Below are 144,179 nucleotides of genomic sequence, written 5' to 3' on the forward strand. Positions count from 1 at the left end.
GGGTTTACAGTTTTATGGTAACCCTGTCCACTGTCGCCTGGTATGTTAATTCTCTCCATTATTTGTTTCAGCCACTGCAGTGGGGTTTTGCTATCTGAACCAGATAACCTTCTTCCTCGGGTGTATGGCGTTACATGAGAGGAGAGTGGCCGCTAATAGACACTGCATTACGTGTTCTCCAATCGAATTCCCGACCGAAAACAACCAATCAGACTCGACTGCAACACGAGTTTGCTGCACAGGTTCTCCAGCTAAATCGAGAAATGAGCAAGAGAGCATGTTCGAGAAAATCCCACGATTAGTCATACCTAGAATGATAATTAACGTACCTGCAAAGGTGTTGATATTTATATCATATTTGGCTTATCTTGGGTTTGCTATATTTGGAGTTACACATTTACATCAAGGGTTGATTCTACAAAACTTGGTCTCAGATAGTTCCTACTATTATCAGTTCAGTCAATGGGATTTTGATTACTTCCCTTCGAATTTCCCTATATCTTTTGTCATACCGAACCATCAAAACTATTCCTCAATACATGTGTTAGACAAATTGGACTCCATATTGAAACTTGCACGAAATTATATTGACATCGAAGACACATATGAACTAAATTGGTTGACCTCGTATCAAAATTCTACTTTCTTTGCAAATAAAACTGAAAATGACTTTACGACTGGACTGCATCGTTTTCTAAACAATTCAAAGGTATTTAAAAATGACGTCGTTTTTAATCCAACACCTGACCAAATTGAAGCCAGTCGTTTTTTTGTGATGTCCAATAATATCAAAGATAGTTACACACAAGGAAAATTAATGTTACAAATGCGAGAAATTGCAAGTAATTCTGTGATTCCTTGTTTCGCATATTCTCCTTCTTTTATATTCTTTGAACAGTATGTCGCTGTATTGCCAAGTACCCTTCAGACAGTAGGTATAGCAGTAGCGGCCGTATTTGTCGTTGCCTGTGTACTGATGCCAAATCCTTTCCTTATAATTTGCATCGCTCTGTCACTAGCCTCTATCATCACTGGTGTTCTTGGCTTCATGCACTTCTGGGGATTATCTCTAAGTTCTATAACCATGATTCATGTCATCATGAGTGTAGGTTTCTCGGTAGATTTCAGTGCTCATATATGCCACGCTTTCTTGACGTCGGAAGGTCGGGATAGGAATGCTAGAGTATGCAAAGCACTGGAAATGACTGCAGGTCCTATTTTCAACAGCGCAGTTTCGTCGATTGTGGGCATCATAATGCTGATATTATCTGAATCCTATGTATTCATTTCATTTTTCCGCGTGATGTTACTTGTCATTTTGTTTGGTCTGTTTCATGGACTATTTGTCCTGCCGATTGTCTTTTCCTTGGTTGGCCCAACGAAACCGATGAAGGGCAATGTTCGTCTCTTTACCAACAACATACAAAACCACAAGAAAGAGAAAACAGGAACGTATAATCGTGGATTTGAACTTGATTTTGACCAAGTTTGATTTCGTTTTTGTATTAACATAATGACAAAAATCTATAAAAAGATAAATGTTGATATTTGAGTTAAAAGTTTAGACACATACAATGTAGCATATATATGTAATAAATGTACATGTGTGAATCATCATTAAACAGAATATCATATTTTGATCTACTATAGAAATGTCGAATAACCATAATTTAAAGAGATATGTGCCGTAATTTTCATACTCGCGAATCACTAGAAGATTTTAACATGATATCCGTCACCACAAATTACTAACTTTTTGAGAATTACAAGGTGAAATAAGAGCTAAAAATACGTCTACCGTGCAATGAATTGAGTACACTCTGTTACATCAAATAACCAGGTTGCGACCTACGATTGTTTTACACTTTCACAGTGATATCGGTAATTATAAAGTGACCTATTTAGATATGTTTTCATCTAAACACTATTAAGGCGCATTAAGTTAGTGTTGTAACTGACGTCTATAAAGCATCATACATGCTTGTTCATGCCGTTGAATGATTTTCACAGCATAATCCATCATGACGTAACTTATGGTTTTACTGAAGACAAAGTAGCATGTCCAGAGTGATATCACATTTGAGGATTGATATTTCACTTTATTATACCTCAAGTGAGAATCCTGCATTCTGATTGGTCGAAATATATTTTAAATTTTACACTATCACACGGCAGGTATAATTAGAACAATAGGAAACAATAGACACGTTCGTAGCAACCCCCTAGCAACGGTTGATAGTGTATTTTTGACAGTGCAAAATATTAACCGCCCGAAAAAGATGCGCACTCGTTTCTTTTCTCGACGCCATCTTTGTTTTTTGAAGCGACGCTTCCAAATTTATCTGGAGCTATTTAGTAATAGTTTTAGTGATAGTTAACGCCTTTTCGCTTACCTTCCAAGCGCTATACGTTAATTGGTTTTTATGAACCCGTCGGTGATTAGGTGAACCGAAAACATGCGATTTCAAGCGTCTTCGTGACGTTGCTTATGTGGTAAACAGACGACGGGACGAAACAAAATTAATTGAGATTTACAAAAACGTTAAGATTTTAATAAATGCAGTAGACAAGCAACAAGAATATTTCACTAAATGCTTATTGTGAGTATTCTTTTTTTATAATGCAATGATAATTAGCGCTACTGAGTAGAAGCTGATATGATATTCTAATGCTGACGGTGACTGTTCGACCTTTGCTAAAATCAATGTTTTAATAGATTGCAAATACTTGAAAACTCGGCCAAGTTTTGTTTCTAGACTTTTGTATAATAAAATAAATACTACCTGCATTAGAGGGTGACAGTGCCTAGTGTCACCCCTCGGAATATCACTGTCACCACGTTTTATAATGTCTTCAAAGAGATTAAAATAAAATTGACGGGATGATCAATAGTTTCAATATTATTTTTCCATGGGTAGTGTACCCAAATCAATATATGTTAAATATCAAAAATGGTATTGCTTACTTTTTGCGCCTGATATCTATGCACGACTATACCTTATAGATATGTACATGTACTTCAAATGTAATTTTGTTTTGTAACGCTTTTTGGAAAATTGGAGAAAGGACTATGTATGGTTTGGGCCATTTTTGGCCCCCAAATTCATGACATTTTCAAAACTGTTATTTAGTTAAAAATTAGTTGTATTTTGAATATTAAGTACATATCTGATTCAACTATGAACAATGATGAACATATATATATATAAACATATTGATTAGTGTATCTTAATTCTTTGTAATCCCCACCACAGGATATATACTGTATTTGAAGTTTGATTTCCACATAATAAATATTGTAGAATGTATTAATGATGTTTTTTTCATAATACATTGTCTTCTTTATTATATAGCTATTTCATTTTATTTGTGGCTTTGAGTTTTATGCGGAACAAGCATGCATATAATATAATATAATTATCATATATCATTATCAGAAATTGTAACGTTTTTGATAGAGAAAAACTAAAAAGTCAAACTACTCAATCTGCCAGTTGCTTTTTACACATAAACAGCCCTAAGACGTATTAATAAAAGTATGTTTAGTGTGGTGAATACGGCAAAAATTAATTCTGATAATTATTATCTAAATACTGTCCTTTTACCATATTATAAGATTCCTTAAAAGCAAAAGGATACAATATGTGTGCCTAATTTTTGCAAAAATAAAAACACCATCAATTCTCAGAAATTTAATATTCTTTTAAATATATGAATAGCGTTATAGATATTTTATACTTTGATTTAAGGAACACGCTGCCAGAACAATATACTTAAATCTCCTGAACTAAGATAAAACTTTGTGTGTTTTATGAAGGTTTTTTATCCAATATTTTATTATCTGAATATGCATTTATTCCTTGACTTAACGGAACTTATTCAACTTTAAAACACTGATATATGTTCATAGAATCATGATTAATAAATTACACGTACATAATAATCTTAGTGCACACAATTTGGTTATATCTAAACTGAAAAGCTGCCATTGGAGGTTTTCACTTGGTGGAAAAAGGATGGAAAAAGCACTAACTACATATTGTTCATGTTTTTACTTGTAAAATTATTTTTTGGTCATTGTACCAGTACTTTAAGTACTTTAAATGCTTTAAATTGTTTTTAAGGTTATATTAATAATCATTTAAGACAATCGTCAAAATTCATGTTGATTTTTTTACTTGACTTGAAATCAATATATTTTTTTTAATTGGAAAGTGTTAATTTTGCTTTCATTATGCATAGCAAAAACAAGAAAAACACATCCGTGCTATTGCCAATTCATTTCTTTGCTGTTTCTTGGTATATTCTCTCCTGTTACTTTCAAATATAAAATTAAAACATCTTTACCGTTAAAAGTGATATTTTGTGTGATAGTGATTTTTTAAAAATGATAGTTATCCAGATTTAAAGAACAAAGTGAAGATACATTCTGTCTATATTCGCATAATTATTATTTGTTTAATTTGGGACCAGGGATAAGCAAACCCTGCTAGTAAATATAGACAGATTCTATACAGAATAACAGATGTTGTCAGATCCTTTATTGAACGGAGTGGTTATAAGGATCTGTATACAGTAAACATCATTTTTGGTCAGTTATCTAGCTTATTTTACTTTTATTTTAAATAATAAAAAACAATGATATTATCGTAATTACATCAGTTCCGTTCTTTAGATTAAGTATACAAATTTATTGTTTTAGTTTGATTTACAAACCTAATAGGATCGGGATCTAGGGGGTCCACGTGCACTCCCCGGATGACATGTGTGATAAGTTTACTGAAACATATTTGAATATAGCTGGGGAGTGCATACCGACTAAGACTGTTACAATTCGGCCTAACGACAAACCATGGTTTAACTCTGACTTACGACGAGAAATAAAGAAAAGAGACAGACTATTAAAATTATTTAAGTCTAGCCGTTCTATAGTTAACTTAACAGCCCTTCGGAAACAACGTAATCATGTTAATAATTTAAAGAAACGCACAAAAGAAAACTTCTATGCGGACATATATGGTATTTTAGATCGATATTCTAATTCTAACCCCAGAAACGTTTGGAAAATTGTCCACAGGCTTATCAAATCTTCTAATACATCCAATACTATACCTCCTCTTTATAATAATGCTGGAAACCTTGTAATGACAAACGATGGTAAAGCTAACATTTTAAATTATTACTTTGTTTCCATTTCTACTATCGACGACACAAACATTGACGCACCAGAGGTAGAGCTTAGGACTGACACTGCCATATCTGACGTACATTTTCAACTAAATGACATTATTGACATACTTAAATCTTTATCAATAAATAAAGCTGTAGGCCATGACGGAATCAGCCACAACATGTTAAAAAATACAGCAGTTTCAATAGCCTATCCCTTATCTCTAATTTTTAGGTCATCTTTGGACTCTGGTAACTATCCAAATCAGTGGAAACTAGCATTAGTTATGCCATTTTTTAAAAAGGGGAAAACACATTCCTGCAAATTACAGACCGATTGCTCTTCTTAGCACGATTGGTAAAGTTTTCGAACTCTTAGTTGTGAAATATTTAAATAATTATTTACTGGAAAATCCACTTATCTATAAATACCAATCAGGTTTCCAGCCTGGTCATTCTACTGTTCACCAAATGATAGAAATTTATCACACGTTATGTGAAAATCTTGAAAAAATGGAGCCAACGTGCCTAGTATTTTGTGACATTTCTAAAGCGTTTGATCGTGTGTGGCACAAGGGATTGGGTGTGAAACTGGCAAATTATGGAATAGGCGGGAAACTTCATAATTTGTTAAAAAAAATTTGTTAGTAATCGTAGACAACATGTTTTTGTAGGAAATAGTAGATCTTCCGTTAAAACTACAAATACTGGCGTTCCGCAAGGGTCAGTATTAGGGCCCCTACGTTTTATTCTCTATATAAATGACATCAGTGATAACCTTGAGAGTCTTTCCAAATTGTTTGCTGATGATACTTCTTTATTATGTTCTGGACCTTAACTTCTAGCAATTTAAACTAAGATAAATAATGATCTTGTTAAAATTCAAAATTGGGCAGACAAATGGATGGGTAATTTAATCCCCTAAAAACGGAAGCTCTACTTATTTCAAACAATGAACATGAGCATGTTATGAATTTAAGATTTAATAATGTTAATGTAGAGTTTGTAGATAACCATAAGCACCTGGGAGTTACTCTGGATGCTAACTGTAAATGGAGTTTCCATATAGATCACATTTGTAAAAACGTATCTAAACAAGTAAGTGTACTTCGCAAGCTAAAATACATTTTAAATAAACAAACTTTAATAAAAATTTATAAAACATACATGCTGCCATTATTTGAATACTGTTGTGAATAATGGGATGGGTGTACTCTCGGTGACGCAGATAAATTGGAAAAACTTCAACTAGAAACTGCTAGAATAATAACCGGTTTACCGTCCTATGCTAGTAGACACTCGCTATACTCTGAAAGCGGACTAGAGACTCTTGCTAATCGCCGCTCTCGGAGGAAATTACAACTTTTTTTACAAAATAACTAACAAATTAACACCCTTTTATCTATCTAATTTAGTACCTCCTCTAGTCTCTGAAAGTACACATTATAATCTCCGTGACGCAGATACTTATTCTCTACCGAACTTCCGACTTCAACTAACAAACTTATCATTTTTCCCATCTACTATTCAACTTTGGAATCAACTAGATTTAGAAATTCGACAAAGCGTTTCGTTATCGGTATTAAAAAATCTATTAACATTAACAGTCCACCAGCCCCTAATTACTACTATTTCATTGGAAGTCGAAAACCTAATATACTACATGTCAGGCTAAGAAACAACTATAGCACTTTAAACAATGACCTGTGCCTATCAAATTTAATAGATTTTCGTATATGTCAGTGTGGACATCACACTGAAGATGCATACCACTTTTTCATTGATTGTGTTATATATGTAGACCAAAGAATCAACTTATATCGTAGTCTGAGGAAAATACAATTATATGTCAGAACACTCATCATTATAGATACAAATAGATTTTAGTTGGTTCACTTATATTGTATATGTATAACATCAAATAAATGTATGATTATTTTCTCTAAACTATTATAAAATTGTAGCAATTATGGAACTATTCTATACTATTGTATCTTCTCGGATGTTGACGGCAAAAGTGATAAGGTATATTCAAGGACGCAAGGAGCGAACGGAGATTGATGCCCTTGACAAGGAATGTGATGGACAATGAAAGCAGAAAGCATAAAGCATTTGGAAGTGTTAAGTGTGTACTTCTGCTGTCAACATCCGAAAAGAGAAAAAAATAGTATTTACCTTTATCGACATGTATAAACGTGCGTACTTAAACTAAGTACTCTCTCTCTCTCTCTCTCTCTCTCTCTCTCTCTCTTTCTCTCTGTCTCGGATGTAAATTAAATTGTATATATGTAGATACCATCGCATCTTGTTTAATGTTTAATGTATATGTAAACTTCTATTGGGAAAGGGCTTTATATAAGTTGGATAACTTGTGCCCAATTCCATTGTATGTTTTGATACATTAAAAATATGTTTAAATCAAAATGTATATGGTCTGGCAGATCCCTGTATTCATAATCACGTGTACGATCATTGATATGTTGTCTATAAATTGTGCATGAAATGAACTGTCATTATCTAGGCTATGTATTGTTGAAAGCAGGTGTCCTGCTGTACTATTGTCAGCTTTCTATCATGCACACATCCAGCATTACTTTCTTCATTAATAATACTTTGTAATTCACTTCATCTTAAGTCATAGTTAAAGCAAAATGAGCAATATTAATATATTATGTGCTAGTTTATCATTATGTTATAAGATGATATCTACATGGTAGCTTTTATTTCTCCACTTTGAAATAAAGTTTTTTTATTTATATATTAGAGTATATATGTGTAGTGAGAGATTGTATGAAACCATTAATAACTTAAAGTTAATTTCTACACGTAAAATAGTTGAGTTAGTCTTTGATATAAATTATTATACCCGTATGTGGTCCTTTCAGTAAAGTGATTGCATTACCGTTTCTTTCCCTAAGATGAGTGGGTTGAGAGTTGAATAAGACTTTTATAGCTTGATATTGGTGGTCCTGATAAACATTTTAGATCTCTTCAGCATTTTAAGTGTTTTGGCTTGTGGTATTATTGAGTGGTACTTTTCATGTAATTTGAATTTGTTTTATAGGTGTCTACCTATATTAATGTAGATTTTGTATAAATATTTTTAAATGGAATACTTTATAATGACTGAATTAACTAGACAATACAACACATTACGTAGATATTTTATAGTAAAGTTGGAAAGTTATTCGTTATTCGAATAACGAATAACTGTCTAACTTTACCACTGGCCAAGTAAAGTAAAGTTAGACAGTTATTCGTTTATTTCAAGCGTCACCTGTTTTGACGGATGCAGCCCAATTAAATAAAGTCATTCTTTGTGTTTAATTCCTTGGAATAACTATATTTTTCGGAGATTTTCATTTAAATTTTTCATTTAAATATTTAAAGCACAGACCTTTCTAAATCATTTGAGAGTTTTGTTGTCGATAATAATTTTTTTTACTGAAACCAAATCTTCAGTTGCGTTCACATTTATTTACTCTTAAACTCAAATGTATAAGAAGAAAAATATAAAAGTTAGACAGTTATATAATTGATTTGGATAATAATACTAACTAGCGGAACGCGCCCTGAGCTTCGGGTTGGAAACTGGATCTCTGGGTCAAATAACACATCCTATATCCATTATCAGCCGTATAAGGTTCCAGGCAGTGGTAAGACATGATCGTGCACGACTTTTGGAGGTGGCTGCCAACTAAGTGGTGCCCATAGAACATTTCATAGAAATCTTATTCAAATTGAAAGCGGAACGGGCCCTGAGCTCAAGGTCGGAAACTGGATCTAAAGCGTTTGATCGTGTGTGGCACAAGGGATTGGGTGTGAAACTGGCAAATTATGGAATAGGCGGGAAACTTCATAATTTGTTAAAAAAATTTTGTTAGTAATCGTAGACAACATGTTTTTGTAGGAAATAGTAGATCTTCCGTTAAAACTACAAATACTGGCGTTCCGCAAGGGTCAGTATTAGGGCCCCTACGTTTTATTCTCTATATAAATGACATCAGTGATAACCTTGAGAGTCTTTCCAAATTGTTTGCTGATGATACTTCTTTATTATGTTCTGGACCTTAACTTCTAGCAATTTAAACTAAGATAAATAATGATCTTGTTAAAATTCAAAATTGGGCAGACAAATGGATGGGTAATTTAATCCCCTGAAAACGGAAGCTCTACTTATTTCAAACAATGAACATGAGCATGTTATGAATTTAAGATTTAATAATGTTAATGTAGAGTTTGTAGATAACCATAAGCACCTGGGAGTTACTCTGGATGCTAACTGTAAATGGAGTTTCCATATAGATCACATTTGTAAAAACGTATCTAAACAAGTAAGTGTACTTCGCAAGCTAAAATACATTTTAAATAAACAAACTTTAATAAAAATTTATAAAACATACATGCTGCCATTATTTGAATACTGTTGTGAATAATGGGATGGGTGTACTCTCGGTGACGCAGATAAATTGGAAAAACTTCAACTAGAAACTGCTAGAATAATAACCGGTTTACCGTCCTATGCTAGTAGACACTCGCTATACTCTGAAAGCGGACTAGAGACTCTTGCTAATCGCCGCTCTCGGAGGAAATTACAACTTTTTTTACAAAATAACTAACAAATTAACACCCTTTTATCTATCTAATTTAGTACCTCCTCTAGTCTCTGAAAGTACACATTATAATCTCCGTGACGCAGATACTTATTCTCTACCGAACTTCCGACTTCAACTAACAAACTTATCATTTTTCCCATCTACTATTCAACTTTGGAATCAACTAGATTTAGAAATTCGACAAAGCGTTTCGTTATCGGTATTCAAAAATCTATTAACATTAACAGTCCACCAGCCCCTAATTACTACTATTTCATTGGAAGTCGAAAACCTGATATACTACATGTCAGGCTAAGAAACAACTATAGCACTTTAAACAATGACCTGTGCCTATCAAATTTAATAGATTTTCGTATATGTCAGTGTGGACATCACACTGAAGATGCATACCACTTTTTCATTGATTGTGTTATATATGTAGACCAAAGAATCAACTTATATCGTAGTCTGAGGAAAATACAATTATATGTCAGAACACTCATCATTATAGATACAAATAGATTTTAGTTGGTTCACTTATATTGTATATGTATAACATCAAATAAATGTATGATTATTTTCTCTAAACTATTATAAAATTGCAGCAATTATGGAACTATTCTATACTATTGTATCTTCTCGGATGTTGACGGCAAAAGTGATAAGGTATATTCAAGGACGCAAGGAGCGAACGGAGATTGATGCCCTTGACAAAGAATGTGATGGACAATGAAAGCAGAAAGCATAAAGCATTTGGAAGTGTTAAGTGTGTACTTCTGCTGTCAACATCCGAAAAGAGAAAAAAATAGTATTTACCTTTATCGACATGTATAAACGTGCGTACTTAAACTAAGTACTCTCTCTCTCTCTCTCTCTCTCTCTCTCTCTCTCTCTCTCTCTCTCTCTCTCTCTCTCTCTGTCTCGGATGTAAATTAAATTGTATATATGTAGATACCATCGCATCTTGTTTAATGTTTAATGTATATGTAAACTTCTATTGGGAAAGGGCTTTATATAAGTTGGATAACTTGTGCCCAATTCCATTGTATGTTTTGATACATTAAAAATATGTTTAAATCAAAATGTATATGGTCTGGCAGATCCCTGTATTCATAATCACGTGTACGATCATTGATATGTTGTCTATAAATTGTGCATGAAATGAACTGTCATTATCTAGGCTATGTATTGTTGAAAGCAGGTGTCCTGCTGTACTATTGTCAGCTTTCTATCATGCACACATCCAGCATTACTTTCTTCATTAATAATACTTTGTAATTCACTTCATCTTAAGTCATAGTTAAAGCAAAATGAGCAATATTAATATATTATGTGCTAGTTTATCATTATGTTATAAGATGATATCTACATGGTAGCTTTTATTTCTCCACTTTGAAATAAAGTTTTTTTATTTATATATTAGAGTATATATGTGTAGTGAGAGATTGTATGAAACCATTAATAACTTAAAGTTAATTTCTACACGTAAAATAGTTGAGTTAGTCTTTGATATAAATTATTATACCCGTATGTGGTCCTTTCAGTAAAGTGATTGCATTACCGTTTCTTTCCCTAAGATGAGTGGGTTGAGAGTTGAATAAGACTTTTATAGCTTGATATTGGTGGTCCTGATAAACATTTTAGATCTCTTCAGCATTTTAAGTGTTTTGGCTTGTGGTATTATTGAGTGGTACTTTTCATGTAATTTGAATTTGTTTTATAGGTGTCTACCTATATTAATGTAGATTTTGTATAAATATTTTTAAATGGAATACTTTATAATGACTGAATTAACTAGACAATACAACACATGTTATTGTTAAGTTTATAATCAGTAAACATAAGTTTTGGTCATGAAAAAATAATTACATTATCATAAATACATCAGTTCTCTAAAAATGCACTGATTTTCACTTATATAGAGCTCTGGAATCATAAACTGGAAATGTATAACTAGGTATACTAACAAAGAAGTGTTCCGTTGCTACATGCACTCTCTATTTTGAAGTCACTCAAAAACAGTTTTCCCGGATTTTAATTTTGAACCTGATTAACACATAGACAGGAAATGTCATGGGAGTATTTTTAAACGGCGGTAAAATTGTGGACAAAACCAGTAACAGGGTGAAATAAGATGACAAAGAGCAATGTTTCGTTTTCGTTTTTTCCAAAAAGTGTTAAATTTTCGTAAAAAATGTAATTTCAAACAAAATTTTCCGTTAAAAATCTAAAAGAAATGGCTTAAATACACGTTTCGAAAAGTATACGATCTACTCAAATGATTTATGAATAAAAAATGTAGAATATTTAACAAAGGCTAACCTTTTTTGGCATGTTTGTGCAGGTAGTTTTAATGAAAATGACTACAAAGAATTCAGGCCCTTTGGGCCTTTTTAAAATCACAAAAGGAAAAAGAAGTGTCATTTTAAAGGGACAACTAGTTGTACTTACAATATGCAAAGTTTCAAGAAAATTGGACTGTGGGCAGTTTCTATGGGATGTTTAACATTAGCTTGAACACCACCTTTGAAAAAAAATCGCCGCGTGGGCGGATTTTGAGACCCCACCTTTATTATATGGTTTTGCAGGTCCATATGTGATAATAAATTATTACTCTAACTCATTTTAATCTACAGATAGTAAAAAGAAAAAAAATTGAGGTTGATACTGCTGTCAATACAATAAAACTTATGTTACACATGTAAATGTTTTTGACCTAATACAACGGTTAAGTTGTATTTTAAGATTTATTACTGTAAGGATTAGTTATGTTTTTATTCATTCTGACAAAGTGTACATTACTACCCTGCTGTAATAGGTTTTGTTCTGGCTCATGGCTGTCGCCCTTCTGCAGACTATAATATTCAGGAAATCTACTCTTCATTTCCTGGTATTTTGCAACAAATTCGAAACTAGGTACTTCAACTTATGTGAAGCATATGTTTGGGCCGAAAGAAGTTTTTAATTGTCCTGCTGTGGACATGCATGTTTATGGTCTTGCAGATCACTGTATTCATAGTCACGTGTACCAAAGGGGTCAATGATCTGTTGTTTATAATTTAAGCATTAAATGTGCTGTCATTATCTAGGGTATGAATTGTGCAAAGCAAGTGTTTTGTTATTGTCAACTTGCCATCGTGAACGCATCCAACGTTACTTTCTTTTTTAATAATATTTTGTATTTCACTTCATCGTAAGTAATACATATTTTCATATTGGTTTTTAGGCGAACCCTGATCACAAAAAGTATATAAAAATCATTTGTCACCAGGTTATTTTTTATCTTCCAGGATTGATTAATGTACTAATGACTTAATATTCCGGATTTTAAGGATTTTTAAATACACATCATTTTCTTCCTGTAACATGTGTAATGAATATGTGTAAAACATAAAAAAACAACCAGTGCTATTCCAGGAGCGTAAAATTTAATCTTGGTCACCTCAGCCCAATCACAGGACTCACACATTGTTCATCAATTGCAATAGTCGCTATGTACGATGCACATCTTGTCCACTTTATCGCTAGATTTTGCGGGTATTAAACAAAGAACACACACATCCATCCCTCTGTATTAATTATTACGTTGAACGAATGTAACAATTATTAAAACATGTACAGTGTATCTTATATGCCACAAGCTTCATGACGAATATTACTATATAATAAGCTAAGTTCAAGTGTATTATATATTATAGAAATATCGGTTAACTTGTAATAATAATAATAATAAACTTTATTTACTGAGGCAACGGGTGATGTACCGCATGGTCCTCTTGTTAGTAAAACATATCATAATGGTTAATTAAAAGTACATACATATACATGGAATATCAGAAATATAAAGAATGACACTTATGTCAGTCACAGTAGCTAATTAAAACTTATCAAAGGATGCATAAATTTCACGCATTAATGTTGATCAATTAAATGACATTTGCCTAATTTACATGCATGCTAAAGAAGAAAAAAAAGAAAGGAGGAAGAAATTAAGTCAAAATTAAATTTGACATAGTTATATGCTAACATGATGGCATGATCTCAAGAACATGTAATAAGCATTTGGAGAATATTTGATAACATAATTATCATTTTCAACACAATGTGCATTAAAAGTTTCTCTCTTTGCCCAATACAGTCAGTTTTAAGTCTGAAACCCTTTTCCTATTAGGACATTTCTAAAAAGACCATATATAGAGAAGACAGTGAAACTTTTCAGAGAATTACTCGCATACATGTACATTGTACTGCATAATGTATGACGTAATTATATATTATTAGAGAACAAGATCATTCGATAAGGACATAACCAATGAAAACAGAACCACTGGACCTATTCAAATGGACTTTGCGCGAAGATTGATCAAAAAGGAAACTATGATAGAACTGCAGGTAAGATAACATTTTATTATAAAATATCTGAGGTTGCAATGTTTGAATTTCACTTCTTTTTTCTTTCTTTCTTTCATTTTCATTTTGCTTTTCACATTGCTATTTTTACATGTTTTTCCTGATTCACGTTTAATCTTATTTTCATTAATTATTTATCGATAAAGTAATTTACATATTCTGTATAATTTGCTTGTACAATACTTATTTTCATATTTTAACTTTATGCATTAAATACAGATGAATCGGATACTGCAAACGGTAATTACTTTTGACATGCGTGGGGCAACAAAGAAGAGTTTTGGTATTTTAAGGCATACAACAAAATATTTTATTTTATGAATTATATAAATAAATAATTTGATTCTAAAGGCTTGATCATAATTGCGCTAATAGCGTACCATAACGTATTGGGAGACTTAAGTACCTCAGCGTAGCTTAGCCTACGAAAAACATACAAATCCTTATCTGTTTAATTAAAAATTAGAAATTGATGATTGCAGACTTTTTGCAAATGAAATCCTGGTGCTTTACGTTCTGTATTTAATAAAATATTGAACTTTTAAAGTGTAACAGTCTAACACTGTAGTCGCCAAAGGAAGTTTTTGCCTGTGATTGGTCAGTTTGCTTTCTGAACTTCCTTCAATTTTACTGTTAGATAGTCCTGAATTTCGAAACATGACTCAGATTAGTTGAAAACGGTTGAATTTTGAATACTGCAATTATACATGTGCCGATGACATTGACCTTTTTTCTAATAAAAGAGTGTAATTATCAGCATGTTATAAATCCGTGCATCTGACGTCTTATAAAAGGTCTTACGCACATTATTTCCACAACAAGAAATAAGTATTGCTAACTGGATTGTTATGGGATAAATCAATGAAATACGCCTAAATCAATAAACAAAACTTGCACTTCCTTATAAAATGACTTCAGATGTGTTTGTTTTTCTGGATTATATTTAGGAGGTGTCTCATATTAGGTATTCAGACATACTGAAATAAAGAGTTAGATCGGGCATGGTTCAAAGCTCCCTACCTAATACCCGCATTGCTTACTTAAACATGAATTGAAAACTGAAGGCATTTATTTGTGAAATATGAAGGGAAATTCCTAATCAAACACTACGTAGATATTTTATAGTAAAGATGGACAGTTATTCGTTATTCGTTATTCATTACCTCTGGCCAAGTAAAGTAAAGTTAGACAGTTATTCGTTTATTTCAAGCGTCACATGTTTTGACGGATCCAGCCAAATTAAATAAAGTATTTTTTTTGTGTTTAATTCCTTGGGAAAACTATATATTTTTCGGAGATTTTCATTTAAATTTTTCATTTAAATATTTAAAGCACAGACCTTTCTAAATCATTTGAGAGTTTTTTGTTGTCGATAATAATTTTTTTACTGAAACCAAATCTTCAGTTGCGTTCACATTTATTTACTCTTAAACTCAAATGTATAAGAAGAAAAATATAAGAGTTAGACAGTTATATAATTGATTTGGATAATAATACTAACTAGCGGAACGCGCCCTGAGCTTCGGGTTGGAAACTGGATCTCTGGGTCAAATAACACATCCTATATCCATTATCAGCCGTATAAGGTCCCAGGCAGTGGTAAGACATGATCGTGCACGACTTTTGGAGGTGGCTGCCAACTAAGTGGTGCCCATAGAACATTTCATAGAAATCTTATTCAAATTGAAAGCGGAACGGGCCCTGAGCTCAAGGTCGGAAACTGGATCACCGGGTAAAATGACACATATTTCATACATTATCAGCCGTATACGGACCCAGGCAGTTGGAAGACGTGCTCGTGCACGGCTTTTGAAATTGGATGCAAATTCAGTGCTGCCCATAGAACATTTCATAGCAATCTTATTCAGATTGAAAGTGGAACAAGCCCTGACCTCTAGGTAGTTAACTGGATCGCCGGGTCAAATAACACATCTTATATACATTATCAGCAGTATACGGTCCCAGGCAGTGGGAAGACGTGCTCGTGCACGACTTTTGAAGGTAGCTGCCATCTCAGTTGTTCCCATGGAACATTCCATAGCAATCTAGTTAGGATTGAAAGAGGAACGAACCTTCAGCACTGGATGGGAGAGTGGATCCCCCAACCCAAAACCCCATCTTATATACTTTATCAGCCGTATACGGTCCCAGGCAGTGGTGCTCGTGCACGACTTTCGAAGGTAGCTGCCATCTCAGTGGTTCCCATGAAACATTCCATAATCTAATTAGAATTAAAAGAGTGGATCCCCCAACCCGAAACCCCATCTTGTATGCATTATCAGCCGTATACGGTCCCAGGCAATGGGAAGACGTAATCAACAGCTTTTATAAGTGTTTATTCAATGTCCTGAGAGTTGAAAAACACCGCCTATTGTGATAGTCACACATTCTATGCACACTGGTGACTACTCGGTCTATTTTACATAATCTCTGCTAATGATAATTCAAATTGGACTTACTATCTGAAGCTTATATATCTGACAGTTATAAAGTAAAGTAATCAGAAGTGTTTTCTGTGTACATTAAAATAATGCTTTTAAATGATTGTTGGAAACAGATATGAGGCAATATAACTTATAAGGCTTCCTTTATATGTGCATAATTTTACATATATAAGTGTATGTGCAACAAAAGATTCAATAGTATAGGGAAAATCTCCTTTTAATGAATATAAGACTTGTGTTTCCTTTATTTTCACATCTTTTATTTTATGTCGGATTTTTAATGAAGAAGAATGTCAAACAAAACATATATGTGTATTTTCTATGATCAGTTGAATATACTTGAAATAATTGATATAAATGTCTTTATAATAGTTTATATATTTTGAATTTGGAAATTTCTATTGTTAACACAACGCGACTAGTGTTTGTATTATTGCTAACCGGCTCACTATTGATGTGTAGGACTTGCCCTTCAATGATATCTAGTGGTGACCTCTTGAACAATTTCATCCAAAAACTCCCTGTTTATTGAATAATATTTCTTTGGACCAATCAAAATATTGCATTCCCTTTACAGCAGTATGCAGTCATGGGAAGCTCGCCTTATGATTGGTGGAATGCACACAGCCTCTGTGTGGAATATACACACACCTACACTATCACCGACTGTCTCTATATATGTATACACTCCTCTGTCTAACTTACATAAAAATATACAAATTGGAATTACTATCTAAGGCTTATACAGATTTTAAAGTAAGAGTTTCTTTTTGTGTATATTAAATAATGTTTTAAAATGATTATTGATACGGCTGCCCTCATCTGGGCACAGTTTTACCTACACAAGTGTGAAACACAAGAGACAAGAGCGTGGGACAAAAAACTCAATTTTAATGGATATAAGACTTAAATGCTTTCTTTATTTGGATATTGGTTATTTTATGTAGGAATTTGGATTAAGAAGAATGTCAATAAAAACATATACATATACTGTATATGTATTTTCTGTGATTAGCTGAATATCCTAGATATAACAGGTTCTTGTTATCAAACTATGCCACCCGGCCACCAGACCAGGCCATTAGACTGCTGATAGATACAGAAAGCCGTCAATTAAGCCTAAATGTCCAGGACATACATTATCTGTTTTCAGGGAAATGGGTCATCTGTCTAATAGCTTGATGTTTTAAAGGGACAATTCACTCAGGATAATTCTTTTACATAACCAAGAAGCAAAATATGGCATAAGTTTTGTTCTATATTTCTTATGAAGCATATAACATAAAAAAAATTGAAAAAATTCCACGTTATTGTTTAGTATTTTAATTGATACTGTTGTAATTACAAATCGTTGATCAATACGATTAAGCAGGTATAATATGTACGCTGTACCCATATCCGAGCCAAAGTCACGCACGTTAAACAAATGAACTACATAACCACTGTGGAGGTGATAAAATGATTTTTTAGTCAAGACATTTCACCTAATAAGGTAAACACACTACTGTCAGGGCGATTTGAGCAGTTTTAAACAAAAGTAGCATTACTCTAACAGCAAGGGACAGGGTTCGGCATACAAGATGTTCGACCACAAGGTGTAATGGCGGCCAGCGAGCGAGTTTGAACATTTCATACGCATTTCACCACCATGGGCTTTTCTGGTATATCACAGTAAAACCGACTGATCTTATTTCCATAAGAACTGGGTATTTTCCGATATATGTATAGATTTTAATATTCGCTTAGACTGAATTGTCCCTTTAATAATGGATTGGTCAGATATTCATCATTAGAAAATAATTCATTTTTTCACAAAACCAGAATGGTGTATCAAATGTCATATCATCAACAGGACTTGAAATTAAAATATGGCAGTGCTAAATTCATCTAATTCATTTGATGTTATTAAAAAATCTCTGTATCTGCTACGTTGTATTTGCATTGATTCTATTTCTCCTGCATTGAATGTGCAGTACTTTCAGTACTTTGATTACTAACTCAATCTTGTGATCAATGTAGCAAGACTTCTGCGCATCTTTTAGTATGTTCAATTATAATAAAACTATGAAATTGAATATTTAATATGTCTCAGTTTGGTTTAATGATACAAAGACATATTCATTTGCTTATTTTATAGGCGTCTTCCCACTGCCTGGGACCGTGAACGGCTGATAATGTATGTAAGATTGGTTTTTTGGTTGGGGGATCCACTCCCCCACCCAGTGCTGAAGGTTCGTTCCGCTTTCAATCCTAATTAGATTGCAGTGGAATGTTCAATGGGAACAACTGAGATGGCAGCCACCTTCAAAAGTCATGCACGAGCACGTCTTCCAACTTCCTGGGACCGTATACGACTGATAATGTATATAAGATGTTTTTTATTTGGTTGGGGGATCCACTCTCCCATCCCGGGCTGAAAGTTCGTTCCTCATTCAATCCTTATAAGATCGCTATGGAATGTTCCATGTGAACCACCAAGATGGCAGCCACCAGTCAAAAGTCGTTCACGAGCACGTCTTTCCACTACCAGGGACCGTATACGGCTGATAATGTATACAAGATGGGGTTTTGGGTTGGGGGATCCCCTCTCCCACCCAGTGCTGAAGGTTCGTTCCTCTTTCAATCCTAATTAGATTGCTATGGAATGTTTCATGGGAACCACTGAGATGGCAGTTACCTTCAAAAGTCGTGCACGAGCACGTCTTCCCACTGCCTGGGTCCGTATACGACTGATTATGTAAACAAGATGAGGTTTTGGGTTGGGGGATCCACTCTCCCACCCAGTGCTGAAGGTTCGTTCCTCTTTCAATTCTAATTAGATTGCTATGGAATGTTCCATGGGAACTATCAAGATGGCAGCCACCTTCAGAAGTCGTGCACGAGCACGTCTTTCCACTGGTATATAAGATGGGGTTTTTGGTTGGGGGATCCACTCTCCCACCCAGTGCTGAAGGTTCGTTCCTCTTTCAACCCTAATTAGATTGCAATGGAATGTTTCATGGGAACCACTGAGATGGCAGCTACCTTCAAACGTCGTACACGAGCACGTCTTCTCACTGCCAGGGACTGTATACGGCTGATAATGTATACATGATGGGGTTTTGGGTTGGGGACCCACTCTCCCACCCAGTGCTGAAGGTTCGTTCCTCTTTCAATCCAAATTAGATTGCTATGAAGTGTTCCATGGGAACCATCAAGATGGCAGCCACCTTCAAATGTCGTGCACGAGCACGTCTTCCCACTGCCTGGGACCGTATACGGCTGATAATGTATACAAGATGGGTTTTTGGGTTGGGGGATCCACTCTCTCACCTAGTGCTGAAGGTTCGTTCCTCTTTCAATCCTAATTAGTTTGTTATGGAATGTTCCATGGGAACCACCCAGATGGCAGTTACCTTCAAAAGTCGTGCACGAGCACGTCTTCCCACTGCCTTGGACCGTATACGGCTGATAATGTATACAAGATGAGGTTTCGGGTTGGGGGACCCACTCTCCCACCCAGTGCTGAAGGTTCGTTCCTCTTTCAATCCTAATTAGATTGCTATGGAATGTTCCATGGGAACCATCAAGATGGCAGCCACCTTCAAAAGGCGTGCACGAGCACGTCTTCCCACTGCCTGGGACCGTATACGGCTGATCATGTATGTAATAAGTGTTTTTGACCCGGAGGTCCGGTTTCCGACCTGGAGTTCAGGGCTCGTTCCCCTAGTTAGCATTATGATTCAAATGAATTATATAAGTGTTAGATTCTTATATTTACCTCTGATGCATCGGAGTGAAAAAGTAAATAAATGTGAACGCAACTGAAGATATGGTATCAGTAAAATAAATTATTATCGACAGTAAAACTCCCAGATGGCTTATAAAGATCTGTGCTTTAGATATTTACGTGAAAACTCCGAAAAATTATAGTTATTCCAAAGAATTAAACAAAAAAATTGACTTTATTTATTTTCACTCCATCCGTCAAAACAGGTGACGCTTGAATAACGAATAACTGTCTAACTTTACCTTGCTATGATTTTCAGAACTTGTTCCAATTTTGGAAGCTTCACGTTTTATTGATTCATGACAACACGATTGATATATGAGTCGATCCTTGGATAAGTCCAATGTTTTGCCTGGTTCATTGAGAATTGTTTTTGGTTGGTTTGCAGTACATGAAGGTTGAAAATGATAATAAATTTTATCACATAACTGGCCTGTCCAGCCATGTCACACGGCCATGTCATAAATATCGAAAGACACATGTGTAATAAAACTATTACGACGTCACATGTAATTTTAACGTCATAATCTATATATGACGTCGCATGATTGTCTCAGTTGACAGAAACGTCACATCCGAGCTGGATTTCTACTGTTTCATATAGAGACAAAATTTTAAGTTTTACTTATGTTTCTATCAATAATAGTTATGTGATAAATAGAATCTTACACTCATGACTATGTAGCTCGTGGAATATTAAATTATAGAACTCGTTTGATGAATTTCATATCACATAGCCACTCATGTAAGATCCTCTAGGTATTAAAACCGATGATAACTAATTATAATAATATACACATGTAAATGTGATATGCTATTTTAAAGTGTTAAAAGATTCATTATTATTACATAAATACTAGTATTCCCCCAACAATACATTTACGCTAAATAGATATACGTGTTGTATGTCAAGAATTTTCAATATTGACATCAGGGATTCCATTACTGTATGTCGATAATTGGATTAGATAAATTCTTCATTAAGAGAATATAGTGCAATTTACATACAATTAATCATAAATGAAACAAATGAAATAATTAACAATCGGATATTTGATTTTAAGCTGTGATGGCGTGACCGGTTCGGAATGGACGATGATAACGCCATCGTCATTGTGGGAGTGGGCTGTAAGTTTCCCGGAGCAGACGACCTAGATGAATTTTGGCGGGTACTGAGCGAGGGAGAAAATCACGTGATAGAAATACCACGAGAGAGGTGGAACAATAATGCATTCTATCATGAAGACCCGAACGAACCTGGGAAATCTTACGTCACACGCGCGGGGTTCATCAAAAAGTAAGTAATTCCCCAAATGAATTATCATAGCAAAGTAGTTAGTATAAGTTCATAAACCCATGAAAAATAATATTAAAAGAAAAAAAGCACTATAAACTCATTGTAGACTATTTCAGCATTGCTTGATGTTGAAATAGTCAGCATTGCGTTGGTAGACTATTTCAGTATTGCACAATAAGGTAGTGTTTTCACATATCAAATGCTGCAAATAATTTAAATAATTTACATAATACTTATTTTTACAAAAGCGCCTAATTGCAAATAGGAAAACTCCATAAAATATATTTCTATATATATGAACGTGTTGTTTCCATATTTGCTTTCATTTCTAGAAAAATGCAAGCAAATTATATTGATAAAAAATTACGCTATTGATACTACATGTATATGTCAATTATGGTAGGCCACATTAAGGAACACATTTAAAAAATGGAAAATGACACTTCTACAGGAAAAAAATCTAATTATGTAATTATTGTTAATCAATACTATATATTTAGTTTAAAGTTGAATGTTTGCTTTAAATATTAGGATATATCAGAAATCCACACATATTTGCATATTGAAAACCACATCATGTGAAATTATGTGTAATTATTTAACGGAGTAACTTGATGCGTATAATTCATCTGAAACAATTAAGAAAATGCGCATTCTATATCCAATGTAAAAAAAAATGATAATAAAAATAATAATGGAAAATATTAATATTGTTGTTATTCTTAGCAGAAGCATTTTGTTACTTTGATATTTATGTTTGATAAAATTGATTTTTTAATCGATTTTAATGATTGCAATTCATATACGACATCTCACAGAAATGATTTTTTTAATATATTGATTTAAATGCATATTTAATATAGGCTATGGTTATGTTAAGAAATAAAAAGAGTTCAATGACATGTATTATAATCCTTAAACATTTTAGGTGGCTTATGCGTATCCGTGTATTTCTATAAAATGAAATGAAATGCCAGGCTCAACACAAAGGTTGATATTTATATTCTGTGAATGATATAAGTTACGCTTGTATAACGTAACATAATGCAAATTCATCTTGAATTACTAAACGTTTCCAATTCATACTAACTTACTAATATTGATATTGTTTTGATGTTTAATTTGCAATAACGGTTTGTTTATTTTAAGCATTATTCTCAATATCTTTTGGGGTTATGAAGTCACAGACAAAAAACGGAAGAACATTCTTCATAGACGCGAAGCCATATTCCAATTCCATTTAAATACTGTACATCATGTAAAATTAAGAAATCATGTGATATCTTTTTATTATTTTTAATCTTATTTAGCTGAATATATTTCTAGCAGAAAAGTACTGTTTAACGATAAATTTCTCTCTTATTGCAAATTGAATAGATTATACAGCTACCAAATATTGGGGATTTCTATTATGATTGCATTGCACATTGCCGTAAAGCATATTTAAACAAAGCAAAAATTCATGAAAATTTCTACACAAATAATTCTGTTTAAGCATTGCTTGCAATTTTCATCCCTGTTACACTTATAAAATCTGAGTCAAATTCACTACTGTTACAAAATAATTAATCTCTTATTGTACAAATGAACATCATACTTGAAATTTTTTGTTCTCAATACATTACACATTGGATTAAAGTTAATTGAAACTAGAAGTATAAAGTTCACGAAAGTTTCTTAGCGATAATTAGTTCAACCGTTATTCACATTGTCACTTCTGTTACACTTGAGTTTGATGTCACTCCTATTATCAGACGATAAGCTATTGACTGTAGATTTGCAGTTATTGTAATGTCTCTTTTATGGCTGTTAGAATGTAAAAACGTGAAATCTAGACAGTTTAATAAAAGTACGTAGACTTAAGTCCTAGTGCATGTCTTCTCTGGGTCACTGCTGTTACATGATATGTCCCTCCTGTCCGACAATGGTAAAGTCATCTTTTTGAATATAACAACTTACTAGTTCATCACAAGGTTGTGAAATTAGAAACGTATGAGGGCTATCATATTTTAAACAAATTGTCAATTAATTAGCCAGAAGTGCAGGTGTAAACTGCATGTATTTGTCACTTCTATTATAACAATTGTCCCTCCTGTGAAAATGAAATAACAGAAGTGACCGTTACAGATGGGACATTTTAAAGTTATATGTGCCGTAACTGGTCAAACATTTTGACATGTTATTTTTTCTTCAATAATCTATTAAAAATCATCTGGTTTGATGAATAAAGCTGTGAAAATCATTCTAATGTACAGACAAACATATATGATGCTTTATAAACGTTAGTTTGAACAAAGATGTTATACATTGTAAAATTCATGGTTTTATTTTTATTATGTATGTTTTGATGAAGACGTATTTGCAGGAATCACTATTCAATTACTAGAAATACTATAAAAATGTGAAATGAAATTGCAGACAACAATTTGGCTTCATAGTCTGACCGTGTGTACTAATTTCACTGCACTGTAGACGTTAATGTAATATTTTTTGGCAGTACAATGATTTTTGGCAGCACTGCCAAAAATTGTTTTCAGCCCTTATTTGTACTCGTGAAATTAAAACCTGTGCATTCAAAATATTGTAATTCTCAAAATGTTGGTACCTTATGGTGGTGAATAACATACTAAAAGCTCTTCTTGATTCGTGAGTATGAAAAATGCGGCACATGTAACTTTAAGAGGTTTTTTAGAAATTCAAAACTGTTAAGAATCTTTAATTATACACATATGTTCTTCTATTGAAGTATGTTAAGTATGCTACCATGGCAATGTATCTTTTTCGTCTCAACATCTTAGTTTTTACAGTTGTAACAGTAATGACATTTCAAAATGTTCACATCCATTTTTACGTATTTATTTTATTCCTGGTTTTACTTAAGACTTCCACTAAGTTTTTTTCAGTAATGAATAACTTTTGATGCATTATTTGAAAACGTCAGACAACAGTTAAGGTATACAAAAACGCAACAGTAATAATAGTGACAATAAAACTTCAGACAAGCATTTAGAATGTCATATTTTTAACAATAATTTTTCTGTTGAATTTCTACATAAAAAAGTACTTTTATTCAGTCTACATCTTTGAAACTCTGAAAATTATTTTTTTCTTAAACGACGAGAAAGAAAATTAATGTTGAAAATTAGGAAAATGACCTGTGACATGCCTAGTTTGGTATATTTTCATATTAAATCGTCAAAATTATTATAAAAATCAATTTAATATCATTGTTTTTTGTTTGCAGAATTTTTTTATACTTAAAAGTGCAATCCTTCAACATCATGTGACGCAAAGTAATACGTCTCATAATATTATAATGTAGAAGTAGTACGTGCTATATATGATATATGACAACTTACCATGCACTCATAATTCAAAATAAAATACCTCTTATAATCATATACTATTTGAAACTATTTATGTTTTAAGCTTCAATTGTCAAGATTGTCTCGTCATCTTTGTCATATCTTGAGTAAGGTAGTATGCCATGTCATGTCATAATGAAAATCAATAAAATGTAAATGATAAAAAAATATTATAATGTACACTTATGTTAACTAATTTGGCAGGCTTTGGCGATGCTCAACTAATTTAATATCCTTTCATTTTAATATGTTACAACGTTTATCATACATTTGTTGTCCCATCAGTTTACTTGTAGCATTTTTATAAAATGTCAAGATAAATATGATTCTTTTTGAACATATGCTTTATCACCTATCTAATCCGTCTGATAAGCTTACAAGATATATTACATGTATCCGATTGATCATTGTTGTATAGATGATTTAAATAACGATACGCTCATGTCATAAAATATCCGCTGGATTGTGATATACATATGTATGTGAAATTATGAGACAATTACTGCGGTTATTGTATAGGAAAGATTTGGTGAAAATTTATTTCATTAAATTTCATATAAATCAAACAGCAAAAGAGATTTAGAAAGTTAGAAAAAAACCAAATAAGTATTATGATTGATATGTCATATAATTTGGCTAATATTATGTAAGAAGTTGTATGTGCTCAAAATTTAACAATGATGAATAAGGTGAATAAGGTGCCATTACTCTAAAATGTTCCTATAGTTCAATATTACACCTTCTTTCAAAGTTTTGATGAAACTGAACCTATCAGGTTTCTATATTCAATTTTGTATTTTTTTTTCAATAGTGCATTGGTTTTATGGAACACTCAACCGTAATTTATAAAGAATATTGACATACATACATAAAAATCTTTTCATACACATATTCGGCCAAAACAGACAAATTATCAACAAAATATATGTTGTTTGACAGATGTGATATATATCACATTTTTTCAAGACAGAATATTCCTTTCTCTTCATAATACGTGTTATGATATGGTTTTGAGTAAATGAGGTAAAAACAATGATCTAAAATGCCCTAAACATCATCATAAAAACTTAGAGTAAGTGTTGCAAGCACTACACGTCCCCAGGTGTCAATTACATTTTCTAATCTATGGCAAGTTATTATTATTGCTTAGTTATGCTATCATCATATGAAGTTTGACTAAATCCGTTGATGTGTTCTAACGGTATCGTTTGGAAACTAATATTTTGTAAAGCAAGCTATTTTTTATCACAGTGACCTTTGTAGTTGACCTTTTCACCTCAAATGCAAACCCAGGCTGTGTCACCCCCTATGCTATCATTGAATTCAATCCCAAGCTGTATTTTTTTGCATATGCTACCATAGTGTAAAGTTTGATCGAAATCCATCGATTCGTTCTCAAGTTATCATCCGCAAACCAAATCCGAATAGACGGACGGACAGACTGACGGACAGACAGACAGACAGACAGGAAGACGGGGACAAACACTATAGTCCTCTCCGATTTCACCAAAAGGGGACTAATAAAAAAGGATAAAGTTAAACGGTAACGGAAATCGAATATATAAAAAACGGACTAATTTGCTTTTATTCAGTCAATTTTCAAACAAATAGAACCACGGTTGATCAAGATATAACATTTTAAGCACCATAAAATTATTTTTTTGCCATTTATAAGGACGTAAAAATAAGTTATCCCTTACACAAGGTGTATTTTTTAAAGAAATAAATTAATGTACCTAAATCCTATTCAGATCTTTATAAATCTTATCAAACTAACTTTTTTAACTTACTCATTAATCAAGTTCTTTCTTAAATGTTTTACTTTTTCTGCATATTGTAGTCAAATATTCCTGTGGTGCTCCACGTCTGATAATCATTAAAAATGACGCTAGTTCCATAGTTCTGAAACACGAGCTAAAATTTTGAGACACTGTATTTTTCATTCACTACTACATTTATCAATATTTGTAGTTGGTTGCACATAGCAACATTGTGATATTGCAATACATCATCATTATCCTCGCCGACAGAGCATAAATGATTCTCATCCAATAATTGGTGTTTAAACGTGTATACATGTATATATATATATATGCGTCTAATTAACGGAGAAAATAAGATAAGATACATCTGAAAAATAATTTAGTTTGCTTTTGGTGCATGCGCAATCAGTACTTCATTCCATATATATTTCTTTCGGGACGCTATTAATTATTTAATATTTTTATTCTAAGATAAAATTAAAAGCTCAAGCTTTTCAATGGTGGTTATGGTGTAAAGTGTGTAAAGAAACTTGTGTAAGTAAAGACAAATACAATTCGTCTGCTCCTGTTTTTATTGAGCAAAATACTATGTGTCAGCGGTGTTTCATCTTTGATAATTATTATATTCATTCAGATATGATGAATGGGATTACAAATTGTTCAACGTCAACAAAATGGAAGCCGCCACGGTGGACCCCCAGCAGCGATACGTGCTTGACTGCGTTCATATGGCCATGGAAGATGGCGGAATCACGAGAAGAGATTTGAATGGGTCCAATACAGGGGTTTACATAGGTAAGATTTGAATCGATCAATTTAATATATTAATATTATGTCATCTAAGACTAATGACCTATTCTAATTGCCTTTTATCCGTCGGCATCCGTCTTCCGACATTTCTCTTTCGTCATGTGTCCATAAACAGATTACATTTTCGACTTCTTCTCCGAAACTACTGAAGCAAATTCTATGTCGTTTTGCACACACCTTCTAAGGCCATATCGGACGGTTGCCAAAATCGCTGAAATTTCAGTTAACTCAAGTGTTTGATATGGAATTAGATATTCTTCATGGATTGAAAGGTTGAATCGATATAATGACTTACTTTCCAAAATATCTTTTTTTTATTTATTTTAGCAACATTTCTATATCTTATGCCGCCTTGGAAACATTGTTTATGCTATATATTAAACCTGAACCGGATGCAAGGGACTAAACGTTTAGTTCGGGTTGTTTGTCTTATTAACAGTCAGGGTCATTTAAGGATGTGCTAGATTTGATGGTGGGGAAGGTAGCGAGCTTGTTGTAATATATCGAGCCACCACATCTGCTTAGGCCAAAAGTGTTTAAAACAGGCTGGTTGAGCTCTCTGTGTCATTCTGCATCAAACTTAGGTGACCGTTAATGCCCCGGTCACTTGTTGAATAAGCAAACCACTAAACTAAACACAAACACTCACTTTTATCTATATAATCATGCATGCAATTATTTATCGTTTTTTCAGTTAAAATATTAAGGTCTTTGCTATCATGTGTCATAATGACTTTAAAAAGGTGAGTGTGTGTCGTCAATTTCCTACAATCATTCTTATTATATCAGTATACATGTACATAAAAATCCATGAGAGTTGAAGCTTATTTGACTGAATAGTTTGATGACATTGGTATTTACGATTTACCTCTGCATTACGGGACAATAAAAGTAAATGTAAATAATGATATTTTGTCATGATATAATGTGTAAGATGTCTTCCAAAGGTGTAATGAACGATGATTACAAAGTACGTTCAAGCGATGACCTGAACACTATGACCAACTACAGTCTGACCGGAACATCCACGAGTATTATATCCGCTAGAGTCTCCTACACCTACAACCTTCTTGGTCCGTCTATGTCAATTGACACCGCCTGTTCCTCAGCGTTGGTAGCGATCCACACAGCCTCACAGGCACTGAAATCTGGTATGTGTCCTTAAGAGCTTAAAGAGTTTTGAATATTAATGAGTGCCTATTTGCTTATGATGATATCACTACACCTGATTTGCATATGTCGGCAAATAGCGTTATGTTGCATGGCCTTCTTGTAGGTGATTTCATTGTGGTAGAAACAGCTGAAAAAAGCTTTGTTTAAAGAGCTGCGGGACTAACCAAAGTTCTTCTGTTTCGCTGTTGGCAGGTGATTGTGACGTCGCCATCTGCGGCGGTGTTAACAGTATCCTGTACCCAGACATATTTGTTCCGCTAAGCAAGGCACGTATGGTATCACCAACCGGACAGTGTCAAGCTTTCTCTAATAAGGCAGACGGCTATGCTAGGGGAGAGGGATGTGGAATAGTTATATTAAAAACAAAGAAACAGGTAACAGGAAATGTTGGTGACTTTAACCAGAATGCATGTTCAACTTTACGTAATCACCTTAATGTTAATTTAAAAATAAAATAACAATAAACACATTAGTGATTTTAAAAATAAGCAAATCAAAACCGATAGTACTAATTCCATTATATTGGTTTTCTTTGCCTTAAAGGCTGTATTAGATGGTAACAAGATTTGGGCAGCCATAGCAACGGGATGCAATCAAGACGGACGGACAACAACACCTATCACTGCACCATCAAGTAACCAACAACGAAATCTCCTGGTGAAAGTTTATTCTAAAACCGGCATTGATCCGAATGATATCCAATACATAGAAGCACATGGTAAGAATTAAGATAATCAATGACATAGAGAGTTTGTGACGCTATTAAAGAATATCATAGACCTAAGTAGAGACAAAGAATGGTTGAGTGGACATTCTACACAACATGATTTGATTTTTTTTGTTATCACAGTAGGATAAAACGGGGCTTGACATGTGACATGTATATAGACTGGTATTGTATAGACTGGATTGACTTTTTAAAACATGAGAATACTTTTTGCTTCAGATGTTTACGATACAATGAATGACATTTGAAAATTTACAAAATCACTCAAGTAGAAACTTTGAGGTAATATCAAATGCTAATTTTGGTTAAATCCTATCTTAATTCAGATTAGTACAACATGATTTGAATGTAATGAAAAATACTGTATCATTTAACATTAACGTTATAGGCACTGGGACTCCTGTTGGTGACCCGATTGAAACAAATACACTAGGGGAGTTCTTTGCTCAGAAACGTCAAGATGGAGATAGTCATCAAAATAACATCCTCCTTGGATCAGTAAAAACTAATATCGGTCACTTGGAATCTGCCGCCGGAGCTGCGGGACTGATCAAAGTTCTCTTGATGATGCAAAATGAAATGATTGTTCCTTCTCTTCACTATGACAACCCTAACCCGAAAATCAATTTTGATGAATTTCGTTTAGAGGTCGCCCGAATTATGTCACCATGGCCATGTCTTAAAAAAGGAGGACGGCTCTCCTGCGTAAACTCTTTTGGATTTGGAGGGACGAATAGTCATGCCGTCATCAAACAATACCGCGTGGATGACTTTAAAGAAGAAAAGAAAACACGTAAATCAAATCATATTATCGCTGTTACTGGTAGTGATATCAGGTCTCTAGGAAAGAACTTATATCAATTGAAAGAGAACATACACAAAGACAAATACTGTCTAGAGGACATATCATATACATCGACATGTAGACGAGATCATTACGCATACCGCACTGCTTTTCTTGTGAAAACAAAAGAGGACGTGGTCAGAAATTGCAACGAACATTTGCATCAGCTTCAAACAATTAAACCAGCAGGTTTTTCTAAACCGAATATGGTCTTTGTCTTTTGTGGAGTGGGTACTGCCTGGACTGGAATGTGTCAAGAATTGTTGAACAAAGAAGACAAATTTACAGAGACAGTTAGAGAAATCGACAGAATCCTCACTCCTTTAGCTGGATGGTCTATAATACAAACACTTACAGACGGGTTTGACATCAGCGATCCATTGAAGAGTCACCTGGCGATTTTCACTTGTCAGGTTGCAATGGCTAAACTTTGGAACCATTTAGGGATACAGCCAGACATTATCGTCGGACAGTCCGTAGGGGAAGTCGCGGCAGCATATGCAGCAGGAGTCCTATCGATAGAAGATGCAGTCAGGGTCATATACGAAAGATCACGCATATTAGATGAAGCGAAAGGTGGCACTATGTGCGTAATCGGCAATTGTAATGTGTCTTTGGTAGCTGACACTTGCAAGAAATTTAGGGGCAAAGTAAACATTGCCGTCAATACTAGCCCAAAAGCGTGTACACTGACCGGGGATAGAGATGCGATTGAAGAGGCCATAAAGATTCTAGAGAAAGAGAATAAAGACAAATCAATTATTCGTCGACTCAACGTGCAATGTGCCTACCACAGTCACTACATGGAATCTGCCAGTGAAAAATTGGAAACAGCTCTCTGCGGTCTTAAAGGAATGGAACCACAGTGCAAATTAATATCCACGGTAACAGGAGAACATTCCACAGACAACGATTTTGTCACGCCGCAATATTGGGCCAAAAATGTCAGACAACCTGTACTGTTCCAGCATGCCATAACTAAGGCGCAATCAGACAAAACCTTCAACATCTACCTTGAAATAGGACCTAAGCCTGTGTTGCGATTTCACCTCGGCGATATAGTTGGAACTAGTAATGCTACAGCGTTGCCATCTATGACAGAAAAGAAGGAATTAGATATGCTGCACCTTTCCATGATTGAACTTTTCAAACATGGCATTGACCCATTCTGGTCTAACATCGTTACAACAGCTTCACTGACGGATCTACCAAAATGTTCGTTCAGTCCTGTGAAACTATTGTTTCAATCAGATGTCACCATTTTGAAAATCAGTGGTGTCCAGACAACTCAGTCAAGTCATCTATTTGTGGAGAGAGCAGGGGGAGATGAGATACTGTTCAAAATCAACATATCACCAACCACAACTTGGTTTCTCTATGAACACATTGTTTCGGGCACAATCGTGGTTCCTGGGGCGTTTTACATCGATGTCGCTCTGCAGATTGCCATGGAGTTTGGAATCAAAGGCCAGAAAAATATCAGTGTATCGGCACAGTTCGTACAACCACTACACTTAAACAAAGCAGAACCTTGTAAAGCAGAAGCATACGTCGAACACTTGGACGACGGGTTGTCCATTCATGTACTCAAAAACAAAGTAACGTCTGCCAGATGTCAGATACGAGAGTCGGATGGGCATTCACTTGAAACTGTAGACGTAGAAGCCATCCGAAAAAGATGTACAGTGCATCAGTCGGCCACTGAAACGTACCAGAATTTAAAGAGACTGGGGTTTTCTTATGGCAGCGAGTTAAAAATCTTGGGTAACGCATTGAAATCTGATAATGAGTGTCTTGTCCAAATGAAATTGACAGACAGAATCATAAAAGACATCGACGTTACGCACTTGCATCCAGCAATATTGGATGGACTTCTGCAAACTACAGGCGTTTTTAACCTACAAACCAACATAGGTACAACACTTCTCCCTGCAGGAATTGAAAGTATTATGACCCGCCAGTCCCCGGAAAAGAAGATGCTTGCCTTTGCAACATTGGTATCTCATACAAAACAAAGGATCCGGTACAATGCATTGCTTTTGACCGAGGATGGAAGAGTCATTGCCGAAATTAGAAATTTCTTTATTCAGTGTATTGGTTCCAATAATAAGGATGAAGAGGATTCCATGTATGAGGTCAGATGGGAGAAGAAGGAAATGAAAGTCACGTCTAAAGAGAGTCAACACTCTGGCAAAGAACAACAAAACTCGGTCGTTATCTCCCTTGATAGAAGTGATGCAGAAATATTTGACTCGGAGATCAACAATATGTCCAGTTATCATCTTGCAACTCATGATGAATATTTCGAAAGCAAACTTACAGATTACTTGCGAATGTCAGGACATACATGTATCAACTCATTGATTTTCTCAGTGGATAAAGAGAAAAGCCTGGACCAATTAACTGGCGAAGAAGTGATGAAGAGAGTATCAGCAAATGCCTGCGCTCTATTAAAAATTTGTCAGCAGCTTGTTAATCTGAGGATAGATATACCAGTTCTAATTATTACTGAGAAAACGCAGGGACCTGGTGTGTCACAGAATCAGGTAGAAAATGTCATCGGTTCTGAGCTTTGGGGAATGGCAAGGTCAATTGTTCTAGAGTATCCTTTGCAGCTTACATTGATTGACAGACATGTTCCATTACGTCAATGCAGTTCTACAATCGAAGACCTACTAATTTATCAAAATCCTCAGTTATGCTCTGAGGCAGAACTTTTGGTCACTACAAACAAAGTGTACTTTAACCGACTAGTGCCACAACAGGAACTACCGAGGGAATACAAGTGGATATCTATAGAGAACTCTGACAGAGTGCACCTGAAATCACGTCGTCCAGACAATGTTGAAGACAAATTTTGCTTACTTCAGGATATAGAACCAATACCAAAAGGAATGTTCATGGAAGTAGAACAAGCTGTTATGCACGACAGTGCTTTATGTTCTTTGACGACACAATCTGCAGGGAATGATATTCCGATTTGGGCATCCGAAAAAGAAGATGGATTTGATATTTTGACATTTGAGATATGCGGCAAAGTCACAGTTCATTCAGATGATAAGCCGCCGAATCAGCTCGAAGGAATGTATGCAGCTTGCTCCCCATTCACTTTACAAAGCATTGTTGAGGTACATCAAGATTGCATAGTGAGAATCGATGACTTGCCTAGTTATAAACCAGGAACTCTAAGGGCGTCAGCTTTCTTGTGGCACATGAAGGAATATCTTGTGAGAGGAATAACACTTATCATTACAAATGGAGACGACAACGTCGGTGAAATACTACGGGCGATGCTCCCGAAACCACAGGCTAGCCAAGTAGTTATTGACACTTTGGATGGTTTACATAATCCAGACACACAACAATATAATGTTGAAACAGTTGTTATTCTCACAACTGTAACCTTCGCAACACTTTGTGACCTTTTAGACAAGACAGAAGGGGTACATACCTGCCTATCTCTGGAGTTGTTTGGAACAATGCATACCTGGCAGACAGCACGAAAGAAGTATGGCGAATTATCTTTCATTATATTGTATAATGAGGATATATTAATGAGGAAAAATCTCTCTGAAACCATTCTGAAAGTGGGCAAATGGCTAAGGAAGAATCTGTCCAAGATTCAATGCGACAACTGGGCTGAAAAAACAACCAGAGTGGTGACATTGGATTCGGCAAAACAGCAAGAGAAACGCGTGAAAGTCAGGAAAGAACAGCTATTCCGCAGAAAGAGTTGTTACGTCATCGTTGGAGGATTGACAGGGCTGGGATGGGAGATCGTCAAATACCTCGCAACAGATTGTTCAACAAGCATAGTAATACTTTCAAGATCTGTACCCAATGCCGCTCAAACGAGAGAGATATCAAAGCTGGAGAAATTGACTTCGACATCGATAAAGGTTCTATCGGCAGACATCACAAGTATCGGGTCACTGGAAAAAGCTTTCACTAGGATTGAGAATTATTATGGACAACATTCCGTAAAAGGAATATTCCATGGCGGTGCTGTTTTGAATGACGGATTGTTCATCAACCAAACAAATGAGAGTTTTAAGAAAGTGTTGCTACCAAAAGTGCTAGGAAGCTGGAATCTCCACACTTTTTCAAAACGATATGACATTGACTTTTTCATTTTGCACTCCTGTGCATCGGTGATCGGAAATAAAGGTCAAAGCAACTACAGCGCTGGTAATGCATTTATGGATTCCCTTGCTCATTACAGAGCAGCTAACGACTATCCTGGGCTGAGCATCAACTGGGGACCGCTGGCGGTTGGAATGGCCGCAGACTATGCACTCCAGGAAGAGCTAGAGAGAAGCGGCTACATGTTTCTTGGTGTCAGAATAATCATTGACTCACTTGTAAAAACGCTTATGTCCGACGGAAATCAAATAGTAGTTGGTATATTTGACTGGTCGTTGGTAGAAAGCCAGTTTACAGACGTATCTTTGGAACGAGTAAGACGACGATTCAGACGGGTGATGAACAATGATGACAAGAGAAATATGCAGGCAATATCAGCGGAACTGGTCGGCAATCATAATATGAATACCACCGAGGGCATCACAAGTTTTGTCATAGATGTGGCGTCCCTTGTGTTTGCTACCGATGCCAATATGATCAGCATCTCGACCTCCTTGATGAATCTCGGAATAGATTCTATGGTAGCAATGACGTTTATGAACACCATTAATGGTGCTACAAACTGTGCAATTCCTGTCGTATTGCTAATGTCTGAGGAAACCACCATAGAAACGATAGTCGACTATCTGGAGACAAACATAAAACAGACAACAGATATGACAAGGAGGCAGACAGATGTAGCAAAACCCGATGACCTTACACATATGGAGAAAGAATACTTTATCCCAGAAAACATAGATGCATCGCATTTGTTTACCTATGTCGATTTCGAAGCATCCGGACATTTTGCTAATAAGGAGATGTGGAAAGCCCTTCTGGGGCACGTTGTGATGAAACATGCAGCGCTGAGAACTCATTTTGTGCAGCGAAGAGACAGTTACGGAAAAAGTACTTACACTAGAGTTGTGACTCCGGCTGAAAAAACGGAACTATACTTCAAAGTCGTCGAAAGGGGGTCAATTAATAGAAACGAACGAATACCATCAGATATGACCATGTACAGATTCTTCCCAGAAACTGATTTTCCACTTCGTCTTTTATTTGAAGAAGCAGATGGAAAGTGTTATATTAGAATGGTGTTCTCACATCTGACCTTTGATATGACATCGATAATGCTTGTTTTGGAGGACATTCAAAACTTCAAGATCAAGGCAGATGTACAAGTTCCAGGATCAATGACCAAAGATATAGCTGGCGACGTGAATGAACGCCTACGCGAACACGAAAATGCATTGAAAGAATATTGGAAACGCAAAATACCTGCCGGTTTATCTTCGTTATCCATGGCTGACACTGAGAGAGAGATCCCCCAAGAGATAAATATCTCAACAACAACAGCTCATATACCTCAACAACTTGTTCTGAAACTAGCACAGTTGTGCCGAAACGAGATTACCCAGTTTCAATTGATGGTGACAGCATATCAGATTCTTCTTCATGTTGTCACCAGAGTAGACACAATTTGTGTTTTAACTTTGGCAGACATGCGTATGCATTTCCCACAACATCAATGGGAAATAGGATGCATGGTGAACAAAGTTCCGCTTTTCCTGTCCTTTCCAAAAGAAACCACAATCAGCAACCTGCTAATAGAAAACGGAAAGGACATTCGAATGATGCTTGACAGTGGTTTGTATCCCTTCAGGCAGATTGTAAATGAGATTACTGCCAGACATGTTGACCCTGACGCCGTTTTCAGACACATGCTTGTATATAGAGACATTCAAAAGGCAAACACAGAGGAAAAAGGTGGTTACGTGAAACTGTTAAACGCTGTGTCGCCAAACCACATGCATGAGACGGTGATGGTAGTATGGAATGATCGTATTAACAAAGCGATGAATTTAGAACTCGAACACAACACACTGATTATCAGCAAGCCGGAAGCAGAATCCATTTTGCAGCTTCTAATCAGAGTATTAGAGTATCTTATCGACCATGGTGATTCTACAATGCATGATATGACTCGTGAGTTCAACCATGCGGCACTACTGATACATCCTGTAGGCTCGGAAATCAATCGTACGTCTGGTAAGCCTATACTTTTTTATGAATCCTGTGTTAAGGTTATATATACAGTATACCTTGCGAATGGTATTTTTGTTAAATTGGGTATTTTTGTTGGTGTTTTTTTTATTTTCATTTAAAACTATAATTTAATTTTCTTGTACATTAAATCAACGATGAAAATATTATATCTATAAGGATATTGTCACACAGTGGTGTTAATATCGAATGGGGTTAGCAAAGGAAGTGTCACGGAGCATAAAGTCTAATCCTTAATCTCAACCATACCTATATATGATTGCAGTTAAATTGATTTGGATTTCTCAGTATAGATTAAGTAAATTAGTGACATAGCAAGGCATCCATTGACTCGTACACCATATGTAATGAACTTTCACCTATCAATACTATTAATATGCATGGTGGAAATAAATTCTAATTTTCAATAAATTCTACAAAAACATGGATTGACTAGATTTTTGATGAAAAGATAGCATACGAGAGACCATGTTTCATTCCATGATACGAGAAAAATGACAGAAAAGAATAACCTTTCAAGTCAGAAGGTTACTGGTTTTATTTAGAAAGTCTAGTGTGCATGTTTTATAAGTAATTTGCATCCTCTGGTAAACATCGTTGTGCTGCAACTTGATTATAATCAATATATGTATATTAATCTACACCTACTTACCGCTCTGTAAACGAACTGAGTGGCTTGGCGATCAAGATATTATTTAAATTAGAATGAATTATATCGGGAAATAACGTCTTTAAAGCTTCTTTGAAAAGGACATAATAGCACGCATTTAATTAAATGATGCTCAACATTAGCAAGAAGAAAATATTCAGTTAGATACAAACAAATACCATAGCGCACTACATTGCAAATACAAACGCAACTATCCTAGAGCATGCGATAGAGATGCATTAACCGAGAAAGAAACAGTTGATTTTCGAAACTCCAACTTACAAAGACCCTGTTTGATTGTGTTGGGTCTTTGATAAAAGTTTGATGGTGCAATTGAATAAATTCAACTCGAATATTCTCATAAATAGAACTCGTTATATATTTTGGGTCCGTTGACATAACGTTATTTAAAGTTAAACTCAATCAAACATCGAGTCATTGAATTACTGAATTTGAAGTTACGCTTGAAAAATTTCTATTATGTATTGAATATTTTACTGTTTCAGAAATATCAATAGCATCAGGTGAATTTCTGAAGCAGACACGTAATGGCTGGAATCACCGAGTTCAGTTATCAGTGTGTCGCGACCAAGATGGCGATCAAGTACTGGTGAAGTGGCGAAGGACAAAGAATCGCCGATCTCGGGAGATTTATGGCAAAGACATAGAATCAGTTGACAGAGGAACTTGCAATGGTAGTTCATTTATTGTCTTCTTCTGGTACCTTTGATACACAATTCATCGTTGAAAAATCTACGCATTTGAAAATTATTTGTTCTACTAAGAGATATATTTGTAGCACCACAAGCTATTTTGGCAGTATTGATATCCGATTTCAAGTAGCAATAACGGATTTCAGCAAATACTTTATCTCTAAATAAGAAAGTTAGTTTCTTTTTATTGCGACTCTATTATTTGTATGGTGTTTCAAAATGCTATGTACTTGGTAATATTGATATTATGCAACAAAAACATGGATTTAAGGCCATAAGAGACAGATATAATTGTATGTTTTTAGGTTTACATGCTATAACTGTTTCCACGAAAGAAAGGAATGAAAGGTGTACACCTTCATGACCCCAAACAAGCAATTATGCGATACTATCACGAGCTGCTTACTGGACAGATTGGAGGGCGCTCGCACTAAGGGCCAGAACACAAAATTGTGATTGAGCAACACTCAAACTGAATATTGGAATCAAGGTTGTAATTACAATCTTATAGTATTACGAACATTGTTCATTGTAAATATACAAAAACAGTTACAATCGCATGAGATATCGGACGTGTCATACTCCATATGGAACCTGCTATTACTTACGTAGTGAATATACACGTTTCCTGTATAATCTGTCATTCTTGTAGAATATTTGCAAATACATGTAAACATAGGTGAATTTTTCATTGGTTGTTCAATTGTGGTATTTTTACTTAATATTATAGTTAAGACGTACGTCTTCATGTGATCTCATTTGTTTTTCTCATATTTCATTAAGATACCAAGTTTGCAATGGTTAAGACAATAACATATGTCTGTTTTAAGAATATTCCTGGAGTATTTGGTACTTTTACAACCAAAAGTTTGATATTTAACTCGCATGTTCATTGGAATCTATAACTGTTTTCGTACATGTATTTGCACTACCTAGTAATTAATTTTAAAAGGTAAACGTGTGATCCTGTCCCAAAGGCGGTATGTTCCAAACATATCTTTGAAACTTTTTAATATGCATCTCTTAACCCGTTTGAGACATTTTTTCATATGCATGATTCCTTTGATCTAAATAATACAGTTATTCTGGAAAAAACTCAAATGAATAACAGTGGATGTTTGCAATTAACTGAAGGTGACAATTATCAAAAGGTGCAGATTTTTAATTATTTTTACAATTGAATATTTAAACCATTTTACCTTCGAAATAATTTCATACAGATTTTGTGAGTTATATTTATACCAATCGGAAAACAAAATGGTTTCAAAATAACCTTTTGAATTTCATAAAATTGTTTTTAATGTATTTTTGACTATTAGGTTTGTTATAGGCTATTCCCATGCCCCGTTGCAAGAGAGGTATTTGTAGACGGGCTTTGCTATAAGATTTTGCCATGATTCTTTGTAGTCACATGTAAAAGACCTTTTATCTCGATATAACATAAATGCTTAAATAGTATACATTTTAGTAGGATATTGAAATCTTTAATATTTATCAATTATGAACTAATACTTATTTTTAACAAGATTTCATATGTTTTATGTTAGGTCAGACTAACTCATTTTACCTATAACATTATAACATCATATGTGAATATGAAGGATAGGAATAGGGTCACAAAATGTAGTAAAACCCGAGGCTTGCCGAGGGTTTTGTAATATTTTGTGATCCCGAGGGTAGAATTTCCCTATCCTTCATATCTACATGTGAAAGAGTCTTATTATATAGTATATCTCATGCTTCATAGAAGTGTATATAATATGCCATCTCCTTCATATCATCTCTTTGATAAACGGTTTTAAAAATAAAGCATAGTCACAATGTATACTTTATATTAAATTCCATGTGAGTAATAGAATGCCTAAATACAGCGTAACTTCTCCAAACAAAGCCTCCTAAACAGAATAACTTCTTGCAACCGAAACAAACTATACAATGATTACGTAACGATTTCTCATTTTCATAATTTAAAAACAATTCCCCGATATCGATTTCAGTAACTAGCTACATATTGTAGTCAACAAATAGTTAAACCTACATCTGAGGAGGGGGTCTTGATTATAACATAAAAATAAAACATTGTGGTTTGAAAAGAAAGTGATGGTAAGATTCAGATATATCACAATATCTTCCCTTCTCCTAGCTATGTTGTTTTTGCCTTGTATCAAATTCAATGTTGAGGTAGAGTAAACAAATGTGAATTTGTGCAATTTTCAAGGAATGTATGGATTTACAATTCCTGACAAGGATGGCTGCTTCATGGTAAAGAGTCTAGTTAGTAGTGTAGTTGTCTGATAAAAGTCAATAAAACTTTTATTATACTGATTTTTCTCTGGTCAAAACTCGCCATGCGTCATGTATATTATGGTCTAAGACTCACTTCTACGCACAATGGTGTACAGATAATCAGTACTTCTTCCGACGTACGTTTTAACTTTGAATTGATGACCATATTTGTATACATGGTCTAACCATCAACATGCTATATTTACATTTTTTTAAAAATATTATATATTTTCATTTTTACTTAGAAACATATACTACATGATATGATATAAACATGCATATATAAAAAGGTATTTTCTCACATGAATCTTCATGAATATGCAAATTTTGCTTGCATTTTTTTACGATTGTCATCAACGTACACTGTAAATAATATATGTGAAAGTTTGATATACCTGTAATTTTATCGCAAGCTTGATGTGTGTTTTATTCTGCTCATTTTACTATGAATTCAATTGATTTTGTAACATGAAATATTTTTTTTAAATATGTATAGTACACTTAAAATATAGCCTTAATTTTGTGACATTTTATCCGTTGCTGATTGTTATTGTACAAGTATTTGCACTAAAGGCAACAACAAGAAATCTGGTGTAAGGCTATGCTTACTTAGTACTTATTTGCAAACAAAAGAAATACTTTGTTATTTAAAACCCATGTTAATATGAATCACACAGATTAATGATTTGCGCGCGTATGTAAATCAATGATCAAACATGGATTTAGATTAAAGTATTTGTCAACGAAATTCAATTGTTACACTGAACTTTTTTGAAACATGTATATTACATTCAAAATGTAATATTGGAGGCTTGACTATCTAATAATGATTGTATTTTTGTAATTTTGTATTTGTACGTTTCAAAGCTTTTGATATATTCGTACCAAACATAAACCAAATATCATGTTTAAAGAAGTATGTAAACATGAAAACCTGTCTTTAACACAAACATGTCTTTGAAATGTTTGGTATATATTTGCATCTTTTTTGACCAGTTCTACCCAAGATAGTAAATAATAGATCGTTTTCATTGCATAGATTTCTTTTGATTTAAAACACTGCCCGATAGGTAGTCATTTTAAAAGTCGTCGTTTTCATTGCATAGGTTTCTTTTGATCTAAAACATTGCCCAATAGGTAGTCATTTTAAAAGTAAAAAAAGTCAAAACTCTCAAAATAACTAACAACGGATGTTTGAAATAAACTAATAGGGATAATTCTAAAATTCAATTATTTTTACAAATGAATATTGTTACCATTTTACCTTAAAAATAACTTAGTTATCTTTACAGTAATATGAAAGCAAACGGTAAACAAATAGCGTTTTGAATTTTCATAAAAACAAATTTTAATATCGATGAGTCTTTGAATAAGGTTGAAGTAGGCTATTTCAAGGTCACTTGCAAGTTGTATTTGTAAATTTGCTCTAAGGTATTGTCACGATACTTTTATTCACATGTAAAATGTTTTTTATATCTCAATATTAGTAGTAAAATAATTCATCCATCCATGTTATTTAGTAAATAATATATATTTTTAACAAGTATATCTAATGTTTTATTGTTAATGATTTTACTAGAGTATCCTCCTGGCCCATGCAAAGTGTAAACTGTTTTGATAAACAGTTTCAAATATAAAATCTAAATGATCATATATGCTCACATTAAATTTCGAATTTGTGATAAAATGCTTAAATATAGTGTAACTTCTCTAAACTAAGCCTGCTCAGAAGGAATCATCTCATACAACCAAAAAGACTATATCATTTATGTAAGGATATTCTCTAACAATAATTAAAAACTTCCCAATAGTGATTTCACTTAGCAATAATATGCTACCAATGCAAAATGAGTGCTATCCCATACTTACAGTGTACTTCAGAGAAGTAATTTATATAGAAACATTGACCTTTGGCCCTGTGAAGCCAAGGCATTAATTGTTCATGTTTGAATCCCCACCTGATACGATGCTTCCAATGCAATATGAGTGGTACCACATGCTTATTGTTCCAGAGAAGGAAATATACCCTTTTGGCCCCACCCCAACCCAGGGTTAGGGTGGCTGTGTTGGTCAGCCTGATCATTTATACAGTTATGGAGATGTTGATTATTGATGTACGCTGGAAACAAGTTTATGCAAATGTTTGTTATGTACTACAACGTTCATTCTACGAAATTTTATATACCATATGCTTTGTGAAACAAATTTCCACTTGTCTTCTGTTTATATTGTTCTATTTATCAAAATCACTTAATTAATGTCTGAATATGAATCATTTATATTAAACATTCTATTTTCAAAGCATGTTTCATAATTTACATTTATTTCATATATATACCCATGCAGGAAACACAACAAAAACTGAAACTACAAAAAGCAAGTTTTTCTGTGTCCATATCTTGTATTGGTAGACGACGCGACGAACAACAGATGCTATGCCACTGCAACAGCTCATGATCACTGGTTCTTTAGGCCTGGCGAACTCAAAGCTAATAAAAAATGACATCCATTTTGGCATAAAAAAGTTTTAATATTTGAATGCATAAAAACCATTTTCAAAATGGCATTTGTCCAAACATTAAAATCTTAACAAAGCAACTTGAATTGGACAGCAATGATTTTGGAACAGTTGAAGATTTAGACCATTCTTTTTTTAGTTTTCTTCAACAGGATTAAATACATACAGTACGATCACATCAACATAAAACCAGATATTTTCTAGTACAACTCAGAACACTTCATTAATCATTAAATGATATTCTCAAAATAATCATAGATACAATTTGGACTTGATGAAGGATGTTTGATTGAATCCCTTACACCCTTACAATATCATCAATTAAAGGGATTTAAAACGTAAGACACAGCAACACTGACAGTTGACATTTAATTAAACAAATACCAACAGCAAGAAATGATGTCATGTTTACAAAATTAATATCATCATTAATAGGATTTTGATGTTCTCCTGTTAGCTGACAGGAATAGGGATCTTTAATCTAAACGAAATAAAGATTATTACATTGTAAGATTTCAATTAATGAAGCAAGACACACTTTTATAAAGACATCTGAGGACAGAAAATATGAATTTAGAAAAAAAAACTTTTGACGATTTCAGAATGTTTGACTCAGTTTAAGAAGGCCAAAGATAGTTTGACAGAATAAGAAACAGGAAAAATTAAATGTGTTCATGGCCATTTAACCAGTTACAAAAAAAATTGATGATTAATGTCCTAGACTCAGTTAAAACTGGGACAAGAACTAAGACTCGTCAAAATATCATTCTTATAAGTATTGTTTCACAAACTTGTATATGAAAAAAAGACAGTATGCATACAGGCCATTGAAAATACATTTTGTATATGATTATCAAACTTGTGTACAACTTTGTCCTTAAGAAGTTCTACCATGATAATAGTTTGTGTAATTTGCACAAAATAAAATTGGAAGTTGGGGATGCACATATTTCATTAATGTAAAAGGTTTCAAAATTTTACGAGATAAAAATGCCCATTCTGCGTTTCTGTTGATCTTTGAATGATAAAGTACTGCTCTAATTATTCGATATACTCCATGAGGTTTTTAATGACATTTTCTGTGGTAAATCAGTTAATACATAATTAACATTTCTATAAAACAATTTGTTAGCATCTAATGATTTGGTTATTGAATTGGAAAAATGACAAAATGTTTTTTTTTTAAGATAACTGCTATTAATAGCACTATTCTAAAAGGATTTACAAAGAATTTCCAAACAATGGTTAGTCACAAACAAAGAATCAAAATTACACAAATACCCTGCGCTAATCACAAATTAACTATTAATATTCATGTCATAACCTGATATGATTTTATTTAGTAATGGAATGTACAGACATCACATATTCAGTGTAAAATTAATGCTATTATTTCATAAATGAATACATGTATTGACATCTCATATTCAGTGTAAAATTAATGCTATTATTTCATAAATGAATACATGTATTGACATCTCATATTCAGTGTAAAATTAATGCTATTATTTCATAAATGAATACATGTATTGACATATGAATAATTATAAATAAAGTATAATGTGATAATGCTGTATCTACGGGGCAAGTTGGTTTAGGCACAGTTTGTTATCAAATCAATTTAATTCATATCATCCTGTTATGCATTCTTTTCTTACATATTGGAATATAACCTGTTAAGATCAAGATTTTTTTTGTATGAATCCAATCTCAAAGATATTTCCAATCAAAACTGAAAATGTCGTTAAAACAGTAAGTCCCTCGCCTTAAGGTGAACTCAGGCAGGATTTGAAGGGATAGGAGTTTCATTGTTGAAAAAACCCAAAAATTGGTTACTATCCAACCAGAATATTGATATAAATTCTGACCAAAATGCAAAAAATACATACTAATGTTGCAGTTAAAAATCCCCCATTTATTTTTGATAGAAAAAATACACAACTTCTTCAGCTTCCATATCACAAAACAAGACCAGAGGGCTATGAATATAACACTCTAATTCCATGGCTGGGCATAGAAAGTATGATATCAACTCTATTTTTTAAATTCTACAAAAAAATGGATAATATTACTAATAGAGTGAAAAGTTGTTTTAAGTATTTCATATTAAAACTATTGACTATCAAATTTTGAGGGAAAGAAATACATTGCTGGCAATTAAAGGAAACTTTTTTTCCCATGACACCAAGCAAACTTTCTGAAATTCTTATATGTATGCTGTATTATCTCATATGAAATTTGTCTGATGTTTGCTCATATAAGGTAGAGATTGTCAAGGGAGATATTCAGTTCTAATTCATTTAATGCAAACCATGATACATTATCTTATTGTAGCATAAAATATTAATACACAAAACAGTAATTTGTTGTAAAGGGAAATAACTGTGTAGTGTATGTAATATGACATACAACCTTAACTGTTAAACCTGATTCTGTGTTTTACAGTCTTGACCTACTACCAAATTTCGAATGGAAGGAATTCTAGAGATCTAGAAACTCACAGACCTATGGCTAGAATATGGTAACAATAATCTTTGACCTAGTTGAGGTAGCAGAGAAGATCTAGGGAATGTTGCTCAAGGTTGAAGACCAAGTGCAACAGTTCCATAGGTTTTACTACCAGTAAGGGTAATTGATTTGACTGTTCCTATAATCCAGCTGTGAAAGGTTATATATATGTAGTATGTTTGGCACACAGTTAACGTTCCTAGCTCACAACAAACCTATCGGGCAATCAGAACTCTTCGAATGTAACTGTTGTACATTGACCTCAGATGTGAGCCAAGGGCATCCATTTTTAAACTAAGGGACTTTTTTCATAACAACTGGTTACCTCTGAGGACACAACCCCTTGAAAAGTGTCTGTATCAATGTTGTGTGTTGTCCGTCTTGAAGGAGAAATTGTTACATTCAATTTCTTAAAATACGACTGCATAAATATAACATTTCAATAACTATTAATTTTTTTATGCGTAGTTAGGGTGTAGTTAGAGTTTCCAGAGAGGAAAATGTTTGATTTTCTTACATATTTATACACCTATCGCATCCGAGGTAATGTTTTACATCTGAGGAGTTCCGAGTGACATATCAGGGAAGATAACTTACAAGTCATAGTAAAATGTCTTGGGACAACTATGCATATATAGGCTTTAAAGTGAGACAACAAAATCACATGTCATGGTTAAATGTTTGACCAATGATATCTATAGCCTTTTAACCTCAACTTCAATTACCAAGGGAGCTAATTTTAGCAAGTAACATGGTTGAAAAAGGCCATCAAGCAGATAATCTTACCAATTAACATATTCGTGAAAGATAAGTAAAGCATAATCACAATAGTTGGTGTAAGGTAGTATTTTAAATTTAGATTTCTTCAGTCACCCCTGAAATTTAATAATGATCCTTTAATTAACTAACAATCACAATAGTTGGTGTAAGGTAGTATGTTAAATTTAGATTTCTTCAGTCACCCCTGAAATTAGAAGTGTTTAAATATAACTTCAGGAATGAATGAGTTGTCTATCACTTTTATCACAATACACAGGCATATATATATATATACATAATATGAACAATATATCAGTTTTGTACGATGGAATTTGGCTTTTGTGATTCGATCGTCATCATTATAATTATAAATATATATAAAATATCTAAAAATCAAATGTCATTTGACAATGTACATAATATATTAAAAAACTTTGGAATGATTGATATATATGAAAAATGCATCTAAAAGTGAAAAATAATAACATTGTTAAATTCAATTATTCAATAAATATTTCATAAAATATCACAGACGACATAGATTCAATTTTAAAAACAACTTAAATATTATAAAACCTTACAGAAATAATAATCAATCTGGCCTTACTTTAAGGAACATACATTTAAAAGTACAAATGTAATCTACAATTAAATGTCAATTTGATTGACAATTTGGACATTTATATCATTATATTGAATTACCAATATGACAATGAGATCTGACAGGAATAGAATGTTATTTACGTTCTGATTCAGTTGGTAAATGATGCAAACAACTTAAACACTGAAGATATAGACGATATCGACCAATATAGGATATTTCTGTATAAACTAATAAAACTCCACCAAAAAGGGTGAATAGTAACCATTAAATTAAAATTTCTATATCATACCAACCAGATATGTTTGAGTCACCTGTTGACTATATATAATAGTTGGTATGCAGTAATTATCTTTAGCTGAGCTTAGAAACATTATCTTGTATTATAACCAGATACATTTGTCTCAAGAAGTCTAAATATAGCTCCATATCGGTCCAAAAACACACTTTTTAAATGTGTTTAAGATTGGTAAAATAAACGGGAAGACATTAAAATGTTTTGATTCATCAAATAATAGAAGGCTTTAAAACATTTTTTCAAGTCTTTGATAACAGGCACTTAAATATCACACATAGTACGTGTAGTTCTAACACAGAGCTCTACAATTAACACAAAACTGGCATTACAATCATAGAACAAAAATAGAGATTCTTTTTTATTAGGCGAGTTGTCTACCCTTACCCGACAGCACCAGGCAAATTTAATTGGGACGTCCATGGACACTATAAATAATTCTAATCAAAAGGCACTTGATTGTCAAAAATATCCTCAAATGAGCATGAGTATCTTTGTGGTTTTCTTGTTCACCAAATGCATTATTTGAATTAGTAGAATGTCTCATTTTTTCTTTGAGTTAGCAGGATATCTCATTTCTTGTTAGCATCTATTCTCATTTTTTGCACTTTTTTCTTTGCAGCGTATCTCCTCCAGGTTCTCTGAATCACTTCTGCAGAGGCCCGAGCTTTCCGTATCTTATTAACACGATCTTTCTGCTGCTGTACTTTCGTCATGAACACATCTTCAGCTTTCTCCTCGGGTAAAGCGGTTACCTGTGTTGCTGCTGGCGATTCCTCCCACACAAGTTGTCCCTTCTTCCCTCCAGGGAGATTACTCTGGTCGTATTCTTTCAAGTTCTCATCAAGGGTGCGTTTGGCTGATTGGCAACAAAAATGACATTTTAAGGAAATTTGACAAAAATTATTATTTCTAGAAAAAACTTTATGTATGTAAACAGTTTTACAATTGAATATAATAATGGTAAGATATCATCTCATGGAAAAGCTTTAAAAAAACCACAACCCCCCCCCCCAAAAAAAAAAAACAACACAGCAAACAAATAAATATTGTTGTCATAAAGAGTCATTGAATTTCCACAGTTTTGAAGTCTACTAAATAAAATATAATAACTTAAATTTCAGAATATATTCAAGGCTAATTAAATTTGATTTTCATGGACTTAACTGAACTTTTCAGAAGTTTTCTTATCTAAATTCTTATGATGTAAGTTTTAAGCTTTTTCATCGCTATCACTGGTGTCTCAAATTTTCATTTTCTGTCATTCAATTTTAGCAATAGAAAATAACTGATTTAAAATTACTGTTAAATGTACGCTACTTTGGTACCTACCTTTGGCTCGCTTTCTTGGTTTACGTCGTTGTTTCTTCTCAGGTGTCTGCATTCCGAGTTTGGCATGGATTGATGCTTGCTGTGGGTATGATAAGAAACAGTTATAATTATTGGTCATTTACATAAAATTTCTGCATGAATTACTTAGAGAATAATGTGCAGAAAATTTGAACCTGGTTTTATCACCGTTACAAAAAATTTTAACTTAAATTTCTGGTTCTGTTATCTACAATGTACATATTTGGTAATATCATATTAACTTCCAGGACCATTTATAGACAATGCCAAGTTTAGGATTTTGAGAAAATGTGATTATCCAGAGGAAAACCAACAACCTATACCTGTCCAGTGCTTTACAAATGCCTTACTTGGGTTTCAATTCAAACTATCAACCATGAAGTGAAAAGAAAGAGGAACATGTATGATGTCAGCATAGACATTGATACCTAGCTACAAAGGAGCATCAACCACACAGCATCAGTAGTGTGTTGGTAAAAATGAGTCCAAGTACAGTATGTTTTCTGAGAATAATTTACAGTTTGTATCCTTGTATAGCCTTTGATCAACAACCTTTAGGTTATAAGGTAATTAACAAAAGGTATAGTGTATTGAACAATACACATGCTTGACTTACAGTAAAATCTCAATATCTCAAACTCATATAATTAGCTTAGAGACCCTGATTAATTTGAAATTTGGGTTGGATCTGCTGACTTTGAGTTAAAAACACTGAATTTGAACACTTGGTTACTTTGGTACTGCTGACTGTTAACGATGTTTGACACGATTTTACTTCCATTAATTAGTATTAGATTTCAATATAAACCTACCCTGGCTTCAGGTCCCCAGGCCTTCGTGTTACGACTGTTTGGCCACAGATCAATGTCACTGTCCTCTTGGCTATATTTAACTTCTGGACGCCTCTCTTGAGATTCGGCTGCGGCCTCGACTACGACCACGACTCTCTTGCTGATGGGCACGCATCAGTGATTCCAGCATGGCTTCATCGTCAGACCAATTCGCCTGGCGCTCACGACTTCCTCCAGCACGTTCCCGACTTCCACCCGCCCGATCACGACTTCTACTTCCACCTCCTTGACTCCGCCCCCTTTCCTGACTCATCCCTCGTCTGTCTGGACTCCTACCCTTCCGTACAGGACTTCGCCCCTGTCGAACATCCCTGGGTTGTTTTGCAGAGCCACTGAGGGGGTACGGAGAGGTATAATAAGGACTCTGTACACGTGCCTTACGAGAATTTGTTTTAGGATTACCACCTGTCCTTGCATACTGATCATAATCGTCATAATCATAATACACATTCTGATCTTCTCGCTCCAGCATGTTAGCCAGAGCAGCATCAAATGTTTGCGATGATAAACCCATCTTACGTCCATCAAACTTATCTCCCGCACCCATACCGTACACATATTCACTCGGCATAACAGTGTCTCTAGGATCAGATTCATAACCATTTACAATTTCTGGTTCAGATTCATATGCAGTTTGTTTTCGCTGAGATTTCCTTGAACTTGATTTAAAATCATCAGTCATCCCAACTCCGTTTTCTGTCGGCCAAGCACCATTCTCGGCTGGAAGGCCATTAGGAAGCACTGTTTGTCCATTCCCAAGATCAAATCGAACACTCTGAGCTGTGCTGGGTCGGGAATATGAAGACTCCCACCGCGACGTCGGATCTTTGTCCCGTTTCTTTTGAGCGTAGAAATCAGAATCAGGTATAGACCTCATGCTCTTACTCGAGCTAGGCCGCCCATCAAAATTATTACTTCCTGTGGTACGATTTGTTTGACTGGTACCAGGCACATTATCATTTACTAAACTCTCTGTATACTCTGTCCGTACAGTTTGTCGAGTTTGTGGAATATCATTGTATGGCACTGTAGTGAAATGAGTCCTAGTTGTCTGTCGGGTCCCTGGTGGCTCAGTTTGCCGTGTTCCAGGAGGCTCTGGAGGAGCCGTGTACTGTGTTCGTGCTGTCTGTCGGGTCGCGGGATGAACGTCTGATGTCTTGGCCCGATCTTTGTTCTGTGGTACGTTATATTCTCCGTTCGCGGCTAGATGTCCAGGAGCTGTACGAGTTGTCCGATGTCCTTCCTCCTCACTAACATAACCACGGCCATCTGCCGTTCGAGACATTCGTAGCATTTCTTTAAACTGTTTTAATTTCTCACGAGTTGCTGCTTCTCTCATTTCCAGATGTTTATTGTAGATCCAGGCTTTCTCATGATCTATCTCTGTGTGTACCTGTTAACACAAAGGAAAGTTCAGAAATGGTCAGCTCTAGCTACTATACATTATGCACTTAAAAAAATATTTTCAGCATAATTTGCACATAACGGATAATAATACATTGCAAGTATTGAGTTGGAATGTATGTGCATCATATCGTAAAGATGATCTAGAATCAGGAAATTAAGAAAAGTCAGAGATAATGTGAAACACATAATCTGCAACCATAACATATCAACAGGCTAAATATGGTCTTTGATGTGAAAGATTTTTTATATTCTGTAACTAAAAAGCCCTATAAAGCCATGATAGTAGGTCAAATAACTCATTCACCACTGAGGAAACACTAAGTCTCTTCTAAATCAAAGAATAGAATAGTCCATTATGAAATTTCAAGGGTGAATGTGTAAAAAAACATTTTTAAAGTACATTGTACCTGGTAGCATTTTAAGCCATTAATGAAATTCATCCATGATCACACCTACCTTTTCCTGTTTCTTTTCCTGAGTTTTAAGCATTTCGAACACCTGCCGAGTGTTGAGACTGCCGTCACGGTTGCGGTATTTCCCGTACTGTTCTTTCATGGTTGGTTTCTCCACACTTTGTAGTTCCTGTTGAAACTCCTCCGAATGTTTCTGTAGTTGACTTCTCTTCTCCTCTAAAACTTCCAACTTCTTGTCAAACTTGTTCTATATATATCAAAGTATAAATATCCCATTATGTGCCAATAAACAGTTTAAATAGCGTATTCACTGTAATAATTCATATATATATATATATATATAGTGCCAAGGAATACAATGCTAACGTTATATTAACATCAAACAGTTGTAAAACATCATTAAATCCTTCATCTAAAGGAGGGGGTGGGAGGGGTGACTTTAAATGCTTTTCTAGAAGAGGGTCAAGAGGGGAAGGGAGCTTATGGAAGGAGGGACTCTAATTATGGCAAATATGGTACATATTAGACTGAGCTGAATTTAATGGATGGTTGACCCTCATATTTCTTTTATATAAATTGAACATTAATAATAATTTATTTGAAAGTGTGTTACTAAGCATTACCCTTTTCTTTTCAGATTATATCCACAACAATTTTGATTGACATTGCAATCCTGCAATAGTGGCATTGGCAGTGGACAAAATTGATATAAAGATCAAAGGTCAAATTCTGAAAGCTTCCAAATTAGGACATGGCGGTCATCTTGACCTATAGCGAGATCTTGGAACTGCTCACTAAGACATCAAATGTGTCACTATAAGATACTTATATATTGCAGGTACAATGGAGTAATCTTTATGTGAGATTAGACTATTATTACAGTAAAACTAACCTGTCGTCTACGCAGCTGTTTTTCTACCAGTTTCTCACGTTCTATAAGACTAGGGTCCGCCTCCGTCGTCTCAAGCTGTGTTACATATGCATGCTGATCGTCCACCTGTTCCTTGGTAACATTCAGCTTGTTCCTAAAATAGTAACAATTTTTACAGTTAATGACCTAATTAGAACCAGTATCCTCAAGTCAACATTTTCCTGAAAATGGCATGCAAGGTTTGGTTAATAAGGTTTAACATTGTATCTACTGCCTGGGACATTTAAGGACAGCCTTGTATGTGTGTAATGTGTTACGTTATGTATGTTTTGGGAGGCTGTGGTATGTTTGTCTTTCTCCTTTTTATAGAGGAAATCTTTTTATAGTGCTATCTCACTGAAGCATGCTGCCGGAGACAAAGAACTAGAACACTCCATCGATCACATTATACATACTATCATTCACGTGAGGTCTGTCCCTTATCAATAAGCTATTGTAAGATATATAATGTATTTTAACAGTTATTCAACACAACCATGAGTATAACATTTTTACAAAACAATAAATGACCAGCAATAATTGCATTTTGAATGTGGTATTCTGCATTTACATAAAATAGATTTATCTACCTTTGCGTGTAGGTTTTGATTGACACGTCATGTTTCTGTAAGCGTAACGTCACATTTTTCTGTGGAAAACCATGTAATTTTCACTCTCAAAATGATGGCGTCACAATTAATACTATTTTTGGACAACTATGTTTATGATCCTCTCATTGATAGTATAATGGAATTCCTTGGTTTATCTCTTTTCATACCTGATTTGTTCCTCTACAATATCAAGCTCCTGTTCGGCGAGTCCTATTTTCATCTCGACCAGTTCTCCTTCCTTCTCTAGTTGAGCCTGTTGTAGTGTCTCCACCTTGTTATTAAGTTTCTTTATCTCCTTCACACGTTTCTGCTCAAATGGCGACTGATATTTCCCTCGTCTTGATTTGGAGACTAACATCTGTGACAAGGTTCGCTCAGGTTTTACTCTCTCTTCTGAAACATACAAACAGTTATGAAAAACTCCTTTTAAGGCCCACTACCTTTCTGGAGCAAAATAAAGGTTTCTAAAAAACATAAATAACATCAGAAAATATCAACTGATGGCCTAAGAGGAGGTTACAACACTAAACATATGCATGATTTCCTGTGTAATATATGATAACAGTGGACAGTCGTTTTGCTATTTTACCGTTCGGGGCAGTGATAGTCTTTGCGGTGAGTTAGGACGGACCGCGGGAAACATAAGACGACTCTTCAAAATTTATCAATCTCATTTTACTATCCCATTTTAAGAATAAAAAGTTGTGTAAGAAAGGAAGTGGGCCTTTAAAAGATAATTTGGTAATCAAGTAAATTTGACTTTTTCACACATATTACCTGAAAATACAATATTGACCGTTAAAGAATTTTATGGATTACTTAATGATTTTTAATTGAATTTTAACAACCTTTTGATGTTGTTTTAATGGCTTAGTCTCTTCATTCATTATTTAACATACTGGAGTTATCTACCTTGAGGCTGTTCGTTGTTTGTTTCCTCTGTCGTAGTCTGAGCCAAGTCATCCACGACCGGTATAGCCGGATGTTTAGTACTATTTGTGTTGGTAACGTTACGATGTGGTTGTTGTCTGGGCCTCTGTGGCTGTCGGGGTTTGGGCTCGGGCTCAACTATTGGGTTATCCCAAGCATTTGTGATAGGAAAATCCACCGTTTTCCTTATCAATGAAAAAAAAAAAAAAAAAAAAATGGATAAATTCTTGATCTGCTATACAATGTAATCAAGTAAGTACAGTCAAACCTGTTTTAAGTAAAAAGTGAAATTTTTGATCCACGGAAATAACTTTGATTACATTATATAGAAAAGAAGAAACCAATCAAGTAAAACTGCCTAGAATTGAGAGTCAGAGACTGCTTTATGAGACCATATTCTTTTGGCTCCAAACGGTCAATTTCAGTATAATTTGACTTAGCTGTGTACTGGGCTGGGAACACTTTCCAAGTATTTGGATTATCAAGGGTCCACTGTATAGTTAATGATCATTTTGCTATAAAGACAATTTTCATTTGATTCTTAGGTGCTGTTTATATACAGTCAGGTATTTAACACAATATTACACTTACTCTCTATCCATCTTTCCTGGTTCTGTGTGACGTTTTGATGGTTGTTCACGAGATACTTTCTCTTTACGTTTACGATGGACAGCCTCGTCGGCGCTGTGGTAACCGTCCGGGACTCCCTGAGTAATTTGTGGGTAATCATGGTCCAACATATTATAGTTGCCGTCCGTTATCACACGTTTCAGGATCTTCAGGCATTCTCGGAATTTATAAGGACTTGTTATACCTTATAGAAGAAAAGAAAATACTATTATTTACAAATCAGCAATACCAAAATAAATCAAACTAGACAAAATACAGTCAAACTAGACAAGATATAGTCAAACTAGACAAAATACAGCCGAACTTTGACAAAATACAGCTGAACTTTGACAAAATACAGTCAAACTAGACAAAATACAATCACCTAAACCTCATTAACTCTTAACCCTGTTAACCCTTAACCCCATTAACCCTGAACCTCATTAACTCTTAACCCTGTTAAACCTTAACCCCATTAACCCTAAACCTCATTAACTCTTAACCCTGTTAACCCTTAACCCCATTAACCCTGAACCTCATTAACTCTTAACCCTGTTAACCCTTAACCCCATTAACCCTAAACCTCATTAACTCTTAACCCTGTTAACCCTTAACCCCATTAAACCTTGCACTAATACACATACTGTAAACCAGGTCATTCTCATGACTTCATTTCTCATTTCTCCGGTAAAAGACATATTTTCTATCACCCAAAAAATAAGAAAATACAAAAAAAATCATTGTTCACAAAAATGAGTTGGTTTAAAGTAGCTCAAAGACTCCATTCTTTAATACCATTAATCACTGCTTATAAGGTAGAATATGGTATTTTACAGGTACCAGGACACACTGCACCTGAACTCACCTGCAGTGACTGGATCCTTCAGCTGACCACCCAGATATCTGGACACTACTTGTCCACATAGAATTTTATCCTCGTCGGTCAGTTTGGCATTCATTTCCTCTATACTTAAGTTTGCACCCGTCTCCTATTGATAGAAAAGTATTCAGACACTTATGAATTTATTTATATCTTTTTTTTTTGCAAATTTAGATTACAATATAATGACTTACAATTAATTGCACATTAAAATACAAAGAGATTACTGACTTTTTCATTCCATTACATTGTGATTTCAAGATAAAAAGGGGAGATAATTCAGCTTTATATTTAATCTACTAATGAGGTTAATGTCAGACATGTGTCAATATACTTTAATTGATTATCAGGTTTAAGTAGTGACCCTTAAAACACAAATATCATTTGAGAAAAATATTAAATGTAGTAGCTAGTAGCTACCTAAATGAAACATTAGAGAAGCCTGCCTACCATTATTTAGTTTTTTTCATCAAGCATGATTTTATAAGTACTCATTGTCTTACATTTTAATAGGAACTGTTGCATATTCATTATGTATCATTTAGTATGATATACGTGTAAAGATATGATGGAATTATCATAATATTCTACATACCCTGGCGGCTCGTACACAGGACAATTCAGTTTCTAGTTCTGCAACTCTCTTCCGTAGCTTCTTAATTAATGTTTTCTCATCAACTTCCTCGTTTCTCCTATGAAAAGAGAAATAATTATCTAAATTTGATAAAAGTCTACATTCATGTACGATATATACCTGTATTAACTATAAATGAATTTGATATTACAGCTGGATGGAGTTTATAAGTTTCCCCAATCCCCATATCAAAGAATCCTCATGCTAAAATTAGCAATATCCATTAAAGTCAGTAAGATTAGCAGAGATACTGTTCCTTCAATTAAAATATACTGTGATGTTTTAATTGCTGTGATGTTCAAATTGAATTTGCTTTAAATACCTTCAAGAATTTAATTTTTTTTACAATAGAAGTTAGAAAAAGAAAAAACTTGATTTTGAAATAATTTCATATTCAATGAAAGGTATACAGAAATATCAACAAACCTGTGTATCCCCCATTATACCCAACATCGTGGCCCAAGTTATTGGGGGGCTTACATGTCGTACTTCTACATTATGAATATCGGTATAGGTATATATATATTGTTCACACAATTCTCTTTTGTTTGTTTGTTTGTCTGTTTGTTGATTAAGTCATTATAACACACAAACAAACTGCTGATTATATTGTCACACGAACATGTAATTAAAATATTCACACTATACATACTGTATATACACCACCGTTCAGCTATAATTGAAGTAAATATCCACAAATTTCGATATGCTAATATATTCTGTATATGCATATTAGAGTTATCTGCTCTTGCAGGTAGGTACATTTGTAGTGATTGTGACATCATGTATTTACGGGCGTAACATCATTTCTTTCAGAGAAAGTGACGTGAGCATTGCTTACAAAATGATGATATCACAACGGATACCTATACCTGCAAGGAAGGTAATTCTGTAATATATGCAAAGAAAAATACTGCAAAAGCTCATAATCATATGAATTTTTAAATGCTGATCATCATTACTGAACTCAATTATGTACACTAGTACTGTACCGTACCGTAATTCAACCAATAAGTGCCCTCCTTCCCTAAAAGCAACCCCCTCCCACTTTTCCAGACGACAAGTTTACTTACTTTTTACTTTTTTCAAGTTTTAATTAAATGGAAACTGAAAATATGAAGACAGTTTGTTTTGTTATTTTGTTTATTTTACTTCACTGATAATAAAATTTGACTTTGTAGTGATTAAATACACATTGAGTCAAATATGTCACTACAGCTTACTGATACTCAGTCATTTAGCATCTGGTAAAAAGTTTTCTTTTGTCTTTTTCTTTCTATGAAAATTTCACACACTTAATTACAGTTTTTGCAAAAAAAAAAAATCCAAAATTTGTTTTATTTTCTTAAAATTTTGCAAAAAAAAGATATTTTTAAATCAGTCACCCCCTAAAATTGTATACCACATGGTTCAATCAATTGAATTAAAAGAATTCAGCTGTATCTTTAAGGTTTAATTAACAAGTGTATTATCAATGCTTCTCTTATTTTTGGAATATTTACTACATCAACAGACCAATTAACAAAGTTTAAATAGTCTTCATTACACACAACTATAGCTGGAAGTCTCAAGGCTTAAGTGTTTTTAAAGCTTCTATACAACAAAAAGAGATTGTGTTTATGGTTGACTGACCAGCACGCTTGTCAGCATTTAAATTCAATAAAGTGTGAAATATAGTGACAAATATGCAATAATAGTAGCAAGTACAAATAATTGGTATGTATTTACAGGGACGTATACCGTTATATATACACTGAAGAATGGTTTGTGTTTATTTCAAAAACAAAAAAATGAATATTATTGAAAATATCTTATACTTTCAAAAAACCATCCTTGGTTTTCTTATTTTACTAACATGTGTTCTTTTCATATGCTCTAATTAACAGAAAAAGTTAACATAATGATAATACATGGAGCATCAAGGATGCATGCATTGTCAAAGTAAGGAATAATATCTTTTGATATAAATCATCAATAATAATTATTGCATAATAATTTCATTACCATAAAACCATTATTAATTCATTTATGATTTTTTGGACAAAAAATGGTGAAAAAAATCAAAGCAAAACCATAAAAAAATATAATAGAAAATAAAATGAAAATTAACAAATAAAAACATATTTCTGAAATACTACTATACCGAAACTTATTATGAAAGGTGACCATAATAAAAGGAAAACAAAATATGGTAAATCAAAGAAGAATTAGGTAACCATAGAGTGGGAATCCATTCTGTGACCTCTATAACTATCAATGGCTACTCTACGAACAATTGATCTTACTGGCTGTCGCTTTCAGTCCAGTTTAATTACATTACATATTTACATGGATAGTGGAAATGACAAAAGAATACTGATAGACGATACAGAAAATGTATATCTTAGTAGTCTTGTCTAAAGTGATAAGCATAGTAGTTTTAAAAGGGAGATAATTCAAGCAAAAGCATATAATTCTAAAATGGGAGGTAACGATAAATATGTATTTCATTTGGGAAAAAGGTAACTTGTGATATATGGGTCATTCTAATAGTATAATACTGTATGTAAAAGGCTCCCAAAAAAATAAAAAAAAATTGTGTGCTCTTGAAATTTTGAAATTTATAATTTATAAACATTTAATAATTTTTAAATCTATAAACAGCATTTGTCTTCATTAGCGGATTTCGTGTAAATACTATTTTGATCAAAATACAATAATCATAGTTCAAAAGATGTCTCTGTGAAAATAAGCCAAAAAATTGAATAAATTTTTTCTCTGACATACCATAGATATATAAGGATATCAGAATATCACTTACAATTTTTGTTTTTTAAGAAATAAAGCACACATATTTATTTTGTTGGCCTTAAAATCGGAGATTCAGCTTTCTAAAGAAGGTTTTAACCTCAAAGGCATCCTCAACCTGAAACATTTAATTCACATAAGTCTGAGAGTCTATCAATCATTATTTTACAGTGAATATAGCTCCAGAAAGCAACATTTACAGAGTGAAAGTTTCTTTTAATTTTGTATAGAGATTTTCTTCCACATAATGGAAAATAATACTGCAGACAAAGGGAGGTAATCATGAGACCAAGGAATATAATCCTCCAAGCAAAGAGAGGTAATCATGAAATCAGGGGAGATAATCATCCAAGTAAAGGGAGGTAATCATTAAACAAAGGGAGCAAATTATCCAAGCTTTTGGGTATTATTATTCTGTTTGGTACATACTGCAATTGAAAAAGACCAGATTAAAAATATTTTGCAAAATATACAGAAAAAAAAAGAAAATAAATTATATTAGAGGACATAACATGTATTGAAAATGCAATGTTCTGGTTAAGTTTAAGTGATAATTATTAAAAAATCAAATACTTATTTTTCAAGACCTTATGACAAGAAGGTAACCTTAAAAAGTTTGTAACTATATCGAGAAAAGTTTAGATACTACATGAATGTTTAATTAGTTTTTATAGCCAAAAATGCTATTTTGCATATTTTCTTTTATGGTACATCTCAACATCATTTGTTAATACTTTTTCATCTGCAAGACATGACCCCAATTTCTTGAAATAATCTTATTAATACACATAATCAGTAAAAATCATATTTATTCAGTACTTTTTTAACTTAATTACTGTAATTTACCCCAGACGTGCCTTTCCTCTTTTTGAAACCTCAATTTCACGTACGTTGACTTATATACAGACTGAAACTCTGAAAACCATGTAGGTTATATCTAATTGTTTACTCTGTACAATAATTTTGAGAAGAAATACCCCAAATATGATCTTAGGCCATTCCAATTTGATTTCTCGTTCGTCGGATTTCCCGCTCCTATTTTCCGAAAACGAAATAAATATAAAATTATTTTTCAACCGCTCCTCATTTTTTGTCTGGGAATCTGACGAACCCAGGTAAATTTTCAAAGGGTTCATTTTTACTAGTCATCATTTCCTGGTCACTCAGATGTTTGAATTATTCGTACATTGTGTCTTCAAACCCGCAAGCGTCTTGCAAACCTTTACAACAACAGAAATGTCAAGTTTTTCCGCCACCATGTGCAGACAGAGTGGACTTTGAGGTAGAGACTGAGGGACGCATACTTTTTAATAGGACGTGTCCAGATTTCAGTCTGTTTTTGCCGATGTCTGCAACTCTTTTAAAAGACTTTGCGTTTGATCTCACTTTAAAAATGGCGACCATGACAGGTGATTTGACTGGCCGACGTACGAACGAATAACGGTAATCAAGCATGTCCATTATTTGAAGGCAATCGCTACAATTAATTAACACCTCAGTTGCCTTATATCTTAAGACCTGGTCAATGTGAATTTTGACACGTGCTGCCAACATAGTTTGCATTTGCAAACATGTTTTGACTGCATGACTTAGTAACAGCTAGCTAGGTGACGATTCGTCTACTATTCGGTCAAATTAACATCGGTAGTAAATTACACATTTTACTGAGATCCAAACTTAGTGTTACTTTAGTGTTACTTTCTACGACAATATAACATACATTTGCCTTCATTTTTGTGTTGATAGGTTATATGAATGTTTGCGTTTGATTTACTCAAAGCGTTTCATGAGAAAATCATAAATAATAAATTCAGAATATTTCTTTTATGATATGAATGCTGATATACATGTGAAACTTTTGAGCCGTACTGTCCATATATTTTTTTTTAGATATACTTTTTAGAGACAATGAATTAATGTGATTAAAATGAATTATGTTGTTGTTTACACAATTGTAGTTATACATTTATAAACATATCCATTATCTGAGTTCTCATTCAAAGTATGAGCAGCTAAGTTAGGAACTTGCTAAACAAAAATAGTCAGTTCCATACAATATTATGTGACAACTAAGAAAGAATGTACATGTCAGGTGAGGTTATATTGGTTTAAATATTTTCCATTAAATTGCATTAATGCTAATCCCTGATTGTTTCTATTAGTTTGTTGGTTTTTGCTGATAGCTCTGTCAACAGCAAATTAATTATTGAAATTATTGACAAGACGTTAAACTTTCTTGACTATTTCCTTTTAAGTATTAAACATTGCTATTTAATGTTAAAATTGTCAAGATTTGTCTTAAAATTGAAATACATGTATATCATGCATTGAAAGCATTTTGTGTAATAGCATATGATCAATAGCTGCACAAATACCTTACTTCCTTGTTTTTACATCTTTGATACAGTTATGAATGTTGAAAACACTAAAGAAAACAGCAAAACTCAAATTTTAACATAAAAACTCGGTTATTACTAGTAATTGTTATTTCAAGAAATAAACATAAAACTCTAATAAAAAATATTGTGAAAATATTCGCTCGCTCCAATTTTTTCCGCTTTCAAAATATTTTTAGAATTAAAAAAATTTCGCTCACTCGCTCCTATTTTAAAATCCCAAAATCCGAAGAATAAGAAATCAAATTGGAATGGCCTTATCAATAGATCATCCATTCAATGTTTTTTTTTTTTTTTTTTTTGCCTTTTAACCTCATGGCGCTTAATGAGTCAAATACACTAGGATACATAATGGTTATGTCAACAATTTATATTTCAAGAAATTGGGGCCTGAAGTATTCACCTAAAAAATTGTATTATGTAAGCAGTCACTGATTGAACAGGGAACGGAGGAAGACTAGAATGTTCTACTCTGGTTAAATATGTCACACAATCTACAAGGGAGAGCCTGCTGTAACAAGTGCTGGTCTTACCAAACTTTACTCCTGGTAAATCCGGTAATATAAATCAAAAGGAGGTCAAGGTCAATTGTTTAAACCTCAAGGTCATTCTGTCCAACTCCATGCAACTGAACATTTTAATATAGGAAATTACACAAAGCCATTCCAATGGCTGCTGCAAAAACTTCCCAGAATTCTTAAGGTTAAATTTGATAACATCTGTACAGACAGGTAAGCCATTGTCTTGCCATAGTAGCGAATGGTTAATCCCATAAACAATAACAAAATTGTGGTTCATTGTCATAACAATGTTAAGGTTATACGAAGGTAGAATTTTTCTTTATTTAAACTTTTGATTCCACAGACTCCTTCTTTACTATGATTTATTTTCACTGAAAATGTTGATACTTTTTCGTTACATCACCTTCTCCTTCTATTCTTAAGCTATGAATACTCAAATACCCCAATTGTGATTAATTTGAGGTGACAGGAGAAACTCTAACAATACTGTTAAAAGTTAATATTACCAAGAATATATATTTTAAAGTTTCTTATTTCCCATTGATTTTGAGATAACTTTTTTTTCTGATGGAAAAGCTTGTAGCATTGTACCACAGAAAAATTTGCCATTTTAATTTTTCGATGTGCACACTTTAATATTTGTTACTTACGAGACACTGTTGGCTATACAGGCCACTCGCCCTGCAAATCTACACGTAGATATTGATTCTCCGATATTCTCGATTTCCAGAGAGGTGGTCGCTATCATAGCAGTGAGACAGTTTCCACCTTAATACAGAAAATATGTTATATTAATTAACAAATGAAATTCACAGGAAATATAACTCACTTGACAAAATCAAATGAAACAACTTGTTAATCAAAGTTAAACTTAAAAATGTTGGAATAATTATTTTTTATTTTCATAAGCATAACTGAAATCAAAATGAAATACATGTACTGTCAATAAAAAAATCAGATAGGAACATGTAATAAAACAATATCTTTATTTTCTAAATTGAAAATATTTAGCTATCTGATTTTTAAAAAAGTATTATCGAAAAGGAGTCCTTTAAAATTTAGAGTTTATTTTTTCTATGATTGTCTCCCCTTATGACGTCAAGTATATTCAAACTCAGTGCTATAATAATCTAATATAATATAAACACATTTTTAAAAAACTCATGAGTTAGATTTTTCTTTAACTATCTCCACTAACTTATAATTCAAGTATATATGCAAACTCTGTGCTAAAATAACTATTTATTGCTTAACTCATAATGAAATTTGATCTCTGATGACTTACCCAAACTGTCCCTAAGGACCATCGTGAGGAGTGAGTTCCTATAGGGGACATGTTTGGGAGCAGACAGGTCAGCAGAGCTTGGACGGGCGCCATGGCGACTGTGTCGGAAAGATTGACTGAAAAAAATCAAAGTTCTTTGTAAATAAATAATAAAAAAAAGAAATTGGGCCATGATGGAAAGACATGAGCGACATTATTTGCCCTTAACAGCTAGAACAATAATTGAAATACTTTCCTGATAAAACCACAATAATTAGAACAGTCAAACTTTAAAGAAGTATTGATCAAAGTTCAAGAATATGGAATTAAACTATAACGAAATTCAAAACCTTATGAAGGAATATTTTTAAGAAATTCATGGAGAATATGTTAAAAAAAATTTTTTCTTAATATGAGTGAATAGACCTCCTATACCTTCGTGATAATCCTGCACTGCCGATTCGCTTGTTATTTGATGACGACTCCCCTTGGAGGGAAATAATTACAGTCTCGAGAAAATGAAGAGATAAATTGATAGACCGAGCTTCCTCCAGTAGATGACCTCCGGCTCCTGTCTTTGAGACTCTTTCTGACCCAGCTAAATCAACCAAGTGTAATTTGGATCTACAAAAAAAGGAAAAAAAATAATGAAAGATTGATAAAAATGATTGAAATTTAATAGTTTCATTACCAGTTATTTTATATCATCATTAATATATGTAAACAAACAAGCAGATTTGACGCATTCAAGTCCTTCACTGGGTGTCTGAAATCAAACAAGTACTTTTTTTTTAAATTGAGGTCAAAGTATACATGTGTAGGTAATTAAGTCCCAGTGACACAGTTTTTAAATATACCATCTCACCATGATGAACACATATAATAAGTATAAAGTTCCACGGCTCTATAATATAGAAGATTGAGCTCAGAAAAGTTGTTTTCTTAGTTGAGGTCAAAGTAACATGGTCACACTGACAAAGTTTTGTCACGGTCCATACATGTCATTTAGGTTGAAACATTAGAGTTCTATGAAGTATGAATTAAGTTCCAAAGCCTTTTAGCAAAGGAGACATCGACTGAATAATGCTGGGACAGACATAATGCAAACCTATAGCACCCTGCCACCTGGGTTCACTACAAACAACTAAGTATCCTCGTAGTCTTAAAGAAATGGAATTTTTTAATACAGTGCCTTAATTAAATCAAAATTTGTATTCACTGCCTAGCTACATGTAACAATGTGAAAGCTCCATTAAATTCTCATTCATTTGTTTTTCTTTTGAATATATATATAAAATGGCATCCTGATTTGTAGAATAAACTTGACATGACAGAATTAGTAAATACTGGTAACATATCATAAACATTGAGTGAACATTGATAATAAATCACTAGGCTAGCTTTGTATTATAGTATGACAAGTTTAAAACAATTAATTTGCAAGTAATTTGTAGGAGAATTTTTTTTTTACTTTATTCTGTATAAATTCTGTAAAATCTATAATTCAAAAGTGTTTGATTAATTAGAAGGCATTTAGAAAATCAAACTATATATAGGACAGATAATTAGATGATGACAATTAATGTATATACCATATAATTATATAAGTTTTGAACGCCTTAAAATTGATAACAATTGTGTAGAATTTCTCTTTGAGATATGTGTCTTACTTCTAAATGGATTAAATTCAAATAATATTTCTTACAGCTATTACCACATTGACACATTAATGGATTAAAATTCCACATTAAAAACATTTGATATGAAGTTTTCAATAACATAACTTACCACACATTCTATGCTACAGTTATTAAGTAAGAGGGATTAAAAAGGATTACATTTAATTATTTACATTCTACAACTATATATAGACTTCTAACACAGATAAAGGTTCTTAAACTTTATCTGATTTTGTAGGTGCAATAACTAGTGCAATGAAAGTAAGTGAGATTCCTCTTCTATATCTTGTTATCAAAAAAATTCCTGCATTACATCAAACGATTCTCAGAGAAAACTACAATACACATTATAGATTCCAAATGCTTTCTTACAACAATCTATACAACTTGACTGCCTGGCAAGACATATAAGTATAAATCTCCTTCATATAAGTAACATATAATCCAACACTCTAAGTTACAGTTATCAAAGATCCATTGGCACTTTACATCATCATGTAAGTACATGTAAACATATACCTACACTTAAAGTCCTGAGACTGTATCTAAGATCCTTTCATACCACAAACAACTTGTACCAATACAAATTGTATTGGCTAAACTTTGTAAATCCATCGATTGTAGAAGGCACAGAAGTCCATCTGTTAAATACCACGTAATATTGTACGCCCTGTGTGTTTGCTCATGTGTTATCACAATTAAAATACAAAAGTCCCATTGTACAAGCTCCAGGTATGGAGCAAATAAAATCCATTTATAAGCAAGGTCAAATAAGCAGACTCTTTCAAAACAAATCGAATGAAAGTATCAAAACTATCAGCCTACCTTAGAAGGTGCAAAGTACAACACAAATCCTACCATTCAACCATAAGATAAAATTTGTCTTCAGCTTTCAAGTTCGACAGATTTAGAAATGAAACTGAAATGATATAGCCTTATATAAATCCGTTTCACCTTCACTAAAAGATTTGATCCTATAACGAGGTAACAAGTCTTAAGTCTGTATTATCACAAGACACCCAAAAGCTACTAAGGATCAGAATTGTGTTTCTAAGGCAAAGCCAAAAATTCATTAGGTTCATGTAGCTGCATATGCAAAGGCAATGTAATATATGGGGGATGCCATGCACCTCCTCACTCCCCACCACCCCACCCCACTTGCATTGGTATAATTTTATTTCAATAACTGACATTTTACCTAATAATAAGCAATGATACAATTTTTATTTATCAGACCCTAACCCTCCAATTCAACTTTTCCCAGATCCCCTCATTGCTCATCAATATTGTCAACATTTTCCCTGACTTCAAAAACCTTTGACAACAGAATCCACCCTACCTAACTCAAGATACTGGGGTGGTATACTGTACATATATGCAGCAAAAACATATAACATCAGCTCATTTAATTCCATAGTTAATAAAATAGCTGTAACTCATTATACATCTTAATATTTTCATACTTCTTTAGCATATATCAATTTACTGTGAACATAAAATGTGTTTGCCTTTGCCTGATGAAATCCTCAGTATTTGACTTTAAGCTGTAAACATCACATTATAGACATCAAGTGTTGTGTCTATTTATCTATAAGCCATTCTCACCTGGCTAAATCAACAAAAACCTTTGTCAAGATATCTTCAAACTCAGATAATCTATCTCAAACATCAATAAACTGAGTTTAATACCTGTTCAACTATCTGTAAATATATCAGGAATGATGAAACACTTGTACACTTTTATATATTTATCCTTCTGTATATGACAGAGTTTATATTTGAACTTCATGGACAGAAACAATACATGTATAGCTGTGCCTGACGATAACTGTGATACAATCTAAAAGAAAGGAAGAACCTTCTCAAATGTAGGTAAGAATTAATAATCAAGGCGTTTATATGTACTTTACATTATTCAAAATATGGAAAAATAATTACAATATGAAAATTGATGAGTTTCCAAGTAGTAATTTTTTACTTTTTTTAAACTTTGAAATAATTTCCATTTGATTAGGGATGAAGCCTATTGACATTGGTCCAAAACAGCCTCCAGAAAAAAATCTGATATATCAAGTCTGCATGATTTTAGATTTTTAATTGGTCAACTAATTTTAAGAAGTTGGTATTTTCTAATTATTGTATATAGTCAAACCTGCCTTAGCGACCACTTCTGTATAAAGACCACCTGCTTAATAAGGCTATAAAATTTCCAGGATTCCAAATTTTCAAATTTTCTGTGACCATAGTTTTATATATTGCCAGCCACAGCTAGACTTATTCAAGGATGTGCAAGAGTTTTGTGTTTTAGAAATTAAGTAGACAGAGTTCTCAGATAAAAACCATCAACCTTCTGGTATGCACACACACATATAACTAAGCCAAAGTAAATGCTAACTCAGATAGTCTATTATTATTATTATAATGTTAATTAAATTTCATACAATTCCTACCAGGTATTTGACAATGTGAAGTATATTCATAAATACATTCAAATGATAAAATTTGACATTAATTCTGTGAACAGCATGTACTTATTAGAGTTGAAAATAATTGATATCATTAACCTGATATATATATATATATACATAAAGGACACTTATATGTATGGAAAGGGGGGCTTCTTAATAAAACAAATTGCAGTTCAAGGGAAATAACTCTTTGTAAGAGTATACCTACATATTCATTTTGGAGACCCTTTATACAGAAGTATCTTCAGACAGGGGATAATCAGCATATTTAAGTTAATTTCATAATTACATTAAATTTATAATTAGCAATAAAATTGTGTTAAATTCTTTCAAACAGATGGTTCCAATCCCAACCATTCTTTTCCAAAATCGTCAGATGAAGGTAATGACTCTCAATTATCAATTCTATTTTTACTTGATAAAGTGTATCCACATGAAAATTTATTTTTTTGACCAGGGAAATGTGGCTAAATTTCCCATTCATTAGTCATACATACACTTAAACATTATTGAATATAGACATTACTAGCTAGTCTAATTTCATAAATATATCATATAAATGTACACATTACATTTCAAAAATAAAATTAGACACTATCAAATTCAGCGGATTGGAGCATTTCATTGATTTACTAAAATCATGATGGCCAATGACCTACATCATGCTCTTTAGAACATTAATTATACAGAAAGCATCAGCACAATGTTAATCAAAAAAACTTTGCACAATAATTGCAGCTCCAGCAGAACAGCAGAAATAATATAACGTTGAAACTAGAACTACAAGCCAATAACTATAGCTGCTAACTAATACACCCCTCCCCTCGCTGGTGACCCTTAATTCAGACTATTGCAACCAAATGTTCTATGTTAATCCATTAGTTCATTGTTTTCATGGTAAGTTGTTCTGAAGCATGTGATGAGTCAAATTATAGACATTCATATGTTCAATCAATCAAAAACTTTACAACAAAATTGACCAAAAAGATTATAAATTATTTTATTATTTTAGAAAACCTGTGACCTGGTTACCATAGCAAGCAAAATGATGAGGAAAAAAAATGTGCATGTATGCCTACAATGGTCGCCAGCATTGCTGCCAGGGTTTCACCGAAATTAATCCCCCTGTAGTTTAGGAAGAGTTGGCCAGATAACTGACAGTAATTTCCTAATCAGTAAAGTGATAGCTATATATAGGGGGTTATTTTTATGCAGCATCATTTATGTCATATATCACAGGACATTGATATCATTACATAAATTTAATCTGTTAAAAAAACAAAAATTGTGTAAACTCATTGAAATTTTTTAATTCTGAAAGGGTCCATTTTTTCGTTTTAGGTGGAAATCATGTTTTTTTTTACCCACAAAAATAACTGCCTGAAAAGTATAATTTTATTACACTCACTTTATGATGACGTCAGAGTCTGGTTGTTTTGCCGACAGCTGGACAGTGAAGACTGCATGAGAACGTGAGGATCTGTCATGGACGGTTGTCGCGGCAACACGTCGATTGGCTTGGCCTTGTAGTAATAAGTTCTGGGCTACATCTTCACTGGCTGCGTAATGTACAGAAAGATTACGTACGACCCAAACCCCACTCGCACCCTCCAACACATTTACCTGTAAGGAAAATAAATAAAACATTTAAAAGGGAGGGGGGGGGGAATAACATCTCTCAATGCAACTTTGTGAACTTTAAATCCCTCAATTTGCTAAAAAGGTAAGGTGTAACCATTGCCATCATTTTATAATTCATTTGTGACAAAGTTACCTTTAGAACAATGGATTATGAACCTCATTTGAGACAAAATTCCTATTAGTGAAAGGCATTATCTAGTTTGTGACAAAACCATGGAGGTTTGTATTATGAGGCATTATGAAATTTGTGTGTGACAAAATTATCCTAAAGATTAAGGCATTATGAAATTTGTGTGTGACAAAATTATCCTAAAGATTAAGGCATTATGAAATTTGTGTGTGACAAAAGTACTTTGAAAATCATCAGTGACAAAATTACCTTTGGAAAGGGTGTGACAACAGACTGAGTCCTTGCCCCAGGGTTAAGCAGATCGTATCCGACTTCCTTATAGATTTCCAGGTACGATATATGGACACTGATTTCCTCATCTTGTCTTTTTTCCAGCTCCTTATAGATCATGGAGAGCGCCCTACAACATCCAAATACAAACAAGCCATATTTTTTTTTCATCTGGAGTGATCACAATTAAAATTAAATTCTCCATTTTAACTAATACAAAGTTGCTGTCTAAAAGATACTATGTTTAGTAGACTTATTGCCACAGAAAATCATAAAATTTTGCTTGCACTAGCTGTATTGAGTATCTTTTAGACAGTAATTTTGTGTTGGTGGGAATGGTGAATTAGTGCTAAAAGACTTAATCTAATGGTAGGGCCAAGCGAATACAGTATATATCCCCTTAAAACAGATTGACTTTTACGATAAACAGTAATATTTTCCATACCTTGGTTGAAGGCCTCGTTGCGCGTAAGACTTGGACCCCCCCTCCACAGTGAAGGTTTTCCCTGTCCCTGTCTGTCCGTAGGCAAAAATTGTCCCATTGTAACCGTTCAGAAAACCTGCAAAAGGCAGAAAGAAAAAGATTTTTATAACATTTAAAGCTGTTGAATAAGAATGATTAATAACACGAACAGCCGAATGGAAGCAGTTTTATTTCTTTGGAATAAGTTAGAATTAATGCTTTTAAAACACAGAACATAACTGTCATACTCATGATTATAACTGACTGTAGGAATATAAAATAATATTCTCTCTCAATACACCTCTTTTCATCTGTCAACAGCTAATTATAATGCCAAAGAATTTAGGCAAAGTTTCTAAACATACTTATCACAATTGATTTAGCTAAATGCCAATTTATATTACACAAAGTAGTGCATTACAAATTATGTTTTGCTTGTAATATGAGCATCATTAAAATCTTAACACAAAATATTGTAAAATTTGACACTTTTCCGAACGCTTAATTTTAAGATTTGCAAAGATAGCATAAAACTAGTGCTGGTGCTATTTTCATAATACACATATATACTTTCAGACTTTTAGCTTCACAATTTATAGCTTCATAAAATATTACGAGCAAGGGAAACTTTCTCGACCACGCAACATTTGCATAATAAGCAGAAATTTTCACATTTACAATTCACTATATAAAAAGTGTCAGTCAGTATCTACGTTATCATGTAATGAGATTTCTAGATAAAGACACATACCATCTACAATATCCTTTGCTGCCACATCAAACACCTCCTCCTGTGTGGCTGTATTGTTGAAAATGTAATTAAACTTAAACTCATGACTAATCACAGCTCCTCGCGATTTATTGGTGGACGTGAAATCACGTAAGACTTCTGGGACACGTAAGTAAAGCGTTTCCTGGCTAACTTCAAACTCGGGATAATAATCCGGTGTCGGTTTGATACGACAGAACGTCTTTATCTGAGGCATTCTGATGTTTTAGTTGTTACCAACAGTCTGATTGGTCAGCAGTTCTCGTGTCAAAGGTCATCCTTGTCTCGTTTTAACCCCTGAAACATATCAAAATGAGAATAATTATAAAACAAGAGGCAGTGTGATTTTAAATGATCAACAAATACCAGGCGAATATTGAGCGAATGAGTAAAATGAACTTAATGACATATATACACTATAACTTGTCAAAACCAGCCCTTGTCTTATCTGGAACCTTGTGTATTCCAGCATAATTGTATGGTACTTTTCCTTCTTATTCATTACATATGTAAGTAATTTAAACCTGTATAATGTGCAAACCTGGATATATCGGCCAAATATGCTGGTCCAAGTGACATCTGGTTTAGACAAGTTACATTGTATCAATACTGTCATGTTTTATGGCTGTGGAAATTCTGAGTTCCTGAGAAAAACCAAAACTATACCCATGAAAAGTATGTAGCAAATGCACCAGACCCATGGCTCCATACAAATGTATATGGACAGATCATACCATAACTATAACAACCCAGAGGTAGGGAAAAAATTGTAAAACGTCGGACACTTTATGATTACAGATCCTTAGTTTCACCATCCCACTACCCTGTATTATAGAGTTTGAAAGATGGTGGTAGAATGACATGTGACACTTTAACTTATTAGCCAATGGAGTTCAGAGTAGATTAGAATTATGTAAACTGTCAGACACCTTAACCATGCACTCATCCTCTCAGGCAAAAAAGGTGAATAATGTATAACTTGTTATCCTTGTGTGTAAAAAGTTTTAAAAAAATAATCGATTTTAGAATTAATTTCTTAGTTAAATGGGTACAAAAAATTGTATCAATTTTTCAATATTTTGTGGATCAAATTTTTGCGACCACAGCAATAATGTCCCCTGGTATTGTGACATATATCTTCCCGCAAAAACAACAGTAATATATATATGTACACCATTTAAGCTGTGCCCTGATGACGGCCTGCCTTTAAGGCCGAAACATGTCGGCAACCAGCAGCACCAGATGAACCTAAAATATACTATTTAGTACCTGGCTCAGGAGTTGCATCTCTTTCTTTTTCGATGATCCTACTATGTTTTTAAGAGGGCTCTGTATTCATTAGGATCCTCCTGAAGACCAGAAGATGAACCACAACACACATGAACTTACTGCAGGACATTGGTTCTTAAGAATTTCTCCTTCTGGAGTTTTTCGTTTTGTTCACCAACAGTAATATATATGTTCGTAACATAATTATCAGACACCTTAACCACTTGGCTGGGACTGTCCCTGTTAACAATCAGTAAAAATGTAATTATACAAATGTAAAACAGCTATCATGATCATACTCACTTCAGGTATTTCACAGTTGTGTTAAAATCCCTATATGGATACTTTACAGAACCAAGTAAATGACCTAAAAGTCCTTGTATATAACTGTAACCAGGGACATTTACATGTAAACTGTTAGAGAAATAAGAAACAGCACACATAGTATTTCACCTGCTTTGTGTGAACTCGTCTGAAACCCATAAAATTGTCCGACAATACAACAGACCTCTGTTTTACCAGCAATGTGGTTTTTAAACAATTTTTAAAACAACAAAAACAGTTTTGATTTTAGACAATGGTTAATTGTTAAACACAAATTATATAGTTTACCTATATAAAGGTAGGTATATTGTAAGGTAGGTATATTGTAAGACATTCCTGTATATATCCCCCATCCACGGTAATATTTTTGGTAAGGTATAAATTATCAATCTATCACAGGAAACACACAAACTTTAAGATTTTAATAACATATACAAAATGACTAAAAAACGGAAGGAAACTCAATGTTTAAAAATGTATTTAAATGGGTGCGGGAGAAGATAATCAAGTACAGTACAAACAAATTATCTTAAATTTACGTAAATATACATTCAAATGTGTGTAATTCACAAAAGTGAGGTACAATGTCGTAAATGTAATATATACATAATCAACTGGTAATCGTAAGATCAGAACTCACAAACTCAAGAGTACCATTCTGGTCTATGCAGAATTAAATCTCTATTCCTTCTGTGAAAACACAATTGAATTTGAATTTGATATTTAACATTTAAACATTAAAGTGGAAATTCAACAGTATTATGTGTTATGCTGTTGGTTTTTCTTTGTTCCAATTAAATTGCTTCCTTATCTAATGAGCTTGTTTTGTTTGTTTCATACTTGTTTAATTAAGGAATGAAACATATTTTAATTAACAATTTGTATTTCTCTAAATGTTATTTCTCTAAATGTTGTTGAGAATAAAATAGAGGCGTACAATATAAGTTTAGATACACTTAATTTTAAAGTTGCAATCCTGGTTTATGATTGAATTTTCTCCCACGTACACAGAGGTCAAGGCCATGTTCTATAATATGAAATGTGTACCGTCCTTGTAAAAGGTATTAAAGCATTCAAAGCAGATAAATGTGTTGTGTCAGATCTCTTTGTTGTAAATTAACTAGCCGTGCAATCTTTATAATGATAATCTGATTATAACTGCTGTTATAGCTAACCATACAATGGTGAAGATTTAGGTAAGAGAAACAATTGTAATCTTTCAATATAGTTCCTTTTTATACTATGCAATATGATATATTGGTGATTTCAATCCCAATTATACTTATTTTAATGCGACATTTATGTATTTTACCCAATATATTAAAGAATGAAGCCGGGTGGGACATCTGGAGAAATGTCTAAGAAATCCCATGTCATCCCGTTACAATACCGTACATTCCATCTTCATGTGTTATCTTACCTTCACTTGTCTTCAGGATATCACAGTATTTATTAGAACTTAATCATCCTACATTTTATCCTAGGATCCTAATTAAGATATCCCACTTTAATCATTCGCAAACCTCCAACATAACTTATAATTTCCAACCCAATGCTATCCTTATCAATATAACGGTATTCGATAACAGAATTATTCAACTAAGTCACAGCATTGAATATTTCACTAATATCCATTATCCAATAGATACTGTATTTTAATTAACATGATATATATATATATATTATTTTCACATACCATTTAGAATTGTACTGATTAATTGCAATACATATTGATTACTATATACAATTGATCCCTACACAGCTTCAGATATTGGGTTTATGTGCTTGTGTGTGAAGCTGACCTCATGCAGTATGTCTTGAATTCAGCGTTTTAACAGAAACAATATCGATCTCAACAGTGAAGAGGTATAAAATCGTTTGTAGACATGTACAACATGCCTTATTTCTAAGTTTTTGCTCAAGGTGTACCTCCTTTGTAGAAAACCATTCATCTCTTGAAATTTTTCCTTATGATGTTTTTCTTATGAAAAAAGTAACAATTAATACAAGTAATATTAAAGGTGATCATGCAAGATAGTAAAGTTTCTATCAATACAGGGGTTATAAAACATGTTAGTGATGATCATGACTTCAAAACACTTTCAGAATTTTGAACATGCAGAAAGCAATCTTATAAGGATGAGTGATGTATATTTTATTTGGCAACTGACATGCATACAAAAAGCAAATTATTTAATTTACAAGTAACTGGCCATGAATTACAAGTTTTAAGTTACCGTCAATAAGAAATCTGATTAAATCTCTCACTTATCTGTTAGCCATTTAATACAAGATTACTTCATGTACACAAAACCAAAATCTGACTGTATCTTTGTATAGTATAATCAATCATTGGATCATTTGATTGTACAGGCTTAAATCTATCAGACCGAATGACAGACACTCGAGTTTCTTTAAGCGTTTGTGTACATTTGGTTTACCTAGTAAGTTTTAAAAGTCTAGCATGAAGACTTGAAGACAATGACGGACACAGCAAAATCTATGCAGAAAACGATAACACAGTGCTGGAGACTCAAAAATGCCTCATTTATCATGGATATATACGTTTCTACTGAAATTCACAAATTTCTTTGCCTCAATCTTATAATATATTCAATAAAATTTGTATGCATTGAACCATAAACTATATACCTTCGAAACCTTTAACATGATTCCATTAAAAGACCCCGGCCCCCTCCCTGCACGGTCAAAATTGTCAACCAGTTAATATATAAGGCACAGGTAACTTTATGATTATATAATTATAACCTACCTTTTTTATATAACAGTTCTTATAATTCAGCAAAGTTGCTGCGCATCAAACAACAAAGTAGTCCTGTCACATGTAGCATTTCCATTAACTCAAGTACTACTGTTTTACTATTTTCATAAATATTACTTCTCCTTTGTGTCCGTTAGTTGTGGTGCTTTTGGTACAGTACCCCAACGGGGAATGCATCTGGTCATAAAACTGACACTTGTAGTATGACAAGTCTGATTTGTTTTTATAAATCCTCCGATAATGTACATGTACACAAGATAAATTTTACATGATTTCTTAAGTGTTTGGTCTATACAAGACACTCAAGAGAGCAAATTTATGACCATTCTGTTGTCTAGAGCTACTCAAATAATCAATGGTTTCCATGTATAAAATTCTTGATACGAGTGATTGTGTATATAACATGTAGAATTGATTTATTAAGTGCCTTCATTTCTAAATTCAATTTTAGCTAACTACAATTATGTTATAGGCATCTTCTAAACATATGTATGTAGACAGAGGGAGGTGATAAGAGTATGTTTAATACCTAATAAATACTAAGATTCCATCCTTGCATGAGCAGGAGACTGATAAATCTGTTTGTGATACAAAGACGTCCAAGCCTTATACAAGATAAAACTTTTATCATGGTCAACAAGAGTATATAACATACAAAATCACTTCAGGAACTGAACCCAGTTTAGAAGTTTATTAACTTTCAGGGTTAGAGTTAAATTGAATCAACTGATAAGCCTTTGGTTCAATATTATCTATCAAAAGTTGCAATTTATGACATTATTCCTTGATCAGAAATGAGTAAGTGATAGCAGATCGAAACACATATATACATAGAAATTGGCAACTCCTCCAATATTACGTTCGGCAGGTTCTGGCCAGCGCTAAATCTGGAACCCTCAGTACTATTTAATGATCTAAGCAAAATTGGATTCAATTACCCCGATTCATTTGATTGAACACTCAACAGTCACTTTGATTAAATACAAGTGTGTACAGCATACAAGCTAATTAAAATTTGATTTTCATTATCTACTCCGTAAACTCCCATATATGGAGTTTATTGAGTAGATAATGAACATTGAATTTTAATTAGATTGATACAGCAAGTAGGTAAGAACTTCAAATAGCTCTAGATAGGCAGGACTGATGGGATTCACTTCTCAAACCATCTGAACTCTGACAGACAGATCTATAGGCAAGAGGGTCCACAAATGGACTCTTTAAAATCCAATTAGGCCAGCTGTCTTAAATCCCAAACCCTAAGATATGAACTCAGGACATCTCTCTTCAGACTGATCTATCTAAAATAGAATCATTGAACTTCGGACAATTAACAAGATTGGTTCCAAAATTAATCTGGGTCGATCACTCTGAACACTCAATACTTTTATAGGCAAGTTCAGGGTGTAAAACCCAAACAACCCTAAGTAAAATTATAAGTGTTTACAAGTCTCCAGCCTAGCCTGACAATTTACATTTTCTGCTTTCCAAAAGCCCCTGACAAAGACTTTGATAAAGGAGCTTCATGTAACTGTATGTGGAAGTGCAGCAGAATTGGAATTAAGTAAATCAGTGATATGAATGTTTTTGCCTACTTGCTCAGTTTCAGACGACTTTTTGAAATCCCATTGTTGCAATTATTCAGTCTCCATTATCACAATTGTATATGCCTGGTAACAAAACAATAGTAAGTCAATCCAATATGGAACTTAGTTGCATTTGTGTCTTCTGCAGATAAGCATCCACCTGATGGAGATTCGAACCACAGGTGTGCTTGGAGCATGCACATCCTACATGCAAAATTGACCATGTGCAAAAGTGCTCAGTCAGCTCAAAAACAATTATGAGATATAATGCTACATATTTTGAATGAAAACGTGAAATTTTCATCAAAACATGAGGACGAATGGATGCGAGTACCAAAAGCTGCGACAATGAATTTTTGAAAGATCACTGCCGTGGCAATTATCTTGGATGACATTCACAATTTTTTTTTTTTTCGATTCGTAAGATTTGTCATTCAATTTTCAATGTGTACACTAATTTTGTGACCAGGTATGCCACTTTTGTTTACATTTGTCCTCGATAAATCTATACATGTTGTCAGATTTGGCTATTATACATACATATATATATATTGGTATATAGTGAATCATGCTACAGGACCTGACAAAGATATAGCCAGAAAACATCAGACCGTTCCTATGGCAACATAAACAAGCTTAATAGCCTACTTCTACTTCATGAACATGTAACAGGAGAGGAGAAAATGTAGCTACCAGACCGGGATTCGAACCTGGGACCTCTGAACACTAGCCATGCAAGGCTCTACCGCTGAGCTACCTCGTCACCATGCAATGATCAACCCAGTCCATTAATCCTGCTACACTCCTCCCTCCCTTTTTAAAGTCTTTTGCACTCAAAGGTATATATACAAGGCCCAAAGTTTGTAATAGGAGAGGAGAAAATGTAGCGCCCAGAAAAGGATTCGAACCTGGAATCTCTGAATACTATAGCCAAAGGCTCTACCGTTGAGCTACCTGCAATATGTTGAATTCAAAATGGTCACCAATGATCAACCCAGTCCATTAGTAATCCTGCTACACTCCTCATTCCTTTTCAAAGTCTTTGCACTCAAAGATTTACAAGACCCCTTTACAACCATTGTGGCTATTTAAGTTGGGCGCCAGGTTTGTAACAGGAGAGGAGAAAATGTAGCAATCAGACCCGGTTTCGAACCCAGAACCTCTCAACACTAGCCAATGGCTCTACTGCTGAGCTACTTCACCCACTTGGTCACTGATGATCGCGACCAATGCAGTCCAATTCTGCTACACTCCTCCCTCCTTTTTCAAAGTCTTCACACTCGAAGATATACAAGACCTCTTTACCACCATTGTGGACATCTTAGTTGGGCGCCCAATTTGTAACAGGAGAGGAGAAAATGATGTGCCAAGACCGAGGTTTAATAAATTGAACCAGGGACCTCTGAACACTATAGCCGAAATGCTCTACCGCTGAGCTACTTGGTCACTGATGATCGTCTCAGTCCAATCCCGCTACAAACATATACAGTAGTTGGAGTACTGGGACCCAACCAGTAGTTGTGACGTAACAGTAGTCATATTGTTTGCATATTCTACTGTGCATCCAGAATGTGTTGCCAAATGTCTGGAGACGAATATACTTCATGATGGTGTTGTTTTGTTTATGTGGCAATAATGTGTTTCATGAGATACAAATAATTAAGTTTTTCCCAAATAACGACAACTGGTAGGCTTACACTAAGCCATTTTTTTTCCAAAAAAAACCCAGAAGCAGACGCCTGTGCAATGGTCTCGCTCACAGGTGGTAGGCTAGTTCCTGTAACTCAGTCAGAAATAAAATTTTGAAAATTAGGCCAATATAAAAATGTCCTTAGCATTAAAGATAAGGACATGTGTATTGGACGAACTTTGATATCTTTATTTCTGAGTCACATGAACTCGTCTACTGTCCCAGTCTGTGCCAAAAGTCATGAAAGTCGACCGAGTTCATGACAAAAAAGTTCTCATAACTTCCAAAGAGTATAATGTTTTCTAAATGTCTTTCTCTGTGTTTACTTACTTGTCACTTCACATCAAGATTGTTTGAATAAATCCCATTAGGCGAAATGCTCGTTTAGTGAAGGTTCAACGGTCCCAGCATGTTTACCATGCCCGCCATACTTGTTGCCACGGGTTAGCTAATTTTAGAATGAAACAGATATTACGAAACGAATGCATTATTGAATATACATTGAACATCAACAACATTCTAGTTTCCTCTTATGTGATCAAAATTTAATAATAATATATTTTATATTGATTTTCTGATTTTGGTGGAAACTCGTGATTTACACTTGTTGTGTATCTTTTCACATTCGTGATAAGGAATTTGTAATATGCACACCACCAACCACCTGCAAAAAGAAAGATGGCCGACATGTAAACAATTTTTGCTGGCAAGGTAACAGGAAAAAGAAAATCAGGATGAATATCACATTTTTTTGTCGTTTCAGTAGGGCAATGCTATGAGAAATGATACACACTTGAAAGCAAATACTTTTTCATGAAATTTATCTAACAAATTGGGGAAAGTTAGTTTTAAAAATACCATTATACAATATTTATGCAGGAAGTCCTTTGGTAAAATCACCAGATAAGAAAGAGTTACGTCCCCTGGTAATTGCCTTCACAAACATATTTATGTACAACATGTACTGATTTGGCCAAATTTACTTGTATGTGATTATATTTCTCAATACTCATGTGAGAGAGAAGTTCAAGGAGCTTGAATTCTATACGGATTACTCGATCATACAATATATATATATATGTACAATACAAATGATTATCTGATAGGAGAGGAGAAAATGTACTGTACTATTACTTTTATAGTAGCTCAGGCAGACTTGGACATAATGGCAGATACATATCTCTCTGATAACATATACTCGGACATTATGTCAGCTAGCTATCTCTCGCTAAATTTATATGTACATGTAACAGGAAGCAGGATTTACATTAAATTTAAAACCAGCTGCCTCTGCCAGGGATCGAACTCGGATTCCTCTGGATTACTAGTTTGACGCTCAACAAATGAAGCTAAAGAAAAGTTCTCTCTAGCGGAGCAATATACTGAGGCTAGTATCGACCAGGGTTACATACTCCCCCTTCAGGAATCAACTTGTCCTCAAGTTTTTCAGGGGACACAACAATGCCTTTGAAGGTATCGTTCAGTATCATTCTTGAGTTCCTACATGGGCGCCAATGTAACAGGGTACAGGATTTACATTAAATTTAATACAGGGATCGAACTCGGGACCTCTGGATATTATGATAACTAGTCTGATGCTCAACCGATCGAGGTAAAGAGCGATATATTGCGGATATTATTGACCAGAGTTACATACAGCACTAGTGGCTTGAACTATATAGGGACCCCAATACACTCTCATTAGCAGAATGCTCTACTGATTGAGCTACTTGGTCACCAATGATCACCCTGTCCAGTTTAGCTGCAATTCTCCCCTCTGTCCAGTTTAGCTGCAATTCTCCCTCCTTCTCCTATGTCTTCACCCTCAAAGACACACAAGATCAACCCTTACATAACAACATTAATAAGGGTGTTTAAGTTGGGCGCCAATTCTGCAGGTTTTCATATATAGATCTGAAGGAGTTAAACAGCCGAAATGAACCTGGGGCCACCAACTAGAAAGCAGGATGATCTACCAATTAAGCCACCTACATTTGAACATGCATGCATCACCAATCATTGACCCTGAGTTTAATTATGCTACATATTGGTGCTTACAAAATGTTCTAGGCCTACATTGTTGCTTAGAGTAAGACAGTCACCAAACTAAAAAAACAAACTTATATACTTTATATCATCAGCATATCAAACAATCCTTCGAAGGCTGAATCTTCATAGACTGATAACTTCAATATACATGTATGTAGGGCAACGAATGAGCACTTTCAATTTCGGGATTTGAACCCAGAACCTCAGAACACTAGCTATATATCCTTTTCTGAATGAGCTTCATACACAATCTAAATTGTACATATACACATGAAAAGGTTTAATCAACAAGCCAATTCAGAACTTTTTTCACTCTTCCCTAAGTTCCCTCACTACTAAACAGACAGTCTTGCATGATCCTTGTTATGCCTAGAAACACAACCTAGCCAGGTTCAGGTGTATGTATATATCCTTGTTAAGTGTTTACCACGCAAGAAACAAAGATTGTATGTGCACTGCAGGAACTACACAGAAAATGCACATGTAGCCAAACCAATGTTTCGTACCTGCTAGGAACATTAATTTGAAAACACATGCATAATAACCGATTCATTAGCTACCATCTGGTCACCGATGATTGCTCCATTGCACTATACATTACTGACTCTGTATAGACAGATGTATTTTAATTTATCTGATATCTCTGTTGAGTACTAGATTTTGTTAGCATACAGTCATCTGCATATATAGGCCTGTATCCTTATTTCAAATATGGGTCTTGATTGTTATAATCATGTAAAAATATCCTCTTTACAATGGTACCATTTTAACCATAAATATGTGTCATGGTAATAACATATTATCTAATACATGTATTAGAAATCTATGGATGACACATGTATTTTGTTGGTAGTTACGGTGATGGTGATGATATAGTGATGATGGAAAATGGAAATTCAGGGTTCTCACTAAGTTTTTTAATAGATGGTTGAAAATTAATAATAGGTGGTTGGGGGCCACAAGCCCCCCTGGTGACCAATACTTATTTCTGACAAAAATAGCTGGTTTTAAACAAAGAAATAGACGTCTGTTTTTGATGGCAACCGGCTTTTAATGAGAACTCTGCCTAGAATGAGAAATATGATGAAAATTAAAAGGAAACAACAGTGAGAAATGTTTAATATGTGGTCATGTTTAAAATATGATAACAATGTATTAGAAAAAGACATGTTTGAATCACAACATACATTTGGTATGTTCATTGCATAACTTGCATATACCATGTGAAATTGATATGGAAGTACAATATATGTATTTAATAAAATATAACATTGTTTATTTTCCAGCTATGCAAACATGAAAAATGGGAAGTGCATCTTCTAAAAGTAAAGTCAGTCAGCAGCAGAGGTTCTTGATTGGCACTTTGAACAAGAAATCTGACCTTAACCAGAAATTTTATGAACTGAGTTACAATTGTCTGCGATCTAAAAGTTTGGATGACTCCATTAAAGAAAGTGATCAGTACAGAAATAATGAAGTTCAGAAAAGTGAAAGACAAGGTTCACATGGTGACCATTCTATGGAGGAAAGACTTTCATTTACAGAAACTGAAGACAAAAGATCAAGTGATGACATAAACAATGTCATTTGTGCCTCTGTTGGTGCGTTATCTGGGCCAGAATTATTTTTGCCAATCCTTGGTTCCAAAAAACTTATGTGCACGCAAACATATGTTGCATGGCGGTCAATTATGGATTTGGAAAAAATCAAATCACTTTTGATCAAGAAAAGAACTATATACCTTGTACAAGTAGATGATTTTCCTGAATTTCTCCTTAATTTCCGTGTCCTATTTAATTCAGAGGAATTAACAATTTCTAATTTAGCGCAGAAATTTCTGGAAGCTTTCTTCACAGGGATGGATGTTCAATGGATGGAGAGTATATCTATAGCAAGCAAAAAGTGGAATATTACTTCAAGACATCACAAAAAGACCAAGAAATTTCAATATCTTGTCACAGACTTCTTCCCATTGCTCCAAAAGGTTTGTCCAAAGGATGGATACTGCATCATGGGATTGATTTGGACTGACCTCTTTCCTAAAGAAGAACTTAATTTTGTGTTGGGGGAGGCACACAACCCATTCAAATCTGGGATGGTCAGTTTCGGACGATTTGAGCCAAAGTCATACAATGAGGAAACACACCAAGATGTAACTGCGGTCACTACAGACGTTTTATGGAAACTGTTAAAGGTATCAAATGTCCTTTATTTGATTCCATAAGTGTGCCCATCCGTGCATCCCTATAAATTAGTCGATCCCCTTTTTCAAGGCTACAACTTCACTTATTAAAGGCAGAAAAGAAATATGAATACTTTAAAGGTATCAAATGTCATTAATTTTATTTCTTTTGCTTTTGCCAATAAAAGTTTTTTGGCACATTTTGTGCTATAATATTGTGAATGGTCTAACTTTGTTTCCATTAAATAATACCATTATGACATAATGGCCTCTTCTTTTTACTCAATTTTTCCAGGGACTCATTGCTAATTGGTGCTTTTCAGATTGTAGTTTATAGAATGTGATCTTTAGATAGGCCAAATAGCTTAAACTGTCTTTGTTTAATCTAATTGGTGAATTATATCCTTTTGTTGCAAAGCCTTTAAAACATTCAGGAATTACTAAGTGACAGTTATTTTTATCTATACAAAACTTTGAATTTTCTATTTTTAATGTATGGATGAGACATACACATACTAATAGGGGAATTAATCCATTTTTTATAAAACAAAAAATCATTAAAAAAATCAAAAACCATTATGATAAAATTTCAAATATTTCTTTTTTTTAGCCCAAAAAAGGGAACATTTCAGCAGGGATAATTATGATCATAGAGAAAATTAAGGTATAATTCATATTTTCACTGAAATCTCAATATTGTTTTCAATCACATATCTCTCACTTTTCTGTTTCAGTGTCTGAGTCATGAACTTTGTCATCTGTTTGGGATGGCACACTGTGACTTTTTCAGTTGTACCATGAATGGAAGTGGATCAGTGAAAGAAGCCATGGATCAGCCATTGTTTCTGTGCCCAGTTTGTGTTAGAAAACTCCAGCATATTTGTAAATTCGACATTGTGCAACGATATGAAAGAATGGAGCAATTCCTTGTAGAGATGAACAGAACATTCCCATCAGAAAATTGGAACAATTCTCTTGTTTGGATACAGAGGTGCTTGAGATATCTAAAGACAACTGTTACGCATCTTTAATGTTAATTAAATATATTTATTTGATAATGGCTGTGAGACAATCCACATGGTGTTATTGTCATTTTTATACAACATCCAAGACTTTTAACATTCTTATCTATTAGAGTTACTTCCCTTGATGACACAGTGAAATGTGGGAAGTAAAAGATATGCATGTACGTCTGAGAGATCAGGATGTATAACTATAGACCAAAATATGATGAAGTAATAAATTTATTACCAATTAAAAAGATTAAATAAAACAAAACAACGCAAGAATTAAATATAAAATACTTTATAGTGTATATACTAAAAATAGGGACTAAACATTTCATAATTTTGACAAGAATAAATTTGAGGTTTCAATTATATTTTAACAATCTGGTCTGGATAGCTGGTTTAGCTTTGTATTTATAACTTGTTATTTCGCGGATGAAATTTTCGAGAGAGAAAAACCCAGTATATCCTTCAAAATAACGAAAATATCATCCCCCAAGAAAATTACCAAAAATATATGGTACATTGTACTCGTTAAACCTTAGGATCATAACTAGCCATATCACATCACGTCATTAGGGATCACAAGCAAATTCCATGCTAAGAAGAGCAGTATTATTTATCATTAGCGATTATTGCGGTTTATTAGCCACCATTCAGGAACATAAGCGATCTTTCACAAACATCAAAGTACCCTACATAAGGGAGATTAACAATCATTCAGGGACATTACTGAACTTTGAGGAACATTTCCTAATAATCGGAGACATTAGCAACGCTTAGGAACATTCGGGAATATTAGTGATCTTCCACAACCATTGCCGAACATTCGGGGTCATTTAGGTACATAACTTATTATTCAGGGACATTAGCAATTTTTAGAGATATATTGCCGAACATACAGGGTCATTGGATTATCGTAGGGACATAACCTATCATTCAGGGACATTAGCATTTTTAGGTCACCTGAGACGAAGTCTCAAGTGACCTATTCTAATCGCCTTTTGTCCGTCGTCGTGCGTCGTGCGTCGTGCGTCATCCGTCCTGTGTTCGTAAACAATTTACATTTTCGACTTCTTCTCAAAAACCGCTGAAGGAATTTCAATGAAATTTTGCACAAACCTTCTAAGGTATAAGGCTGATCAAAATTGTGAATTATATGACCCCCACCCCCCAGGGGGCTGTGGGAGGGGCCAAAAGGGGTAAAATTGATTAAAATTTCAAAAATCTTCTCCACTCACAGATGTGGTAGAATAAAATACTCTTCATAGATAGAAAGGTCTCAAGTCCCTCTACAAAAATTGTGAATTATATGACCCTGGGGTCTCAGGTTTCCCCCTGGGGAGGGGGTTAAGTTTACTATAGTTTATATAGTGAAAACACATTTTGGAGCATTACTTGGTCATTTATAATAGAAAATTAGTCAAATGTTGTCAGAATTATCCCTATGAAATGGCCATTGAATTCTATTAACAAATTTTCCATGACTGACTCACAGGGGCCTTAGGGGCGGGGCCAAAAGGGGTCAAATAGGCTAAAACTTCAAAAATCTTCTTCTAAAATTCTGGAACTGGTAGAATCAAATACTCTTCATAGATGGAAAGGTCTTAAAGTCCTTTACAAAAATTGTGAGTTATATGACCCTGGGGTCTCATGTTTCCCCCTGGGGAGTTGGTCAAGTTAACTACAGTTTATATAGGAAAAACACATATATGAATGTTTTTTGCTTGTTTTTCGTAGGAAATTAGTCAAACTAGGTTAGAATTAGCCGGAGATAGCATTTTATCGTCATATCCATATTGGTCATGGCCGACCCCCAGGGGCCTTAGGGGCGGGGCCAAAAAAGGGTCAAATAGGCTAAAATTTCAAAAATCATCTTCTGAATTCACAGATTTGATGGAACCTGATACTCTTCATAGATTGGAAGGTCTTAAGGCCCTTTACAAAAATTGTGAATTTCATCGCCCTGGGATCTCAGATTTTCCCCTGGGTAGGGCGTCATATTTACTATAGTTTATATAGGAAAAACACATTTATGAACATTATTTGCTTTGTTTTCATAGGAAATTAGTCAAACTGGGTTAGAATTATTAGCCTGAAATAGCATTTTAACACCATATCCATATATGTCCTGGCCTGGCCGACCCCCATGGGCCAGAGGGGCGGGGCCAGAAGGGGTCAAATAGGCTATAACTTCAAAAATCTTATTCTGAATATCACAGATTTGATGGAACCAAATAATCTTCTTAGATTAAAAAGTGAAATTTATTAAATCACTGACACTGACTGACTTCTTGTTTGGTTTTGTTGGAATTTAAGCATAAGGTTTGGTAACATAATACACTATCAAAATGAAAAACAAAAAATAAAAATTCTAAAAGGTTCAACTTAAAGATTTATTCTAATTCGTAAATGCTTTTTACAGATTTGAACCAACTTTGCAATGCTTTTCTGTAGCAGCACACAGGTGACCGTCAAGGCCTCTTGGGCCTCTTGTTATGGATATTGCCGAACATTCAGGGTCATTGAATTAATTATTATTCAGGGACAATGGGACATTAGCAATTTTTAGGGATATTGCCGATCATTCAGGATCATTGAATTATCGTGTTAGGGACATTACCTATCATTCAGGGTAATTGGCAAATTTTAGAACATTGCCGAATATTTGAGCACATACATGTAAGCGATTTTCAATCAAGGACATTAGCGATTTTAGGAACATTCGGGGACATTTATAAGCGATTTTTGGGAACAATGCCGAACAATATTGGGGACATTAGCTATTGTTATACCTCTATTAAATAGTTCCTATATAAACTCTATAGACAAAAAATGCCAATAAATGAACTGTTCCGTCGAGCGGTCCAAAGAACTTTTAAAAATAAAATCAACTGTTAAAACGTGCTGTTGGACCGGAGTGACGTAACAATACGGTATAACAAAACAGTTATCGACTGGTTTTTCGGGCAACAGATGATTTGTTGGACCCTCATACAAACTGTTGTCCTCGGCCTTCGGCCTCGGGTAACAGTTTGTCTTCGGGTCCAACAAATCATCTGTAGCCCTCAACCCCAGTCAACAACTATATATTTTAAGGAACAGTCGAGGACATTAGTGATTTTAGGAACAGTCGGGGATCTGGATATATGTTATTTTTAGGAACATTGCCGAACTATTGGGGATATTAGCAATTTTTAGGAACATTTATTCTAGAATGATGTTGATGGAAGGTCTGTTTTTATTTGATTATTTTCACGATCTAATCTCCAGTAGATCCATGAAAAATGGCATTCTATCCCCTAAACAGACATTGTAGAACACTGAAGGACACCGTTCATATAGTTGTTGATTTATGATAAAGCAGTTGGCTATATTAGACAGACCAAGGAGATCTTCCTCCCAAAATTAGGTTTTTGCGTTTTTGTGTATACACTAGTGTTGAATTTCTCATGTTGAATATTGACACTCATTTGGAACCGAAACAAAACTCGATTTGCATGGCGACATCACAGCAGAAATGACAGTTTATCGGGGTACTTACGGTAATAAAATCACGTACACAACTTATCGCTTTTCAAAGATTAAATATGTTAGACTAGTTATCTCATCTCTCATATGACACCTCGTGTTCAGGTCATCACAAGATTTATTTACAAACATCTAATAGCGACAAGGACGACCTCCGAAGTCTAATATTAATAGGATGGCGGTTACATCACACAAATTCAGTATAGTAATATTAATATTCGCCATCACGATAGTTGCAGCGCATTACATAGACCTTGAACGAGAATGGCAAGAGTGGAAACAGCGGTACGGCAAAGTATACAACAGCCAATCAGAGGAAACCGAACGAAGGCACGCGTGGGAGAGGTCATTTTACTACGTCCGTCACCATGGCAATAGACCAGACAATTTGTCCTTCACTTTGGAGTTGAATTCAAGAGCTGACATGGTAACTAGACATACAATTCTTAAAGTCAATTGCACATACATGCATTACAATCATTGCAATTTTCATTCAAAAATAAATCCTCAATCCATCTCGTTTCGATTGCTTCCAAGATAAATCTATATATGATGACCTTACATTACAAAGACCATTACACAAACCTGGCATGAAAATCAGTTATGCTGCCCCACACTCTATTATAAATATTTAACATACTCTAGAACATATATGAATATATTTTGATTAATTTTCAACCCCTGCTAGTTCTGAGGTCAATATATAGAGGTATTTCTAACCACTGTATTCGAACAATAAATGTATAGAGGATAATAGGTATATGCACCCTAAAGAATGCATTACAGTTTGCCTAGTTCCCCAAACCTTCCAGTATTTTCCGCAACCGGATCTTTCCCCAAACCTTCCAGAGAAACGCAGCCGCTATGTAGGCATTACACGAAAATGCATGTACAATGTAACACAGAAATTTATACTTTATATAAAGCTTCCGAGGGACTACAGGTTAGAGGGACCTATTTCAACATCAGCACAAGAAAATATCGTTCACGACAACTCTCTGGTTTTTGTACCAACCTCATTCGACTGGAGGACGCATGGTGTTATCGCCCCTGTCTCCAACCAAGGTCAAATGGGCAGTTCTTTATCAATAGTTGCTACAGGTATGTATTTTAATGTGAAAGAGAACATTTGACGATATGTTCTGTCAATTTGTTTATGTATATACCGATAATGGCATTATTAGCCTACTTTTACAGAAAAAATATATTTAATGCATTTGGTGCGAATTCGAGCTTCGTGATTATTTCATGGGTAATCTATTTGTGGAAATCTTTGTAACAATAATTCAACTAATCAATCATAATCGTGGTTGCACAGCAACCATGAAAGCATCACTATTTTCTACACAACATCCTCGATACCCCGGTCGTTACAATTACTGTCGTATATATCAACTCTTGGACTATCTCATATTAGAACTGGAGACAGCAAAACAGAACATGAAATTTACTAGTAACCTTTTGATGTTCACCAAAAGAATCGTATAACGGTACTCTGTCGCTCTCTCTGTAGCCTTCAAAGGAAGTCTTTGCAGGTCTGTGATTGGTCAAATTTATTCTTCTGAACTACTTTCAGTTTTACTATGAGATAGTCCAGGGATGGATATAACGCCAGTAATAGTAACCCCTGGAGTATCGAGAATGTCTTACCCAACGATAATTCCCTGGTCCTACCACATCCTCGATACTCCAAGGGTTAAGTCTTCATTTCCTTCTTTACATCCCTGACTTCCGTCCTATCATATGCATGGCTGACGTCTGTCTTCGAGATCTCCCCATCCCATCGAAATAAGCACTCAATTACTTCTACTGTACATTGTAGTGATAAATCTCATAAATCTATGCTGAAACAGCAGAATAATAATCCATGCAAGTACTATACAGTTTTGGTTTTAAAACATATTGGAACCATATTCTTGCTTCAAAAAGAACCAAATATGATGTTGAAGACTCTGAATAATGTTGTCCATACATAGAAGAAGGTCCATAACAGCATCCTGAAGAACACACATTTTGGGATAATTTTTTTGAAATCACAAGTTAAATTGATTTTAAACAATGTAGGGGATGTTTCGGTCCTTGCTTTTTTATCAAGCTTGCAATTGTGTTCTGTTAAGATATAAATGCGGATTTGGCTCTTCTTCCCCTTCTTTTTAATATACCTTAAATACATGTTCATATAATTATCGAGTGAGGCGAATATTCTTTTGTTAATTTTCGCCCTTCATTCTTTCCCATTAGTATAGTTACAATGTACTTGATGTTTCAGAGTGTGTGGTGTCGTCTGAAGCGATTAAGACTGGTCGTCTGCTCAGTTTGAGTGAGCAAGAAGTTTCTGATTGTTGTGGAGGACATGGCGGCCATCTTCTGAGTGACGTCTTCAGCTGCCTCCATAAGATAGGAGGAATATGCTCCCAGACCACCTATCCAAACCGGACAGGACCATCTCGGTGTCGGAACGACTCCTGTCAGGCAGTCGTACAAGTCTGTATTTTTATTTCTGAGTTATCTAACTTTGTGAAAAGGTGGTTCTATAATTGAACGTTTTTGTCATGTTTACGAAATCAAATTATAATTGCAATAATGCTCGAAAGGATTTTCCCATATGCTTTAATATGTTATGATCTAATATCATGAAAATATTGTACCTGCTGCTCTCGTTACACGATCGTAGAATGCGACTGAATTTGGAATCATTTCTTATTCTTATCCTTAAACAACATAAATATGGAATATTAAAAGTTATAAATGAATATGTATTGCAAGCAAAATTGATTAAATGAAATTAAAAAAAAACTTAAACAAATGTCAATGTTCAAAACACATGTAATTGAAATGAAATAAAATTGTATATAAATGGCCAATCTGATTCGACAAATCAAATTTTATTTTGACATTTAACTTCATTTTTTATCTTGTAGGTACAAGGGGGCGTAACTATTCCAAACGGAAGGGAGGACCTTCTTCAGCAGCACCTGCTTGATCAGCCAATCATGGCCGTGATCGACGCTAGCCACACCTCCTTTCAGCTGTACAAAAGTGGCATATATAATGAGAAGGACTGCAGTTCGGTTCAGTTAGATCACGTGGTACAGATCGTAGGTTATGGAGTTGAACAGGGAAATGAATTCTGGATTGTTAAAAACAGTTGGGGTAAGTTAAAATCTGTCCAAACGTGAGATATTGTTAAAGTCATAGTGGATTCTTTCTCATTTGAATTTTTCCCGCGAAGGCAGTTTTCAACCTTGTTTGCAATGTACAGAGTTTAGCGCAATGCGTCAAACACTGGTTAAACAGTAAGAAATAAATAAAAAAGAAAAAAAAAAACCGAAAAAAAAAACAAACAAAAAAAACCCGGGCATTTAGATAGGAATGATATCTACAATTTATCCCGCCTCAGACAACAGTCATATTTCTATTGGTTAAAATGACGTCACGTGATATCAAAGATCATATTAGATGGTAACAAAACCTGTGAATAATAACGCTGATGACCACTCTCAAAAGCAAAACGAAATCGTCAATACTTATTTAGGATACTTTAACAGAAATTAACCATGACAACGTATTTGAGTTATTCAATGATTATGAGGTGAACATTTCTTACGTTTTGAGTCATTTTGGTTTCCATACATAAAGCATTTTGCAGTTACACATGCATTTGTACGACGGGATAAATTCGTTACACAGTTTGTTAGTGACCTAATACGGAAAACAGTATTGGGTCTAAAATGAACATGTATCAGGCTCGGCTTCGCCTCACACGATACAAGTTTAATTTAGTCCCAATATGTTTTCCTTATTAGGTCACTGACAATCTGTGTACTACTATTAATAAAATCACTTCTTAAAAAAAGTTTATTGATACTCATTCAAAAAGTACAAGGAAAATAACAACACATATAGGATCCTACATGAGTGTTCATTTCATATGAGATTTTATGAAACGAATCTAAAAAGGTTTTAGTTTTGCGAGCCTTGGCGAGCAAAAGTTAAAACTTCGAGATGAGTTTCATAAAGTCTCATATGAAATGAACACAAATTTAAGATACTTTTTATCACATAACTACAAATACCTACACAACAAAGAATTTCACATTAAAATGTATTCCGAAAATCCAGCAAAGGCCGCCATTTTGTTCCGCCGTCCTCGTAATCCTGACGTCACGTCATTTTTCTTGACGTTATTTTATTGTTTCTGTCTGACGTCACAATAAATTTCCAGCCAATGAAAATCAGGCGGATTATGTGATAAATAAATATCGTAAATGTAATGGCTTTATTGTTTCAAAGGATTCAGACATGAATGCATATGGTAAACCAAAAAGACAAAATGATCCACAAAAAATCTGTGGAAAAAATTGTTTTTGCTGTCAAAATACTACTACTGTAGATTTAAGCTACAGAATGTTTATTTTATGTTATCATATTTTCAGGTGTAAACTGGGGTATGAATGGCTATATTCTGATGAGTAGAAACAAAAACAACCAGTGTGGTATTGCAAGTGCCGCCTCCTTCCCAACTCTAGGATAAATTGTAGTTGGTGAATACTGTCGGAAAGTTTCATGATCGCAACCGCATGGGAAAAGTATGTTATGTTTTTCTTTAGAGACGACGTTAAAAATTTCCTATTCTTAATGTGAGAGCATATTTAGTATTAAATGGTAAATATGTCTGGATCTGATTTTGATTCCATTATATTTGATTAGTTGTCATTGCTGTGATATACAACAAAGCTGGTAATATCTATACTTCTAGATCGTGGTACTATTTACCTATTCAGCCATCGTTACATATTAAATAAAGGTTACCAAAGGCGTTAAATTGTGGCGTGTTTGTCATCTTTTTAAATATCGTTAATCAAACTAATTAATTATTTAAATGAAAGCTACAAAAAAGAAGCCATATGGACAGGTTATCTGAAGTCCAATAAAGGTAATACTATAACCATTTCCTGCATAGATATACCCTCAAGTAAAATAATGGAGAAAGAGAAAAGATGGTAGTGTTTTATCTTATGGTAGCACATGGGGATTTTTTTGAGTCGACTGCTTTCCCCTGACTTTTTTGTTTGTTTATATTGAATACAGAATAAATCAAGACGCATATACAATAATAAATATAATTTATGTGAGGACACGTGATTTCATTGTGGATATGTATATCTAAATGAAAAAATAATAGACTGTGTTCAGACAGAGACAGATACAATAAAAAACGTTAATATACAGATAGTATAGATATAATTTATACAGACTTTTAATTTGAATCCATTGCTATTCATAAACATAATACCACAATAAAGCAATTTAACGAATAACCGTGGATGTTGACGGTCTATCGGCGTAGATATTTAGAATCATGGTTTTCATTTGCCACCGGTGCACATTATCAAGGGTAGGTATGGTCGACACCGTACTTCTGAAAGTGTAAATGTATATGATTAGTCGATATGACATTGTTTAACTAAAATCAAAACTTGTTAAAAAAATAAGTTAATGAGAAACAGCTGGTAAAAGAAACAGACAAGAGAAATATATATTCAGATTGTTTGCTTAATGTTAGCATGTACATGTACAGGCATTTGCAATTCGTTGTATGAGGATGTGTGATTTAAGCTAGAATCCATCGATATACTAAACTATTTGTAGGTACGTATACGAGTCACGTAAATACATTATTGTAATAATTTGGCTACATTCAAATTACATGTATTATGGAAATGAAAAGTGCATTTATATCTTGGATAAAACGATTTGATGTTGTATCAACTACCCCATGAATCTACTTTTGTATTTTGCACTCTTGTAGGAATGGACAAAATATCTTCCAGTTATCAAAATTTGAATATGACCAAGGGTATAGATAACAAATGCATCAGGACACATTCTGATCTACTTCAAATCATTCAGTAATTGAAAGTACAATTTATTTCAGTTCAAATTAATTGGATTCTTTTGTGTATTCCCTTACATTTTAAATAATTTATACATAACTTTCTTTCTTTTTTCTTCTCCTTCTTCTTCATATTATGTTTATTCATAACCTATACTTAAACAAATATTTTTTGTTATTTTTGTTCTCTAATTATACTAAATAAAATAATGCATTTGTCTTGGTAGTGGAAGATAGGTTTACTTATATCCTGATCGTCGTCTCCGTGATTGTTTTAGGTGTTTAGTGAAATGCAAGTGTGAATAATCACATAAAAATATTTTTGTTTTATGAAACCTGCTAAATATTTATCTATAATGAACTAATCGATTCGACACTCAATTTAAAATCTTTTGACATTAGGTTTAAGAAGTAAACTATAGAATAACTTGGGAATATTTTTCATATTTCAGACTTCATCTTGTTTTCAGGAGCGCATTGACAAGAACCTTTTTTTTCTCAATAAGTGATTGACCTCCTTATAAACAAGACTGCAATAACTTAAGGTATTATGAATAAACCTCTTGATATAGTGAGCGTTGTAGTACTTTGTCCAGTTCCTGTAGCGTTAGTGGTGAAGCGAGTGTGTACATGTGTTTTTACCAGAGTCAGCGATCACTGTGCTTATGACGGTTAGAGATGGGTTGTTGACTTCAAAACCAATGTATCACATAACTAATGAAAGTAAAAATGAAAAGTATTGTGAATAAAACCAAAATGCAAGTTTATCTGTATCATATAGGTTTTTGTTGTAGATTCTTTAACTTTCAAAACATTCTCTATAATTGCCATCGAATAAAACAAAATGAGTCTATTTTGAATATTTAAGTTGTTGAGACACTGCTTCACTCACATTTATAATTATTATTTATTTAACATGTACATTATTTAGCAAATTTCACTACCATTCTTTGTTATGGTCAACTTTGACTGTTAAATGAAAATAAAAAGAAATAATCCAAACTAAACTAACATTGTTCTTGACTATTATTCATGCAAACTTAAACTGCACTATGTAATGAAAAGATACTGCTTTCATGTTTATCTCATTTGTTAGAGTTTGCGATATTTTGTTTTGATATTTTTAAGTATAAAGATAAACATTAATAAACCAAAGCATTATTTGTAATATGATCGTTTATTGAATTCTTTCCAATGCAATTGCTAAACATACTAAGTAATAAGATACTAAGATAAACATTGAACTGCATCGAATGTTGCACGAAATGAAAACATAACTTAACTTCTTTCGTGATACTTTGGCAAGTATAATGCTGCAGATAAGATATCTAAACATCCTCTTCATCTGCTCAGCACACACATGTACGCCTCTCAGTATACCCCCATATATACACTCATACAAACATATGCGTTAATCTTTCTCTCAAACACATCACAATCACATTGACAACACAAAGAAAAAACGAATAAATACATATACAGATATATAAAACTAACAGAAAACACATTCATTTGTTGTAAGATGTTTGTTGTCTGTTTTGTTCAATCTGATTAAAATCATATCTGGATATCCACGCCGTTCTGGTATACCAGCTATCTGTCACTTCAACGTTTGTATCGGATAATAGCTTATCCGGAACGGCGTGGATTTCATGCTAGGTTTACACTATGTTCCCGGCGACCACGGTAGCCCCGTTTGCCCGAAACGTGGCGGGCCGTTGAATTTTGGCTATTATTTCTTCTGTATTCAAGTTGAGCTAGGTCTTGTGAAGTTTTGCGGATTACGTGGTGGACCGTGGATATAGGGGAAAGTGCTGTTCCCGGAGGTTAAAGGCACACTACGGCTTTAGCACGGTCTATCAAGGATACCACTACGTTCTCTCTAGGCCTGTTACGATCTGATGAGGTCTGTTACGTTTTACACGTTTTGATCAAGCTCAGATTACGTTTTTCACGGTTCGCCAAGGCTAACTAGGGATGAAAGTCTGATGACGGGCTTTTTTTGGAGGAAATGAAACAATATCTATTGCCGAACATGTCATTTCAAACACGTTTTAATTACAAAATGTGTTAAAAGAAAAGAAAATCTTAACACGAAGTGTTTCTACGCAAATATTTTTTTTCTGTAATGGTTCTCACTTAAACTGCCTCTTTGGTATAATTTGATGGTTTAAATGTGTTTGATAATGACTATTTCTATTTATTAATACAAATAATTCGAAAAAGTAGCAAATATGTACCAGGCCAGGCAATGATACTCTATCATATATTGCTTGCAACGTAAGACCGTAATAAGACGTAACACGCCGTATCACGTCGGGTTTTCAACCGCTACGAGCCGTGATGTGCCTTGACAGAACGCATCAAAACGGCTATCATCCACCTTGGCTTGCCGTCAAAACCTTGACAAACCTGGACAAAACGGCACAAAACGTGCAGCCATTCTGCATCAACCGTGATAAAACGTGGAAAAAACGCAACAGAACGTCACAAAACTTGAAATCACCGTGAGATTCCGGGGAACGTGCTTGATACCCGTTACACCACGGACCGTCTGGAAGTTTTATAATTCTGCGTTGTCTAACGTTGTCTCGCGGTCACCACGTTTTGTCCACGGTGGCCTGAAACGGGGCTGCCGTGGCCGCCGGGAACATAGTGTAAACCTAGCATCAAGATATGATTCTAATCAGATTGTATCAAGGTTTCCTTTCTCTCTCTATCCCTAACGAGTGTCAACATATTTGTGTGTAAAGAAATCATATCATTCGTTAGCCTGAAATATAAACATGATTTACTCAAAATATTTTTACAGTTTCCTTCCTGTAATAGTATCTTATTCAGCATAGAAAATAGTAGTCGAAGTATCAGAACCGGTTGAGAGGAAATAGCAGATCATTAGATTTTGATTATTATTTATCAAAACTTGGTAACCCAACTGCTGGAGAATCGACTGTTGATTATAATGTTTCATATATTAATTACGTGTATTGTTTGAGAATTATACTTACACTCTGCCACTGACAATGTGGTCACAGAGCTCTGTCCAGTACCTATGGCATTGCTGGCCGTACAGATATACTGGCCCTGGTCACTCGGCTGGACTCCACTGATGGTCAGAGATGGTGAACTAACCGATGATCCGGTGTATTTTCCAGAGATGTTGACGACTTTGAGCCATCGGACAGACGTATGTGAGGGATTAGCAGATACGGTACAGTTCAGTGTTATAGTACTTCCGGTCAGCACGCTGTAGGCAGGCTGAAGAACCACCACCAACGGAACATCTAGGATATAAATGATATACATGTATATGATTCACAATTGGTATACCTTGATAAATAAGAAATATGATAAATCATTGAAACACCTGAAAAATTCATTGGTTACACACCGTACGCAAAACCATAACCTAATCCGACTTTCTGATTGGGTAATATTTGCATATCACTATGAATAAGAAATCCAAAAGTGCATTTACATTAACGTGTCATCGTGGCATCACAATAGAATCCTGACGTTGCGTATTGATTTGGAAAAACAATGAATTTTAAAAATCTATGGACATTAAAATACATGTTCTTTTCTCACGTAGTCTAAAAAAATAAAATATGAACGTCGATGTCACTATTATTTAATTTCATCGGGGTTTGAACTGTAGATGCATCTGATTAAATAGATTTTATGGCGGATATATACAATGTAACATGGTTTACACAACGCATGAAATAATTTCTGAATATATTTATTTCAACGTTCACGAGAAAATAGGATACAGAATAGAATCAAAAGATAGATTCAATAAAATACGATACCATGAATACAATTTCAAAGAACGAAACCAGAATATTATTATTGTTTTCGATGGATAGTCGGACGGAAGTATGGGAGGACAGTCAAGTGATTCGTTATATGTCGAACATGTTAATAATGTTACATTACGATAAACGATCAATTTAAATTTTCATAACACATGGTACTATCTTCCTTTCATTGATCTTAAATTATTATGCATCGTAAAACCTGTACTGGGTCGCGATCAGTTACCGTGACTTCTGCGCACGCCCAATCTCCCGAACATTTTTTTTTGATTTTTTAGTCTTGCAAGGGTTCATTCAACAAAGCTATCCATCAATGATGACTATTATTGGCATGGCGTATTCTGACCAGCGGCGTTGGGAGGGGGTTATTTTACAGTGCATTTGCAACCGATATTGGTCACACAAATCTACGTTTTCCTTTTGAAATCAAATTTTGTAACAGTCAATGACAGCAGGAGATAGCATGACTTACCTGCATAATCCTGAAATTTCATGAAATCATCGTTTATTTTATTTGACGTACCACGGAATTTTCCGGTGTCAATCGAGGATACGTTTTATCGTCTGCTACCACAATACAAATACTGGAGCAATATGTTTGTATTTCTGCAGTTTTAACACATGTATAATGGGAACATTTTGCCATCAGGTAGATACTTAAAATTTGGTTGCTAATTTAATATTCTTCATATAAAATGCTTACTACCATGGAATACAGGGGTGCGACATTATTGTGTATGAACAACTTCACTGAATTAAAACTATAATCAATATGGTTTTATTGTTTGTGAAAAAAAAAAATTATTTTGACTTCTGATACCCAATAAATAACATTGAATTCAAAATGCAATAATGAATATACAAATTGATGTTTGATTCACCCGACAGAATGAAAATGTTTAAGGATTGAATATCTACGTAAGCGCTATGAGAGTCAGCTAAATAAAACGAAGAACAAAAATAATAGCAGAAAACAACAAACAAAACAATGTCAAGCACAGCTACAGTACAGCTCACGTGGATTTTTAAAAATCCACTAGCCCGTCACGGGCGTGGGCATAGTGGACCCCACGGCCCACCGGATATGACGATCCACGACGATCCGTCATATAGCGTGGGCATCAACAGTGCCCACGCGATATCGCGGTACGTGACGAGCCGCGATATATAGTGGGCTTAATTTCACTCGAGACACCGTGTTTCGTGACGATCCGTCATACATCGTGGGCATGTCATAAGGGTAGTCCTTCGCGGTCCACGATATACCGTGGGCAAGAGCTGCTTTTTTTGGTACAGAATATATACGAGCTAACTCCCTTTGTCTTACGGTATTAAGATCGACAATCGGGTATATAGGGTCATCAAGAAAATATAACATCTTGGATTAAGATTTGGTCGAGGTACATATATTTTGTACCACAACTTATCGAAAAGAACACAAGAGTATTTGATATTTCAAGGAAAGCCATTTACGCATTTTACAAAATTGTTTTATATATTCAACAAACTGTCATATAAATCATAAAAACTATGATGTCAAATACATGTATAAAAACTAATGTCACGTTGACATTATAGATATTTATAAATCATAATTTTTTGTTTATAAAACACCACATGCAGACTAATATTTAAGTATTCCGATAACGTTTTCAACTTCTTCCTTTTCGTATTTTAGTATAGAATAATTGATTGATTGTCAATGTATATTAATGCATATAAATCTACCATAACTTCATAAATTGTTCGTACAGTCAAAATATTAGGGAAAATAACAAAATGATATATAGTAGTATACATCGAGAGTGTTACGATGAGCCTACTATTTTATAATTATATTTAGGATTCGTTACTGTTAAAGATTCATTGTTTCAAGAGAAATTATATAACAAATGTTTATCAAAGAAATCCTAGTTTAATAAAATCATAGGCCGATTTATTATATGTAATGTAACTGTTTTGATAAACATATGCAATTTTTGTTTAACTGTAATGTAATACACTGTTATGCTATGTGTCCTTTATACATGCCTGTCTATATTATGTATATGTGACTTCTTGTTACATTTGCATATGTCCGAGAGTGAAATAAAATCTGAAATCCCTAAATCCGTAAGTGTTCCTGACACAAAGCGATGCGTTTATTTACGATAACTTTCTGTTTAGGGTCTGGCTATGAGATTTAGTTAATAATACATTCGGGTTAAGTAAGTCATATATATAGTATACAGTCATCAGCATCATCATCATCATCAACATCATTTTCAGCATCATCATCATCCGTTATTCATCAAAATGAAAATGAGAGAGAAAAAATACGTTGGAATGGACTAATTTACATTGAAATATTGTAGATCAAAGTTCAATCTGCGGTACAATCGTGCAACTACATATAGATTACTTTACAAGTCAGTTATAAAGATCTCGGAACACACATGCTTCAAAACCGTTATGTATTTTAAGAGACAAACGATTTACGTGTACGTTTTGATTTTAGTTTTATATGCCAGTTGAATCTTACCTAACAACATAAGTGACACAAATGTTTCCCATCGCCATGTCTGATATGTGTAGTAATAACTTTTGCGACTTAACAAAATTATCGATCTCGTTTTATCATGCTTTATTTCAATTCAAACTTCTGCCATAACGATGCTAACACGGTACATTTTTTAATTTGAAAAATGAAATGTGGGCGGTCGCTAGTTCTGTTTTAGATATTGGAGTAACCGTACCAGCTTAAAAAGAAAAAGAAATATCCATATTGTTGTATTTCAAACTTTATGCATAACGGTAACTGAATTATTCAAAGCAGAAATATATCAATGATATTTCTGATATAGTATAAGTGCATATTGAAATTTACTAATTTTAACATTATACTAAATCCTAAAAATAGTACATTTATTGTCGATCCTTTTGTATATCATACAGAGATTTAAATAGTAAAATATATGAACATTTATCATAAAATTGCAAAAAGTACCCACATAAATTGTTACTTCATAGCAGAGATTTAAATAGTATATATAATATATGTATTTAAATCTCTGTTCAAAGTAAAGTCGAGGTGAAAAGTTAGTATATTTATCGAGGCATTTGGGATGAAACTACTTGTACATAGGTATTATGAATAATCTATAATAGTTGGTACCTTTTAAAAACTATACTCAATGATATTAAAATAAGTATATTTGGTATGGTAGTGCTGTAACCCGCGTGTATTACTATAGATTCGAAACGGTGAATACTTTAGAAATTACGGAAGTACATGCCAAGATACGGTAATTACAGTACTGAAATAATTTTCAAGATTAAATCCTAAGTTGAAATAGTTCTTAAAACCATTTTTGTTGCTGTATAAATCAACTTGATTAAAGTTTCTTTACATGCGCAGCGGACGTCATATAATATACCATGTATATTCCTAGCGGTATGATCGGGAATATTTTATTTCCTTTTGCTTTCACATCTACATTTTAAATGGAGGTGTCAATAAAAAATACAGAGGCGTTGGAAGCGGGGAGGGGGCAAACATGTCTTTTTGTCCCCCCCATTTTTAGACTGAAATGTTCTAAGAATTCATACATTTATTTGAAAGAAAAAATATCACACTGTACATTTTTCGTACTTCATTTTAGAAATTTTCCGCTGCGCGGCACATTTCTTAAAAGGTTAGACTGAAAATGTCCATCAAGGGAACTCTACTATTTCAAAAATGTCTCTTAAAAGATTTGTATATGTCATAGCGAGACATTTAATTCATTATTATTTTGATTTACCCAACAATTTGTCGATGGTGTGAAGCCAGTATGTTCAGTTCAAGCACGGTTGCGTTATGACATTCACAATTATCATTTCTAAATGCAGGTAACATAATATCGAATAATTACCATGTTAAGAATGCTTTAAAATCAACAAAATGCTTCGTAAAATTCATTTCAGCCATTCTTAATCTCAGTATTTTCCACGGGGGAGACCCCACACTCATCTCAGCCATTCTAAATCGTAATAGTTTTCCCATGGAGGCCTCGAACCCCACAAACACCAAACTCTCGCGCTTCGGCCCTCGCAAATTCATCAAAATACATCGTAAAACTCATCTCGGCCATTCTAAATCGTAATGTATTTCCCCGGGAAGACCCCGGACTTCCAAACACCAAAGTTTTCATTTCAAAATATTTTATTAATCAATACAAGTTATACATGAATTACAGAGAAAGATATATAATATTAATGTATTGCTAAATGGATTGGACAACAGGCAAAGCCTATATAGGTCCTCTCCAGAAATCCGGTTTTACTTAACTAATTAATTATTAATGAATAAATAAATATAGATAGTGTTGTCTCAGTATATAAATATAATAGAAATGAAAAGAAAAGAGTATAATATAAGGAGCATACCCAAGCGGGCCATAGAAAAGAAAATAACTATTTACAACAGATAGACAAATAAGTAAATATATTTTTAAATGAATAGGTAATAAATAGGCAATCTCATTTATAGAAAACAAATTAATTAATGTATACATATCACATCCACACACACATACACACCCTCTCATACTGGCCTTAAATATATCAATACATGCATATATTTTAATATCATCATAAAACTATTTGTACAATTGAAATCTCTTAGTTTTCCAAAGTTTTGATGTGTATGTAATGATATATGAAAAAATACATATAGTATATCAGAAACATATATACATATATTATATATATTATATGGTTGTGTGTTGAATTAATATCGCGGGGGGGGGGGGGGTCAATCTCGTTCAATCTTTATACACCATTGAAAACCAAGCAAATAAACTTGTTATACAATACTATTTGACCAAATATATACCTCCGAAATACCGAATTGTTTTATCTAAATTTCGTCTATCTGCTCATAATTTGGCCATCGAAACAGGCAGATATACCGATACTGCTAGAGAACAGAGATTGTGCCCTGGTTGCAATTTAGATGTGGAAGACGAAATATCATTTTATTTTAATATGTATTAATTATCATGATTTAAGAAAGAAATATGTAAAACCTTTTTATTGGCGTAAACCATCTATGTACAAGTTGATACAATTATTATGTTGCGAAAATATAAGTGATCTACGTAAATTAGCAAAATTTATATTTGAGGCCATGAAAATAGGATCCCGCCTCAAATAATTTCAGTACAGTTATACTAATGTTCTATACTTAACCTGTAAGTTATGTAGCCTTTATATAATACACATTTTGATTTCAATGTATAGTACATTTGTAACTTGTCTATGATATTGTACTAATTACTATGTGATTGTATATATATGTATATGTGCGTATTTTGCACAATTCCAATAAGTTGTAAACTTAAGGAAAATAAAGAAATAATTGAACATTCTGTAATTCAAATCACAATCTATTTAACGGATGTTCTAACGTGCTTGACAGTAAGACAATTTAGCTAACACCCGATATAGTTCACCAAATACCAAATTGCCTGCGGCTAGATAATTACAGGTGAGTTCGATGAATGAGTTTGCGTACAGGTAAATACCACCCTGGTCCAGGTATTACGTAACCATCAAACCAAAGGCATACTAATTATATATCTTTATCGGTATATAAAAAAATGCATAAACAAGGTATTTTCTGGCCTTTCCGAGTTTATACTGTCGCTAATGAAAACTACACCAGGTACTTCATCAACTCATAATAAAGTAATAACCGTTGGTGATAATTCGATCGATCTTGCATGTTAGGTTCTATGTGGGACGTCATAGCGGCCGAGTCGCCGACTAAGCGGGCTGAAATGCAAGATAAATTTGATTGGTTAATAATATCAGTTTGATTGACAGGACTGATCTAGAAGTTGACCAATGATCGAGCGTTACCTCGCCCACTAGCAATGGTCAGCCATCCAAAACATGTTTCCCGCTGAGGTCCCCGGGCTGTGTGGGACATCAAAGGGATCAACTGAGGGCCAGGCAATATGATTTAGTTTGATTGACAGTTGCCGGTCCGTCAATTTTCTATTAAAAATTTGCTAAATAATATGTACAAGTAAATCACTTACAAACATATGTCGGTTATATAATTAGATATTTTGGTTATATTGAAAAATGGCGGAAATAAAGCACTCTGAATATGGCGATTTGTTTCATTTTCTTATTTTTTTCCGTAATTTGTGAGCTTGTAGGGCCTTTGTCATTTAATGTAGGGTGTTGATTTTTCGTAAATGTAGACTTTGGCATATTGTCTGTACAGGCTTGTAATTTCAAAGTCATCAATTTGAAAATGGTGGAAAAATAGCTCTCCGAATATTGCGTTTCGTTCATTTTTTAACGTAAATTTTACCGTAATTTATGAAATTTCAAAGAGAAATGTTTTGAATTGGATGTGAAAGAGCATGCTCTCAGACACATAAAATGACTAATTTCAAGGTCATATGATTCAAAATGGCGGAGATATAGGACATCAAAATCGAAATTTTAGTTTATATTTGTCCTTGCGGCACGCGTTTCAGCGCCTTTAAACCTGTATGTACAATGTAGATTTTTCATACCTATGTTGTATAAACTTTTGTCTTCAAAAGTTATGGATTTCAAAGGGGTTATATAGGAAAATGGCGGAAAATATAGCATTGGTCCAAGATCTTCATAAGAAAAGGAGAATTTTTGCACTTTGACTTGAAAAAACCTGAAATTCTAATGTTTTTACCTATTCATTATCAAAATTGATATTTTGAACCTAAATCTCAATCTGAATTTCCAAATTCATATCATGGTTATCAAGGAATAATTACCTGTCAGAAAACATTTTTACTTTTGAAATTCAGAATTAGCCAGCCAATCAGCGGCCGGGTTAAAATTCTGTCCTGGGCTCAATCTTCGTTACACACGGGCCGTTTCGAAGGTCTTTTTTCATTTAGTTTTGAATACTTTTCGGGATGTTTTAAGTTCTACATGTACACGTATATATGAACAATGTACACATGTTTGCGTAAATACACGTACATGTGTACTACACCGCATACATGGGAGGCCGTCCTTACGTGACCCTAGCTGTTAATAGGACGTACATTTGAACAAACAAACAACAAAAGTAATGCACAAACCCAATAACTGACAGGTTTAAAAACCTTTTATGTGTGTGGCAGAGCTGTCACCTGTGACACCGGATGTTCAAACACAACCGGTGCTATTTTGGGAAAATACCCGGCCGTTTTGAGATCACAGAACCAAATAAATTCCCATAGAGGACCGTGTTAACGTTTGCTACTATTCAGGTTAAATGAAGTTATCAAAATGCTTTACAAATTTTACATCTACATGTATTGCCCGACCCACACATTAACCATTAACTGATGTACCTTGAATATTCACCTCTCTATGAAATCTTGTGCCCAAAGGGGGATTCCCCTAAATCTGTTTTTCGGTTGGACCAGACTACTTTCGTAAGAAACGCTTTCTGATTAATATTGAGTGAGATCGTCCGTTCGTTCAAGCAATCGTCTGTTCGCTAACATTACTTATATCATTACATAGGTGGAAATCCCGTGTTTTGATCGCGATCAAATCTAGTTTTAATTGATAATATAAAGTAAAATGTATTAGTACATTATCATATAATTTAATTTATAAATAAGGACATTTAATAGAAGTTATAATTAATATAAAAGCAAAATTAATTGCGTAGCAAATTAACTGCGTACATGTCGTTACGGTAAACCACTGCTGGTTATGTCTCATCAATGGATAGTTCAACCCGCATTTTTCCCAGTAAAAACTGTTTTTCTTAGCTCGTGATATACATGTATAGTTAAAACGTTGACTTTTATCTAATAAATCTTACTTTGGATAGTTCGAACCAAGGACGTAGATGAAATTCGTGTTCGAACACATAGTGTAATGAACTTAGGTGAAGTCAGAGATTTTCAGTGTTAGCAAATCGTCGCCCAAGAGATATTTTGATCAGCAAAATATTTTTATTGAAAAGGATATATTGATGGGCATAATAATTGCAAGGACATATAAACATAAACAGATTAAGTGCTTCATAAAATGTTTAACTATGTATGTATGGAATATAGTTTTCATAACGGCAAGGTGCGGGAAATAGTTTTAAGCCCTGTTAAATGTATACTTTTGCTACATGGAACCTGGCGCGTTGCAAAGCATTGGAAATATGAGAAATTACATTTTATTGTGTCAACCGATTGAGGAACCTCTAAGCACTGGTTTAAGCAAGAAATAATTTAGTATCGGGCATGTGGTTGCTCGCGAGCATCAACACTGATCAAAGGACCGATCGCTAAAATGTCAGGTCACATGCCTGATAATAAATTAAACAGACAGAGTCAAAATAAATCCAACATCTGCCAACTGAAACTGTAGATACATATATAGTTGTTGATTAGATTCTGTATTTGTCGCAATTATCTTTATTTTAGAAACTCTGATAATTTGAAAATATCCGATTCTGACCTTCTATTACAAACCGCATGAGTTACGTGGTAACAAAATCAGCTGAAAATGTGTGATCAATACATGGATATACTGAGATGTAGTACGTGTAATGAAATATTTTGATCAACTACTGTACATTAGTTACATTAGTTACTGTACACTAAAATATGCCTGCTCGAAAGGTAGACCGCTAGTCTAGAACTGCAGTTGCCATGGTCACTTGGACTTCATACTATTCGTATTCGATAATGTAAATTACCTAACATTGGTCAGACTGGGGCCTGGGGCCTTCATTGGGCCCCTTTCAATGTGGTCAGTCAGGTGTATCACAGACTAACAACATCTGTATACAGTGTACGTAATGTACCTTATCCCGACCCCAGGAGGTCCATTTATAGCATGCTGTAGGTGGTAGCCTCTCTTCATATATATATATACATTGTACTCATCACACAAATACGTACAATAAGCAACAATGCAAGTCAATAGGGATATGTATTTTAACTGGTTGTTGCATTTTGATTAATTTGATAATGAAGCTTTGTATACTGAAATTTGAAATAAAAATAATCAAAATACCAGGTGTATAATTAACAAAAATATTTGTTTCTAGATTATTGAAATATCTAAATTTCACCCAATTGCTCTTTATTAATTCAATTATTATTATTTTTTGACACTGGCTTTGTATATATATCTGATAATCAGAAACTATGTATATAAAATACCATTGAATAAGTACCTAAATTAATTTTGATCATTTATATATATTAATACATGTATTATTGATAAATGTATGGTTGTGACAGGTATGCTTGATTTACGCATATAGTACAAAAACAGCTCCCGTCAGCTCCACTTCACGACCGCCTGTCATGACAATATAATTGAGGTGTAATCGGCATCACTGACTATGTTTTACCTCATACCAATCTACCCCCACGTATAAATCCTTGCCCCCAGGATACGGTGTACATGTTTACTCAGGCTCCCCAACATGCATGTACATGTCTCTAATAAGAATGGTATTTATGTGTTTCAAATTCATATACCTACATGTATATGATCTTTAAACGGCAAAGTATTTGTTTACTTCCTACAAAGGTATCGTCTCATTCTCGTAAAGCCGTGAAATACAGAAGGCAACCATTCTGCCCTCTGGCCATCTATCGATGGTCACCTTGAGGTACCTGTTAGCAGGATACCGTGGCTTACCTGTATGTTTGACAAGTTATAATTATTGGACCATGACGCAATATACGGTCAAGATAACTTGCGGGGTTGGGATCATCAACATATTGTGTTTACCGGTAATAAAAAAATAAAAACAAGCTGAATTGGGTACTAGCCTGCAATAAGTGGAAGACGTCACATAGTTTGAAGTGGATTTAATTCTGCAAGATCTTTTATAAGCAATCAGTTTTAATAAGGGATAATTAAGCTATTTTTACGTACACTACTTTTAGAACTTAAAACAGCAAAGAAAAATAATATACAAATGTATATATTTTAATGAAAGACGATTTGCAAGGGTATCGCTAGATAACTGATTGATATGAATCAAATCTTTTTATTTAAAAGCTATGTATTACAAGGTATATGATTGTATTAATGATAGCTTATTATAAAATTAAAAGTGTCTCAAAAGCACACCAGGACTGGTTTTTGCTGCAATTCAAAGTTATTTTTGACTGGTGAAAATGCTTGTATTTCATGTAAATGATATATATATATTTAATTCAATTTATCCATAAAATATTGACTTTTGAAAACGTAATATATTCTAGACATGAAATGGAAACTAATATAAAATTAAACAGAAAGCCACATATACTTAATGAATATGAATTAATCTTTTTTACTTTTGCAGTGAAAAGGTCTTATTTATGTACAGAGATGTATTTACTAAGAAAAATAGCGTATATTGTTATATATAATGTACACTAAATTGTAGATGTTATAATTAACAAATGCGCATTAAAAAATTATAATTATGTATGATTTCAAAGTGAAGGATGTATTTTCCCCGATCCCTAGCTGTAACACATCACCTTGTCTGTCTAGGTCTAAATGTAATTGGACACCATACGTAGTGCACTCCATGTCTACCTGTAGTCTAAACGTAGTGCACTCCGTGTGCACAAGGGTGTAACCTTTAGTCTACTACCAACTGTATATACATATTCATTATACAACATCTGGTCATTTGATTAGCTCTGCTTAAAATCAGGGGATGCAATCAAATTTCGTGTCTTTAAAACATACTTCAGGTATGATTCGGTACTTTTTTGTTGATATCTTTCAAGGACGTAGACGATATATACAAATATGTACGGTCTCAATATTTTGAAATAAATTGAATACTGCTCGCAACTTCTATATGACTTTAAATGTGTGATTACTTTCAAATTTGCTAAGACCCCTCGCGCGCTTACATCCGGGCCATCGAGAGTGATTTACATAAGTTGTATAACTTGTTTCTCAATCGATGTAAAATAAATAAAGTTTATATAAAATTTGTTAATTGTGTTCATTGTTTAAGTTTATTCAATATACATTTTTGATACGATATGCTTATTTCGCACCTCAAAATAGTCGTCTGTTACAGCACTGTCCTGTCTCTATGCACGTGAAAGCTGACCTACCTGTGTCATGCTTGGGTGCATATCCAGACCGATAACGTATAGTTTTCACTTGATACACAGGCTTTTGACTTGAGATACGGACGACCTCTATATGTGTACCCAGTATTACACATATAGAGGTGTCCCTATATCTACAGAGTCGAAAGCCTGTGTATCAATAGTGACAGTGCATGGCCGGTAACAATTTCTGATATATCTTATTTGTTTGGTTTAGATACATAAAATCTTCAAAGGAGAAATTGATCAGTGGCTTACCCGAAATTAAAAGAAATAATTGAACACATAACACGTGCTTTCGCATAATAAATACATATTAAAGGTTACCACGTGCGCACATTTCATTTAGACGATTGGACGAGTTACGCACTGCATTATGGATAAATAGATACATGTAGCTACGTATTTGTGTGGGTTTTTTTCATTTCCTTATATATTAATTTCATATGTTACACTCATTTCTATTTGTTAAATCGTGGAGATTTTTTTCCATCGACCGAAATAATTGTACGTCAAGTATTATCAGAGATTTAGATATAATTAAATCTCTTGTATTATGACTTCCTAATACAGAACATTTACGCGGGGAACTTTAAAAGCGGCACAGTCATTGGCCAAACTGAATTATTGGAAAGATATCGATGCGCCACAACTCGATTTTTTAATAGTAAAAGTAAGTAAAATCGCGGAAATTTATGTTAAATTGGTACCTGGTTGAGTTATCTGAATTACATTATAATCGTTATTCTATTCTAAATACATAAATGTTCGGATAAACATGGAATGAACATGAAAAAGTAAGGCGAATTTAATTTGTTGAATTTGTTTTTTGAGACAACCGTCGAATTTTGGAAGTCCGTGTCGGTGTCCGTACTCCGTGTCGGGCAAAATGAAAGATGTCTTATACCAATGATATAGAAGATGAGTTTCACTTCGTTCTTAAATGTCCTTTTTATACCCAACTATGAGTTAGATATCTGAAACCTTATTATTTTTATCATCCAAGTGTGTTCAAACTTGTTCAATTACTCAGTGTTAATAATGTCAAAGATTAAATAATCTCGGAAAATTCTTAAAACTTGCATTTCAGAAACGTTCTCAGTCTCTTATAAACCGTAACTGTATAGTATCTGATGTATAATAATTGTGCGCTAATGTTTGTGTTTTATGGTATACAATCACTCTCCTGTACATATATTTAAATTATTTAATATGTATTAAAATTGTACTTTGTGTCTTATAAGCCGCAAGGCTTGTGGAAATAAACAAATTGAATTGAACATCAGAATCACTCCAAAAAGCCGATGTCGTGCTGCTTTGTAATCTCTATACATGTACATGTATACTGTGGTTACTAAAACGCGTTGTCAACCCCGGCTAATGAGAGCTAATTGTGACCTGTCACGCTTTGTTGATTAGCACACCCCCTTTTGTGTATAGTTGTACTTATGACGTCAAATCTGTTATTCCCCAAATCAACGTGAGCGACCGATTCCTTAAAAATCGAGCACTTCAGAGGCGGTATCTCGGTACTGAAGCTGCCGATTTTGACCCTCATGCCTTTCCAATCCTAGATACGCCGCTGAAGTTATATCAAAGGTTGCGCCGGCGGATATCAAAGGAAAACCGTCGTCTACCAACGGGACGCCCAATGAACAAACAAAGAAGCGCTTGCGGCGTGACAATTTATCCTTGTCGTCCATGCGCTACGTTAGAGAGGGACGGGATCGGGGCGGGGTAATTTTTTCCTAAAACTTGGATGCAATTTTGTTCTTTATTCTTTCCCACCCTCATTCCAGTCATTCCCTGGGGCCATACCCCACCCCAACACCAAATGAATCGAATTGAATTGACACCTTATATATAATTACCCGATGTGATGACCAGTCAAGCGTCACAACATGTAGGTATACCGTATTATTATATATTATCCTCAGGGGACCGGTTTATAACATTCAATTAAATTGATATCATGTCGTGACCATACTACCCCAAGTGGTTGTGTTTCAAACAAAATAAAATAATAATTGTAAACCTACCTATTTTATACAAATTTACTTTAATTATTTTATTTGAAATGTATGCAAGTATTATTAGTGTGCTGATTTTTTCCCCATATATTACTATATATGTACGGTATATGTTGTCAATCAAGACTACCTTTATCCCCACCCAAATTTAACTGTAACTAACATCTTGGCTCAGGTATGTACAGGTAATTGTCCATTAGGTCTAATATAGTAATAACCTGAATTAAGTCCCGTGAAAATAAACCAAGAAACAAAATAACGTAAAATCCATCTGAAGATAGAAATCTATATTCCGGTCTACATGTACAATCGTCATGAAACTTTAGTTTTACATAGCTGAGAATTTTGTTTTGTGACATATCATTTTGTGAATATATCACAAAGAATTTTGTGATAAATTTTTAAGTGCTTTGAACTTCTGTTAATAGTTGCTAAATTTTAACATCAATTATCAGTTAATACTATTGTGTGTAATTTGACATTCCTAAGGTTCTATTCTTGATCATATTTACTCTACATATATCGTTTGTGACATTTGAGATAAAAACCCATATGTGTGATAACTGTGTATATCCTCTGGCAAGGATTTATAAGTGAGAAGGATCCGTGTCTGTCTCTTTACATTACTAAACACCACGCGAGACGCCTATGAACCGGGAATAAAAACCGTTTTTTCTCAACAAATACTTGTCTTATCGAGTCAAACGAAACACCATTGTAGAGTTTATTAAATTTCACGACGTTTATAACTTGCTTTAAAGACGGAATATTTAGGGGATATGTCTTAAATTTTCGTTAAAAAAATTGACAGCCCATGAAATGACAGCACCGCTTCAGAAAGTAAGACGGTAACCCTCGCACCCGCAAGCTACATCAAAGGCTGCGCCGGCGGATATCAAAGGAAAATCAGTCGTCACCCAACGTCACGGTCACTGCACAAACACAAAAGCGCCTGCCTCGGACTTCCCCAAAACCCAGTGTGACTTATCCTTCTCATATACGTCCTTGCTTGAGTTGACCGACTACACGCTTTATAAAGACAAATCTGAGGCCAATACGCCGAGCTCTTCTTTGTTCGCAAAACCAAAGACCACTTGTAACCAACATTTCAAGAAAACATATCTAAATCAGAATGTAATTCTGTCTGGCAGAAAAAAAAGCTATACTTCCAATCATGTACTGATATTTTTACCCATATATTGTACCTGTATTGAGACTGACACTGAACGATTTATCGCGAAGGTACGTAAAACCCTTGAATTAAAGACGGACACTACTCGGGCATTGATTGATCTCTGTCAGCTGGGGATCCAGACACAGGTGTTTGGTTACAAATCAATTTTTATTGTTTTTAGCAATTTCCCCATTTTTAACAGGCTACATGTAGCTTAGATGAACGTGCAGGTAAACCAATATGTTACTGTTGTTTTCACTTTTCTCTATTTTCCTAAAAGTGAGAAAGTGGAGATCATGCATTACAATACAGTATATTTCAGGGCCAAGAAATCTTGGTCCCTGTTCAGGGCGAGCCCACTCGAGTGTGACGAAATTACCATTACGTACGCTAAAATACATTGGTATGGGCTGGGTTCGCATTAATTACCGTACACCAAAGAGTGATAGAGGTTCCAGTTGTGGCAGTGTAAAAAGACTGTGTTACTGCAGTCGTTGGCACAGCTAAAATAAAAAATCAGTGGTCTGTATCCCTCAATGATTTTTTATTTTGTTTATATTATAACTTACATTAACCAATTATATTAACCAACTGTCATGAATACCAACAACTTATAATATGACGTAATTATCATAATAAAATTGTTTTGTGTTTTCTTCCTGAAAGAAAAAGTCTAGGACAAAACGCCCCTCTGGATAATGGACAAAGAGCTCTTCCGGACAGAGGTTTTTAGGACAAATACAGCTTAGAGTACCGTTTGTTCCATTATTCTTCAAATTCTCAAAAACAGTTTTTCCTCCTTATTGTCCATACCAAAAACTACACAGATTATCCTTTACCAGACGTAGAAATCAATGACAGTTGTGTGTTTTCAGTACCTTCAGTGCTGGCCCCTCTCTCTATAAGGGTAGAGCTAAATTACGTTATCAATCACTTTCATGTTCAGTAAAAAAGATCTTACATATACTAGCAATATCTGCAATATATAGGTGATCCTGCTTTCATATGAAACCAGGACGGACAAGGAAAAAAAAGAACAACCAAACTTAGGCCCAAAGTTGTATCACTGTCAGAGCCAAAATTGAGTGGTTAGACAATTAAGTTGAACAGACAGCTAGTGCATAATTATGATAACTATTACTGATAACAGTATTAAAACACTTACCTCCAGTCACTGTCAGTTGTGTGGTAGCGCTTGATGTTCCAGCAGCATTAGCACCAAAACATGTGTATGTTCCTGTGTCTCCGGAATCTGCTGAGATAATGGTAAGAGATGGAGCGGATGTGATGGCTCCCGAGTAGTTAACGTTATCAATGGTGAGTGTGGTGGGGACTCCATTGATAGTACGCTGCCAGAAGACACTTGTAATGGTCAAGGATGACGTCACAGTACACTGAAGGGTGAAGGTCGTTCCTGTGGTGGTGGAGTAGGAAGTGGAGCCAACAGTCACGGTCGGGGCATCTGTGAAAATCAAATAAAAGTAAAATAAATGTATTTTTACTATTTGTCTCATTCATTTATTTTGTCATTAAATTGAAGTTTGACTTAAAATAAAGAAACATGACAAAATCCAAAATATGCTGGTATTCAGTAATTTCAAGATATGTCATTGAGTAAATTTGAAATGGATATCAATAAAGATGTATCTATTAAAGTCATCTAAAATATGCAAACTCTCAATTTTTAAGTATTTAATAAAAAGTAACAAAAAACACTAGATGTCACTCTTGCTTGGGTCCAAAGAAGATACCTAGCGATCAAACCAGTTTAAATATTTTAAAAATAGAAAATGTGACCAACTGTGAATTCAAAATTGAAAGAAGACCCTAAAAAAGCTTTACCTTGGCCGGTATTTCACTAATAACCCTGCGTTACAAATGTATAACGCCAAAAAGACATTTTGTGATCCACAGTGTAGAATAGTCCTTTCCTTCGTATCCACATATAAAAGATGATTTTTCTCTCACACATTGATGTTTTATTACAATTTAAAGATATTTTACCGCGACTGCAAAACATTGAATTGCCGTAATAGTTTTAATACGAATTATGTTGTTTGCAATCTTTGTAGTAAACTAACCTACCTTTTGAAAATAACATTACAATTTTACCCGGAAAATAGTAATCTTTTGACGTCACGAGGTTTTGAATCGGTAATCATGTTATACAGCCTCAGACGACACGAGTGTATTACATGGGATAAACCAGTATTACATCCAAAGTATGATAGAAAAAAAGTATTTATTGTGTATGTGTAAGCTACATTAAAACTACTAACTTGTATAATGTTTAAACAACATCGTGTACTGGTAACGAACTGATTTAACAGCATCGTATACTTTAAACCAACTGATTTTACAGCATCGTGTACTGTAAACCAACTCATTTTACAGCATCATGTACTGTAATCCAACTGATTTTACAGCACCATGTACTGTAAACCAACTGATTTTACAGCACCATGTACTGTAAACCAACTGATTTTACAGCACCATGTACTGTAAACCAACTGATTTTACAGCACCATGTACTGTAAACCAAGTGGATTTACAGAACCATGTACTGTAAACCAACTGATTTTACAGCATCATGTACTGTAAACCAACTGATTTTACAGCATCGTGTACTGTAATCCAACTGATTTTACAGCATCGTGTACTGTAAACAAACTGATTTTACAGAACCATGTACTGTAAACCAAGTGATTTCACAGCACCATGTACTGTAAACCAACTAATTTTACAGAACCATGTACTGTAAACCAAGTGGATTTACAGCATCGTGTACTGTAAACCAAGTGATTTTACAGCATCATGTACTGTAAACAAACTGATTTTACAGCATCGTGTATTGTAAACAAACTGATTTTACAGAACCATGTACTGTAAACCAAGTGATTTTACAGCACCATGTACTGTAAACCAACTGATTTTACAGCACCATGTACTGTAAACCAACTGATTTTACAGCACCATGTACTGTAAACCAACTGATTTTACAGCATCGTGTACTGTAAACCAACTGATTTTACAGCACCATGTACTGTAAACCAACTGATTTTACAGCATCGTGTACTGTAAACCAACTGATTTTACAGCATCGTGTATTGTAAACAAACTGATTTTACAGAACCATGTATTGTAAACCAAGTGATTTTACAGCACCATGTACTGTAAACCAAGTGGATTTACAGCATCGTGTACTGTAAACCAAGTGATTTTACAGCATCGTGTATTGTAAACCAACTGATTTTACAGCATCGTGTATTGTAAACAAACTGATTTTACAGCACCATGTACTGTAAACCAACTAATTTTACAGAACCGTGTACTGTAAACCAAGTGATTTTACAGCATCGTGTATTGTAAACCAACTGATTTTACAGCATCGTGTATTGTTAACAAACTGATTTTACAGCACCATGTACTGTAAACCAACTAATTTTACAGAACCGTGTACTGTAAACCAAGTGATTTTACAGCATCGTGTACTGTAAACCTAATGATTTTACTGCATCGTGTACTGTAAACCAACTGATTGTACAGCACCAGGTACTGTAAAGTAACTGACTTTACAGCATCGTGTACTGTAAACCAACTGGTTTTAACATGCAGTTTTGCATACTTCACGGGCAAGCAGAAATCGCCAAAAAAGCAGTTGCTGTGAATAAAGTCTCAAAATTGTGTAAAAAGTAAACCCAAATGACAGTTGTCAGACATGAAGACGCAAAATTACACAACTTTTAGCAAGGTAAGATTCAAAGCAAGATTTTGCACTTACGCCGTCCCCATATAGTTTTCAGCAGCAATAATGAAATAGAACCCAGCTTATGTTCTTATATATTTTTCCAATTACATAAAGGATCCCTATTTTATATGAGAGGGAGGGGAACATTTATGAAATACCCATCGCAAATCCTTTAAAATGAAAATAACAAAATACATTCGGTATATAATACTTACTTCCAGTTACATACAATGTAGTGGCAGCACTGTTACCAGTCCCAGCACTGTTGACAGCAAAACAAGTGTAAGATCCAGCATCTCCAGAGTCGGCAGCGATAATTGTTAAGGAAGGTGTGCTTGGGGATGATCCAGAGTAGTTAACATTGTCTATGGTCAGGGTTACAGTATTCCCGCCAATGGTTCTCTGCCAGAACACAGAGGTTACAGTTGTAGATGATGATACTGTACAGGTGAGTGTCACACTAGTTCCTGTTGTTGTACTGTAGGCAGACTGTGTAACAGTCACAGTTGGTACAGCTGAAAACAAAGAAACATAAACTATAGAAACATATCACTGCTACTATTGGTACTATAAGCTTACTTGGTTCATTATATTACGAACTTTTGTTCTACTATAGAAACATGTCACTGGTACTGTTGGTATTATAGTCTAACTTGGCTCATTATATTATGAACTTTTGCCATGGTTCTTAAAAATAAAATTCTGTTATTAAAAAATTATAATTACTTTCCGCCTGCCACGACCTAGGCCGCGCACAGCTCTTACTAGAGCTAAAAATACACTAAAGGTAAAATTCCACGTGACGTATTATGGAACTCCCATGTCCAAAATAGATTGACCCTAGAAGTCAATTTCATTATTCGCTTATTTTTTCAATACTTTAAACAAACGTTATGTGAATTTTCAGTTGTTTACAAGTATTTGTTAACATGACATCATCATAGGAACGTCGTAATGCTTCCAAATTGAAGATGTCTTCGGTATTTGAAATCACATGTACTAATGACGTCACACCATTGTCTAACAGGTGTGAGTTGTAATTGAGTTTTTAATTTCCCTAACTCGGTCGTGGTCTGTGTTTAGTTTGGTTAAGGTGTCAATGGAATAACCAGGCGTTTTTTCATGATTCCTAAATGAAAATTGATATGGCTCATTCAAGAACATATGCTTACCGGATACAACGGTGAGTGTAGCTGTAGCACTGGAGCTAGTTCCAGCAGCATTTGTGGCAATACACTGATATGTTCCTGAGTCGGTTGTTTCAAGATTGATAATGGTTAAAGAAGGCACAACAGGAGTTGAACCAGAGAAGTTGATCCCGTCAACGGTGATTGTTACAGTCCCCGATCCTATATCACGTTGCCAGAAGACGGAGATGACAGTGGTGTCTGAGGTGACAGTACAGGCGAGTGTGATGGTTGTTGATACCTGTGCAACGAATGCAGTTTGGACAATAGTTACATCTGGCGGATCTGAAAGAGAAGCATTGAACACCTATAATATATCATCAAATGTGCTACATCGCCTCCAAATAGTTTCTTATAATTAGTCTTAAATTTACGTACTCACCTACAAATAGACCTACGAGAATTAATACCCTCCCAATAAATGTCGCACACTTTGCCCTTGATATTTATCGTTTTACGACCTACCTTATGTGTAGGCCGCATGCTAATGTTTTGTTCTAAGTTATATTGCATAGCGTGTAATGGATGCGTTATAAACAATGTGGATTGCAACAAGCTCAGTCAGGTTATGAAAATGTGTACCTGTGTTATGCTCCATTGATCACTCTGTCAGCCAGAGACAGTTTTGAGTACATAGGTCATGATGTTCACAAAACAGAGGTCAGATGACATTATTTTGGAACACCCCTCGTATCACCACACACTAATAATCCAATTGTTATTAATTCATAGCATTGTACTTGTTAGAAACTGAACTAATTGCAAAACATAACCAGTCTAAAATTCTTTAAACCCCGATTTCATGAAATAAATCTGTTTGTTAAATATTATAAATGTTATATTTCAAATTTGGCTGGTGTAGTAAATGTGTTTCCTTCTTCAGAACCAGAGCTAAACGCGCAATACTCGAGAACAACACTGGAAAGCTGCATCGCCAAGCCAGACCACAATCTAAATGCAAGTACTTTTTAAGCATGTATATATGTTGTATGTTCAAACCATTTGTCGAAATTGAAGGTAAAGGTTGTATCATTGATAGATACTGTATATAATTACTTGAAACGACGATCAAGATTGTAGGTGTTCTTGACGTCGTTCCTTTGACTGTTTGAAGCAGAAGATACATATGTGGAGAGGACTTAAATAGGCCTAGCCTGATGTCTGATCCTATTGATGTACATAATATCAATAAAATATTGTTGAAATTGAAAGATACATATGTGCCATCATTAGGACAAGTCGGACTAGTAATGGTAAGAGACGGGGCTCCAGTGTTCGCATTGTGGTACTAGTACTATCTATTGTCACAGTAACTCCATTCCGTGTCTAGCTTAAACCAGTCAGAGCTGCTCCATTGTTGTTCACAGTATAAGACTAGTGTGACTGATTTAACCCCGGTATCAATAGTGTAGGCAATACTTACTGTTGGAGCACCTATAGTAGAACAAAGTAATTACTTTGTACCGTATGCTGACCTTGCTAATATGACATACATACTATATACTGTAGAACCCTCTACTGAGGCAGACTATGGCATATGTTGACAGTTGCAACAACTAAAAGTGTACAATAAGGCTTTGTCGTACAGTTGAGATAATATGATAAGGGGTATTGGGTGTTATGGAATAATAATATAAGCATTCTTATAAGAACACCAATTGGTTACTAAAGATTTTGTAGACATTTCATTTTGGTAAAAGATCAAATAGGAGAACATGAGATGGTTTAATAGAAACATCTACTGGATATTATATATTGGCTTTTGCACTGCCAAACTACATGTAGCTATTCTTAGACGTTCGGTAAGTAGGAATGAATGGAATAATTGTTTGAATTTTTAAAGCGATTAGTCCAGCACCGTATTCGTTATTCGGTTTTCAATTTTGAATAACGATTTGGTTTATTAGTTTTAACGTCTTATTAACAGCCAGGGTCATGTAAGGACGTGCCAGGTTTGTTGGTGGAGGAAATCTGGAGTTCAGATTTGAATATGGAATAACGAATACGGTGGTGCCACTGGAATCTTTTTCACACTAAATAACAAAAACAATCATCTAAGGAGGTGTTTTTATGGTTTTCAAGTCTCGAAACGATATCTGTGTAAGTTTTACTGAATAACGAATAAAGTGCTGGCATTCAAAATTGAAAAGTGAATAACGAATAAGGTGATGGAATCGGATGTGTTATTCGAATCCCGAATCCCGAATCCGGTGCTAAATTTTACGTTGCTCTTCTAATAACATGTATATATATGTATACATGATATGCATAATATATATGCATATACACATAACACATATCACATGTATGTTGACATCATTGTTTAATGTTTTCAGTTACTTCTCACTGTTACAAAGGGCAGGTACACTCTAAGATTTATCGACGTAGAATTCACACTTTACACTCTAAAATACACAATTCATACTGGTAACACACTTTATACTGTAACATACATACTTTTTACTCCAAATTACACTCTTCATACTCTAAAATACACACTTCATACTCTAAAATATGTCATTCGTACTCTAAAATACACACTTCATACTCTAAATTACACACTTCATATTCTAAAATACACACTTCATACTCTAAAATACACACTCTACTCTAAAATACACACTTCATACTCAAAAATACACACTCCATACTCTAAAATACACACTCCATACTCCAAAATACACACTCCATACTCCAAAATATGCACTTCATACTCCAAACTACACACTTCATACTCTCGTATTTCTCTTGAACAATACAATATTAAGATCTTAAATCTCCTTCACAAACACACTACTTACTTTGCGATAGAGCCCCTGGTAGGATGATTATCATAAATATCAGCAGGACAACTGGTTTAGAAACATTTGTAGGAAGATTCATTTCGAGACTTCTCAAGTATGTCGGTTTTGTGTCACAGTTATACTTAAGTCTGCTTTGGAGAGCGGCGCGCCCAGTGTACCGAGGACAAATGGCGTCAACAATCGCTCTCACAGGCTAAATACATGATTTCACGATGATTTAGATAATCTAGGTCACTTTATCACATACCACATAACTACAATAGTGAAACATCTTCCGGGTAAGGGTATCGTATAAGAACTTAAGCCCTAGAGAAAATAAATCTTTCCAGAGAGACAATTTTAGATGTATCCGGAGACATAGGGACATTACTATTTTTATTACATCAAACAAAATTAAAATCAATCGATATATTTGTCAAAATCAACATCTACCAGCTATCTTGATATATAATGTTGTCAAATCCGTCTGACTGCATTAATGATATATCAACACCATTCCCTGACTGTATTATATAAGACATTAATGACAGCACAACGCATTTTATATTGTTTCTATTGTTTGTATAATCTTTGTTGTAAAACAATAAGCAGCATCGTTGCCATTGTTTGGTGAAGTTGAAAGACGACGTCCACTTCTAATGATTTTTCCCTCTTCCACTCCCGGTTATTATAGATCTATCCCTCCACAGAGGGTCATAATTATACAATATCGAGCGTTTGATATGTTATGTTGAGTGCTCTATAAATAAGTAAAGTATTTAGGTGGATTGGTCTAAATCAGTTGTCGTACGCTAGACGATATCTGTGTGTTATCAAATTTAGTGTGCATTTTTTCTCTTCAATTATAAATGTTATATTTCAAATTTGGCTGGTCTAGTAAATGTGTTTCCTTCTTCAGAACCATAATAATGTAGCTAATTGTTAGAGCAAATAATTTCAAAATCTAATAAATGCTTACAACAAGAACTAAAATTGCAAATTTGTTTTTTATTGAACTTCGTAACATAGACAGACGATACCATTTATCAAAAATGACATAATCCATTACCATCACCCAGGTCATGTGACCATAGGTTGTGTTCAGTAGACTATGACAAAACTAAAAAAAAGCTCTTAACATCGCTATGAAGATATGATTTTTTTTTAAATTAAAGTATGTTGATCTAGGTAGCCATGTTATTATAATTTTAGCACCATTTACGATCATGCAGTGGGACAGTAGGCATGATTCTACCACCCTATAACTACCTTCTGTGTAAGTGTTTCTTGAGATAAGCTTAAAAACAAACTTTATTAAGTTAAAAATCTACTTTATACATGGGAAAGTCAGAAGATACTTAATGATCAAATAATACCAATTAATGAATATGACCTTATTAATGTGTGCACGCGATCCAGCCAATCTGACTCTAGGATGTAATTATCTTAAGCTGGTCATTCCAAGATCCACAAGCAGTACTAAAAATAAATACAAAGCTCATCAAATCGCTGGGAAACAATGAGCTTAACTAGGTTAATGTCACCTATTTATTCAATTTTTCATCACTTTCCTGAACTGAACTTTAAAAACCCAAGATTTGCAGGCAAAACCTGCAAACATTTGAATTTCTTTTCTAATGTTTAATTAATTATGACTTGAACAATGAAAAAGTGAATTTTCACCCTTTGACCTTTGACCTCTGACATTACTATGAGCCCAGAAAAAAAATGGTTGTTCTGAATAGTATACAATATGCAGTTGACCCTAAGGTATCTTCTTGCAAACTATTTTGCGTATCACTGAGTGGCCACAATATGGCCCAAAGTGAGATAACCCTGCTTTGGAGAGCTTTTCTTATTCTTTTTATTATTATTTTGCATTGGCACTTCTTTGAAAGTAACAAAAAATAACAATTTTTGTGTAATTATTACATATCGAGGAGTTAACACTAAATAAAGCTACAGTTCTATACCGAGTCGAACACTGGAGCCATTTTAGGTTTCACAGCCTAACTTTAGTTACTTTGTGATTGAGCCCTTGGTATGATGATAACTATACATAACAACAGCATGACAATCGGATAAGAATCAGCTGTTGACTTAAGATTATATGTGATGAGTAGTACCTCGCTTCCCATTAACCATTCTTTGTGTCATAAGTACTACGCAGGAAGAAAATGGAGAGGTCGAAGCTTGGGCGAGGCGTTATGTGTAGATAGGCCCCACTTGTTTGTTTTTTGCGCTGTTCATTTTTAACTCACACGATTTGAACACTAGATGTATATCGTTATGTGCACTGTTAGAATGTGTTGAGAATTGACATGACTATGCTGTCTCGCTGAGACGATGGGCTTATAAATCATGAGCCAGATAATCCAAGTTTAGACCGTTAAGGCCCGGCGCGAGTGTAGGGAAGGAAACTCGCTCGCTCGACAGAATATTTATGCTGTCAACAGTGGAATGGAGCTGCCATACGGTGAAATATATACTGCTAGCATGTTGCACCTAAACGATAAATAAGTTCATTTTTGTATACGTTTATAACAACGCGGTAAAACCTGTTCGGCGTGTTCAATTGTTGAAATAACAGCGCATGATGCAATGTTATATACTTTGGTTTTACATCATTTAATACATAAAAGTCACAAGTAAACCCATATAAAATAAAAACGCATAACTTGATGTCTGCTTGTATTGTAAAAAGTAATTTGATTGTAAAAATTTGCAATGTCTACCTGAGATACAACCTAGAAAATAGAATGGTTGATTTCTACTACAACAGACAGCAAAGCTGCTTTCAAAACTGTCTTACAAGGTGTGCTTCTTAAAATGTAAATTACATTCAGAGGCCGCAATGAGGCTATTTTTAATACAGAAAAAAGTGTTGATACTAAAACTGACTTTCTGTATATTCCAATCAACGAAATCGTACAAAATGTCTGTTTGTTTATGAAATAGTCTGAAAATATGCAAAAGTATTCAAATCATTCCAACATTATGTTTGATTACTACTATGCATATCCAAACATTTTGGTTACAATTCAATTATCATTCATTTTTGCACTATGTTAATCAGGTAGAACTATATATGTTGAAAAAAATGCGAAACATGGCACTGATATGGTCATTTGCACAGAACTCAAAACGTAGAGGTTGTGGCCTTGGTGTAGCAAATGACCTTTGTCTTTCCTTCCAATACAAGTCAGGAGTCCTAGGCGTGAATATGTATATGTATTGCATTGTACTACACGTGCAACACAGTACACACATTTGATTTATAATTTACACTTAGGTATATTTTTATCTGTTCTTCATAGTGAAATTCATATATCCTGGTTATGTTGATGCCGTTCAATGTTAGAAAATAGCAACAACATTGGATCCACTAATTTCATATTGACAATGCATCACATATTAAGAAAATCCAAAACGTGTTATTAACTAATACCATTTCTTTTGAAACAACCCCCTTACTGGCTGTACAGTACGATTGAAAATTATGCTAAAAGCAATTAAATAGTCAATGGGGAAAATGCCTGATAATACATATACGTTTTATTGTGAAAAATTATAGACATTTCTTGAAATTGAGAATCAGAATTGTAACCTCAAACCAAAGATTATAGTTTTTATTTTTTCTCAAAGTTTCTTTAATAAATGCTTTGCTGCTGTTTACCATGCTTATGTCGTGTTTTTTTTTTTTTTTTTTTTTTAATTTCTATTTCACAGAAAGCGGTATTTTATATGAAAAGTGCGTTTGTTTTTATCACGTGTTTTCTGTAACAGTAAATTGTAAATGCATTTTCGTCATTATTTTATCTTTCGCATAGAATGACCAACGCAATATTATAACAATGTATTTGTATGCATTTCCGTAGATGAATAAAGTGCAGCTGAAGCATAATTAAGTGATAGTTAGTCATGATCATGGAGATGAGTGATGCCAACGATAAATGACAGGATACTATTGACAATGATGAAAGCATTTGATTGATGAAAATTATGATGAATGACTAGGGCTAATGAAATGATAATTTTGAGTGTGCGGATGAAGAACAATTATAATTGATGAGTATGAGCTCTTAAGTTTGAATGAAAATCATGGTGATAATGATGATAAGGATAAAAAATAGTGTGCATGATTAGAAGGACATTATAATTCATATAACTAATTGATAACAATTAGTATAATTGTTTTTGTCTGTATATATTGCTGCTGTAACAAAAATGACAATTACAAAAAAAAATTTAAAAAAATCTTGATCTTATAGAGGGTGTCAAATACAGTAATGTTACAGTTTATGATTACGTAATCAATAGGACATGACGTTTCACGTCATTCTGAACACTTCAAGTACAGACTCTGCTGATATGAAGGTTCCAAAACATGTCCAAAACATATCAACGATCTAATGATTGAACAGATTGAGTTATTACATAGTGACGCGCTGTTCAATGTCATTGTAGTTGATATGTTTCACGTATCAGATGTGATTGAGAGAGCTGTATTTTGTATAATTCTGAAATATTTTAACATATCAATTATTATTTATCTAGACAGACCGACAGACAGATGCTCAATATTATAATTGCATGTCCTACATTACGAATCGAAGGCTTATAGCAACAACTCGGTTGAATTAGATAGAGCATGGTACGCAGACTGTAAGTTTTGGTATTGGTCTTTTTATCATCTGCATTTTATTGGTCTTTTTATCATCTGCAGCAAGCATAAAAGACAATACGCAATGAATCATTTCATTGTTGAATATATGCTACCAGGTTAAGTGCTTACTAGAATAATGGTTGACAATAAAAAAAAATTGCAAAATATAACTTACTCAGAAAAAACACATGGCAAATAATGTTATGGATGGAATGGGAAACTTTTGATCACCAATATATGCATTGCTATGTCAAGAAGTAAGACAAATTGGCTTATAAATTACTATTACTATTTATATCTCATTTGAGAGAATGCAATTAAATACAATACAATGCACATTTAAAACATTTACAAAATCATTATTGCATTTCAAAATTGTATAGCAAAGAAGTTTATGACCCTTCAGAAAATAAGCAAAACATATAAAACTCTCCCTCATTCCCCTCCCCCTGCTCCCTTTCCCTTAACCCATCACATCCATAATATGATTTGCCTATGCTTATTGTATGTATTAAATATATTGCTCATTAGTAAAACATTAAACATTAGTATATGACACTATTCTCTGGTATGTTGGCACCAAATGAACTTTATTATTGAATAATTGATATTTTACAAAATTAGGTCATTGTGACCTATTTTGATAGTAAGTATTTTTTTTTTCGAATTTGGTTTATTTTCAACATATCGATGCATAATACTTAATTAAAAAAAGCAATTCAAAATATGGTTTGGTTCCAGTAATATTGGACAAAACGGAAATTTGATTCTCCTGTTATAACCCCCATAAGTCACAAGGGAAACCGACCTGACCTTAATCATTTGTCATATTATGACGTCCTTACCCCGGGTTTCTGTAAACAAAAAATGATCCTTATTATAAAACTATTTGCAACAGAGGGCCTAAATTGACACTCATATTTTTCTCATAATACTTTCAACACCAATCTGTGTCATTGTAACAACAAGGTATATAAGGTCAATATATTTGATATTTTCTTCTGCAATGAAATCAAGTTTTCTCGTGGCAAATAAATGGTGTTCTTTATCCACAAATGGTTCTCCAGTAGTTATCAATGGTCACATAAATCAGTAGGGTAATTAAATACTTCATCGATCCGGTGATCTGGGTTTGACTGTAGAATCATTTAGATTGATATGTCGCACTGCGACATCATACTTTATTATTTTATTATTTGTTTCTGTTAATATGATTCCGAACTCAATCGGGACACAATAACTTTATATATTATATTTTATGCAATCCCAGTAAAACTAATATCGCCCATAATGTGAACAATGCGGGGGTATTGATTCTGTCACGATATTGAATCAGATGACCATACATATGCATTAAATATTAACAATTTCCGGAGTGCGATTGGTTAATCAATGATATATCTTTTTTTTATGTATTGTATTTCATAATAACCATTTCCACGAAATGACCACGTGTATTAATGATGCTCAATTTTACTTTGCAATCAGTGTCAAAACAACGAACGACATGGGATTTGTTTGACAATCCATAAAAAAGATTTTCAGAACTGTATATAAAACACGTAACTAGTGAATTTTAATCACAATATGTTGTGACTACACAAGTTCATATATACACCGTTTACTAATTGAACGGCACTCTCTACTCATTCACAGTGACATGACGCCAAGCCAAGTCGCGTAGTGTTCCACTGGTCACTGGCACTCAGGAGGTAAGAATTGAGTTCTAGTTTTCATTGTATAGAATATTATCAGTCTTATATATGGTGTGATTCTTTTTATCATTGAATCACTAGTAGACTTATTAATACCTGAATGCGTCCTTTAGTTGTTGGTTGTCATCAATGAGGATTAATTCATCAAACCAGAAACATATATACATAGATATTGGAACCCCCTCTTTGTCGTTGAGCACAGCAGAGGGACTTCATATTTCTAGACATTTTCCCGTGACTAGCTACTATTAAATGTATTCGTTTAAATATGATATTGTTGCAAAAATATCAAGTTTAAACATCATATCATTGTCTGATTGAACCAGTTTTCCCGATTACAATGTTTTAACATGATTTTTGAAAGCATGACAATAAGTCACTTTTCCTGGATTTTTCGAAAATCAGACATTGAAAACCGGAAGGTTCTCTTTGCGGTTTGAAGTCAGAGTCTGATGTGTGTTGTACTTAGTGTGCCATGGATTCGGTGTCACTATTCAACCTGGTCTGTTGTCATTTCCAGATTGTGAAACATGTTACGATATAGCCATAATTTGGTATTGATTGAGGTATAACAAAAAAGGTTTTATTGCTTTCACATTTCCAGAAGTTGTTTCTTATAATCATTTTATAATCAATCTTCATGATACACTCACGTGAAGGTAACATCAATAATGCTACATTCTATATAAGGCGCTAGGGTGGTAAGGGTCAATTTTGGCTTCCTCCCTCAAACGATTAATTTCTTGTCATTTTTATAATGAAATATAAGATACTTTCCTCACTAATGTAAATCTTCAAAGTGATACATTGACTACGTAAATCTTCAAAGTGATACATTGACTTACTTTCGGTATAATCCAATATATGTTTTACTTTTTACTTTTTCACGTGTACACGTTGAAAATTGCTCAGAAAGTTCCGACCTGTATCATCATATTCCGATCTGTACGGGTATCGCCGATGTGTCACGTGATGCGAATCGGGTTTCCGATATTACCCCAAAGTTTTAAACCTGACAATGATCTGTAGCGGTATTCAAAATGCTTTATATTTCACCCAACATTTCCCTCCATCTCCATGGTATGTTGGTGCTGTTATAGATCTGAATTATGCCATGTGCATTCATATTCCGAAATAGTATGGTTTATAACAGTTCGTTAGCGTGAAAATATGAATTTATATAACTTTGAAGATGCTTAATGTACAAGGATATATATATCGTCTGGTGTTACATTTTACATATATCAATAATAACACACTTTGGTTTCCGGGTGACGGCATTTGCACAGTATGCGATGACATCACTTATCCGGCTATATTTGATTTGCTGTTTATTTCTTCTTTTTGTAACATAATGATGGGAAGCGATCTACTAGCCAGTATTTAGCCCGCAAAAACAGTGCTGATATTTGGAGATTAATTATGTAATGTTATTTTAGTGGAGTGGATGCAAGACGTTACCAGCCACTTTATAGCAGCAGAAATATCATCGTCAAGAATGTTTTCAGTCACATAACTGTTAACTAGATTGATTATGACAATATTTATGAAAACTACAAACTACGTTTTTTGTTATTTTTAATGGACATTTTTTTATTATTATTTATCAATTAAATTAAAGGGACAATTCACTCAGGCTAATTCTTTTACATAACATATAACGTGAAATATTGACAAATTCCACGACATTGTTAGGTATTTTAATTAATATCGTTGAAATATCATATCGTTGATCAATACGATTAAGCAGGTACAATATGGACGTTGTACCCATACCCGAGCCAAAGTCATGCACGTTAAACAAATAAACTACATAACCACTGAGAAGGTGATAAAATGATTTTTAGACAAGACAATGTACCTAATAAGGTAAACACACTACTGCCAAAGCAACTTGAGCAGTTCTGGACAAAAGTTGCATTACTCTATGAGCAAGGGACAGGGTTCGGCATACAAGAAGTTCGACCACAATGTGTATAATGGCGGACAGCGAGCAAGTTTGAACATCTATACGCATGTCACAACCATGGGCTTTTCAGGCATATCACAGTAAAACCGACTGATCTAATGTCCATTAGAACTGGTTTTTTCGATATATGTACAAATTTTAATGTTCTCTTAGACTGAATTGTCCCTAATTTAAAAATTCGTATTTTTTAACATCACATTACGTTATTTGTTTCTTTAATCTAAGCCACGACATGCGTAAAAATATGTCGGAAAATGGAGAAAAAACCCTGATATGAATTGACGTGTCCGCGGTCAATTTCCTATCTTTTTTGGAGTAGAGTTAATATATTCTTCATAGATATTGCCGATAAAATGAAATAATATCTTTATGTGACACAAATCATCCGTGAATTATGGCGAATTATCTTGTTGTGTAAGATGCGCGAAAAATGATATCGTCGGTAAACGGAAGATATGTGTTTTAAGTATCGTTTTTGTCGTCAGCCACTAATTGAATTTGACAGCATCCACTTTGTATACGTATACTATATTGATAACAGCGTAAAGTGTTCAATTAAAACAATTCAATAACGACAAGGAACAATATTCCAAATACAAGTATCACTTTTCAAACAATATTTGACATAATAGGGCTATGGTTAACCATAATCTTCTCTTCAATTTTTTGGGGTTCTTACCTTCCCCTTGCTATTTTGCAATATATAAAAGCAAGATGTCAAATATAGCATTTCCCCTATACTTGATGGATGACGCTAATAGCCAATAAAAGGCATGACTAACCTGAGACAATATGAAACACTACCGAGACAGTAAACCGAGAGCCTACATTTGGGTAAAATAGGAAAGGTTATAAGCTGAAAACAATATGAGAATAACATTTAAATCATTACTCTTAGTCACATCATAAGCAGTAGCGCTACTATTTCCAAGCCGATGAAACTAAATGCTTAATAATGTTATCAAGACGAAACAATTATTACCAAAACTGGCATTTATTGGGAATTATTATTGTGGAAAAAAATATGGGTAGTCATTTTGATTCGGGTATATCACCATCAAGGCACATACGAGTATGTATATACATTGAACCTGTTAACAGGATGTGATCATAGATCTTCAAATATAAATCTAACACAAAAACACGACTTCCAGACTATAACATTGTAGCTGGTGATCTTTGAGACTTAATTTTAATGTCATGCAGTTTAATTGGCCAACGAACGGAATTTTGAATGTTGTGCAGTTCGACATACGAGATTCGGAAAATGACATGCGACATTAAACATTCGGAATTGGAATACTGTGCAGCTGGACATTCAACATTATAAAATATAACTGGCTTACGAAGAAACTTTTCAATGCTGTGCAGCTCGACATACGACATACAACATTCAAAATCTGAATGCTGTGCAGCTCGACATTTGACATTCAACATTTAGGAAATTGAATTTCATGCAGTTTGCCATACGACATTTAACATATACCATTTGGATGTCGTGAAGCTCGATTAACGGTATTCAACATTCAAAAATTGACAAAACTATTACTGACCAACGAGTGGACATTTGGATGTTGTGCTGCTCGACATACAACATTCAACAGTCAGGATATGAATATCGTACAGCTCGACATTCGACATTAAACTTTCAGATTTGAATGTTGTGCAACTAGACATACGGCATTCAACCTTAAGAAACCGCACCATATTAAAGTTTTGAATGTTAAATGGGTATATGTCGAATGTCGTATATCGATCCAACTTCACACATTTTGTTTGTTTGTTTGATTAATTAACGTCCTATTAACAGCTATGGTCATGTAAGGACGGCCTCCCATGTATGCGGTGTGTTGCATGTATGTTGTGCGAGGTGCGTGTTTTGGGAGACTGCGGTATATTCGTGTTGTGTCTTCTTGTATAGTGGAACTGTTGCCCTTTTTATAGTGCTATATCACTGAAGCATGCCGCCGAAGACACCAAGCAACACACCCCACCCGGTCACATTATACTGACAACGGGAGAACCAGTCGTCCCACTCCCTGTATGCTGAGCGCTAAGCGGGAGCAGAAACTACCACTTTTATAGACTTTGGTGTGTCTCGGCCAGGGGACAGAACCCAGAGCCTTCCTCACAGGGGCGAACGCTCAACTCAAGGCCAAAAGTGAGGCGGTGCCAAGGGAGGCATTAGGAAAGATAAAGTCAGTTAGGAAGAAGAGAAAAGATAAGATCCTAAATTTAGTCGCCTTTTACGATCATGCAATAGGGGAAGCAGGTACAATTCTAACGCCCTACCTGCAGGGCCATCACACAACTCTATGGAGTAGCATGATATTTTATAACAATATCATATATAAAAGCTCATTGCAAGAACTCACCAGATCTTCTAAATCTCCTGACGATTCATTGAACAGGATATCTGATGTGTAAGGCTCATGTGCCAGGACAAAAGTTAGTAGAGATTTAAAAGAAGATTAAAAGCATGGTAATGTCCGTTCTTAGGTCACCTGACATATGTATTTACATTTCTCTCATACCTACCAGTTAAAAAATTGAAAGATGCACTCCATACAAATCTAAACAATACATTAGAGATACACATACTATTAAATATAAACAAAGTCATATTGAGAACAAGTACGAATCATTTTGTTTGTTTGTTTGTTTGATTAATTAACGTCCTGATTAACAGCTATGGTCATGTAAGGACGGCTCCCATGTATCGCGGATGTGCTGCGTGTATGTTTGTTCGAGGTGAGTGTTTTGGAGACTGCGGGTGTATTCATGTTGTGTCATTCTTGTATAGTGGAACTGTTGTCCTTTTTATAGTGCTATAATCACTGAATCATGCCGCCAAAGACACTAAGCAACACACCCCACCCGGTCCCCCCCCCCCCCCCCCCCCCCCCCCCCCCACATTATCCTGACAACGGGCGAACCAGTCGTCCTACTCCCTGTATGCTGAGCGCTAAGCAGGAGCAGAAACTACCACTTTTATAGACTTTGGTGTGTCTCGGCCAGGGGACAGAACCCAGAGCCTTCCTCACAGGGGCGAACGCTCAACTCAAGGCCAAAAGTGAGGCGGTGCCAAGGGAGGCATTAGGAAAGAGAAAGTCAGTTAGGAAGAAGAGAAAAGATAAGATCCTAAATTTAGTCGCCTTTTACGATCATGCAATAGGGGCAGCAGGTACAATTATAACGCCCTACCTGCAGGGCAGGGACAAGTACAATAAATCTCCCTGTTACACTAACAATGGTTGTTACAACAACTCCTTGAATACTTCTATATCGATTGTGAAACAAGTTATTCAAGTCACTTTCGATGGCCCGGTTGAAAACGCGCGAGGAATTTTTTACTTGGAGGAAACCGGAGTGCCCAGAGAAAACACACATGATCGGACAGGTGATCTATATGATTCCCTGGCCGGTTCACGTCCGTGTCGGGGATCGAACCACGGCCGGCTAGGTGAAAGTATATACCATAGCCAGTTCAGGAGAACTGACCAATCACATTCCAACAGAGATCCTTTTGAAGACTACAGAGAGCGTCGCTAAACTTAATAGCCACACAATCAACCACGATGTGCCGTTTTTTACGATTATTATTATTTACATCGAACTACCTGTCTGAAGTTAAGGATAGTCTTGAATATTTTGTTTATATTACGGAGATATAATAATATTCTCAATGTATTGTAAATAAATCAAAATCACTCAGATATTTGTGTTATATCTCCATAGCATGAAAAAGTATATTCAAACTAATCCTTTTAATTCAATTTACTAAAGACAGTCTCTTCAGAATTTCAAATTAACTTAAGAACTCCTATGAAATCCCTAGGCAGTTGTCTCAACCAATCAGAAGCGACATTACAAACGGCAACGGCATTTTCTTGCCCTTTATGGGCTGAGAAAGAATTTAAAGCCATTAATGGAAATGCTAGTTACAATTGAAATTGATTAGTCAGTTTCGTGTTTAATCTAGCGCATGCGTATAAATCATTAGAGCCAAACGTCATTTCGGCTTAGTGTTTGTTTATACAACCAAAATGGGTCACGGGAAACAAGGCCACCATCGAACTCCCGTTAGCCTTGTCCAGCGAATAACTCGGTAGCATATAAATCATTCATTATTTCATGCATAAAAGGCTCCAGACAAAATTCCAAGTCACATACGGCTTCATAGTCAATAAGACGCTTCCAGTTGGAGAGTCAGGACTACGGATGCAATCGACTGACTTCTGTCAAATTCTATTAATTTTTGTATTGTTGTCAGGGAAGTGATGCGGTCCGAAGTGGAGCGAGAGCCGCCATATTTATATTTTTCAACCGAAGAAAGTTACTGTTGATATAAGCCTATTGATGGTATGAGATGGCCGTTCGGAAGAGCCGTTGAATGTTTGTCAGATGTATGTATCGGTCTTACGAACGTGATATAGACTAAATTCTTCAAAGTCATGACTTTTATTTTATAGTTAAGAATGGATTTCTTATTTCAAGCATTTAAATGCAAAGACGGGGGTAAAACTGATGATACTGTGTCGGATAGGCTATCTTGAATGTGTTTTTCCCTCTGGAAACCTGTTCATCATCTGTTTATCTATTGTTCGCTCTGGGACGCTCCAAAAGATGTTCTCCGACAAATCAGATGTTTCGTATATTTAGGTTAGATGAATGATCTTACACACACTCACACTGACGTAACTATGGAGCATTCATGACGACTGTCTATTTTTCAAATTTGTTAACAATGTGTATGTTATGCATACTGTGCATTTGTAATAATTACAGCTTGATAATCTTTGTGGTTTTTTTTTTTTTTTTGGTTTTTTTTTTGTAAACACGATTTTATATAAACAAATTGATTGAAAGGTAATGTAAACAAACAGCAATGGTTTGCCCCCAAGCCGTGTGTGTCCCTGCACTTGCAGCTATCCCGTGGGTAAGCCAAAGCGGACTATAACACTCAGGTTTTTGTGTTATATCTCCATACAATGACATGGGGATGTGGATGTGGCGCAGTGGTAGAAGGCGCAGATATGTTTGTCTAGGCGATTGGGTGCCGTAGATCATGAGTTCGAGGCCCCGGATAGGGCACTAGTCAATAAATTGTCTTGCTTTGTTATTTACCATGACATACATATATTTTCAAATCAATCCTTATTATTCAATTGACAACACATACTAATTTATTGCCTTGTGACATTCATATTAGCAAAGTTATTCATACGCTACATTATGTCATGTTTTTTTTTTTTTTGCGTTTCTTTTCAGACATGGAAAACATCACAATGCGCTGCTGAGTGCAATTGGTGGTTTAACTTACGAAAACTAGCATTTTATTTATCTAGCACACAAAACCCAATCATGGGGCGGTAAGTATACACCTTTGTATTGGTTAAAGGTTTTGGGTTTGGGACACAACTTTCTGATTATAAACGTTTTTCTAGTAGCTTGAGCTATCTTTTTTGGTCTGCCATAAAGTCTGTCTGGACACTCTACTAAGCCGTTTATCTACTTTTAGACAAGAAGGGGGGGGGGCTGCAAATACCTGATTTTATTTAATAAGCTTGCAGGTCAAGCGGTACCAGCGCCTCATCTGGTTTACACGGACTACTCTGTGCTATGCATTTATAGAGAAAACCTTCAAACAACCAGATATCATTTTATTAAAGAACTAAAGTTGTTACTCATATTGTGAATTTGTTGATATCTAATTAGCTAAACTAATTTAAACCAGTAAAATATCAACAATAAGATTACTTTAAAAGTCTCTGAAGAATGTTGTTTTCATCAGATTTAAGAGTTCCGTATTTAACCCCTAAAATAGCCCAACCAAAATTAACAGTATGCTTCAATGGTTATTTATTTCTCCTTTTATAGTGTATAGTGTAACTGTTGTCCTTTTTATAGTGCTATATCACGGAAGCAACACACCCCTCACAGGGTCGAGCGCTCAACGCAAGGCCAAAAGTGAGGCGGCGCCAAGGGAGGCATTAGGAAAGGTAAAGTCAGTTAGAAAGAAGAGAAAAGATAAGATCCTAAATTAAATCGCCTTTTAGTACAGAGAACTATATCTCTTAGCAAATGGAAAACCTACATTTACTACGAATAAAGGGTAAATTCCAGGCTCGTCCTATTCGTCTTAGTAAAATGTGCACCCCGACGGTCTCATAGAAAACGCTACGCCTACAAATAACAATACAACTCTGTCCAATAACTTCTACAGTGTATGTGAATTAACAGTATACTTTCTAGGACTGTAAAAAACCGACATTTCAAATTTACAATTTTTTAAACTAAGAGGTACCTTTATAAATCAATATATGTGTATTAAGATCCATGTTTGGATTTTTGAAGTACATGTACATGCGATTAGCACTACACGAATTACATGTAAGGACGAACATAAGTTAGATATATTTTGTCTCCATCTTGAATGAAACAGAAAACATAATGATAATATTGACATTAGTAGGTTACTGTGAAGACATATGATACTTAACCATATCAATACATAAAGGTTACCTTACCAGGCTATTAACGGTTGTTTGTCACGCATCAGCTATTATATTATATATCTTTTATATATATCATAAATAAATGTTGAATATCCTTGTGATGGAATTAAAATACGAAAAAACCAAAACTAACACAAATCTGCAATTTCTAGCGCTTTCACATTTACCGCTGTTCTTCAGGAGATGTTTAATGATGTTGATCATCATATTTGAATTACCCTTTGTTATATCATTACATACAGGTAAACGTTCACTGTTTACCTTTCAACTGGAAGTGACTTAAAACAATCTGGGTCAACCAGTTTCTTCTTCAAAGAAGTAACATCCCCTACCAAGCATCAAGTGTCAGGCAGATCAAGATCAATAATATAAATAATAATCCCGATACGGTTCTATGACTTAAGAGGAGAGAAAAAAAAGTGGTTGATTCATGTACGTATTTAACCATAAACATTTTTCTCTTTACCAAAGCAAACATGACTTTATGCTGGAACACTTTTAGTTTTACTAATTCGATATATGTTTAGGAACCAATGAGTTTGTACAGTGGCGAAGTGTGATTAGTATTTCGCTATTAGAATGCATTATTTACAGAAATTATTTGATCAAAAGACTATATATATGAATCCTTAAGTCTCTGCTGTATATTGTAAGGATTATATTGAAGGAATACAATGCCACCAATGTTACTTATGATACTGATTGACATACAGGTAAATCTCTGGTGACTTTACAGGTGAAAATAAAGACAGCTTATATGAAACAGTGTATAATTGCCTTCCTATTGTTTCCTAAAACCAACACCTACCTATTGTGGATAAATATGTTGGCGTTCAGAGAACACCTTTTATCCTCTAAATACCAGATTTCACAATACATGCAATATGGACAGACAATCTTTATTTCCTCTTAAAGAGATTTACATGGTCATTTCATGTCAGAAGTTATTTTTCAGGATGAACAATAGACAGGTATGAAGCTGGTGTGTCCTCTGTCTTTGGTGACTCACCTACTCACCTCCTCCTAAATGCAAAATGTTTGTTTATATCATATTTTGCTACCAATTTTAAAGTAGTCCTAGTTCATCAATGGCTATAATTGTCAAAGGAAATAAATAAGCTTTATAACATCATTTGTGAATGGCTTATAATAACTCAAAACAGAAGAAAATGAAAACTCAACTTCTACAGACTGTTTTTAAATTATGATCATGGGTTTTATATGTACATTTGCTTTCTCCTGTCAGTCTGATAGTTTTCTCTCCTTTGTCCTAATTATAACAGAATTAGTATTAATAATAAAATCATTATAATTTAAATAAATTATTCACAGAGTCAAAACTGTTTCCAATATCTGATGATATCATGTCAGTACAACAATATGAAACTGACTTGACCTTGTTATGGGCCTCTTAAGATAATCACTTTAAAATTTCGGCGCATAGCGAACAAAACCCTTTCCGGAAAGGATGCAAAAGCCGAATACATAACTTATAATTAAACCATTTTTTTTAAATCTGCCATTGCCTAGAGTGATATTCAATTATAATTTATTTCTTCTTTCTACTTGCATTACAAAACTAGTTACAGTGTCCTTGGACGACAGTATAAAAGTGTATTTATAGTGATTGTATACCAGCCTCTTTCATACTTAATAAATTGGGCGTATTCATTTATTGCCGAAATTCTTTGTGTACTTGTATCTAAACTTATGAGTTGGCTTGCAAACCTTCTTATTCTCAATAATATTCTATTCTTACATTCTATGTGCTTCTCAGGGGAGATAAAAGGGAGGGAGATTGAGCTACTACACAAATAAATTTCTCGTTAATCTAAGATGTGAATTCCTAATGCTTCAAATGTTCATTGTTTTTAAATCTTTCGACCCAGGGTCCTTTACATGAATAAAAATATATAATATCACAAAAAAAGGTCTAAAACTAATAAATATTTCTCAATTTAAAACAACGATTTTCCATCTCTATAACAGTTATAATAAAGATTCAATCTATTACTTATCACTTTATATCAAATTGTCTATATAAATATCTTAAACAAATACTTCTTAAATTCATGAATACATTACTCTATGCTTTTAAAACTTTCAAGTCAATTCAACTTATTCAAAATTATAGTTTAACACACATTCTGATTTTTTTACCAATCTAATAACAGCAAATAAACCAAAATAGTTTACTTTATGAACATTGCACAGAGATTTATACAAATATTAGTTAAGAAATAGAAAAAGGAGACTTACAGAAGAAGTAAAGGGAATTCCTCCTAGACACAAATCCAAATTCAGCATGATACAATATCTGGGAGGGACCATGAAAACAACTGTTCCTCATTGAAAACTCTCTTGTGTAACTGCCCCACTGACAAAGAATAGAATTCTCAATGATAGAATTTTGGAGGTAAAGTTTGTACATTGAATTAAAAACACAGAATATTATATACCATCTATAAAACAATAAAAATCAATTAAAAAAAACAATCATGATGACAAGCAGGAAGTCAGCACCTGACTGGTACCTACCAACACCTATAGACAAAAGAATGTGCTCATCCATCCATGCACTCTCTATTCCAGGTAAAGTATACAGGTTTACAGGACGAGTAAACAAGACATGTGACAAATTATAGACAGTACTGGGACAACACATTACATGTAGTGCAGGGGTGCAAGCTTAAACTATATACTATACATCAATACACTAATTACTATTACATAAACTCATTAGTTACATTAAATTAATTACATAATTAATTACCATGCACCACATTCTACCCCCTGCTTAAGGATGTCACGTCCTCGGCATCTGCAACTTTTAAAACAATTAATAAAGAACGTTTAACTCTGAAAGTTATTTATACATTATTAATTCTTCTGCATAACACATGTAAGAGGAAATAAATTCAGTTAATGAGCAAGATATATAATAATGTTCTTTCTGGACTTCTGAAATTAAAAGACATTTGAAACATTAGGCATTATTTTTTATAATCTTAATTTTAAAACTATGATAAAAACAAATTTAATACGGCGATCTTATCCTGTGATTACCGTTCAGATTGTAGCTCGAGTGAGGTTCACCTCTGAGCATTCTGGAATTCTCCAGACACTGGCGTTACGGCACTTCTGATGGTAGTTAGGCCCTACTGACCCAATCTGGATGACTGAATTAGGAACATTACTGCCCACTTATGCATCAATTTGGGTTTGCATCTCCCCAGTGTCAGCACTGGGTCGAGGAGAGGTACGCTTCTTCAAGGTCGATGGTCTCATTCTGGTTCCTCCTCTGTCGGTGGATTTGGGACTTTCTGGCGTCCTCATTTTTCTCATCCTGAACTATCTCTCTCTTCTGAATCATGCTCTCTCCTTCATCTGACTGCAGCGATTGCTGACTCCGTCCATCCCCTTCATCCTCCACTTATCTGGTCGTCACCCAGTACTCAACGGGAGCATAATCAATATTCTTGTGTGGATCCTCATAATCCGCCAAGCCGGTTCACTTGGGGGGTATACCACACTCTGAGGAGTGAACTTCTAATGGTGTCTCTCGTCATCACTGTCTTAATACCTGATAGGGGTCATTATCCTCCATCACAGTGTTGTTGCGATTGTTTTCGCCTCGGTGCAGGTTTTTTTTCGGCCGTGTGACACTGCGTGTCCGGTTCACTTAGTGGTTGGTTTAATTCCAGTCCATACTGGCAGTAGGAGATTTCTGTGCAGTGTTCTCTTTCTCCCCTGTACCATCCTGTCTCTGCACTTTCGTACACTGGTACTTCATCATTTTGGTTGCCTCAGAACTGATTTTTTTGTCTGTTATAGAGTTTCTTCCTCCCATCTGTCTGCTATCCTTATGCTTTCCAATCGAATGCAACCACCTTAACCAGTTACAGTACTCCCGTCCTCGCCTTTTTTTTTGGTTTTGTAGCACCGTCACCTCTCGCTTTAAGGTCAATAACCAGACTTCTGTTTCCTCTGTGCCTTGTTTGTTGACGTGTTTCTTGGCAAGGTCATAAGCCTCCTTCAGGCGGGTGCTTCATCTGTTTTGCTTATCTGTTTGATTTGTAGACTGATGTCGGCTCCGTGTCCTTCCTGAAGTTACTAAGGTTATAATTTTATTTAAGACCAAAAGCCAAGGTCTACTGGCAAAAGTGGGTTTCTCTCCCAAACATGAGTAAGGGTAAATCAGTACAGTAGGTGAAAGGATCCAGTTACTACTCCTGTTTTTGTAGTTATATGCGTGTACCAATGTCGGAACGATGAGACTTCCAGTCTTGTTTTAATAGGGGTTTTCCAGAGTTCTTAACATTCCAAGGTGGAGTGTCCTGTTGAATACTTTTCGCATATTCCATTTCCCATGGGGTGATATGGAGTCGTGCGTGACTTGCTCATCCCTGTTAGTTGACATAGCTCCTTGCTTTCTTCACTATAAGCTTTCCTTCACTGTGTAACGTCTGTGTGTTTAGGTCCTTGGTCCGTACTGTGTACGTCCGCTGTGGGAGGCCGTAGTAGTAGTGAGTCACGAAAATGTGATTAAAGAAGACTTCGGCCGTGTGGTTTTTTTTTGCGTTGTTTTTTGGCGTTCCTTGGTTGGTATCCTTGTGGTTTTATGGCAACGCATATCTGGTTTAAAATGCAGCATCCACGATTGACCAAGATGTTCTGAAAATTCCTCCTTTAGAAGTTTCCAAGGAGAGAAAGTCCATCATGACCAGCTCCAGGGGTGATATGTGAGGGAGGTGGTGATGGTTGGTCAATGGTGCCCTATCCGTACGTCGTTCTCTTATGGCGACACCTACTACAGGAAATAAACTCGTATCCATTGTTTTCTGCGTCTTTCACCATCCCCTGGCCAGAAGAATCTGTTCCTCAGAAGTGAAAATGGTGCGTTCTCTCCCTTGGTTGTCCCATATCATTGTGTAGATATTGCAGAAACAGTTTTCTGGTGGATTTGTGGCAGGACCAATGTTTAACCCTCCTCTGTCTCCATAAGTACTTTTCGGTACAGTTAATCTGTCCTCTATGGTTAGCTCTATCATAGTTGTCGAGGAGGTTTCTGGTGAGTTCCTTATGCAGTTTGGTGGAAGATCCTGTTTTCTTGGTTTCCTGGACTCTCTAACCTCTACGGTAGCCACATCCTATTATAGGATCATTGGCTTGATCTTTACGGGACGACTTCTTACAGGATAAGTTCTTAGGCTCCGCTCCATTGGCATCTTTATAAGATTGCTGTCGGTTGTCAAGCATTTCAGGCGTATGGTGGTGTCGCCACGTGTGCAGCAAACCGCTTGTACAGATTCCATTTCGATGATCTTTGTTGCCCTCATCCTAGTGTTGTTAGTGGGTAATGTCCTGGTAGTCTGGACATTCCATCAGCATCAGCATTGCTTGGAACCTGGTCTATATGTGATTGGAAAAATGTCATATGCTGCTAATGCTGCAACCCCAAAGCTGAGACTGTGGACATCTAGCTTGGCAGAGGTCAAAGACGGTATGTCAGTGGGTTGTTGTCTGTAAAGACGGTAATAAAACTTGGAAAGCAACCAGGTAGTCGTGGAACTTCTCACAGGGACAGACACTTAAGGGCAAGGAATTCCTGCTTTGTGGGGGGGGTATCGCTTATCCGTCTGTACTAAGTCCGCGACTGGCATAGGCTATAGTACCATCTCTCTGGTTGTCTGTTGTTGGTAGAGGGACTGCTCCTAACCCTAAGATACAGGCATCAGTGTGGAGTATGATCGGGCTTGCTAAAATCTGGATAGCGAGATGGTTGGTGGCGACTGTAGTTGCTCTTCCTTCAGGCTTTTATTAAGCATTCCTCTTGGGCTCCTTCCCATATCCATCTAGGGCTTGTCCTCTATACTAGCTTTGTTGACCCTTCCCTTTCACTAGGTTTGCTGGTATAAGATGTGTTTAAAGGGTCTAGCAATCTTGGCGAGAAGTCCTTTATAAATCGGCGCGTAGTAGTATCCGACAAAGCCCAAGGAATTGGCGTAACTGCTTGGTGTTGTGTAGGGGTCGGCCATGTCGCACCTTCTCCAGCTTTTCTGGGTCGGGTTCCGACACCGTCTCTGATACAATGTGTTCCTACGAACTTGACTTCTTCGATGAAACAGGGAGCACTTTATCCGGGAGGGGGGAAAGTTTAAGACCCACATCCCTTCAGAATCTTTTAAACGATCGGATTGAGTCGCTCCATGTGTTCCTCGTACGATTGGCGAAGATTATATGACGTATCGTCATTGTTAACGAGTAGCATATTTTCAGGTTCATATCCTAGAGAATATACTCGATTAAGGCGTTTGGTAAGTCGCAGGGGAATTAGCGAGTCCAAAGGGCATGCCTAACGATACTCGGTAGGATCCTAGTGGTCCTACCGTGATTGCTGTCTTTCCTTTATGACATCTCCTCTAACTACACTGGTTGGTTACATCGCTTTACATGTCGGACGGTTGCTGTAGTAGCGGTTTCCTCCTAAGGCATCTAGTATCTACTCTATACGTGGGAGGGCCATGGGCATCTTAATGGTCCGCCTGATTCAGTTGCCGGTAATGCCACGCACATACGGAGCATTGCCATTTTCTTTCTGCATAGCACCGACAATTCGCGATGCCCAAGGTGAGGGGCGACCTTTGTGATTACTCGCTCGCTAATAGTTGATGGAGGGTGATTAGCACTAATTTCTTCAAACATGGCTGGAGGTATCTCGGCGATGTCTCTGTTTGAAGGGCAACCTCATCTGTCAGTTCGATCCTGTGTTTTATGGTATTCCTTGTAACAGGCCAAGGTCCGTATCTGAAGTGGAGAATATGTTGCGGTATCGGTCTCTGCTTTCTCACTTAACTTTCTGCATAGTCTTAGTACCCTGATCAAGGTCTTCTTTACTTATGGTGCACTTGGTCCAATATGTCGGTTGGTGTTTCATCTTCACCTGTGTCATTCCATTCTCTCCTCAATGGACACATGGGCTGGATACCTCGCAGAGTATATGGTCTCGGTGTAAAGTGATATGGTGACCGTCCTTCCTAGTGCTGACATTAGCTATATGTATGTCCAGTGATCTCCTCTCCTGTGGTCCGCGCATATGAAAGAAGTGTGGCTGTGTGATATCTAAATCATCAGGTATAGCCGATTCCTTGGTAGGGTGGACCATTGCACAAACCTGTTGATATCCAAGGCATTTGTCGAGGTATCCACTTAAAGTGATGTCGGTATTCGGCGAAATGGTAATTCTTTTATTGCCAGCTAGTTTCACAAGGGCGAGTCTATGGTGGTTCCTCTCTAGCTCCTTGTCTCTAAGATGCATTACATCTGAAGGCGATGGTAATAAGGTGTTTATAATATGCGTGTCTTGGAGGAATCTCGCTCCATGAATTTCTCTCATGCGAGTCATCAAAATATTCTGGATGTTGGTTCCAATCAACAGTGGGACATTGCTGTTGTAGTTACTGTCTGGAACAAACGAGCAGGACACAAGACTCTACACGCTGGGTGCCGTTACAATCCCATTTACCTCAAGATTCAACTTCTATAATGCCGTCGTATGGAAGTTGCTGTCCATCAGCACACTCAATGTTGAGGACGGTTGAGAGTGGCTGTATATGAATGTCGCTCAAATAAGTCTTATGAAAGTGCCGGCTGATGGTGGAGACTGTTGATCCAGTGTCAAGTAATGCCTTGGTATCTTGTCCTCTCACCTTCATGCTTACTTCATTTGCCGTTTCCTAGTAAATCTGGTGTCTGGGGGCGAGTCATCTCACTGCCGTTCATCTGCCCCCGATGAAGGCTTCTTGGCGTTTAAATGATGTTTAGAGTGATCCATTCCTCACCTTACGAAACCAATGCGTAGGTGTCCCGGTGGTTACACCTCCGGCATATTGGCTCGTCTTTTTGATCGACATCTTTCCTCTCACTGTCTTCTCTGTACAATCCTGTTCGTTCTGTCGTGACCTTGGGCAGGGGCTTGTACCTTGGTGTCTCTAAGTCTCTCGACCTCTACCTGCCAGCTGATTGATCATTCCCTTCAGTTCCTCAAAGTGGCATTTCTTGATCAATGGCCGCCTTAGCTGGGGTGATTTTCGCAGTCTCTGCTCGCTCTCTTCTCTTGGTCTTTCTCTATCTATGCGAATAGCTACCCTCAATCTGTTCGAAGTCCTTTATCGTCTCATAGAGATAGCCAGTAGTATATCTTTATGGCCTCCCTTGAGGCCACTCCAGAACACACCTAACCCTCAACATGTTGTTCTGCTGCCCATGGTGGGGAAAGGGTGTGTCTGGCATGCCTTTGAGATGAGATCCTCTAACTACAGCCCCAAGGTTGTGACATCTTCCTCTTTCCTTGGCCGGGCACTGTTGAAGGCTCAGCTAGGGACTGACTCTCAGTGGCTTGTCGACAATTCCGTAAATACTCTCCATCTTCTGAAGAAGGTCCACTCTATAGCAGTTCCAGATCCTTTCGCATGGCTATCCTGCTAGCCTCACCTCTCAGTGACCGTCTGACTGCTGCCGATATCTGCTCTGGTGTGAAACTCTTCCTTTTGTAGAGACTCCACTCATATCTCCAGAGGTCATAGGTGACATCTCCCTTTCCATCGCCAGAGAAGATAGGAAGTCTTGGAGGCTGGGTTACCAGGAAACGGGAATGGGGTTCCTTCTTCGTGGTCTTCCTACAAGTGTCAGCTTCCGAAACCCCAGGCTGGGACGTCATATGGCTACGGAACCAAGATACAGTCTGCTCTCACTGAAAGACGGCTTCTGGTCTAACCCTCATCTGCTTAAAAGCTGCGATTGCGAAATGTTCATAACCTCCTGGAGTTAGTCGCTGGGAGATGTAGCCTGGTTTGGTAATGTCCATGGTAATCTTGGAGTCCTTTACAGTGGAATTCTCATCTAAAAGACTGGCTGTCATCACTGTCCAAAAGCTCTATTTCCGTATCCGACATAATTCCAGAATAAATGTGTGGATATTCTTATAACAAAATACTTACACACCTGAAAAGAGAAAATACCTATCGCCTGAAAGAAAGTACTTACCAGCCAACACAGAAAATCCTTTGGTCAGCTTAAGTAACGCTATGTGACAAGTAACAAAACCAGCTCTTGTGTAGGGGTGTCTATAAAAACTATTAGTGTTGTAATGGAAGGTATGGTAATATCAAAAGAAATCAATCTGTACTTAAAGCTATTGCTGTAAACAGTAGAGTTCCTGAAATCAGAAGTATTACTTATTACTAAGAACACAAGTAATACAACAACAATGTAAATGTGCATGTGAAGGGATGGGAAATGACATATATATTCACTCAAACACAAATACAATCTCACAGGACTCTTACCAAAATACAACGAAGCAGATAAGAAAAATACAAACGACTGAAAAACTGAACTCCATAGGTCTAGAAACCACACAGTAGAACAGAATAGAGCATAGTAGAACAATAGGATTAGCATGTATTCCTGTATAACTAAACCCTATCAAATTTTGAAAAAATAAAAAAATGCAAAAATTTAAATGAATGGTAAATAGTGATAGAAAAATAAATATTAAGTGAATAAACAAATATATAAATGAATGAAAAAAAAAATAATACCCAAAGCAGACAACGCTATAATACAATTATTAAATAAATAAATTGACTAATTAAGACAAAGTACAAATACATGATAAAGTCTACAAGTACATGAAAAGTTATCAAACAAGATTTGTGAAAATATTTATAGTAAGTAATTCTGAATGCAGAATATTTCCTATAATCCAATATCAACACAAAATAAAGAATAAATAAATGTCAGTTTCTAGGCAATAATGTCAATAGAATGCACACGGGTTCACCATCACATCTGAAGCAGCCTAACATAAATAAAGTGTCATGTGATCCTTTTCTGGCGTTGAGAGCGATTACGGAAAAGTCTGGACAGGGTACATGATGTAACACCAAAGTCATCTCCACGGAAACAAGTTTCCAATGGGGTCACGATAGACAAGCATATATATATATAGTTCACAGGTTCACAGTACCTTAGTACACATCAGTAGTTGTGGTTCAGCATTATCCGGTATATCTGGTATATGTCTCTACTACTTCTGCCATCCTGGGTCCCTACATGGGCGCCATTGTTGCTGGGTTGGGTTAGGCCCAGATGATATAGATGATATGTTGTTAGAAAATGATGACACAACATCTTCTACGTCATGATGTTTTATTGTCTCTATACATGCGTAACTCGAAAGAAGCGTTTAAACGTCATATAAACGTATAAACGTAGAAGCGTAGAGTCTGTAACAAGATAAAACAAGACTCATTAAGTACAAATTTTCATAATACATAGTAACATAACATTCATATTAATCATACATACATACAAGATCCCTGTGTAGCCTACAGTATATCAACATCAGATTCACAATATATATTTAGATATCAGAGTTAATCTATTTATAAAAACTCCAGAACAACTATTATAAATTAGACTTTATACTAATAGATATAGCTTCTGCTATCTATATTAAATCAAGGGGAGACAATCTGTTCCCTCTATGATCACTCTAAAATCAGGGGAGATAATCTGTCTCCTCTATAGCATATGATATCAGGGGGAGACAATTCGCCCCTTTTCTACTATACAATAAATTACTCTAGTTCTAAGGGGAGATAATCTACCCACTTAGAGCATTACAACATATAACACTATCAATGCATTACTTACATCATATTCTAATACAAATACAAAGATATACACATTATATAAATACACACCTGGCTATGGGCGACTCAATTAGGCTTCGATCTTTGTTACATTGTTTAAATCTTTCGGACCCAGGGTCCTATACATGAATAAAATATTATAATATCACAAAAAAGGTCTAAACTAATAAAATATCTCCATATAAAACACGATTTTCCATCTCTATAACAGTTATAATAGAGATCAATATATAAATATCACTTTATATCAAATTGTCTATATAAATAGACAATTACTCTTAAATTCAAATACATTACGTTACTTTGCTTTTACACTTTCAAGTCAATTCAACTTATTCAAAAATAATAGTTTAACACATTTTGATAATTTTACCAAAGTAAGGCAAATAAATATAAATAGTTTACTTTATGAAATTGCACAGGGATATACAATATTAGAAAGAAAATAGAAAAGGGAGACTTACAGAAGTAGAAGGAATTCCTCTAGACAAATCCAAATTTCTAACTAAATATCTGGGACTTCGACAGAACCTCAACTGTTCTCATTGAAAAGCCTCTCTGTGAACGACTC

The 144,179-nt window shown here is 34.6% G+C and overlaps 6 protein-coding genes across 9 annotated transcripts in view; 4 read left to right on the forward strand and 2 right to left on the reverse strand.

Annotated features, from left to right (window-relative positions):
* Positions 1 to 2,885, forward strand: part of LOC138329723 (patched domain-containing protein 3-like) — a 10,053-nt gene extending 7,168 nt beyond the window's left edge. For both annotated transcript variants that reach the window (XM_069277002.1, XM_069277003.1), the window contains one exon: positions 72 to 2,885. In XM_069277002.1, the coding sequence (XP_069133103.1) occupies positions 72 to 1,492 (1,421 nt within the window). In that variant the 3' untranslated portion in view covers positions 1,493 to 2,885. The remainder of the gene's footprint in view (positions 1 to 71) is intronic.
* Positions 2,886 to 18,988: 16,103 nt separating this feature from the next.
* On the forward strand, positions 18,989 to 41,687 carry LOC138329725 (phenolphthiocerol/phthiocerol polyketide synthase subunit C-like). The gene is made up of 9 exons (XM_069277008.1): positions 18,989 to 19,224; positions 21,452 to 21,684; positions 27,447 to 27,607; positions 28,570 to 28,773; positions 28,988 to 29,169; positions 29,339 to 29,513; positions 29,911 to 36,540; positions 37,711 to 37,899; positions 38,223 to 41,687. The coding sequence occupies exons 2-9, from the start codon at positions 21,476 to 21,478 to the stop codon at positions 38,279 to 38,281; spliced, it is 7,809 nt and encodes a 2,602-aa protein (XP_069133109.1). The 5' UTR covers positions 18,989 to 19,224; positions 21,452 to 21,475; the 3' UTR covers positions 38,282 to 41,687.
* A 1,025-nt stretch (positions 41,688 to 42,712) lies between these two features.
* Positions 42,713 to 71,583, reverse strand: LOC138329729 (uncharacterized). Its single transcript, XM_069277015.1, is given in 19 exon segments — positions 42,713 to 47,743; positions 48,217 to 48,295; positions 49,047 to 49,127; positions 49,129 to 50,478; positions 50,949 to 51,152; positions 51,798 to 51,930; positions 52,594 to 52,819; positions 53,339 to 53,541; positions 53,948 to 54,170; positions 54,831 to 54,954; positions 55,441 to 55,537; positions 61,834 to 61,951; positions 62,469 to 62,584; positions 62,883 to 63,071; positions 68,003 to 68,217; positions 68,615 to 68,765; positions 69,081 to 69,195; positions 69,850 to 70,164; positions 71,440 to 71,583. Coding segments are annotated over 18 exon segments (4,146 nt in total). The 5' UTR covers positions 70,085 to 70,164; positions 71,440 to 71,583; the 3' UTR covers positions 42,713 to 47,456.
* A 6,572-nt stretch (positions 71,584 to 78,155) lies between these two features.
* Positions 78,156 to 82,825, forward strand: LOC138329727 (archaemetzincin-2-like). Of its 3 annotated transcripts, XM_069277013.1 has the most exons (4): positions 78,207 to 78,229; positions 78,803 to 78,991; positions 80,854 to 81,761; positions 82,484 to 82,825. In XM_069277013.1, exons 3-4 carry the CDS (start codon positions 80,871 to 80,873, stop codon positions 82,778 to 82,780), a joined length of 1,188 nt encoding a protein of 395 aa, XP_069133114.1. In that variant the 5' UTR covers positions 78,207 to 78,229; positions 78,803 to 78,991; positions 80,854 to 80,870; the 3' UTR covers positions 82,781 to 82,825. The 3 variants fall into 3 exon arrangements, with proteins under 3 accessions (XP_069133112.1, XP_069133114.1, XP_069133113.1); XM_069277011.1 differs by lacking the exon at positions 78,803 to 78,991 and having other exon boundaries at positions 78,156 to 78,229; XM_069277012.1 differs by lacking the exon at positions 78,207 to 78,229 and having other exon boundaries at positions 78,241 to 78,991.
* Positions 82,826 to 86,387: 3,562 nt separating this feature from the next.
* LOC138329730 (procathepsin L-like) lies at positions 86,388 to 91,112 on the forward strand. The gene is made up of 5 exons (XM_069277016.1): positions 86,388 to 86,714; positions 87,214 to 87,388; positions 88,557 to 88,771; positions 89,209 to 89,440; positions 90,724 to 91,112. Exons 1-5 carry the CDS (start codon positions 86,463 to 86,465, stop codon positions 90,819 to 90,821), a joined length of 972 nt encoding a protein of 323 aa, XP_069133117.1. The 5' UTR covers positions 86,388 to 86,462; the 3' UTR covers positions 90,822 to 91,112.
* A 19,582-nt stretch (positions 91,113 to 110,694) lies between these two features.
* On the reverse strand, positions 110,695 to 118,259 carry LOC138329796 (protein sax-3-like). The gene is made up of 5 exons (XM_069277092.1): positions 118,041 to 118,259; positions 115,225 to 115,524; positions 114,268 to 114,567; positions 111,470 to 111,766; positions 110,695 to 110,807 (listed from the first exon to the last, which is right to left on the reverse strand). The coding sequence occupies exons 1-5, from the start codon at positions 118,120 to 118,122 to the stop codon at positions 110,695 to 110,697; spliced, it is 1,092 nt and encodes a 363-aa protein (XP_069133193.1). The 5' UTR covers positions 118,123 to 118,259.
* Between the last annotated feature and the right edge of the window lie 25,920 nt (positions 118,260 to 144,179).

The sequence above is a fragment of the Argopecten irradians genome, chromosome 8 (genome assembly GCF_041381155.1).
Source record: "Argopecten irradians isolate NY chromosome 8, Ai_NY, whole genome shotgun sequence".
Taxonomy (NCBI): domain Eukaryota; kingdom Metazoa; phylum Mollusca; class Bivalvia; order Pectinida; family Pectinidae; genus Argopecten; species Argopecten irradians.

What these genes read in the sequence shown, in the direction of transcription:
- LOC138329730 (XM_069277016.1), top strand. Translation starts at nt 86,463, where the DNA reads ATGGCGGTTACATCACACAAATTCAGTATAGTAATATTAATATTCGCC. An exon ending in TTTATCAATAGTTGCTACAG is followed by an intron (nt 87,389 to 88,556) that starts GTATGTATTTTA and finishes TTGATGTTTCAG; the next exon opens with AGTGTGTGGTGTCGTCTGAA. An exon ending in GATTGTTAAAAACAGTTGGG is followed by an intron (nt 89,441 to 90,723) that starts GTAAGTTAAAAT and finishes TCATATTTTCAG; the next exon opens with GTGTAAACTGGGGTATGAAT.
- LOC138329725 (XM_069277008.1), top strand. Translation starts at nt 21,476, where the DNA reads ATGGACGATGATAACGCCATCGTCATTGTGGGAGTGGGCTGTAAGTTT. An exon ending in CGCGCGGGGTTCATCAAAAA is followed by an intron (nt 21,685 to 27,446) that starts GTAAGTAATTCC and finishes ATATTCATTCAG; the next exon opens with ATATGATGAATGGGATTACA. An exon ending in GGAAATCAATCGTACGTCTG is followed by an intron (nt 36,541 to 37,710) that starts GTAAGCCTATAC and finishes TTACTGTTTCAG; the next exon opens with AAATATCAATAGCATCAGGT.
- LOC138329727 (XM_069277011.1), top strand. Translation starts at nt 80,871, where the DNA reads ATGGGAAGTGCATCTTCTAAAAGTAAAGTCAGTCAGCAGCAGAGGTTC. An exon ending in TTTTATGGAAACTGTTAAAG is followed by an intron (nt 81,762 to 82,483) that starts GTATCAAATGTC and finishes TTTCTGTTTCAG; the next exon opens with TGTCTGAGTCATGAACTTTG.
- LOC138329796 (XM_069277092.1), bottom strand. Translation starts at nt 118,122, where the DNA reads ATGAATCTTCCTACAAATGTTTCTAAACCAGTTGTCCTGCTGATATTT. An exon ending in ACCAGGGGCTCTATCGCAAA is followed by an intron (nt 115,525 to 118,040) that starts GTAAGTAGTGTG and finishes CTTCTCTTTCAG; the next exon opens with ATCCGCCAGATGTAACTATT. An exon ending in TACATTGTATGTAACTGGAA is followed by an intron (nt 111,767 to 114,267) that starts GTAAGTATTATA and finishes TGATTTTCACAG; the next exon opens with ATGCCCCGACCGTGACTGTT.